Below are 141450 nucleotides of genomic sequence, written 5' to 3' on the forward strand. Positions count from 1 at the left end.
GGAAATTCTTGAAAAAAAACAACTAAAATCTATAATAAAAAATGGTAAGTGCTTCAGAAAATGTCTCTGAGATTTGAAACTCTCCCCATAGCTGCATTACCTGCTATGTATAAGTTGTTAGACAACTCTAATTTTGTTTCTTTTGCTAGTTGTCTTTTTCTGCCCCCTGCCAGTCTTTCGCCTCTGGCAAATTCTGCTATTTAACTCTCTCTTGTCCTTAAAACCAGTTTTTTTGTTATAATAAGATGTTACTGGTTTTTGATTTGTTACTGTAGTTACGTTTGCTCAAAGCATCTTAATCTAGTCACGATAATCTGTCAATTAAATAACGTCTTAGTCTGTGTTTGCTGCACATCATTTTACAGTTTTGATTCATCTAAATAAACAATGTTCTTCCTTCCAGAAGACATTTCTACAAAAAGACTTTGCTAAAAAAAAAACAGTTCTTATTCATTAAATACTACTATTATAACTTGAATTGTACTTGTATCTGCAAACCAATAAGAGCAAGAACCATCAGAAACGATACATGCATGTTAAATAAAATAATATTTTTTTCAGGGAAGAGAAAATAAATAGACATTTCTTCATTATATTATAAAGATCCTGTGAGTTATTTTCAGCAAGTGTGTTTGATCTCTTAGTGAAAAATAGGTGTGTTTTGTTTTTTAGGAGTGCTAATAATATTTCAAATACCATTCTGGTGACTCTCACAATACAACATGTTTGACATTCATTTTAAAGATACAAATTTATTTTAAGAGGTACACAGGGCCGGGTTTACCCTCCTTACTGCCCCAATACCATTTTCCTTAGTGTACAGAAACTGAACATAAAGGGACACTATAGTCACCAAAATAACTATAATAATTTAGCTTAATGAAGCAGTTTTGGTATATAGATAATGCCTCTGAAGTTTCACTGCTTAATCTTATGACATTCATGAGTCTAATCACTTTTGTTTCTATTGTAGAAAATTACAGGAGACACATATAAATATGTGATATCACCTTTGTTAGCTTGGAAATGGATTGCCTCAAAGTCTTCTCTCCAACACTATTTATCATTGTCCCTTTGTATCTGCTTTAATCCAAGGCTTAAAACAGGAAATCTCAAACTAGTTGCCTCTGATCATTGCTCACGGCCTATCAATAGCTCCCCATTCACAAAATGGCTTGAGGAAAATAAGTACATTTCTCAAACCATTTTGTGAGTGGGGAGCTTTTGATAGGCAGTCAGTGGTGCATAGTCTGAGGCTTCCTGTTTCAAGCTTCTTACTCAAGTAAAGATGGAAGGGGCAATGCTTAACAGAGCCGTCTAAACGTTTAGAGGATAAACTGTTCATTAACAATTTTACTCCTAAATGTAAGCAAACACCAGGGACCTTCTTGCACCAAAACAACTTCATTCAGATGAATATGTTATTGTGCAAACTGTGTTCCATCAAGAGATTAAAAGGGCCTTCTTCTAATGTTCTAGATGCATTTACAACCCAACTTCAAATATTAAAAGAAAAAAATAAAATCCCCATTTTTACCACAGCTTTTCTTGTAATAATTTCTACATACTAGTGCAGCTTACGAGACCCACCAAAATAGATTTAATTTGGATGGACTTGATACGTCTAGGATGCCATCAATATTTGGAAGATAAAGGCTTTGTCCTAGAAATTGACAGATGTATCGCATGACAATCTTTACTCTGAGCAAATGCAGATGTGCTGAATTAAGCCATATTGTTTATACAATACGGGAGGAATGCCCACATTGAGAAGGGCTGAGTGCTTCCAAGACAGAGCCAATCAGGAGGTGAAGATATGAACATATGAGCAGAGTGCATTATAACACCCACAAAGCAGAATCATGACAGCCTCAAGAAATGTAATGTAAACATACACTTAATAACTCCTAAACTAATACAGTATTTCTGTATGGTAAATGATATATTCATTGTACGAAGAAGTGTAAACAAGTCATAACTGGCTTTCTTTAAAAAGCAAAGAGAAATCCATACATCAAGAAATTAGACTCCTAAACTTTCCCCCAAATTAATTTCACAGAAAACAAGAAAAAAACGATATGCCTAGAAAAATCTTAACATGCATTCAGAGATTGTCATTGTGTGTAATATAATGGTCTATGAATGTAGATAAAGTTTAACATTTGACATTTCTAAAAAATAATCAAACAAATATTTTTAAACAGAATTATAGATTCTGATACAGGATGTGCACTACCATCTGTCATTTCCTTTAAATGGAAATTGCTCTTAAATTATTTTTTTTAGCAAATTTGAACAAAAATCCAAAGTCACTGAGGAAATTAATTTTAAAGAAATAAGTATTTCAGTACAACTAGAAAAGCAGCTGTGGAAAGGAAAAATCCACCGTGGAGACTATTGGTTCCACTTGTGCAGAACACTTTCATATCAATGTTCAGACCATCATAGCTCGCTGTCTGGGTACCAAGAAGACTGCAGTATGTGTCCGTGGCACATCCTCGAAGAGCTTCTTTTGAATAGAATGTTCCTGTAAATAATAAATGTTTTATGTTAACAAATACCAACTTGTTGTTCAGTAAATTATATGGTATAATAAAATGCTTCTTCTCTAAAATATCTTGTGCGTGTTGGAGTAAAACAGGATAATGTTATTATATATATATATATATATATATATATATATATATATATATCTATATTAGCACAACAAAAAGCTGTGGCAAGATAAACAAATGAAAAAATGGTCAATTAACTTCTATGTGGGTAATGAAAATAACTTTTATGTAATTTGTGGGAATTATATTTTAAAAGTAGTATTGGGATTTGAAAATAAAAGTATTTGCATGGCCATAATGTCCACATGCAGTACATATCATACACTAATCACCTGTACAATGCATGGTTTGCAGGACATTTTTACAGCCTGCAATAAATCCCTGTAGTATGCTCAGACCCTTCAATACTCATATCTGTATTATCCCTGTAGTATGCTCAGACCCTTCAATACTCATGGCATGAAGATGATTTGCCAAGATTTTTTTTACAGTGTGTGTGTGTGTGGGGGGGGGGAGGGGTGGAGCTATGGAAGTAACATCTAAATTACTTCTACAAACATACAACATTTAGCCCAGGAAGATACATACATTTCTCCATGCAATAAAAACAAGCTGCCCAGTGTTGAGAGTTTTCCATCAGCATTCTCTTACTTGTTATTAGCATCTATAGAGAAGCAACATGTTCTGCAATGCTTTACAATTTGAAAGGGAATGTTTAGAGTTGAAAAAGTCACTGCTCACACTAGCTTACAATATATGAGAATGACAGAAGCCCCTGTCCCAGTGGCTCGTGGATGGGCTTGAAGGCCAACTAATTCTCCACAGACTATGAATCCTGTCCCATGACACTCTGTGCTGGATGGAAACCTGGCCGAATCCCAGTGAAACTTTAAAGTACTGTAGCTTTGGCTGGCTTCCTCTGATCTGTGGTGTTTTTTGTGATACCCAGGGATGTATCATTTGTTGGGGATGCATTGTTGGGAAAGGGAGTTTGGGGGCTAAGATTCACTATTGCCCTGTCTGGAGAGAACATGGCAGGGGGGGAAATAGCATTAACTTTGTTGACTCTAAACTGATCATGTTAAGTGATCTCATTAACAACTATCAGCTCGGACAGAGTGGAGCTGGGGAGGGGATTGGTTATGTTACATTTAATTGTATGGAGGACCCTTTAGAGGAGGAATCCATATTTGAACTGTTTATGTATAGTGAACTGTGTGTTAATAGTGTGCATAAGTGAAAAAGACTACCCACCTATACAGGGTACATATGTCATACTCTAGGACAGATTGGATCTGTGGGAATCTACCTATTAATAAACAGAATTCTAAAAATATATATTTTAAATAACACATGGTCAGATCCAAGTATTCTTATACTTGAAATTAAAGACTCATTTAGATATAATGGTAGACCTCCACGGAGATTGAATGAGTATTTGCTTAATTTGAAAGAAAATAAAAATTATATTTCAATCTAATAAATCTATATTTTAAAGAAAATAACCCACTAGACACGTCTATAGCAAATAATTGGTGTATCTTTAAGGCTGTTATTAGAGTCCAAAAACTGATGGTATAAAAATTAAATTCTATTGTCTCTTGAAAGTATAGGCAATGCTATTAACAACTATTACTAAAAATTATACAATATAAACAATTACCCTCTAGATTTAGATATAGATATTTTTTTACAAAACCTTGAATTCCCAAAACTAACTCAAACACAACAAACACAACTAAATCTTCCTATAACTACAGAAGAAATTGATCGAAATATATCTAACTCCCTTTCCCGAAAAAACAGGCTAAGCTAAATGTGTGCTAATATTGATGGGCTAAGCAATATTTTTTATAAATCATTTAAATCTAATCTCCTAGAACATCTAACATCTACATTTAATGATATAGTACAGCAAACAAAATTTCAGACAGAATTAACGAAAGCCAACATAATTCCAATTTTAAAACCTTACAAAAATCCTTTAAAACAGACAATTATAGACCAATATCTCTCTTAAAAAAGGCTAAAGCAAGTTTAAAATAATTTAATTCACCCTTACCAGATAGGCTTTATGCCAAACAGATTTTCAGGCTCCAATATCAGACGTTTAATACATATTTTGGACTTGGCAGAAAAATCTGAGACTCCTCTCCTGACTTTGTCAATAGATGCTAAAAAGGCTTTGGACAGAGTCAGTTGGGGATTTATGAGCAAGTCTCTTCAATATCTTAGTATACAAGACTGGGTGCTCCAAAGAATTATGTCAATTAGCAAGAACAGTGGGACGCTGTATTTTGCTGACTGGTTCCCGATAAAAAACTGAATCAGATAGGGTTGTCCACTTTTTCCACTTCTTTATATCATATCAATTGAACCATTAGCAATGAAAATAAGAAATAATCAAAAAAATAAAAGGAAACAAAATAAATTCAAAATCATTCTGTATGCAGATGATGTTATTTTAACAATAATCAACCCAGAAGACTCACTACCAAATCTTATGAAAGAATTTCTCGAAAACAGCAAACTATGTAACTATAAAATAAATATAGAAAATTATAAGATTATACCTTTAAATATAAAAAAAATCAACAAAACCTACTTAAAAGTCTTTATCAATTTAGCTGGGTTAAGCAGAGTTTTTTCATATTTAGGTGTTAAAATCACCAAAAATGTAAACAGCTTAATGGAAGCAAACTTTTTAGAGATGTTAAAATCAACAAATCAATCTCTTAAAGAATGGAGGAAGGAGGAACTATCCCGGTGAGGCCGCATCAATCTTGTTAACAGTGATATTCTTCCTAGATAGTCATATATTTTTGAAATGATTCCATTTTCATTTCCCACTCCTTGGCTTATAATGTTACAAACTAGTCTAACAATGTTTTTATGGAAAGCAAAGCCACACAGGATTAGCCAAAAGATTCTATCCTTGATTCTATCCTTCAATAAGAATAAAGGAGGTTTAGGATTCCAAAATATACACCTTTACATTGGATGGTTTCTGACGTGTAACACGAGAGGGAATTCCCTGAGTAGCAGGTTCTGCAGGTTAATCCATTCTGCTGATTGTTATTAGATGGCACTTTAAGGGAAGATAAATATATAAAACTATTAATTAATAGAAGCAGATGTTGCACTTAAAGGGATGATAAATATATAAAACTATTAATTAATAGAAGCAGATGTTGCAAACGGTAATTGGAGGCACACTTATTCCTGGGTGGTCTGGTTGTTCGGTAGTTTCACTCAATATACTGAATGGAGTGATTCTACCGAACAATCAGTTGAATGCTGCATACATATAACCCAGGTTAACTGAACACATAAATGCATACATGATATTAAAGGACTAAAGGCAGTATTACTGTAATATGCTCCACAGTCTTAAAGGGACAGTAGTCCCAAAAGTCCCAATATGTCCACCGATGCTTTTAAAAGGGCCAGCAGCAGCAATATAAAGTACAATATGCCCCAAATAACCCAGGGGCCATAGTCAGCAGGTAGGAGGCTAGCAAACAGGCTTCTCCAGGGCCCAGTGGCGAGGTTGGTTTCGCCACACTCTTGTTGCACAATCAGACCGTATCCTGGATCTACCTGGCAGAAGTGTCTGCCTCGTCAGGAGTGCTCTGGTGCACTGTGGTTGTGCATGTGTATAGAGACCATCTGGTAGAGGTTTTCATGTTTGGGTTCCTCCTCTAACTACATACTAGTGTATCATTATTGTGAACTAATACAATGTATAAATTTTAAATTAGTAAGATTTAAAATTGAATTTAAAAAGCTTAATTATTGAACATCTATGTTTCTGTTAATTAATAGTTTTATATATTTATCATCCCTTAAAGGTCACTTTAGCAAGCAGTGTAAACCCTTTCTTTGATAAAATATATTTTTTTTAGTTAGGAAGAAAAGCTTTTTTTTTAATTAATCTGTGCAGATTTTTAAACAGTGAATGGGTGATTTTTTTTCAAAAACTCCATATTCGTGAATATATTTAATATTTGGGATAGCAACTTTTTGATCCAAGGAGAGATTTGACAACCATTGTGGGGTTGATAAGGGCAGGAAATGATTGATAGACATGTTATTCTCCAAAATCAATATCAGTGTCCAATATCAGGACCAAAGAATGCACTGATTACAATTAAATTCCATTGCAATATATAATAGTTTAAATCAGTTATCCCAAAACATACCTGCGTTGGTAAGAGAATACCCAATTACACAAAGATGATCAGATGGACATGTCACACTGCTTCCAATGCAAGTCTCACTACTGCTTCCCAAACACTTCATACAAGATAGAGAATCACCTACAAAGTAAAAATGATATGATGGGATAGAAAGTTAGTAAATGCAACATACATGCCAATTTGATAGATTAACACATTAACCAATAAAGTGCAGTGCTGATGTATCACACACAAAAAATTAAATTGTAATTACCCCTTTTCAATTACTCACTTTTGTAGATTAAAGGGATCCTCTAAAACCTCGACATAAAATCATACAGAAAATATGTACAAAAGTATAAAAGAAAGGCCAAAAGTAGTGTAAGTCAGTAATATCACTAATTTATGTATTGTTGTTTCAAGGTTCAACTCACAAATGGAGGTAAGATCATGAGCCTAGCAAAGATAATGATGGCAATCTCCATTCACATAGATCCTCTGGACATTAGATACATGTAACAAAAAGTAATTCTCCATTTTATATTTTGCTTTGTACATTTCTATTTAAAAAAAGGAATCATAAATACTAAATGCTAAACACTAATAAACCTTACGGGAGAAAACAATCTGTAGTCTCTAATGATTTAGCTAAATAGGTCAAGTACAGAATATATCACAATTTGATTATCAACTGTAATAAGGGTCAGTCAATAGACTATTTAGAGTTGATTTCAGTCCAATTCTCCAATCTTGGATGGAAAAAAGCAAGAAAAAAAACATGGAATAATAATGATCAACCTGTAGGGGTCACTGTTGTCAATACTCACAAATGATAACAGTCCATACATTGATGCCAATAAAAAAGGTAAATTAAGAAGATGTAGTTGTACTAGATATTTATCAGTAGGAGTCTCCCTAGTACCTAAGCCACCAATGTCCCTCAATAAAACATAAGCAAATAAATTGAAAGTGAAATGTTTAGGTGAAAAGCGGAGACGTGAAAAGGCTGTTCCCTAGCCCTACTAGACTTGGCAAATTGCTGCCTTATCCCTACACATTTGCCAGACAGTCAACAGATAGTCAACATCTCAGGTATTAATTATGTATTTATAAAATATTTTACAAGGAAATATACATTGAGATTTATTTCATTTTTAAGTATGTCCTGGGTCCACAAAATATTGCATAGTTACAATAGGGTACAATAAAATACAAAACAATATTAATACACAACATATTTGCATATTTGTATATTTAAGAAATATATACTCAACCATGACAGGTGCATTCTGTTTTGAGATATAGAGAGAGGGATCTCTTAAAGATTTAAGGCCTGGGGAAGATTTTAAAGTGTGCGGTAGGTCGTTCTATAATTTCAGTGCTCTGTAGGAAAATGAGGATCGAGCTTTCTTTTTGTATTGAGGTAGACTAAATAAAGTGCTGGTACTGGATCGGAGGTTATAAGAGGTGGCAATAGCTGGGGAGTGCATTCTGCTCAGGTATGGTGGGAGCTTCCCAGAAAAGCTCTTCAACAAAAGGCTGGAAAGATGAAGGGTGCATCTGGATTACAGTGACAGCCAGTTTAGCTCTTTAAGCATGTCACAATGGAGGGTCGTATAATTACATTCTAGCACAAAGCAGCAGAACGAGTTATACAATGCAGTATGTTTATTAAGGTGGGTTTGTGGTGCAGGTGCATACACTAAATCCCCATAATCAATGACCAGTATTAGCATTTGCTGTACAATCTTTTCCTTTACAGTGGGGCATAGGCAGGATTTCTTTCTGTACAGGGCACCTAGTTTTAGATAAAGTTTGATGCAAATTTCCATTTTTCTATGTGGAGGCCAAAAGATAGATTGGGGTCTAACAACATACTCAAGTATTTGAAAGCGTGGACTGCGATCAGTGTATATTTGATTTTGTTTTGATGCATAGATGGGAATCTTGTAATTTGTGTAATTTAGGTACTGTTCCAAATATAATTGTGACAGTTTTGTCAGTGTTTAGGAAGAGTTTGTTTTTTGTGATCAACTTTTCCACCTCTGAGAACTGGTCTTGGAACACAGCCTCAAGCTGCAGTAGATCGGGTTTACTAGCGTAGATGGCAGTGTCGTCTGCATACATGTGTACAGTTGAGGATTTCAGACTTTAGGCAGATCATTTATGAATAATCTGAATTGCAGGGGGCTGAGTATGGAACCTTGGGGAACACCGCATGTAACTGGGAGAGGGAGTCACTGTCAGAAATGGACACATATTAAGATCGATCCGATACATATGATCCAAACCAGGTTAGCGGGCGATCACCAATACCTGAGTTTTTGCAGTAGTGTGTCATGGTCTACTGTTTCAAAGGCATTGGAAAAATCAAAGAAAATAGCTCCAGTTAGGTTTACTTATTCCATGCCTGTTTGGATGCCATTACAAACTTTTAAGAGGGCATTTGTTGTTGAGTGATTTGGATGTAAGCTTTATTGGTCAGGGGCAATGGTGTATCCTGGTTTTGTGCTGCCCTAGGCAGGACAAAACTCATGCGCCTCCCATCCCGCCCGCGCCACCCCCACCCAACCCTTCCCCCCGCCCGCACCACCCCCACCCTTCCCCCGCCCCGCCTTCTAAATACACACACATTAACAGACATACACTAACAGACATACATACACACACACACACTAACATACATACACACTAACAGACACACACACACACACACTAACAGACACACACTAACAGACATACACAGACACACTAACAGACATACACAGACACACTAACAGACATTCACACACACACACTAACAGACATACAGACACACACACACTAACAGACATACACACACACACTAACAGACATACACAGACACACTAACATACATTCACACACACACACTAACAGACATACACAGACACACACTAACAGACATACACAGACACACTAACAGACATTCACACACACACTAACAGACATGCACACACACACTAACAGACATGCACACACACACACTAACAGACATGCACACACACTAACAGACATGCACACACACACTAACAGACATGCACACACACACTAACACACACACACAAACACACACACACAGACATTCACACACACACACACACATTCACACACACACAGACATTCACACACACAGACATTCACACACACACACACTAACAGACATACACACACACTAACAGACATACACACACACTCACTCACATATTTAACACATTTTTTTTTATTTACCCCCCCAGCCTCCTAACCTTTGGGAATGCTGGGGGGGGTTCCTCTTTCTCCCTGGTGGTCCAGTGGCTGTTGGGCGGGTGGCTTGCGAAGGAGCACTTCCTCTGAGCTGTCTGCTCAGCTCCCTCGCGCGCCGCAGAGTGAGGCTGGGAGGCGGAGCTGGAATATGACGTCATATTCCAGCTCCCAGCCTCACTGCGGCGCGAGGGAGCTGAGCAGACAGCTCAGAGGAAGTGCTCCTTCGCAAGCCACCCGCCCAACGCCAGCCGCCCGCCAGCGCCGCCCAGCAGACCGCCCGCCCAGACGGCATGTCTGTTAGCCGCAAGGCTAACAAGGCATTTGCCCTGGGCATTTTGGGGCGGCATTTTTTTCCGCCCCCTGGAAAATGCCGCCCAAGGCAAATGCCTTGTTAGCCTCGCGGCTAATACGCCCCTGGTCAGGGGTTATTGGTAATACTCACATAGTTGCATATGGATGCATTTTTCGAAGATTTTGGACAAGATAGGAAGCAATGATATTCGGAAATAGTTAGAAACCAAAGTATTGTCACCACATTTATATATAGGTACTACTCTCGCAGTCTTCCAAAGTTTGGGTATGTATCCAGACACCAAGGATTAGTTAATTAGGATTGTGACAGGTTTTGCAATTGCTGAAGCACTGAGTTTCGACAGTATTGATGGGATTCGAATCATACGTCAAGTACATAGTACTCACTTTTCACCAGTGGCTTCAGGATTATCAGGAGAGCACTGGTGAACCTGGCTATATTTTGACTATATGTAAGTTGAAAATTTTATCAAATTGGCTATTTCGACCTACATTTTAAAGTTTGCATTTCAGTTTACTAGAGCAGAATGTATACTGTACTTGGTGATAATAAACCCATAGCACACATATGTAGTATTCTAACAATAGACTAATATGCAGAGTACTGCCATATCCAGAGCTATCAAGCTCTATCAAAAATCACTTCCATTCAGGATAATGTTTTAATCAAGTATTGTGTTTCTTTGTTACATTTATAGTCTAGACCTTCAGTCGGAGTTTGTTTGTTCTATGCACAAAGTACGTTTATTTTACCTGGAGAGAGCAAAGAGGCAATGTAAACAAAAAACTCCCCAGCTGAAGCTTATATAAACAAAAAATGCATGTAGTATACCTTGGGGAATACTGTAGGGTTTGTTATCGAAATAGTGAGTGAATGCTGGAGAATGTAAAATGAATAACAAAATACCGGACATAACAGCAGTCAGGCATTTTCACATTTTTGCTTCTAAGATGTTTTGACAGCCATAGTAAAGAGGTAAGTAAATGGCCCTGTATTATCATGTTTTCCATTTTAACCCACTGTGGTGGAATGTGTTGAATCTGTGCTGGTACTATAGAGCTAGTTATTGCTGCTGTGAAAAACACTCCTTCCCTTGTATGTTTGCCACGGACTCCTGAAGAAGTGTACACGCTTACCTCCTGCCCACCGACTATGGTCCAGGTCTGGGACACCATTTGGGAGTTACCCTGCCCAGCCGACACTAGTAGCTTTCCCTGGGTGCCCCTGGTTTGGCTCTTTCACTTCATGCGAATAGCACCGAACGCTGGCTCTCTGGCGGCCGTTCACTTAAATCAAACCCACAAATAGTCCCAGCGGCACTTAGCCACGACTGCTATGGAACTAAATTCGGCTTGAGAATGTGGTTGGCTCCCGGTCACTTCAGCGGGACGTAGCCGTGAATGTTATGGAACTGTTTTTGGCATGCAGTTCCCGGACAACTTGGTTCACATTTTTGAACCACTTTTAAATCCACCAGGAGAGTGTTTTTTGGAGGGAAGGTGCATGAGACTAAGGGGAACAAACGCTAACCAAGAGCCAGACAGAACACCCTGTATTGCGGCCGCAGGAGCTAAGTGAAGGAATTAACAGTGGTAACCAGTCGGGTTACCCATGGTCCGTTAAATCTGGTGGCAGTGGTGGGAAGCCTTGGGGGAAATATCCAGAACACCCCTGGGACTCCTGCACATCTTCTGGAAAGGAACTAACTTTCATCAGAGCTGAACAAACATGGCACCCAGCTACACTGAAGCAGAGTTTGACAAAGAGCTGAAGGGGCTGCTGACTTTCTATGGACCCAACCCCCCTGAGAAAAGCATACAGCATATGAAGACCTAAGAGCCAGACGGCGCACCCTGTATTGCAGCTGCAGGAGAGCCCAAAAGCTGACCAGCATAAGCACCAAACTCCCTGGAACTGTTTTGGACTACCACCTCGTGTCCAGCCGGTCAAAATTTTACCTCAATGGCATTCATGTTTCACTGAACCGATCTGAGTGATATTTGGGTATGTTATACACTCATATCATTGCTATCCGGGATGTACTTTTTGTGGGGTTTCTGAGTATGGTGGGGGCCAGTGGTGTACACACAATCCATGGGGCCCGGGTGCGAAACTGATCCATGGGCCCCCCTCCTCCCTATTCCCCCCACTCCCTCCCCCAACAGACACACACACACACACACACACACATACATACATACATACATAGATGCACACACACCCACACAGACACATACATACAGACACATACAAACAGACAAGCACACATATATAAAAAACAGACAGACAGGCACACATATATATACATAGAGAAACACACATAAAGGCAGACACACACACAAGACACACATACATACAAAGACACATACATACAAACAAACAGACAGGCACACATACACACTGGCAGACACAGACAGACAGGCATACACGCACACACACAAACAGACAGGCACACATACAGACACATACATACAGACAGAGAGATACACAAACACAAGACACACATACATACAAACAGACCAACACACACACACACATACATACAGGCAGACACACACACCGACATACAGACAGACACACATACATACATACATACAGGCAATCACAAACATACAGACACAGACAGACAGACAAAAAAATACATACAGACACATACACACATACATACAAACACACAATGTTAAAGTCACCCTCCTGTTTCCTACCTTTTAGGTGCAGGAGGGTGACATTCCCTGGGGTCCAGTGGTGGCTCAGGTGGATGGGAGTCAGAGTTCCCACTCTGACTCCCTGTTTTTGCTCCCGCGCGGGCTCTGTCTGTTTGATGGGAAGAGTGACGTGAAGTCACTTCCTCCCAGCTTGTGATGTCATCACAGTGGGCCCGGTCGCGCTGTTAAAGCGCCCAGAGCTGACCGGGCCCCCTGACAATCCAAATCCATTGGGTGGCCCTGACAGCATGGGCCACCCAATGGACCTCTTGGACGGTAAAAGATGATGGCGGGTACCTGGTCGCAGGGGTCCGCGACCGCGGTATGTATGCCAGTGGTGGGGGCACATATGGAGTACTGTATATTTTTTATGGGTTTTCTGTACCTGAGAGATAAATGGATTATATATTTTTCTCACACAATTATCTCTAAGGCACAGAGGATCCTGGGATTGAAAACCCTGTATTTGTGTGTTGGAAACTAGTGATGTCCCGAACGGTTCTCTGGCGAATAGTTCCTGGCGAACATAGCATGTTCGCGTTCGCCACCGTGGGCGAACACATGTGATGTTCGGTCCGCCCCCTATTCTTTATCATTGAGTAAACTTTGACCCTGTACCTCACAGTCAGAAGACACATTCCAGCCAATCAGCAGCACACCCTCCTTAGCAGACCCTCCAACCTACTGGACAGCATCATTTTTAGATTCATTCTCAAGCTGCATGCTTAGTGAGAGGAGGGAAAGTTTAGCTGCTGTTAGTGTATACAGTGTCCACTACAGGTCTGAAGGACTCATCTGATCTCTGCTGTAAGGACAGCACCCCACAAAGCTCTTTTTAGGGCTAGAACATCAGTCTGCTTTTTTTTTCTGTGTAATTGCAGTTGCCTGCCTGCCTGCCTGCCAGCCAGCCTGTGTGTCAGGCTCACAGCATATACTGTGCCCACTTGTGCCACCACTCACTCACTGGTGTCACAATAGCTTGCATTTTAAAAATTTTTTTTTTACATTGTAATAGATTGAATAGCAGTTAGTTATCTGCCAGCTTCTGTGTCAGGCTCACAGTGGATACTGTGCCCACTTGCCCAGTGCCAACACTCACTCACTGATGTCACAATAGCTTGCATTTAAAAAAAAAAATCAACTGTAATAGATTGAATAGTAGTTAGTTGTCTGCAAGCGTCTGTGTGTCAGGCTCGCAGCGTATACTGTGCCCACTTGCCCAGTGTCACCACTCACTCACTGGTTTCACAATAGCGTGCATTTAAAAAACAAAAAACTTTTTTCACTGTTATAGATTGAATAGCAGTTAGTTGTCTCCAAGCGGGTGTGTGTCAGGCCTACAACGTGTACTCTGCCAACCTTTGCCAGTTCAAAGTGCCACTCTTATCTGGTGTCACAATAGCGTGCATTTAAAAACCAAAAATGTTTTCACTGTTATAGATTGAATAGCAGTTAGTTGTCTCCAAGCGTCTGTGTGTCAGGCCTGCTCATCTGCCCACAGTCAGGTGTCTGTCAAGGACATGTTTGAGAGTAAGAAGCCAATGTCAGAAAGTCACCCCCTTGCCCGGCGTCTGACAGCTGGCTTGTCTGTACTATTATCCCGCCAGCTGTTACCATACAAGCTGGTGGAGTCTGAGGCGTTCAAAAAATTTGTAGCTATTGGGACACCACAGTGGAAGGTACCAGGACGAAATTTATTTTCACAAAAGGTAATCCCCAACCTGTACTCGATTGTGCAAAAGGAAGTAATGGCATGTCTGGCACACAGTGTTGGGGCAAGGGTTCCTCTGACCACTGATACCTGGTCTGCAAAGCATGGTCAGAGCAGGTATATCACCTACACTGCGCATTGGGTAAACCTGCTGACGGCTGCCAAGCATGGAATGCGTGCCTCTGCAGAGGAGTTGGTGTCACCGCCACAACTTGCAGGCAGGCCTGCTGCCACCTCCTCTACTCCTCCTACTCCATCCTCTTCCATAACCTCCTCGGCTGAGTCCTCTTCTGCTGCTGCGTCTTGCTCCACATCAACCGCACCCCCCCCAGCTCCCCAGGTACTATTCCACATCCCGGATACGGCAGTGTCACGCCGTCTTGGGTTTGACTTGCTTGAAAGCAGAGAGTCACACCGGAGAAGCACTCCTGTCCACCCTGAACGCACAGGTGGAAAAGTGGCTGACTCCGCAGCAACTGGAGATTGTCAAAGTGGTTTGTGACAACGGAACAAATTTATTGGCGGCATTGAAGTTGGGCATGGCACATGTGTGTAATCTGATCGTACAACGCTTTGTGCATAAGTACATAGGCTTACAGGACGTCCTTCTTGTCTCTGTACTTAACTGCCAACAGCTCCTCTTGGCACAGAGCTGAGGTCTCCCCCCTTCGTAGCCGGGTGCGTGCAAGCTGTCCTGGGAAACCTGTGCTGTTCTTTTTAATTGTGCCACAAGCTACTGTATCAAAACAGTACAGTAGCTTGAACAAAGGGACACTTGTATAAAAATTGTCAGTATTCAAGTGGTACCCTTTGTTCATCAGGGGAAATATCAGGTCCCAGACAATCTTTCCACTGGTTCCCATATGTTCTGGGCAACCTGGAGGGTCAAGGTGGCTATACTTTCCCGAGTATACCCAGTCTCGCTATTACAGAGCTTATACATCTTTACACCATACCTAGAACGCTTGGAAGGAACATACTGCTTGAATCCCAGCCTTCCCTTATACTTCATCAGGGATTCATCCACGCATATATTCCTTCCAGGTGTATAAGCCTCTGCAAACCTGGCAGCAAAGTGGGTAATCAGGGGGCGGATTTTATACAGCCTGTCAAACTGGGGATGCTCCCTAGGGGGACACAGGCTGTTGTCGCTGAAGTGCATAAAAAGCAGAATCATTTCATACCTCTTCCTCGACATACATTGGGAGTAAATGGGGGTAGAGCAAATGGGGCTACTGCTCCAGTAGGAGCGGATGGAGGGCTTCTTTATGATGCCCATCAGCATAGTCAATGCCTAGAATCTTTTAAATTCTGGCACAGTGTGTATCTTTGCCAAAAAAGAGTCCGGATTTGTAGCTCGGAATTGATGGGCATATAAATTAGTTTGGGCGACAATGTTCCCCAATACAGGGATCCTTAGGACAGGTGTCAATCCATACCTGCCAAGTGACCCTATGTAGGGGTAACAGTCTCTATTCTGCTCTGTGTCAGTGTGTATCATGGTCTCTGAGGACAGGAGTCAATCCATATCTGCCAAGTGACCCTATGTAGGGGGGACAGTCCCTATTATGCTCTGTGTGAGGAGGAGGAACGGGAAATGAGTAGCTCGGCATCCAACCTTGTGCAAATGGGGTCTTTCATGCTGTCGTGCCTGTTGAGGGACCCTCGTATAAAAAGGCTGAAGGAAAACGACCTATGCTGGGTGTCCACGCTACTAGACCCCTGGTATAAGCAGACAGTGGCGGAAATGTTACCGAATTACAAGTCGGAAAGGAGGCAGCATTTGCAAAATAAATTAAAAAGTATGCTTTACACAGCGTATAAGGGTGATGTCACAGCACAACGGGAATCTAACAGGGGAAGAGGTGAAAGTCATCCTCCCACGACCACGCCATATCTGCCAGTGCCAAGTGACCCTATGTAGGGGGAACAGTCCCTATTCTGCTCTGTGTCAGTGTGTATCAGGGGCTTTAAGGACAGGTGTCAATCCATACCTGCCAAGTGACCCTATGTAGGGGGGACAGTCTCTATTCTGCTCTGTGTCAGTGTGTATCAGGGGCTTTGAGGACAGGTGTCAATCCATATCTGCCAAGTGACCCTATGTAGGAGGAACAGTCTCTATTCTGCTCTGTGTCAGTGTGTATCATGGGCTCTGAAGACGGGGAACAGTAATACATAATATCTGGCTGTATATATCAATATCAAAACTTTCAATGCCGGAACTGTGTACAATGCACTGAAAAGACCCTGAGGAGACAGACCAAGATCTAGCTGGTAAAAGGGGCATGTGTGAGTTGGGGGGGAGTGTAGAGAATAGCTATAAGAGAGGTCTAATAGTTAGGGGTGAGGTAGTTAGGTATAGGGTTAAGCTAGTTATAAATAATGGGTGATCCTCATCTACACGGTACCTACTACCATCACACACGCACTTCTGCTTTTATAAGGATAAATTGTACATAAAGCATTGCATTCATGTATGTGTGTATATATGTCGCAATGTCTGTTAACACTTCCACTATCAAAGATAAGCCCATTATTTATTAGATCTTTTGTTCCTTTTTTTCTGAACTTAACACAAGAGGTAGCACAGGCCGGGGGGTTTGATGACATTTTTACTGTGCCGTCTTTCTATAGCAGCTCAAATGAGCAAACTGGCAAAGCAAGTTTTACCAGTTGGAGTCAGAACATTAGCCTCACAGCTACCAAGCATTGACACTTTCTGCAGTACCTGGTTTTTTAATCCTGCTTAATATGCATAATATGCTTAATATATGCTTAAAGGACCACTCTAGGCACCCAGACCACTTCAGCTTAATGAAGTGGTCTGGGTGCCAGGTCCTTCTAGGGTTAACCCATTTTTTCATAAACATAGCAGTTTCAGAGAAACTGCTATGTTTATGAATGGGTTAAGCCTTCCCCCTATGTCCTCTAGTGGCTGTCTCACTGACAGCCGCTAGAGGCGCTTGCGTGCTTCTCACTGTGATTTTCACAGTGAGAGCACGCCAGCGTCCATAGGAAAGCATTATGAATGCTTTCCTATGTGACCGGCTGAATGCGCGCGCAGCTCTTGCCGCGCGTGCGCATTCAGCCGACGGGGAGGAGAAGAGGAGGATCGGAGGAGGAGAGCAGGAGGAGATCTCTCCGCCCAGCGCTGGAAAAAGGTAAGATTTAACCCCTTTCCCCTTTCCAGAGCCGGGCGGGAGGGTGTCCCTGAGGGTGGGGGCACCCTCAGGGCACTCTAGTGCCAGGAAAACGAGTATGTTTTCCTGGCACTAGAGTGGTCCTTTAATATGCATATCGAGCTGTCACTAAATATAAGCATTGCATTAATACTGCTGGCATAAAGGTGCTAAAAAAATTATAGACAGCTGGGGAAGGAATTAACTTACATTTTTTAAAATCCATTCATTTACTAGCAAATGTGGCTGATATATTATTTGGATGAAATGTCAAGATGTCTCATTTGCAACAAAGTGGTGTAGGACGCTTTATAATATATTCTGCTTCTGTCAGTATTCTCCTATCGTTACTCTTTGTCACGTTCACGCTGAGCTATACATGTGTTTTCCTGTTATCTAGTCTTTTACTGAGTGACACCTGGCACAGTTTATAGGAGGGTATACCCTTTTTTTTTAGATTGTCAAGAGAAAACATGCAGTTAGAATAACTGACTGCACGAACGTATTTGTAAATCAAATTCTAATTGAACCTGTGCCCTCTAGATAACAACTGAGCTAATCTATACTGGCTGCTGGAAAAAATATTAGAATTTGAACCTTGTCCAATGTTCATTAGAAGTAAGTTTCATTACTTATGTCATCAGTTATAATGTATCTTATTTTATTCTTATCCGTATTTATCTGCTATTTTAATCCCTATTTTCCTGAACCCATGACACAGAGGTATAATGATGGCCAGTACTGCCTGTAAGAAAACAGTTAATTATTTTGCAACATATTAATGTACATGCTGTATGGCATAATGTTTAATGTATACAAAAATAAGTCGTGTTCAAACTACCACTACTCTTGGGTGGCAGCAATGACAAAAAACAAAAATAAAAAAAATAGACAAGCGTTACTTGCGCACCATCCCAAATCACTATACACATTTAACCCCTTAAGGACACATGACATGTGTGACATGTCATGATTCCCTTTTATTCAAGAGGTTTGGTCCTTAACCCCTTAAGGACCAAACTTCTGGAATAAAAGGGAATCGTGACATGTCACACATGTCATGTGTCCTTAAGGGGTTAAGGGGTTAAATAACTATTTTTTTTAATATCACTCCAGTGGCTACTTGAGTGTAAATTCACCTGCCATGCCAAGGTAAACCCCTTAGTTGAGTCTAACACTAGCATTTCACCTTATTTCAGGTTAAAAAAAAATCTCTAACAAGACAGAGAGGGGTATTTTTTAAACACCTACATACTTAGTAACCCTTAATAAGGAACACATGAGATGGGTGGCAGCATTGTAAAATGGATGTGTAATACAAAAACAAATACAAATACACAAAAACAAGTCTTACGCTCAAACTCCCACTACTCCTGAGCGGAGGTCTCTATAGAGGGTTAATAAATGTGTAGCAGTTTAGACAGATTTTTTTGTCTCATTAGAGATTCATTTACCTGAAGCTGAAAGAAGCATGGTGAATTATTAGACTCACCTAAGAGGTTTTGCCTTGACATGGAGTGATACTAAAAACCTCCAGGTAATCAGATGTACACAGGGATTTGGGATAGTGAGCAAGTTACTTTTTGTTTTTTATCATCATTTTCCATGTGATGCCCTTAATCTGAAGTTTAGATACCCATCTTGAAAAACATTGCTCAAAGAAGGCATGTTTAAGTTAACTTGCATTATTTAAAAAAAAAATTAAAAAAAAAATGTAATAGTTGTTTTTTTTTCTTCTTCAATTGAAAGGAAAGTTGTGGTACAGAGTCAATAATAAATCAACAATTTTGCAGACAATTCTAACCCCATTAAAGTCAATTGTACGATTTCTGACCAAAACAAAGCTTTATGTTAGCTATATGTCTGTTGAACCATAATTCCCCTCTGTCATATTAAGGGCACCCACACTTATTATATATCACTTTGTTCAGGAGAAATAGGGCTTTAATTTCACAGCAAATATTTGTAATCATTTTGTAATTAATAACCTGTATGTGTGGTGTCTCTAATGCTATTAAATTGCTCTATCTGAGCAGGGTGCGTTTTAAATATTTAAGTTGTAGAGTTAACTTCCCTCATAAGAAGTAAAAGGCTCTAAACCATGAATCCTAAAACTGCTGCTCAAGGTAAATCTGACTTATTGTGATGTTTTATTTTTCTTCTGTGGGACACATAGTGCGAAGTTTGTTTAGTCATTCTATTATGATTATGAAATAGAATAAAATTCTCTACGGTAATTTGTAGTGTAGTTTCAAATGGTTTCCTTGATACTTTGGATAAAGTCTGAATTTTAATTAATAATGTGGAGAACACAAACCAGGAACACACCAATGGCACAGTATCAAAGGTACGGTAAGTTTATTAATACCAAATATACTTGAGTGGATAACTGTACATCTCCTCCAAACATGGCTCATTGATGTAATAAATGAGTTAATATTTTTTTGCTTTATTATTTTTTTTTATGACTCATAAAATTAATCCTTAATATTTGCTTTTTTAATGTTTTTCTAAGAGAACAACTTAGCCATCAGAATGGAAACAAGTGTTGACAATAGAAAGCCGTGATGAAGACCATCTTTTCCATTGGTGCACACAACATTGCTATTAATATTATATCCACTTGCGGATAGAGTTTGATTTCCAAGAACATCACACATGCTGGTAGTGGCACAACCACGAAGTCCTTGTGTTACTGATAAATTTCCTGTGGATGATAAATATTGCAAATTAACCCCTTAAGGACACAGCTTCAGAAACTTTTCTTACGCTTAAGAACATAAGCCATTTTTGCACTTTTTGCTGTTTGTGTTCAAACGCAATTTGCATCTCTGTCATTTATTGCACCAGCACATATTATACATTTTTTTTAAAGGGCAAACAGGGATTTAATTTGATGTCACATATACGTAGATACATTCTCATTAATTATAAAAAAATATATTTTTTTCACAGTTTTGGCAATAATAGCGTGTGCATAATATGTCCAGTTCAGAAAAAGTAATTCAAAATAAATTCATGTATGTGTTTGATTTATAGATTACATCATATGTATAGGATGTCAGCTATTTTGAAAGTTACAGGTCACAAAATACAAGGACTAAAATAAAATTTAAATTTGCAAGAATTTTAGAAGTTAATATATTTGTCTTGTAGGTTTAGTAGCCATCACAGTAAAAAAAAATGCCACGCAAAAGTATATATTTATATGAAGTAGACATCACAGGCTATTTATCTAAGGTTAGTTTGACACATTTTACGTAGCCATTTCATCGCCAATCTCTGATAAATATTGGAGTAAAATTGTGTTTTCTCTCTATTTTTGCACATACCGTATATACTCGAGTATAAGACGAGTTTTTCAGCACATTTTTTGTGCTGAAAAACACTAACTCGTCTTATACTCGAGTCAGTTGTCTGTATTATGGCAATTTACATTGCCATAATACAGACATGGACCGGGGGCTGTCAGGAAGCTGTTACTTACCTTCACAGCAGCTCCTGTCAGCTCCCTTCTCTCTTCTCCGGTGCGTGCAGCTCCCAGGTCAACTCCCTCTGCAACTCTCGCGAGAGCCGCGGGGTCAGAGCGTTGCCACGGGTTACCGTGGCAACGCTCCGCGCGGCCGCGAGAGTTGCAGAGGGAGCTGACCTGGGAGCTGCACGCACCGGAGAAGAGAGAAGGGAGCTGACAGGAGCTGCTGTGAAGGTAAGTAACAGCTTCCTGACAGCCCCCTCCTACAGCCCATCCACTGGACCACCAGGGAGTGAGAGCCCCCCTCCCTGGCCAGCTAACAAGCAGGGAGGGGGGACGAAAAAATACAAATATTAATAATAAAACAAAAAATAATTAAAATAATAACATAAAAATAATAATACAAATAATAATAAAATAAAAAAAAATAACATTTAAAAAAAATATTAAAATAATAATAATTAAATAATAATTAATAAAATGCCCACCCCCCACCAATGATCTGCACTCATACACACACACTGCACATACACACACTGCACATACACACACTGCACATACACACACTGCACTGCATTCATTATAAACACACTGCATTCATACACACTGCACTCACACACACTGCACTCATATACACACACTGCACTGCATTCATTATACACACACTGCATACACACTGCACTCATACACACACTGCACTGCATTCATTATATACACACTGCACTCATATACACACTGCACTCATATACACACACTGCACTGCATTCATTATACACACACTGCATACACACTGCACTCATACATACACACTGCACTCATATACACACTGCACTGCACTCATTATACACACACTGCACTGCATTCATTATACACACACTGCACTCATACACACACACACTGCACTCATACACACACACACACTGCATTCATACACACTGCACTCACACACACACACTGCACTCATACACACACACACTGCACTCATACACACACACACTGCACTCATACACACACACTGCACTCATACACACACACACTGCATTCATACACACTGCACTCATACACACACACTGCACTCATACACACACACACACTGCATTCATACACACTGCACTCATACACACACACACTGCACTCATACACACACACACTTCACTCATACACACACACTGCACTCATACACACACACTGCACTCATACACACACACACTGCATTCATACACACTGCACTCATACACACACACACTGCACTCATACACACACACTGCACTCATACACACACACACTGCACTCATACACACACACTGCACTCATGCACACACACTGCACTCATGCACACACACTGCACTCATGCACACACACTGCACTCATACATACACACTGCACTGCATTCATTATACACACACTGCACTCATACACACACACACTGCACTCCATTCATTATATACACACTGCACTCATACACACTGCACTCATACACACACTGCATACACACACACTGCATACACACACACTGCATACACACACACTGCATACACACACACAGCACTCACACACACACACTGCATTAATTATATACACACACTGTAAATAAATATTCAGTTAATATAATTTTTTTAGGATCTAATTTTATTTAGAAATTTACCAGTAGCTGCTGCATTTCCCACCCTAGTCTTATACTCGAGTCAATAAGTTTTCCCAGTTTTTTGGGGTAAAATTAGGGGCCTCGGCTTATATTCGGGTCGGCTTATACTCGAGTATATACGGTACACATATAACAAGGTTTTTGTAATGTGCATTTCTTAAGCTGTGTGTGCTATTCCTGCACAGAACCCCATATTGTGTTCAGCTACATCTGCTGAGTATAACGATACCCCCATTGTATGCCTTTTGTACTATTCTGTGAAGCTACGATTCCATATAAGAGACAAGGCTATTTCAGTTTCTATAGTTAGTGTAGCGGAGTGCTGGTCTTTCACAGACTATCTCTACTGGTAATCCAAATAAGGCTCAGGAACAAGTAATAAACCCAAGAGAATAATATCCATGATTAGTAAAGTAATCAAAAAGTATCCCATACATTTCCCAAAGACTGGACGACACACAGCATCAGGAGCAGAACTGAACTGAGGTTTAATTTCACATGCCTGCTTTTAAGCAATTCTCCCATGCAAGGGAGACACCCACAGTAATTAATACAGTAACCAATAAAATACATGTTACCTCCCACACATCTCCTTCCCTCAGCATGACACATAATCCACTTAATCCATGTACATTATTTCCCCAGTTCCTGGATTCACCCCAAATACATAGGGTACACTCCTGAATAGGGTATCCCCTGATAGCCCTGATCTGGGTGAGTAACATACTCCAAAATCACCCAGATCGGAGTTATGGAGGAGTAAAGTTTTGACCAACCGCACAGGTAACAGTAGAAAATAGTTCCATAAGTTTTGGCCTTGCGGTCGGTCTCTGTTCGTGTTTGTAAACAGATGAAAATACCAAATGAAATAGATGTTGCTTGCCTTCATGTGAATCCCCTTGTTCATATGAGTCTTTCTACTGAACGGTGGCTCGTTCGGTTGTTTCAGCACGAAGATATGGAAGTCTGGAGGTCTCAGCCGTGTTTGCTTAGTCGAGTGTCCGATTTGGGTTCCAGACACTCGACGACCAAACACCGCTGTTCGGGAGTTAAGATGGCCGCCACCACGTGTTCGTATCCCGAACGGTGGCCACCCATAGAACAAAGTACTGATTGCCAATTATGGGTTTGCAACATTATTGCGAACGGTAATGAGAGGCACACTTATCCCTGGGGTGGTCTGTAGTTTCACTCGTATAATAAACGGAGTGATTTTACTAAACAATCAGGCGAATGCTGCATACAATGTGAATACATAGAATAAGCAATACATGAAAGCATATTAAAATACCCGAATTTTGAGGACAGCCTTAATGCAATCCGCTATAGTTAGAATTTTCGTAGATGGATTTGATGGATTTGATGGGCCTATGTCTCATTTTAGGATATTATAGCAGTGTGACTGTTCAAATAACCCCACAAAGGGCTTTTCATTTGATAAAGCAGACACCCATTGTATCTTATATGGTGTATATTGTGCCTTAACTTCTCACCATTTTCCCCCCAATTTATGTCAATGTTTGTGGTGAAGGGGGAAAAACATTTCATTTTTACATATATGTTGCATTTTTGCTGGGTATTTCTTACACTTAATATGTACCACCAGGGCCGTCTTTAAAGGGGGGCAAAAGGGGCCGCTGCCCCGGGCCCAGTTACTCCTGGGGGGCCCAAAGTAGCTGCCCGTGGGACCCCTACTGGCATCCAATCCCTGTGGACTGCAGCACCTGAAGTAATCAGGGGCCCTCAGCTCTTTAAGAGTGCTCCGGCCTGGGCCCCTTTTTATGTTGCCTGCTGGGAGGAAGTGAGGTGATATCACTTCCTCCTTAGTAACAGAGTGCCGGTGGGGAGGTGGAGGAGGCATACACAGGAGGAGGAAAGGGACTGAGGAAGTCAGACTCCCATCAGCCTTGGCCATCCAACTCCCACTGGACCCAAGGGAAGCCAACCTTCTGTACCCAAAAGGTAAAGAGAAAAGAGAGTGGCTAAAATATGATGTAAATTGATATATATGTGTGCATCTGGGTCTGAGTCAGTGCATCTGGCTATATGTGTGTTTTTATCTGGCTGTGTGTGTGTATCTGACTGTATATGTGAGTGTGTGTATCTGGCTGTATATGTGAGTGAGTGTGTGTGAGTGAATCTGGCTGTTTATGTGAGTGTGTGTGTGTACCTGGCTGTGTGTGTGTACCTGGATGTGTGTGTGTGTGTGTGTGTATCTAACTGTGTGTGTATCTGGCTATATGTGTCTGTGTGTGTATATATGTATGAATGTATGTGTACTTGTGTGTCAAAGTGTATGTGTACCTGTGTCAAAGTGTATGTGTACCTGCATGTGTGTGTGTGTGTGTGTATATATATATATATATATATATATATATATAATACATATAATGTGTGTGTGTGTGACTATATATGTGTGTCAGTATATGTAAATGAGTGGCAATGCATTCATCCCAGCATTCCAATGCCAACACTGCACACAAATACACCCCTGCGTTCAAACAACATTGCACACAAATACACCACTGCATGTGTGTCTGTGTTCCTGTGTGTATCTCAGTGTATGTGTAAGCGTGCATCTGTGTGTATGTGGCAATGCATACATCCCAGCATTCCGACGCCAACACTGCACAGAAATACACCCCTGCATGTAAACGTGTGTGTGTGTGTGTGTATCTGAATGTGTGTACATATCTGTGACAGTGTGTATCTCTGTGAGTGGATGTGCCAGTGTGTGTATATGTGTGTGTGCACCAGTGTCTGTATCAAAGTGTGCATTTAAAGACAATACTACATAAAAACACACACCCCTGCATTCAAACGCAAACACTGCACACAATTACACCGCTTCATTCCAATGGTAACAGTACATACAAATACACCCTTTCATGCACACACATACTCTATACAAAAACATGCTTACATTCAAATTTACAAACACTGCTCACAAATAAAACTCCAAATGGCCAAATGGTAGATCCCCAGCTGGCATAGCATTGTGGAAGTTGTATGACAGATGGGTATCTATCTTTTCTCCACTCTTGCGCTATAGGTCCAATAGATATTAAAGACGGTCCTGTGTACCACTGTCATAAAAATCCCCAAATTATGCTCAGTTACATCTTCTGAGTAAAACAATATGCCCAATGTATGACCTAGACACTATTTTGTGAAGTTACAGTGCTGTAAAAGAGACATGATAAGTTCAGTTTTTTAAGTGTGAATTTTCATGGAGGGTTTTGATGCATCCGTGTCCCACTTTGGAGCACTTGAGCAGGCTACATATTACAACTACACCATAAAGGCATACCATTTCTTAAAGAAGACATCCCAGGGTATTTCAAAAGGCATATTTTGAACCTTGGCGTGGGATAATATTTTCGCTATCTTGCACCAAGTGTAGTGGTAATAAGCGCTTATTCTGCCTTTTTCACACACAAAGTGAGTTTGCACATTGTATTTTGCAAACCTTATGTGTGCCACGACTGTATAATACTACATATGTTGCTCAGCTGTGTCGTCTGAGTACAGCAATACCTCCGTATGTACTTTTGCCTGGTATATGTGGATGTTGAAGGGGCACATTTGAGACGCATCCATTCAGTTTTTTTCTAACTTTGTAGTTTTATGCTGTGTCCATGTTCCATTTTTGAGTGGTTTAGCTGGCTGGTTATTCAAACTTCCCCACAAACACATACTATTTATTAAAGAATACACTCTTCAAAAGGCATATTTTGAACCTTAGCGTGGAATAATTTTTTCTCTAGTTTGTTTCAGGTGTAGTGGTAATGAGCATTTTTAAATATATGTTTTTACTTTATTACATTTTTTTTTACTTTTTTTTTACTTATTCTTTTACCAGTTATCCTGTCATTTTTTTTTATCTTCTGCTCTGTCAATTGAACTTTATTCACACAGAGGATATTCATGGTGGCTCTAACACGTTATTAACAGAGCAGGGGATAATACATTCTAAACTAAACACACCGTGAATTAGAGGAAACTAAAAAAAAAATAAACTTATTTTTGAGAAAGCAAGTTGTGTGAGGTGTGGCTAGGGTTGCATTATCAAAGTGATTTAACTCCTAAATGGCAGAAAAATAAGCAGTGCGATTTCAGGCACAATATCTATACACCAAAACCACTTCAATAAGCTAAGGTTGTTTTGGTTCTAGCCCCTTGAGAATGATAGGACAGGGTGGAATGTCCGTATATTTTATTGTGAGCAGAGATTTAACCTGTTTACACCAGGAAGACCCAAATATCACTCGATATCTGTGGCTCACCTCTGTCACCTGGGCTTTATTTAGGACTGCCAGATGAACTGTATAGAGTGCTCAAAAAAACGAATAGCCTGAAAGGTGAGCGTTTTCAGTTAATTAGTATATCGTTCTTAGTATCTGCAACAACCACTGCCCCTTTACAGCAACTATAGATTACAAATTTACAGTTTGAGATTAGTTTTTTTTCTTGTTAAAGGGGCACATTTTAGGACTGGCAATATTCCAATGAATAAAAACTAAAGAAAATAGTTACTTGCGCACAATCCTAAGTCCCCTGTGCACATTTATATAAGTGGGGCTGATGTGTTCTTTGATCATTGCTGCCAGGAGTGGGAGAAGTCTGAGCACAGGACTTATTTTTGTGTATTAATATTCCAATCAATCAGATTAATTGAAACAAAATTCTCCGTGTTACATTTATAGATCACCTGTTTGACCTTTGTAATGGTATTTATTAATTAATGACTACATCATAAGGAAAGCCACTAGGGGCAGTTGTAAGGAGACACGTGATTCTGGCAGTGACATCACAGGCCAGCCTACTTAGGAATACTCTGAATAAAAATTAGATTAAGAGGAACTCTGTCTCTTTGCCTTTACCTGACTGAACCATTAAATGTAGCACCAGCTCTGACTTCACCTCTGTCAAAGGGCTGGGGCCTTGTAAGTAATATGAATCCATTGTAACATTTAGCAACTGTTATAGTCTTTTGTAAGTAATATGTTGTAGTTTTGTATTGTATAATTCTAGCATCTGTTTATTTATTATAGTTATATTAAATATACATTTAATATTACAACGTTTTGTGTATTTTCTATCCACATATTCAACCATAATACCACTAACTATAAAACATATTAATGTTGTTACTTATTGCTTAATTATTATATATTAAAAATGTAATATTCATATTTAAGTCACGGCAACAACAACCTTAAATTAGTAATTCATTGGAGATTTCTTGAGAGTACACAGAAAATATGTACACCGCTAATAATTAATACAACAAAGACATTCTGCACAACACCAACAACTTTAAACTATAACAACTTCCTCCCTGTACTTAGAGAGGGATACTTTACCATCATGATTTACCATGTATCAGGTCAACTCTATCAGGTCATATATCAGGTCAATTTGATTTATCTTTTTATATGTGAATACATTTATAATATATCATTGATTTTGCTTGAGCAAGTGGTGTGCAGCATATCCTTGTTATATTAATTGTAGAGTTTTAGTTATTTGTCTGTGAACATTTACTAAAATACAGTTCCGCACTAAAAACACTGACACATGGAAACACTAATTCATACTTTGGCATAGTGTCTGCTCAATAATTAGTAAAAATCAAATTGAAATTACCAGATATTGTCTGAGACATGCGAAGGCACTTATTCTCAGCTCCCGTACATGCCAAAGTAGTTCCAGTGTAGCAATCAAGGGCGTTCAAAGAGAAACAGTTTTGACATGTCAAGCCATTTGCAGTACTGTTGGAAACTGGCACTTAGATTTAGAACAAGAAAAAAAAGAATAATCTATTATATGATCATTTAATTGTAGTAATGACAATAATGCATGCAATTATACATTTCAATGTAGATACAATGGGATACAATTAATAGTTATCCCTTAATTAAGAATATACTAGGTTAATGATTTTTTTTGTTTTTTATTACCAATGCTAATTCTTCAAATTTTTCAATCTCAAAGTTAGGGAAGTTTAAGCTGAACCTACTTCAATTCTCATATGGCGACACAAACCTTAATCAAACCTTTTCTTTTCCGATTAAAAACATGCTCCTCGTCCAAAAAGGCATCCGAGGATATTACTAAATTGCTCATAAGTACAATAGCTATGCATGAGTACTTGCAAAACATACTTTGGCCTAAGATTAAAGACAGCCACTAGAGGGACTTCCGGGTTCTTATACGACTTTTGGTCATCTAAACAATGCTGGATGTCCTCACACTATGCATGTGGACTTCCAGCATCACTGGAATCCCCATAGGAAAGCATTGCGCATTAGGTCTTCCTCTCCAGCAGCCGGAGGCTGGGGTGGAGTGTCTGCAGTGCTAAGCCAGTGCCGAGGGACATCGGCGCTGGACCCAGGTAAGTGACAGAAGGTTATTACCCCTTCTGCACCACGGAGTGGGGGGAGGGGCTTGACGGAGGGGAAGCTATAGTGTCAGGTAAACGAGTTTGTTTTCCTGGCACCATAGTTTCCCTTTAAATCCATCAATGGGCCAAGTTTGCTCAGAACCTTTTCCACTCCTACTCTGACCTCACCACGTGGCCTCCTTCAAGGTCCCTGGTCCAATCACATGTGGACAGTGAGGGCTGCACGAGGAGAGGAATCAGGAGAACAGTGTAAGTGAATAGTAGGGCTTCAAGGATAGGTAACTGACAGAATAATGTAAGGGAAGGGGAGGGTAGCTACAGAGAGAGAGCTGCCACTGAGAGTAGACTGTAAAAGCAGGCGGTCTATGGCACAGTAATAAGATCTGTGTGGGGGTAATGTCTCGGCATTGGCTTTATTAAAGACTTCCTTAACACTGATATATTGTGGGGGAACTACTCTGGATAATGGATCGTCTGTTGGCACGTTAATATGACCTACAGTTTTGACGGAGAGAAGACATTGATCTTTGCAGCTAGTTTTCCAAGTACAAATTTCACCTTTAACCCAATCCAAGACCGCATTATGTCGCACCAACCAGGGAAACCCAAGAATGATAGGAAATGACGAGGTAGAAATGACTTGGAGAGCTATCTTCTCTCTATGTAGTGTCCCTATGGATAAGGATAACGGGTTATCATGGGTGTCTGGAGGGTTCTACCATCTATGGCCTCAATGGCCAAAGCTGTGGATCTCTCCTTCAGAGGGATAAGAAGGTCGCTAACAAACTTTTTAACTATGAAGTTCTCACCGACTCCTGAATCGACCTTACAAGGAATGTTATGAGCACCCCAAGATAGAATAACCGAGAGGAGGAATCTGTTGTGAGGCTTGATAGAGGACAATTTCATTACACCTAAGGCTGATCCTCTAACGGTGCTTAGGTGCAGAGGTTTTTCAGACGTACAGGGCAGTTTGGGCGTAAATGTCCCTTCTTACCACAATACATGCATAATCTTTCAGCCCTACGATACTGTTTCTCATCTTCCGATAGCTTCATCACTCCCAGTTGCATGGGTTCGGGCTCGACAGCAACTATAGGAGCAGATGTAATCATACGAGGAGCTGGAGGAACAGGGGAACGGGCATTACGTGTTTTGGTCTTTGCTCTCTCCCTAAGGCGATTATCTATATCCATCATATAGATAATATGGTCTTCCAATAAATCCGGTAGGTCTTTAGCGGCGGAGCGCTCTTCCGAAAAAGCTGTAACCCACCTAGTATTTGTCCAGTCTAGCTCGGCTGCAAGCATGCAGAATTCTGTGGCATAATCAGCAACAGATCTATTGCCCTGTTTTGTCCGCATTAACGCCTTGGCTGCCTTCTGAACCTTCTAAGAGGTTCAAATGATCTCTTGAATTCAGTAATGAATTCCATGTAGTTGTAAGCTACAGTCCTACCATTCTCCCATAAGGGTTTAGCATATGCCAGGGCTTTACCTTATAGTTGGTTCATTAAATACCCGATCTTTGCCTTATCAGAAGGGAAAGAACCAGGCGATGCTTCAAAGTGGTATTCAATTTGATTTATAAAACCCCTACACTCCTGGGAATCACCACTAAATCTTGGAGGAGGGGATAGGCTTATGGTCGGAGCCCTTTGACCACTGGACACTGCCACAGCGGCATGCTGTGGAGCCCGGGAAGTAGGAGGTTTCTCAAATTGTAGGCGAGCAGTGCGAGCCAGCAATGTCTGAAAAATCTGGGCAAACTGATCCATGCGGTGATCATGTTCCTCAAGCTTCTCTTCGCAAGACATCACTTGCCTACCTAAGTCTGCAGGGTCCATGGCCCTGTCGTAATGTCAGGATTCACTAATATGCCGAACATGCAGAACTTAAGTAACAAATAAAGAAAACCCTAAGACGTATTACTGGGCCTTAGAACGGCCAGATTTAACATATAAAAGGAAAAACACAAGACAGGCTGAGCGCAAGAATACAGATATAGCGTAAGCAGTATGTAAGCCAAAGGTCAAGGAATATAGAAGTCAGAATAGTCAGGAAATCACACACAAATTCCAAATGGTTAGGCACTAGAAGGGTTAATTATGAACGTTAAAAGGTTCTAACTTGCAGCGGCCGGCGTCTCTGATGTTAACAGACCCTGACGCTGTGTAAGGGGAGGAGTGTCTGTCAGTAAAGCCAAAAAACAAAAAAATGGGTTTGAGAAGCCCTTAAAACCTTTTTTTTTTTTTTGTGGTTGTAATAATACATGTCATAGTTATAACACAGTATTTCATACTTTTTAGGTTAGGCATACAGTTCCCTGATATACTGCAACTTGTTCTTGTATGTTATGCGTTATGTTATGTGATTTCTAGATAAATCCCCTTAGAAAGTATTCCTGGACAGCTGAGAGGGTTTCCTGCCTGAATCAGTTTGAACAATAGTAATCAAGACAGACAGAGACACCTTGGTAACAGAACTTCCTTATTAGAAGCAATGTTGATATGTCCCAATGCTTATCGGAGTAAAGAATCCGATTGGATACAAGGAAACAGTAGTGATGTCCTGAACAGTTCGCCGGGAACTGTTCGCCGGCGAACATAGCTTGTTTGTGGCGAACGCGGCGGGCGAACATATGCAATGTTCGGTCCGCCCCCTATTCGTCATGGAGGTGGGAGGGTCTTGGATGGAGGGTCTGCTGCTGATTGGCTGGAATGTGTCTGCTGACTGTGAGGTACAGGGTCAAAGTTTACTCAATGATGACGAATAGGGGGTGGACCGACCATCGCATATGTTCGCCCGCCGCGTTCGCCACGAACAAGCTATGTTCGCCAGCGAACTGTTCGGAACATCACTAGTTATCAGTAGTGATATCTACACAGGAGGGTTATGAAAACTGCAGTGAGGAGACTCCTCTGGAATAAAGGGGAGTTTGATTCATTTTAATTATTTAAGTACTAACATCAAGGAAGTAGTAATCTAAACAGTTTAAAGAAAACTCTAATTAATACAAAATAAAATAGAAAAACATAATGGAAAAAATAGGGCAGTCCCACATAAGTGTGCCAAATGTGTGGAGCAATCTACTAAAATGGTATCCTTAAATAGGCAATCCCACATAAATGTACCAAATTATGGAAGCTCTCTAAACAGCAGCTTAATTTATTTTCCTTAAATAGGCAATCCCACATTAGGGATCAAATTAGTGGAGCTATATACTAAACAGCCCCTTTATTTTGTATCCTTAAAAAGGCAATCCCATATAAGGGGAGCTATCTACTAGACAGCAACCTATATGATTCGGATGTTTGACAATTTTCATATTTTACCAAAAACATCCTGAAGAAGTTAAATTTCAATGAATTTCGTTGAAGCCAATTTTGGAATTACCGAAACAAAAGTGAAAGCAAAAATGTATTTTCCCAATGCGCATGTCTAATATATAATAGTGGGCAAGTTTCCAAGAATCACGGAGCCACTTTCTTACATTTCTAGTTTTGCCTTGTTATATTACGGACATTATTGAATTCAGCAGAGGACTCTATACCCTCCACTGGGCAGGCCTTAATGTATTTTGGTTTGAACTATAGCTTTTTGCTATCTAACTTCTGGAGATTCTGTCATCTATATGGAGGACTGATACTCACCTGTTTCCTTCGGATCCAATAATCTCCAGGGCTTGATACTCCCATGGCTCAGTGATTGGAGTGGCACACTCTTTGTGAGTTGATCGAGATGGGAGTGAGATGGGAGGGCGCATACTTCAAACATATTACCCTATATGTCTGTTTTTAAGGTAAAGAGAATATTCTGCTGAGCATATAAGCATATGCACTTATTTGCACACAATTTATATGTCTTTGTGCAGGGTGTGAAACATGGAAGATCAGAGACAATAACAATTTCTGACCCAAGGTTCATGTGTATGGCTGAAGGATCCTGCCATATACTAATGGTAGGGATGAGTTTTTTTTATATATATATATATATATATATATATATATATATATATATATATATATATATATATATATATATATATGAAAAACTCATCCCTACCATTAGTATATGGCAGGATCCTATATATATATATATATATATATATATGAAAAACTCATCCCTACCATTAGTATATGGCAGGATCCTTCAGCCATACACATGAACCTTGGGTCAGAAATTTTTATTGTCTCTGATCTTCCATGTTTCACACCCTGCACAAAGACATATATAAATTGTGTGCAAATAAGACATATATAAACTTTGTTTATATGTGTGTGTATATATATATAGTTAAAAAATATAAACAAAGTCAAAAAAGATGCACTCACAGGTCTTCAAATATGTGGAAAAAACTGGTGCTTTATTAATCCATATGTAGTATACAAAAAGTATACAGCGACAAAAAATCAATCGACGTTTCGACCCTGCCGGGTCTTTTTCAATATACAATACCAAACAATTTTGCACTCCAGCTATCCCTCAAGGTGTTGCCTGGTGCTCGGCTGCACAATGAATAGATAAATGGAAAAAGCCAGCACTCTAGGACTTGTGACAAACTTCTTAGGTTTATTCCAACAGTCAATCAACGTTTCAGTTCAATCAGAAATTTCTTCAGGACATACATAATTAATATTCACAATATTGACCTTATATAAGGGAAAACTCACTCACCCAGACCTCGATCACCTGTGTGCCAGCGTGTAGCCATCACCGCTGCGCATGCGCGATTAAGCTCCGCCCCTATTGACGTCACTTCCGGGTGCCGTGCCTCTAATCACCTGTGTGTTGACGTGCAGCCATCACCAATGCGCGATTAGGCTCCGCCCCCTGTCGTCATCACTTCCGGGCACAATGTCTCCGTTCCCAAGGTGACCCGTGTAAACAAGCCATCACCTTGTGAATAAAAAAATGAGTGGGACAGCCAAGATGACCGGTCGCACATTCTCAGAGCTCAAGCCATGCAGCGCATAAGCACGCAATTATTGACCGACCCACTGATGCTGGCAGCACAAGGTGACCACAGACCAACCCAAAAACGAACGAGCAACAGAATGATACCGGTTCGGAACCGAAACAACGAGGAAAAACCCATACCTGCCATGCGGCCTATACACAAGCGAAGCCTGAAGCCCGGGGGAAACGGGCAATCTCCCGGCATGGATCAGACACTGCCCTGCTGCCCCCCCCCGGACCGGCGGGGGATATCCCGGTCCTCGCTGGAGACGATAACTCCCACACCACAGCCTGCTCAAGTGACGACGCCTACCGCAAGACAGGGCAGCCCAGGCCCAAACAAGATGGCGGTGCAGTCACAGCCTACGATGAACCGCACGCTTAACAAACCTCCCAGGAACACAGGGGAGTTCTACGATAGGCTTTGTGCCAGCCTGTGGACAAAGCTTCATGAGATGGGCCTTCCAGAGGGCGATGAAAGCAGTGGTGGCATGGATCCGACCGGCGACCCGGCGCCACCTAGGAGGGAATTCCCCTCGCACCTCCAAAGCGGCCCCTTGATGGAACCGAAACCAAAGACCTGCACGGAGGGAAACAGCGCCAAGCACCTTAGGCGCCGGCAAGTACACCCTCACGCCTCAGTATGGGACCTACCAGCGAGCATGACCTGCTTGCCCCCGAGTGGCCCCAGCGACCCTCACGAAACAAGGCGCTACCCCTCACACGAGAACCTGCAGTGCCGGCCGTGGGGCTGACCAGGAGGCAGCAAGGCCTAACACCAGTGGGGGACGCAGACGGAGATCCCCCCATGATGCACGGGAGAGACAGCGTGGACCAAAGGGCGAGAGAACCCACCACCAAGACCCCCACAGCTAGGGTCTTTACCAGTCACAGGAGTCGGCTGAACGTTGCTACCTCACTGAGAGCTGGCCCGCTGCCACGCCACCGCATCCACACGGTCACCCTGGACTCTAGCCCACACTTCTGTGATTGCCTCGACCTCATGGAACTCAGATAAGCAAAATGTGTTAAATAGACTGTGGGCATTGTTTCAACCAAGCGACTACCTGTTGGTTCAACAACCAGTTAACCTTAACAAAGCAGTTAATACTTATGTATAGTGCATGTGGTAACGCTATCTTGAATATTAACCAGGATAACCTACCTAGCATTATCTGCATGTTATTAGCTTTACCTAGCATGTTTAGCCTGTGAATGGCCATCCACCCCACCATCTATCTTATTATATCTTGCACCTACATATGTATGTGTTAGCCAGAGATTAGCCTGCACAGCCCCATTAGCGTTACCTACTTTGATTTCATATAACAGGCTTATACGCCATGGGACTGCCGAGCAGGATATTTCACAGCCTACACCAAGCATGCATGACACATCACAATGCTCTTGAGAGCAGATATTAATAGGCTGTAGAATGCTTTATAATACAACTTAGTTTACAACCGACGGCCAAACATGCACAGTGTATATACTTTCACCACTACCGACACGCTGTTCATATAAGTTAGCTCACACTGTGGTATATTTATCTCTGTCTTTAGCAACTTGCCATAAGCATACATTGTGCATCAACCTCCACTACAACCATTAAGCGAGTAACCCAATCTAATATGCACTGTTAGTTTCCACTAACTCACTATAAGCACACACAGTGCATACACCTTGTATTACTACGACTACGCTCATGATATCGCCAACATACACAAAGTTATTCCTGTTTCTATTAATCTCAATGCATATCACCTTGATGTATTTAGTGAATATTAATTATTTATGTTCTGAAGAAAGTTCTGATTGAACTGAAACGTTGACTGACTGTTGGAATAAACCTAAGAAGTTTGTCACAAGTCCTAGAGTGCTGGCTTTTTCCATTCATCTATATATATATATATTGCCATGATTAGCCAGGAAATATATATATTTACTTAATTTAAAAAAAAAATGCATATTTCCTTTCTAAACTTGATGGAAGGATTATTACATTAAAACTTGTTATAACATAAATAATAGTTTTAAGGTGGAAGCTGTCTTTTGGTACGCTTTCCAAAGTAGAGTGTTTCGGAGCTCATGATAGCTGCACCAGAACATTATCTCAAGTGCTTTAATTGCTTGCACTATGGTTTAAATTGAAGATATATATCTGAAGACATGTATATTTGCAATTATTGTTGTTTGTTGAGTTACAGTAGATACATACATGTTGGATTAGCTGGAGTACAGTTGTCAGTGCCACAGCAAGACGTCCCCACCAAGATAGTTCCGTAAAGAAAGGTTATACTTCCAGTCTGGTTACACTGTGCTACTGGTGAACACGTTCTAGTAAATGATGCACTGTACCCTGAAGCTGGAATTAAGGAACAAAATGTCAATTAGTAAGATTCACAGTTTTGGCATAAATTTCACTCTCCAAGAAAAAAAAATGATGTAAACATTTTAATATTTATCTCACCTACGTTGTTTGCCGTGATGGAAGAGGAACAAAAGTAATTGCCAGTAGGGCAGGTAATGCTGTCCCCAGTGCAAGATGTGCCATTTAATACAAGACATTGTGTGCAGTTGAGAGAATGACCTAGAATGCAAGATTAAATCATGTTCTGTGAAATCACAAAAATAGCAGGGAATAAAACATATCTTTGAATCCTAAACTGGTATGATAGAAGATTTAAAACTTCATGAATAATACATGGTTCAAAGTTACTCTCAAGTTTCCTTGGATTGAATAACATTGTAAAGGGTAGCTTGATCAGCTGAAAACAAACTTGCCAAAGTATATACCGTATATACTCGAGTATAAGCCGAGTTTTTTAGCACATTTTTTGTGCTAAAAAACCCCAACTCGGCTTATACTCGAGTCATAGTCTGTATTATGGCAATTTGCATTGCCATAATACAGACTGGGGGGAGAGGGGGGCTGGCAGAGATCTTACTTACCCGTCCTGCAGCTCCTGTCAGCTCTCTCCTCCTCCGCGCCGTCCGTTCAGCACCTCGGTCAGCTCCCAGTGTAAGTCTCGCGAGACTTACACTGGGAGCTGACAGAGGGAGCTGCACGGACCGCGCGGAGGAGGAGAGAGCTGACAGGAGCTGCAGGAAAGGTAAGTACAGCTCTGCCAGCCCTCCTCTCCCCCCCACTGAACTGCCAATGACACTGGACCACCAGGGAAGGAGCCCCCCTCCCTGCTATGTATCAAGCAGGGAGGGGGGAACGAAAAAAAAATAGAATAAAAAAAAAAAATTATTAATAATTAAATAATAAATAATAATGCAAAAAAATAATAATAATATAAAAAAATAATAATAATAATAATTAATAATATATTAAATGCCCACCCCCACCAACACATACACAAACACACACTGCATCACACACACTCACACTGCACTCATATACACACACTGCACTCATATACACACACTGCACACATATACACACACTGCACTCATATACACACACTGCACTCATATACACACACTGCACTCATATACACACACTGCACTCATATACACACACTGCACTCACGCGCACACTGCACTCACGCGCACACTGCACTCACGCGCACACTGCACTCACGCGCACACTGCACTCACGCGCACACTGCACTCATACGCACACTGCACTCATACGCACACTGCACTCATACGCACACTGCACTCATACACACTGCACTCATACACACTGCACTCATACACACTGCACTCATACACACTGCACTCATACACACTGCACTCATACACACTGCACTCATACACACACACACTGCATTCATTATATACACACACTGGAAATAAATATTCAATGAATATATACGCACACACACACTGCACTCATACACACACACACTGCACTCATACAGGCACTGCACTGCACTCATACACTGCACTGCACTCATACGCACACTCTGCATTCATTATATACACACACTGTAAATAAATATTCAATTAATATAATTTTTTTAGGATCTAATTTTATTTAGAAATTTACCAGTAGCTGCTGCATTTCCCACCCTAGTCTTATACTCGAGTCAATACGTTTTCCCAGTTTTTTGGGGTAAAATTAGGGGCCTCGGCTTATATTCGGGTCGGCTTATACTCGAGTATATACGGTACTTAAGGGGAAATCGTTCTTTCACCAACGATGGGCTAAATTTCTTTAATCTTGTATGCAAATAGTTTCAAAATAAAAATTCTTACAAACTTTAATCTAGTGGCATAACATGTCCTCGGGTGCTAGACCAATACATGTTGTTGTGTAGGCACCCAGCAGCAAACTGATTAAAGTTCTAATCTTCTGCACATTGTGGACTTATTAATTTGTTTTTGAATCCTAAACTGGTATGATAGATAACACTATCTTTACACTGAGCTCTAGAATGCTGCCAGGATACTAGCGAACTCGACATCCGAGGACTGAGCAGCATCCACTGCTGAGTGGGTCCCATGGCATTGCTAATATGCCACCAATGGAGAGGTCATTGTGTGGTAGGCCTCCAGTCCAGATTTCAGTGTAGCCTCATTATCATCAGATAGTCGTATAAGAGGTTCGCCGGTTACATCAACCTTCATGGGTTCTTTGGCTGGGTTGAATTCTTCATGATATGAGTGTGAAAAACTCCCCTTTCCAAGTGAGTTTGCCACAAGCTCCTGGAGGAGCCTGCTTGCCAGCCTCTTGCCCACAGACTATAGGCCATGTAAAATGTGATGTAAAAGTCTCCGTTTGTGTATTTGAACTGTATGGTTCAGGAACCGAATAACCGCACGAACCAGAGACCACCCTGGAGCTTGTTAAGCCTAATTAATACTTTGTAGCAATTTCCACCGGCAGTGTTCTAAATGTTCATTTGGGTGGTCGCATTTCCTATGGATGACCACGAGGTGGCGGACATCTTGTTCGCGTGAACGCAGGCAGCAGTGTTTGGGCATGAATCTCATCGAACTGAAATCAGACATAGAAACTCCTGAACCCCACTGGACTTCCACCATTGCCTGCGTTCGGTTCTAAAACAGTTAGAGAGGCGCTGTTTGGTGGAATCATTTGTCTGGATGAGGGGAACAAGCTCCAGGGTAAGACCATTGACTATGTTTGGTAGTTTTTTTAGTTTTTAAACTACCGAACTAGACCGACCACAAGCCCTGATTCTCTGGAACTGTTTTGGGCATGAGACCATGCGTGCCGTTGGTCAAACTTAATACTTCCAGAAAATTCCTGAACCCCTCAACCGATCTGGGTGATTTTTTGATATGTTGGTCACCCAGATCAGGGGGTGTAACTTTGTGGGGTTTTATGTAATTTTAAGGTATTTTGGGGTGCTTGGGAATTGTGTGTTTTTTGTGCCTGGATATAATTGAGTTTAATACAGTGCTTGACTCAATTATCTCTCAGGTACATGGGAGGTATTATCCTGTTTCCTGTGGGAGTATCCTGGACCTGAGAGCCAATGGGATTGTGTATATGTTTTTACTGTGGTTTACTGTCAGGTGCAGGGGGAGAGGGGGGAGTGCCCCTTGCATAAACAGATTCCAGCTTGTACTCCCAGAACTATGTATCATCTGGTTACTGGGAGAGGAAAGGGACAGTCATTGTTCCAGTGTGGAGGATACAATGGGGAGTGTCCTTGTAAGGACTCCAGCTCCCAGGACTGAGTGTTACCCAGTGCCTGGGAGTGGATAGAGCGAGTTCCCCATTCGGCTCCAGGAGGGAGTGGTACCTGAACCTCGGTGACATGACATGTCCCGCAGCATAGTGGCAAGGTGGCACACGCAGTATTTTTCTACCAACTTTGGAGTCTGAGTTCCCTTGCCAGCTCCGGGAGAACTCAGCAGGATAAACTGGATCCCTTCCCTCACGGATCCCCGTCCCTGCTCCGATATGTCCCTAGGAGACATGTTTAGCTTTACCGGCAGCAGCCACGAGACAGCAGTGAGCAGCCAGGGAACGTTCCACGCTTTCCTATTGGACATGGTGAAAGGATTTGTTTTAATTATGTCGTATAGTGCATGGGAAAGTTTCTAAATCCATGCTGGGCCAACATGAATGACATCCCTACAATGTGAAAATGTAACCTAGCTTAAAAATAAAATAAAACAAAATACAAATTTTGAGGGTAAATTAAAAAAAGGCATTTGGTTTGGAAGGTAGGTGGTAAAATGCAGGTGTACTGATAATTTGGAGTACATGGTTGTGGAGTAAAGGAGTATGTCTGATTGGTGATAGAGCTGTGTGTCAAATTGAGAAAGGATAGCTGATGAATGTGTAAGTAAAAAAAGGCTCTGGAGTGTACATATTGCGTAAGGGAAGACAAATACAGGATTTGACCAAAGTGATTTATACTGAGCAATAAAGTAGAAGTCGAAAAGAGTTTTGCATGGATAAAGGAAGGTAGCACATACATAGGTCACAGAACTTATTGAGAATGTAGGCATTATAATTGGGAATGAAGAAGTTTTATGGGAGAAAATATATAGGGGCAATGTAGGACTTTATAATAAATACTCATATGACTTACCAAAATAATATATTAATTCATTAATATTACAATTGATATGTAAATATCTTGATTGTTGAAGGGGTTAAGATACACACTATGTGCATTTTTTACCCCCCCCCCCCACAGGTTTGTACATACTTCTTCTTGCTATCATTTGTGGGCAAGTACAACTTGCCTACGTTCTAGTTTAACATTTCTATATGTCATACCCTGCGTTTTAATGAAAAATTATACTGGAAAAGGACTAATATATTGACCAGGAGCAAGTAGATGTAGAGTAAAAAAATATAAATAAAAAAAAATAAAAATTAAAAAGATTGAAAAAAATATAGACCTTGGCAAATAGTAGATCTACTAAGCAGTGGAAATAGCTTATTAGATCTACCATTTGCCAGGGTCTCTATTTTTTTCTCTACATGTACTTACTCCGGGTCAATTTATTGGTCCTTTTCCAGTATAATTGTTCATTCAATCTCTATAGCTCAAGGTGGTAGCTATTTTTCCAATGAGACAGTAGGTATAGTTGTATGGTTTAGGTCCCCTGCTCTGTGACTTAGGTGGGATTATACACCATTAATTTATTTTACTTTTTATATTTTATCTATTTTTGGGTATTAAATCTTAAGACTTTATTTATTTTGCTATACCCTGCGTTTTGTCTACTTACTTTTTGAGTTTCTATGCAATCTCATTGTTGGTAAAGGAGAAACAATGGATTGTCAGTTTTCCTTTAATGAAATGGGGATGGGCTGGTGTATCTAATATCACACGTTTCCCATTAGTGTTTATTCACTAATGTTTATTCACTAGAGAGAGAACTGTAGTGGATTTAATGTAAAAAAAAATAATTAAAAGTTCCCATATAAATGGCTTCCAAATTTCACAGGATTTTATTATTCAAACCTATATACAAGTTTATAGATAAGCTTTAGGGCTTAAATATATTTAACTAAAGAATAAATACATTTTGTAGGATGCATTAAGAGTTTCAAGTCATTTACTTGTCTTTTTTCCCCATATCTAGGCAGGTGTAATTTTTTGTTGGATCGCAAGAGGTGGAAATTTTTACCGATGTTACGTTTTATCATCTCCTAGAGAGAAGAACAATCTATTAATGTAAATGTTAATTGCTCAACCTTTAACATTTATTGAGGAGATTTGTTAAGGCACAAACACGTTCCATTCTGTGATAAAGTTCTTAATAAGGTTTTAGACTTGGAGATGTGTTTTGCTATTAACTGCAATTATTATTATAGCAATATAGTATTATAACAATATAGTATTATAACAATATAGTATTGTTAATAGACTTACACTATGTTTTCAAATACAATATCCAAATGGGAGCATTTATATCTGAGTGCCTAAAGTGCCTGTCTTACTTGGTGATATATAAAGGATTTTTTTTTAAAATGTAAGAAATTAAGTCTATCTACAATTAATGATACAATTTTGATCAAAGCCATTATTGTTTTTTTTTTTTTTTTTAAATTGTCGTATTCGCAGTATTTTTGGTACAAAAAGTATATATACTACTAAATACAGTATTTACATTTATTTTCCCAATATTTTTTGGTACAAAGGTAACTATACTATTACATAGGATATTTATATTCACAAAACTCCTAAAATATATTCATTATCCATATATAGGTATTTATACATTTACACTAACACTGTATTCAAAGTAAAAGCAGAAGGACCCAGGTGTGGATCTAGTTATTTGGTTTATACGTAACTGCCATTGTAAAACACAGACATACCTGCAGCTACCAAAGTAGACAGCACACACAAAAATCCAAGTAGGGAGTCCATTATGAGTTGATACACAACACTGGTTGAAGATAAATTGTAATGATCCTTTGCAGCCTATGACCTTATATAGTACACACAGGTATGGGTGTGGAAGAAGGTCACGGCATGTAGGAAAAAATAATTCAAGAGAATTTCAAGAGATTCAAGAAAAAAAGGAAATATTTAAGCTCAAACAAGAATTACTGGTTTTGCATTTCCAAATTGGTATGAGTCAGAGCTGTAACTATGGATATAGTTACATGTGTTATACTATAGCTATCTATAGACAACACACGGGAGTCAACCTTTAAAGCCTTTACTTTTGAGTTTGATTTATTTTTGGTAAAATATTAATTTAACATATACATGCACTTTAATGTTTTTCTTTAACCAATGTTTTGGATGTTTTCCTTTTATTGTTTATTTCACATAGCTTGATGTGTACATTAGGGCTTTAATTAATGTAATATACCTAACAAGTTTTTGTTGTTTTCTCATGTGATGTCTTGGAAACCAGTTCATAAGAAGTGGTTAAATGATCGCATTATACTCATTGGAAGCCATTAAATATATTTCTAGACACTAATTTGTGGTTTTTAATGGTAAGAGTTTGGGGTTTGTAAACAGCTGCTGCTAGCTAAGGTTACTGACAGCCACATTGGTAAGTAGTAGCTGGTTATTAAATGTAACGGAGCTCCCTGTACTTCTGGCTGGGTACCTCCGCCAAGGACCACTTCCTAGCTGGAACAGGGGATAAATCACACCACTTATGCCCACAGTCGCCGTGGCTTGACTGGGGCCCTAAAACCGCTCCCTCCTGGATCCGAATGGGGAATTAGCTCTAGACACCCCCAGGCATTGGACAACACTCAGTCCTGGGAGCGCTAGTCCTTACAAGGACTTTCTCAGTTGAATCTCCTGCAAGCTGGACCAGTAGACACAGGAGTAAATCTTATTTCCCCCCAATAACAGGACAACACACAGTTTTTGAGTGTAAGCTGGAATAGATTTTAATGGTGCCACACTTGGCCTTAGATAACACTTCCCATGCAAGGGGTACGTCCACATGGACCTTGTTGGGGACAGGGACACAAACTTGCAAACCAATAATAACACATTTACAATGTAAGGCACTCCCACACATAGCATACAATCCCTCCCCATCTGCCTGGGAGATAATTGGATCAGATACTGTATTAACCCATTTATCTCCAGGCAGAAAAAACACACATTTTACAAAACCCCCAAAGTACCCCCAAAACACATGATATCTCCACAGATGTCACATCCCCTGATAACCCTGACCTGGGTGACCAACATATCCAAAAATCACCCAGATCAGTTCAGGAATTTCCAGGAAGTCACATTTTGACCAACCACAAGCATGGCCCCATGCCTAAAACAGTTCCAGAGACTCAGACTTTGTCTACTTTGGCTGGTCTACTTCGGGAATACGAAGTGCACACAAAATACCGAACACCGTTTGAATAGTGTAACGTCTATGGAAGGTAAATCTTCAGTGGTGTTCATGCCGTCGAGTGTTCGATTTGAGTTCCATGCACTCGACGATCAAACACCGCTGGACGTGTTCGACTAAACAAGATGGCCGCCGCCACATTGCTCGAAAGGCCACTTCGAATGACTTCAGGAGTTCGACAGTTCGAAGTGCCACTTCGAAAGTTTGAAGTGTGGCCATATAAGTCCAAATAGGCACACACAGAGACTTTAATATTATATCTCACCAGGTCCATAGTCTGTTGGCGGGAGACTGGCAAGCAGGCTCCTCCAGGAGCTCGTGGCAAACTCCTGTAAAAAGAGGAGTTTGTCACATTAAACTTACCGGCAACTTTGGAAACAATCCCTTAATGTCTAGTGCATGGGTAGGCAACCTTCAGTAAACCAGATATTGTGGCCTATATCTCCCATAACACTTTTGCAGCCATAATGCTAACAAAGCATCAAGGAAGATGTAGTCCACAACATCTTGAATTCGGAAAGTTGCCTACATTTGGGCTGGTGCAGTGGTTTCCAAACCAGTCCTCATGATCAACCAACAGTTCAAGTTTTGTCATTATCTCCATTAAAATAAAAAAGGGAAATACATAAATCCTGGATGTTGTTGGTGGGCCATGAGGACTGGTTTGGGAACCACCGGTCTAGTGTATGATGTTGACAAAGCAGTTCTGTAAGAAATGGTCATGATAAACATGAAACATATTGGACAGCTCATCCTTTACATCAGTACTATGTTCTTCTCTGTTACGGTGGCAAGACTGACTTTTATTTTTCAAGCTTCCTAGCAGAGCCTTGACTCACTGGGATTCAATGACCGAATTTTAATTTAATTGACCTTTTTTTTAACAAAATGTACCTATAGTAAGAAGGCATACCTATATATTATGAATATAAAGATAGTCTGATGTGTCAGTAATCTTCCTTTTACTCTCCTTTTGTATAATATGTGCTACATATTAGTTAGTACATAGAAACAATAACTTTTTGAGGATACACTTCTTGGAGTAGATAATACATAAAAGACTTCCAGATATATGTCTGTGCATCTTATTTGACACAATGGATTTGCTTAATGAGTAAAGATATTTTTTTTAATTAATTGGTAACATTCCTAATATTTACTTTATTCATCTGAACCGACTTTTAATATATATTTAATGCACATTTATTCAAAAACAATTAAAGTTTATACAAGGTCATTACAGGGCTTTTTAACAGACTGGCACAAGTTTGCTTATGAAATACACTTTTTTTCCTCATGTCTGGTGGAAGACCATAAGAGTTATACACTGATCAGCCACAACATTAAAACCACCTGAATAAAAATCATGTAAGTCTCCCTTGTGTTGTCAAAACAGCTTGAATGCATTGAGGCATGGACTCCACAAGACCTTCTGTGGTATCTGGCACCAAGACGTTAGCAGCAGTTCCTTTAGGTCCTGCAAGTTCTGAGGTGGGGCCTCCTTGGATCAGATTTGTTGTTTCAACACATCCCTCCCACAGATGATCAATTACATTGAGATCTTGGGTATTTGGAGGCCAATGCAACACCTGGAACACTTTGTTCCTCACACCATTTCTGAACAATTCTAGCAATGTGGCAGGGTGCATTACCCTGGCATCAGGGGATACCATTGCTATGAAGGGGTGTACATGGTCTGCAACAATTTCTTTGTAGGTGGTTCATGTCAAAGTAGTATCCACATGAATGCCAAGGTTCCCTGCAAAATGTTTCCCAGAGCATAACTGTCATGTTTATCAATATGTATAGATAAACAAACCTAAAAATTAAATTAATACATAGTGTAATACAGTTAAAAGTGTACCAAATAAGACATGGAAAAATGGCAAGATAGACCCATCTCCTGGGTCGGGCGCATACACGCAGTTAAAATGAATGTCCTGCCCCGTATATTATTCCTCTTTCAGGCACTGCCCATAAAACTTTTAAAATCTGACTTAGCTCACTTACAAATAGCAATAGGGGACTTCATATGGCATAACCGTCATAACCGTCTGGGTCTGCCACACCTATATTATTACTACTTAGCAGCGCAACTCGCACAAGTGGCTATGTGGCACGCACCATTGGAAGTGAGGAGATGGGTGGACCTGGAGTCCCTCCTGACAGGTGCAGACCTCCCACAATACCACATATGGGTACCCAAGGTAGATAGGCCTATTCTAAGGACTGCATGCCAAGCTATACTTAACTCCCTGAGAATCTGGGATACCACTGCACACAAATACAAATTGTCATCCTCCCCTTCTCCACTGACCCCCCTCCTTAGAAACAGGGCTTTCCCCCCAGGTATGGCAGCGAGAGATTTTACGAACCTAGAAAAAGTAGGACTGCAGAGGATATGCCATATGTTCGAACACGGCGAGTTGGTCACCTTCGACCACCTAAAACAGCTGGCACATCTCACCCCCACAGATTTCTTTCAGTACTTACAAATTAGGGATTACGTACAACACCCACAGGTGCAACAAGCCGCTAGAGAGCCACAAACCTTCTTTGAGAAAATGTGCCTTAACGAAACCGCACAGCGGGGATTAATAACTAAGATGTACACGCACTTTGCTCAGAAACGAAGGAATGGGGTACCCTAGCCTATGCAGATGCCTGGGAGAAGGATCTAGGGGAGGTCCTGGAAGGGGTAGAGTAGAGGGAAATCTGGGAAGCAAATAGTGCCGTATCCATATGCATCTCCCTTCAAGAGCAGTCACTCAAAACAATGTTCAGGTGGTACACCACACCGGCCAAACTGCACCGCATGAAACTAACACAGACCGATACCTGTTGGAGGGGTTGCGGCCTTAGAGGCACATATATCCACATGTGGTGGGAGTGCCCTCACGTACAGATTTTCTGGACAAAAATTCACAACCTAATTAACAGAATTTTCCACAGGGCGTCCAACTTAGACCCTTGGACTTATTTACTCAACAGATTCTTAGATGACTGGACGAAGAGGGAACAGAAACTGATCCACAAGATCACACTAGCCGCTAGGAGAGCAGTAGCGCAGATGTGGCTACAAGCAGACATGCCACCCATACAGAGGGTAATCTCCAACATCAAAGAGGTGCATTTAATGGACAGTTTGACTGCCCAGGTAAGGGGATCCATGACCAGATTCGACAAATTGTGGGAACCGTGGCAGAGCAGCGACCTCTCTGATGACATGACACATATCCAACCCCCTTGAGCCTAGGGATGGTTCTAGATTAGGGCCTAAGTAGAAACGGACATAAACCACAGAACTCCACACTACACTGAACTGACGTATATCCTTCCCTTACCCCCCCACACTTCTCCTCCTTCTCTCTCTCGCCTCCTCTCTCCCCTCTCCTCTATCTTCTTCTCTCTCGACTTTCTTTCTCTTTGGTTCACAATATCGGGGGGGAACCTGGGAACCGAACATTGCTAGATAGCGAATTAGAGAACCCCTGGCCGACCCAGGGTCACACCACAAGGAACGGGAAACGGAGTTCCCTCCCGACCAAAAACCGCTACGTTAAAACGTTGTATGCAACATAAGGCAGAAGGATGTATGTTAAATACCGTTAGATTTAGGTATAGAGCACGCTAACTACTGAAAGCAATTTGTTTTGTTGAGACCAGAACTTGTCCTATAAAGTCGGGACATAGGGGAATGGGATTGCATAAAAGATTAAAAACCCCACAATGATGTGCACCCCTATTGTGATCTGCAAAACTGCAACAGCTGGGACAAAACGATCAAACAATACCAATGTTTTTCTTATTAATCGAAAAACCCTTGACAAGTAGCAGGACAAGCTAACCCTGAGGGTACAAGATGTAATGCACAAATGTTTCATAGATATGATAATGTGTATAAGTGTTGCAATCTTATGGGCTTTTGCACAAGCCATGTTTGCTAATATCATATTGCTACCTCTGTCAAGACGAAAAAAATAAAGAATTAAATAAAAAAAAAATTATGAATAATGTTTTACTTACCTTAAAGGAACATTATAGTCACCTAAGTTACTTTAGTTAAATAAAGCAGTTTTAGTGTATAGATCATTCCCCTGCAATTTGACTGCTCAATTCACTGTCATTTAGGAGTTAAATCACTTTGTTTCTGTTTATGCAGCCCTAGCCACACCTCCCCTGGCTATGATTGACAGAGTTGCATGAAAAAAAAAACTGGTTTCACTTTCAAACAGATGTAATTTACCTTAAATAATTGTATCTCAATCTCTGAATTGAACTTTAATCACATACAGGAGGCTCTTGCAGGGTCTAGCAAGCTATTAACATAGCAGGGGATAAGAAAATCTTAATTAAACAGAACTTGCAATAAAGAAAGCCTAAATAGGGCTCTCTTTACAGGAAGTGTTTATGGAAGGCTGTGCAAGTCACATGCAGGGAGGTGTGACTAGGGTTCATAAACAAAGGGATTTAACTCCTAAATGGCAGAGGATTGAGCAGTGAGGCTGCAGGGGCATGTTCTATAAACCAAAACTGCTTCATTAAGCAAAAGTTGTTCAGGTGACTATAGTGTCCCTTTAATCCACTCTTAACTGGCAAACATGAGGAAAAGGAGTAGGAGGGAGGGCAGGAAAAAAATAGAAGCAGTTAAACTTTGCCACTAGGGGGATGAGCACGTGTCCAGTCTGTTTTAGTAGCCACAAACCCTAGCCAAAGTTAGCGGTCAAATTAGTTTTTTGCATTATTCACATAAAAACTGCACTTTTACTCATGATATCATCATCATTATACATTTTATTGTTATAAAAAAAAAAAATAATAATATTTGGGTTCAGTAAAGTCTCCCGAACACAATAGTACCCCCATGTACATTTTTTTTTGTGTTTTAGAAAGAAAGTTATAGAGTCAAATATAGAGCTTTCAAAATGAACTATCTGGATTTTCTGCCTAAGTAGCCAGGTCCCTAATTATGTAAGAAAAATAAAATAAAAAAATAAAAATATATATATAGTCAAAACAATGTTAAACAAAAATCTGCACACCAGTCAAGCCATAAGACTTGCTTTTCTGCACCATAACCTTTTTTGGTTTTTGCTTCCCAAGCACTACCAAGCCTCAATAGCAAACCAGTAACCAACCTCATGCTGATGATTTGCATTAACAATAAAACAGCATGAGTGGTTCACTGGCTTTGCATCTTTACTTAAGTTGTGTTTCAAAGCTGTTGTATACAGCAAACGCAGACTCGAATGAATCCATATTTAAAATGGAATGAGGCAAAATGTGATTCTTTGATAAACTAATTTTCATATTCCCTCCCAGAATCCTTTGCAGTAGTAACATCACTGCAAATTTGCAATTTCTGTGGGAAAAGCAAGTCTTATGGTTTGACTGTTGCGCAGATTTTTGTTTAACATTGTATCAACTATCCACAGAGTTCAGGCGTAAGGCGTTTTCAATCACATTTTTTTTCCCCATCATAACCTTTTTGGTTATATATATATATATCAAGCAATATGTACATAGAAGAAGCGCATAGACAGTTAAAAAACAATGAAGTATACGAAAACTACTTTCTGAACCCACTCCTAACATTCAAAGCACCTTATCCACTTTCCTACAAAAAAGGTCTAGATTCTGATATTTTAAACAAACATGCAATTTATCAGAATACATTGATATACTCCTACAACCTTCTGTAAAACTCATGCGATGTTTGGCACCAATTTTACACTAATCCTTTCCCTATTTAAACTTCTACTAGCCAGGTTGTATGTTCTTTATGCCATTTGAGAAAGCCTACATTGGTGAAACGCGTAATGGTTATTTTATATTGTGTATTTTAAGATTAATTAAATGTTTTTGGTTACTTACTGTGCTAATTCTCTTTTTATTGTATTTTTATGCACTTTTACTATTTTTACTTTCCTGGCTTTTTAATTTGGTCCTGCACTTAAAGAAATCCAAGGTGGGGATCATACCACCAATGCCTTATTAATAGAGCAGTATTTTCTGCTCTACACCTGTGAGTATTATTTTAGTTACTTTTACTTACTTTTATCCAATTGAGAGCACTATTGTTGCCTCTTTTTATTTCCCCTGGAGCTTTGGATGGCCAGTTGGCGCTGACGCATTTCCTTTACACATCCCAGCAGTGGGGGTTATATTGCTGTACGCCCTTCATACCAGAGCTGGCCATAGCTCTTTTAAATGTGAGTTTTCTACCTTCTACTACTATTTTACCCTTTGGATTATAGACGTATTGCACTACTGGCTGCCCCTGTTTCTTTGACTTTCATATATGTGAATAACCTGAGACATTAGGACGCACCCACCCCTACTGAAAAGTCTACTCACCTACATTCCATCAAGCATTGTTGCTCTAGTGAGACTCTTTTGGACTATTTTACAATATTTTATTTTTCTGCTGGCGCAGCCCTACCCCATCTCTTTATATTGTTTCATCTATTGAAGGATCTGTGGGGTCTCCTTCGTTTGGGTTGCTACCTTTCTACATATTGTTTGTTAATTAGCGCGGATTTCCTTTTGTTTTTGTATATATATATATATATATATATATATATATAAACACACACATATACAAAAACAAAAGGAAAACCATATTTTATAGATTGGCTATGGCAGTTTGCTTTTAATTCCTGGCGGCCTCTTCCGGCCTCATATATAGTTATCTTACATTGCGTTCGCTCACTTACCTTCTGGCTTAGTTTTCCCGCTGTTGGCTTCAGATGCAAATTTCTACTACACAGTAAATGTATTTCAGCATGCATGATTATACCAAATTTGACCACGGGGATTGTGTTGAGCTCGCCACCTAGTGTTCATTTCTCATATTACATGATTGATACATAATAGTCTACAGGTTTAGTTTGTTTTATTCTGTTGTATCACTTTGCTTTACTGATTTGTGTTCTAAGTTACATTGTGTCTTGTTTTACAAATTCAGATTTATTAAGTATTTGGGCTATTGTAGTTAGCTAAAGTCCAACGTGTGTAATCTTTCTTATGATACATTCTATTTATTGTTATAAGAAACATATCAGCTTAAATTTGTGTCACATTCAAAGTTCAGGTACCAGTATATTTGTGTTTGATATGTCTTTTTGATACATTTTCCATTTATCTCGATATGTTTATATATAATTTTTTCATTATCCCTATTTAATCTACATCACTGGCGGATCCCTCAGTAAAGGTGAGGAGGGACATAAATTTATTTATTTTTATAAAAAAAAAAATATATATATATATATATATATAAAAAAAAGCCTCCCTACCCACCTCACCACACATTCACACACTGCCCCCACACACACACACTGCCCCCACACATATACACTTCCCCACACACATATACACTGCCCACCCATACACACACTGACCATTCATACACACACACACAGCCCCCCGAGCACACACACTGCCACACACACACACACACACACACAGCCCCCCATACACACATTGCCCCCGATACACACACCATACACATTCATACACTGCCCCATACGCATACACTGCCCCCCCACAACATACACATTTACACACTGCCCCCCATGCTCACATTGCCCCACACACATACACTGCCCACCCATACACACACAGCCCCTCATACACACATTGCCCCACACACACACACACAGTCCCCCATACACACACACACACACACACACACCACTGCTCCTATACCCTACTACATCTCCATATCCCAGCAGACCCCAGGTAAGTTGACAAACTGTTCTTAAACAGTTTGACTACTTACTCTAGGAGGGGGTCCCGACACTCCCGGCACCATAACCACTACACAGAGCAGTACTGATTATTTTGCATGGATTATTTCTTTAAATAATCTACAAGTGCCCCTCCCGAGATCAGGCTCTAGATCCACCGCTGCTCTACATAGGGATTGAACATTTCGAAGACAGGTTTTTTTTATTACGACTCATCAATTTTTTTATACTTTGGGTTAGTTCTCAGCATATTTAATGAGTTCTATAAAATATAATTCATTCCTAGCAGTGATTATGTAATGTTGTTTTTATATTAGGTTCTGTTCCTTTATCTAGGACTAAAGATACAGGCCTCTATGTATTTGTCGCTACTGAAACTTCCTTAGCCTTTAGTCAATTCTAAACTAATTTTAGTTATTTGTTTGTTTAGGAATCTCAACTTTTTCTGGTCAAGTTAATTGTTACAGCAGTTCTCTTTTAGGCCAAGGGATTTGCTTCACTTACCGTATATACTCGAGTATAAGCCGACCCGAATATAAGCCGAGGCCCCTAATTTTACCCCAAAAAACTGGGAAAACGTATTGACTCGAGTATAAGACTAGGGTGGGTAATGCAGCAGCTACTGGTAAATTTCTAAATAAAATTAGATCCTAAAAAAATTATATTAATTGAATATTTATTTACAGTGTGTGTATATAATGAATGCAGTGTGTGTATATAATGAATGCAGTGTGTGTGTGTATGAATGCAGTGTGTGTGTATATGAATGCAGTGTGTGTGTATATGAATGCAGTGTGTGTGTATGAGTGCAGTGTGTGTATGCAGTGTGTGTGTATGAGTGCAGTGTGTATGAGTGCAGTGTGTGTATGAGTGCAGTGTGTGTATGAGTGCAGTGTGTGTATGAGTGCAGTATGTATGTATGAGTGCAGTGTGTATGTATGAATGCACTGTGTGTGTATGAGTGCAGTGTGTATATGAGTGCAGTGTGTGTGTGTGTGTGTGAATGCAGTGTGTATGTGTATGAGTGCAGTGTGTGTGTTTGAGTACAATGTGTGTATGAGTGCAGTGTGTGTGTATGAGTGCAGTGTGTATATGAGTGCAGTGTGTGTGTGTGAATGCAGTGTGTGTATGAGTGCAGTGTGTGTATGAGTGCAGTGTGTATATGAGTGCAGTGTGTGTGTGTGAATGCAGTGTGTGTGTGTATGCGTGCAGTGTGTGTGTGTGTGTGATGCAGAGTGTGATGCAGAGCCTTGGTGGGGGGGTGGGCATTTTTATTATTATTTTTTAATTATAATAATTGTAATTTTTTTGTTATATAAATTTTTTATTATTATTATTTTTTATTTATTTTTTAATATTATTATTTTTTATATTTTATTTTATTATTATTATTTTTTTCGTCCCCCCCTCCCTGCTTGATACATGGCAGGGAGGGGGTCTCTCACTCCCTGGTGGTCCAGTGGCATTGTCAGTTCAGTGGGAGGGAGAGGGGCTGTCAGAGAGCACTTACCTCTCCTGTAGCTCCTGTCAGCTCCCTTCTCCTCCGCGCCGGTCCGTGCAGCTCCTCTGTCAGCTCACACTGTAAGTCTCGCGAGAGCCGCACTATGACCCCGCGGCTCTCGCGAGACTTATACTGGGAGTTGACAGAGGTGCTGAACGGACCGGCGCGGAGGAGAAGGGAGCTGACAGGAACTGCAGGAGAGGTAAGTGCTTCCTGCCAGCCCCCAGTCTGTATTATGGTAATGTAAATTGCCATAATACAGACATTGACTCGAGTATAAGCCGAGTTGGGGTTTTTCAGCACAAAAATTTAACAGTTTTCTTACTACTGCAAGGGATTCTGGGTGGGCAAATCCATTTGGGTTTGTTGTTTCATTTTTGCATTACTCCTGCCTGACTTTTCCAATAGAGATTAATGATTGACTGAAATAATTTAGCCAGACAAAACATTTTTTTGTTGAAATTTGTATTTTATTGTTTTTTGCAACTGGTGGGATTGTGGGAGAGGGATATATATTAATTATATAATTTAAGTTTAGTAATTGAGCTTTATTTGAAAGATCTGTGCATAGATTACTGTGTATGTGGTTATCTCTAAAACCTGGACTGTTTTCTCTTGTTCTGATTATCTGTTTCAGCCATTTATTTACTCATTCCATAACATGTCTTCTTTTACTTTTATGTATTAAATTGATTTATTGATTGAATTATTTTTAACATATGTTTGTCCAATGAAATTTGTAATTGATTACTTAATCAATGGATTGCCTGTTTATTAACTTGTGTGTGTATATAAGTACAATTTTGTCACAGGGGTGTTAGCTTGAAAAAGACCTTAAATAGGTTGAAATGTTGCAATAAATCTGCTTGGAGAACAATCACAGTGAGTGCCTGAGATTTTTTCTATTTGCATATATTTCTTGTTTTTTTTGCTGACCCATGCTCAGAAGCACCCTGTGTTTAATTGTTGTGACTGAGTGCGACCCTATCCCTTTTTCTATGTCAGTGAATGTTTGTCTGTCAGGGTTTGTGTGTGTGTTATTGAGAGTGAATGCCAGTGCGTCTGTCAGCAGGGCCAGCCTTTGAGGTGTGCAAGCTGTGAGGTCACGTAGGGCGCCATGACAACAGAGGCACCCGACGGCCAACACAGCTCACAAGTTTGGGACACCAGCATATTTAATTTAAATGATTCCCTGGTGGTCCATTGGTGCTCACCAGCAGTAGGTGCAGTCAGATCATATCCTCTCCCTTGTGGTTCCAGTGCTCAGTTAGTGAGTCAGAGCACAGGCTCAGAGATTCTCAGCCTGCGCTCTAACAACATTGTTGTTTTGTGGGCTCAGGACTTACTTGAAAACGAGAGAAATTTCAATGTATCTTTCCTGGTAAAATATATATATGTGTATATATATATATATATATATATATATATATATATATATATATATATATATGTCTATATACATATATATATTTTTTAAATAAATAAATATCTACCCCAATACATTTATTAACGGTCTTTCAGGAAATGTTTTGCAACTTGTTTAAGCCTCACACTTAAAAAGCAGTTAAGTTGACGCTTTTTATATAACATTCACAATGAAAAAAATTACGATGAACACGGGGGATAAATGACTCTCTATTCGTTGAGTGGATTCGAAATTACATCGAGAGAAACAATTTCCTAATAGTTTATAGTAATTAAACATTGCTTACCTGTTGCTAAAGCAGAGAAGATAAATAGATATTCCAGAGGAGAGATCATGGTAAAGTTTTACCAATTCCAAGAATAGTAACACGGGATTAGATCATAATGATAAAACAGACTGCTTTTGTGTAACACAAAAATACTACTAGTAAAGAAGATGCTGTCAACAAAAAAAGAGCTGTCTGCAAATGCTTTGATTTCTTTTCCTTTCTTCTGGTGTTTTACATACTTTGTCACGTGTGATAGATAGATGTGTTGTGTCGTCATTCGTCAGTAAGAATGGGTGGAGGGTTGGGTTGTAGCCATTAGCAAATGGAACAAAGAGATCTTAGAGCAATTGATCTGAGATCTTCATGTGCTTTTTTTTAATTTCACTTTAATTTCAGCATTCTAATCATACATATATCAAGACTTAAAACATCATTATTTACCCCCCCCCCAAAAAAAAGTTGTATTTCTCTACAAATCAGACAAGTCAAACATGAAAAGAATTGACGTAAAATAGCCACATTGCTTAGGTCACAGATAGGCAACACAATACATCACATGGAAATTCTTGAAAAAAATAAATGTCTCTGAGATTTGAAACTCTCCCCATAGCTGCATTACCTGCTGTGTATAAGTTCCTAGATAACTCTAATTAAATGATGCCTTAGTCTGTGTTTGCTGCACATCATTTTACAGTTTTGATTTATCTAAATAAACAATGTTCATTTCTACAAAAAGACTTTGCAAAAATAACAGTTTTTATTCAATAAATACTACTATTATAACTTGTATTGTACTTGTATTTGCAAAACAATAAGAGCAAGAACCATCAGAAATGATAAATGCATGTTAATGAAAATAATTTTTTTTTCAGGGAAGAGAAAATTGACATTTCTTCATTATATTGTACAGATCATGTGGGTCATTTTGAGCAAGTGTGTTGAAAATAGCCAAAATAATATTTGATCTCTCAGTGAAAAATAGGTGTCTTTTGTTTTTAGGAGTGCTAATAATATTTTAAATATCATGATTCTGGTGAATCTCACAATACAACATGTTTGACATTCATTTTACAGATAAATATTTATTTTAAGAGGTTTTACCCTCCTTAGTGTACGGAAACTGAACATAAAGGGACACTATAGTCACCAAAATAACTTTAGCTTAATGAAGCAGTTTTGGTATATAGATCATGCCTCTGAAGTTTCATTGCTTAATTCTATGACATTCATGAGTCTAATCACTTTTGTTTCTATTTATGCAGCCCTAGCCACACCTCCCCTGGCTATGGTTGTGGGGGGAGGAGGGTATAACTATAGTGGAATTACAGGGGCCTGTAGAGTGAACACTGGGATTTTAGCATGGGATATAGGAGCTGAGGACTGCTAAAATATGTTTAATAAACAAGAAAAACCTAAAGTATCTCCCCCGTCACTGATGTTTACTTTGGGCCAAGGACGAGGAAACCTGAGCCCTGGTAGTCTCGTTGGAGATATTGCTGTCTGATACTATTTATGTAGAAAGGACCATACAATTTACTTGTACTGAAGCCCCTGGTCTTTTTGCCACCTAATAATGTCCCTGTTGTAGAAAATGTAACTAAATTACAGGAGACACATATAAATATGTGATATCACCTTTGTTAGCTTGGAAATGGATTTCAAGCTCACATTTTCAAGACCACTTAGATTGCCTCAAAGTCTTCTCTCCAACACTATTTAGTATTGTCCCTTTGTATCTGCTTTAATCCAAGACTTAAAACAGGAAATCTCAAACTAGTTGCCTCTGATCATTGCTCACAGCCTATCAATAGCTCCCCATTCACAAAATGGCTTGAGGAAAATACGTACATTTCTCAAACCATTTTGTGAGTGGGGAGCTTTTGATAGGCAGTCAGTGAAGCGCAGTCTAAAGCTTCCTTTGTCAAGCTTCTGACTCAAGTAAAGATGGAAGGGGCAATGCTTAACAGAGCCGTCTAAACGTTTCAAGTATAAACTGTTCATTAACAATTTAACTCCTAAAGGTAAGCAAACACCAGGGACCTCCATGCACCAAAACAACTTCATTCAGATGAATATGTTATTGTGCAAACTGTGTTCCATCAAGAGATTAAAAGAGCTTCCTTCCAATGTTCTAGATGCATTTATAATCCAGCTTTAAATAGTAAACGAAAAAATTTAAATCCCCATTTTTTCCACAGCTTTGCTTGTAATAATTTCTACATACTAGTGCAGCTTACGAGACCCACCAAAATAGATTTAATTTGGATAGACCTGATACGTCTAGGATGCCATAAAGGCTTTGTCTTAGAAATTGACCGATGTATGGCGTGATCATCTTTACTCTGAGCACATGCAGATGTTCTGAACGAAGCCGTGTTTATACAATACGGGAGGAATGCCCACATTGAAAAGGGCTGAAGTTCTAACAAGACAGAGCCAATCAGGAGGTGAAGATTTGAAGATATGACCAGCATGCATTATAACGAGTGTAACAACCACAAAGCAGAATCATGACAGCCTCAAGAAATATGGATACAATGTAAACATACACTTAATAACTCCTAAACTAATACAGTATTTCTGTATGGTAAATGATAAATTAATTGGATGAAGAACAGAAAACAAGTCATGACTGGCGTACTTTAAAAAAGCAAAGAGAAATCCATACATCAAGAAATTAGACTCCTAAACTTTCCACCAAATTAATTTCAAAGAAAACAAGAAAAAAAATGACATGCCTATATCTGATTTAGAAAAAACTTAACATGCATTCAGAGATTGTCATTGTGTGTAATACAACAGATTATAAATGTAGATAAAGTTTAACATTTGACATTTCTAAAAAATAATCAAACAAATATTTTTAACAGAATAATAGATTCTGATACAGGATTTGCACTACCATCTGTCATTTCCTTTAAATGGAATTTGCTCTTACATTTTTTTTTTAGCAAATTTGAACAAAAATCCAAAGTCACTGAGGAAATTAATTTTCAAAAAAATAAGTTTTTGAGTAAAACTACAAAAACAGCTGTGGAAAGGAAAAATCCACCGTGGAGACTATTGGTTCCACTTGTGCAGAACACTTTCATATCAATGTCTAGACCATCATAGCTCGCTGTTTGGGTACCAAGAAGACTGCAGTATGTGTCCGTGGCACATCCTCGGAGAGCTTCTTTTGAAAAGAATGTTCCTGTAAATAATAAATGTTTTATGTTAACAAATACCAACTTGTTGTTCAGTAAATTATATGGTATTATAAAATGCTTCTTCTCTAAAATATCTTGTGCATGTTGGAGTAAAACAGGATAATGTTATTATATATATATATTAACAACGAAACAGCTGTCCATGAGTGGTTCACTGGTTTTGCATCTTTTCCTAAATTGTGTTCCAAGCAGTTGTATACTGCAAACACAGATTAAAAGGAATAATGGCAACTGATAGTGTAGATTTAGTCGCTGTTATTATTATTATTATTATTATTATTATTATTGCAATTTATATAGTGCCAACAGATTCCGTAGCGCTTTACAATATTATGAGAGGGGATTTAACTATAAATAGGACAATTACAAATAAACTTACAGGAAACAATAGGTTGAACAGGACCCTGCTCGATCGAGCTTACATTCTATAGGAGGTGGAGTGTAAAACACATTAGGACAGGAATTTGCAATCAAATAAGGTGGACTGCCCTTTAGGAGAGGGCAAGAGACAGGTATGTGAGGTATTGGTTAGTCTTGGAGGCCATAAGCTTTCCTAAAGAGATGGGTTTTAAGGTACTTCTTAAAAGATGCAAGACTAGGGGAGAGTCTGATGGCGGTAGGCAGGCTATTCCATAGGAAGGGAGCCGCCCGCGAGAAGTCCTGCAAGCGTGAGTTGGCCGTACGAGTTCGGACAACGGACAGGAGGTGGTCACGGGCAGAGCGGAGAGACCGAGAAGGGACATACCTATGGATCTGTGAGGAGATATAAGAGGGGCTAGAGTTGTTCAGTGCTTTATAGGTGTGAGTTAGTACTTTGAATTGACTCCTATAGCATACAGGAAACCAATGTAAGGACTGGCAGAGGGGTGAGGTGTGAGAAAAACGACTAGAGAGGAAAATCAGTCTAGCAGCAGCATTCATTTCGGACTGTAGGGGTGCAGTACGGCTTTTGGGAAGACCAATCAGGAGAGGGTTACAGTAATCCATGCGGGAAATTACTAGAGCATGGACAAGCTCCTTGGTAGTATCTGGTGCAAGAAAGGGGCGGATGCGGGCTATGTTTTTAAGATGGAATCTACAGGATTTGGCAACATGCTGGATGTGAGGCTCAAAGGTGAGACCAGAGTCAAGTATGACGCCAAGACAGCGCACTTGCAAGGATGGACTGATGTTGGTACCACAAACTTGAAGGGAGAGCGAAAGAGGAGGATCAGTATTAGGAGGAGGAAAGACAAGGAGCTCAGTTTTTGAGAGATTGAGTTTCAGAAAGCGGGAGGACATCCAGTCAGAGATGGAAGAAAGGCAAGCAGTGACACGTTGCAGGACAGCAGGGGAGAGGTCCGGGGAGGAGAGATATAGCTGGGTGTCATCAGCGTACAGGTGGTAGTGGAATCCAAAAGAGGTAATAAGTTTGCCAAGAGAGGCAGTATAAAGAGAAAATAGAAGGGGACGGAGCCTTGGGGGACTCCAACCAAGACAGGGCGAGGGGAGGAGGTATCATTAGAAAAGGAGACACTGAATGAGCATTGGGAGAGATAAGAGGAAAGCCATGAGAGGACAGAGCCACAGAGACCAAGCGATTGAAGAGTTTGAAGAAGGAGAGCATGATCAACGTTACTGTTACTGAGACATGGTATAATGAGAAAAATGACTGGGACATAGCAATACCAGGGTACTCTTTATATAGAAAAGACAGGGAAGGCAAGCAAGGGGGAGGGGTGGCCCTGTATGTAAAGGATAGCATAAAATCTAGCCTAATAAAGGTTAGTGAGGCGAACATAGAGTCCGTTTGGGTTACATTAGAATTTGGTAATCACACAGTAACTCGTGTAGGTGTGATTTATAGGCCACCAGGACAAATTGAAGAGTTAGATAATCTACTAGTTGAAGAAATAGCTAAAATGACAATGAAGGGGGAAGTTATCATCATGGGTGACTTTAATCTTCCTGATGTGAATTGGAAAACAAAAATAGCTACTTGTGCCAGGAGCACACATATTCTAAACTCCCTACTGGGATTGTCTCTAAAACAAGTCGTTGAGGAGCCAACTCGTAAAGAGGCCATACTAGATTTAGTGTTAACAAATGGAGATTTGGTATCAGATATTACTGTAGGTGAAAGTTTAGGATCCAGTGATCATCAGTCAGTGTGGTTTAATATAAGAACAGTGACTGAGTAACACCACACAAAAACAAAAGTTTTAGACTTTAGAAAAACAGACTTTTCTAAAATTAGAATATGTGTAAAGGAGTCATTATCAGACTGGAGCAATTTAAATGGAGTCCAAAAGAAATGGGATTATTTAAAAGTTGCACTACTGAAGGCAACAGAAAATTGCATTAGGCTTGTCAGTAAAAGCAAAAATTCAAGAAACCACTGTGGTACTCCGCAGATGTGGCCAAAATAGTAAAAGACAAAAAGTTAGCATTTAGTAATTATAAAAAAACCCAGAGTGAGGAAGACAGAATGACCTATAAGATTAGGCAGAAAGAGGCTAAGCAAGTTATAAGAGCTTCCAAATCACACACAGAAGAGAAAATAGCACAGTCAGTAAAAAAGGGAGACAAAACTTTTTTTAGATACATAAATGAGAAAAGAAAAGTAAAACAAGGATTAGTTAGATTAAAAACAAAAGAAGGAAGGTATATAGATGAGGATAAAGGTCTAGCTGACTGCCTCAATGAATATTTTTGTTCGGTATTTACAGATGAAAATGAAGGAAAGGGACCTCAGTTAAGAAAAAGGATAAATTAGTCATTTATTACACGTGAGTTTACAGAGGAAGAGGTTATATTTCAACTGTCAAAAGTAAAGACAAATAAGTCAATGGGACCTGATGGAATACACCCAAAGCTATTAAAAGAGCTTAGTGGTGTACTAGCAAAGCCATTAACAGATTTATTTAACCAATCATTGATAACAGGAGTAGTCCCAGAAGATTGGAAGTTAGCGAATGTTGTGCCCATTCACAAGAAAGGTAATAGGGAGGAGTCGGGCAACTATAGGCCAGTAAGCCTTACTTCAGTAGTGGGGAAAGTGATGGAAACCATGTTAAAGGATAGGATTGTTGAACATCTAAAAAATGTTAATCAAGCTTGAGAAATCTTTGGAATCCTATAAGATCACCGTCTACCTTTTCTCTCTTTCCTAATTCCAATATATATGGGTCATCTTTTATCATCTTTGATATGTATGGGTCATTTTGCCACTACTCTCTATTTATATTTTTATTTTTATATATATAGGTCATTTTTCTATGTATTTGGATGCATTTTTCCATGTATTATGCACCTTATTTATCTATCTCTCCTTTGAAATTTCAGAAATGCTTTAGAATCTTTAAATTTTATGTTTTAAAGTTTAGAACACTAAATATTAAAAAATATGTTGTCTTTAAATATTCACCCTTTTTTAATGAAATAATCGTTATTTTTTGAGAGATGATTCAGTGTTCATCTTTTACTGTTTTATGCATATATTATGCCATCTAAATAAGTGTGATTGTGTAAAATCCTTCGTAACTTTGTTTAGAACCCTTTGCATCTCTGTTTAAAATCCTCCGTATCTTTGTCACATCACACTGACATATTGAAGTATCCTAGTGTCAGTTATTTTTGGTTAATAATTAGATTCCTCTGTTAGCCTTATTCATATATGTATGTAATCTATATATTGCGTTTCTAGCGATGCAAATGAACCTTATTGTCCTTTTTTAGTATTCATTATTCTTTTTATTAGTATAGATTCTCTTTTTATAATTTTTATAATATATATATATGCAGAGTGTCTGCATATTAATTCAATTTCACTCTGGCCTCATTAGCCAATTCTATTGCCCATGGTCCTATTTGCATGCTCCAATTTGCCATACTTGTATTCTTCTAAAGACTGTATAATAGGCAGGTCTGTGAACTCAGACCGCATTCACATCGAGCGCTCGATAACTTGGGCTGCTCGCTATGCGGCTGTGTACATTACACATAAAGTTGATTTGCGTTCCAGCTTGGTTGGCGCATGCGCACATCGACCGGCCGTGCGTCATTACGTATGATGACACGTACGGCACGATCTGCGCATGCGCAACCAGGGAATGGCGGCCGGACCGGCAGATTTAAAAGGAGAAGAGGACCAGTGCAAACCCAGCAAGCTCCTGAGGAAGTCGAGATCGACGAAACGCGTTGAGCACCCACAAGATCCCTGCACTTTCGGCACAGCAGTTTTTTTGTCTCCTGTAAGCACTTTATTTGTTAGTATTGGTGTCCAATTTTGAAGTTACATCAAGCATTTTGCATTTCTGCACTTTAGCACTTGGCACCTTATTACACTTGAAGGCTTCTGTGAGTTTATTGCTGCTGTCCTTAGGAGTTCTTGGCCATTTGGCTGTTAATATTTTGTACTGCATTTTATATTCCTGCATGTATTGCGCAGGTTATACTATTTTATTTTATTGTTCTTAAATAAAGTGGATTGTTTGGATTTCCACCCATTGTTATTATTTCATTTATGGGATTTTCCTACCCAGTATTTACATAGACTCTAGTGGTTGTGGCGCCCTGTAGTCTGGAGTTATATTCAGGCATTGTGAACATCTAAAAACACATGGATTTCAAGATCAGAGACAACATGGGTTTACTTCAGGGAGATCATGCCAAACTAATCTTATTGATTTTTTTGATTGGGTAACTAAAATTATAGATCAGGGTGGTGCAGTAGACATTGCTTACCTAGATTTCAGTAAGGCTTTTGACACTGTTGCACATAGAAGGCTTATCAATAAACTACAATCTTTGAGTTTGGATTCCAATATTGTTGAATGGGTAAGGCAGTGGCTGAGTGACAGGCAACAGAGGGTTGTAGTCAATGGAGTATATTTAAAGCTTGGGCTTGTCACCAGTGGGGTACCTCAGGGATCTGTACTTGGACCCATTCTCTTTAATATTTTTATTAGTGATATTGCAGAAGGTCTTGATGGTAAGGTGTGTCTTTTTGCGGATGATACTAAGATATGTAACAGGGTTGATGTTCAAGGAGGGATAAGCCAAATGGAAAATTATTTAGGTAAACTAGAAAAATGGTCAGAGTTGTGGCAACTGACATTTAATGTGGATAAGTGCAAGATAATGCATCTTGGACGTAAAAACCCAAGGGCAGAGTACAGAATATTTGATAGAGTCCTAACCTCAACATCTGAGGAAAGGGATTTAGGGGTGATTATTTCTGATGACTTAAAGGTAGGCAGACAATGTAATAGAGCAGCAGGAAATGCTAGCAGAATGCTGGGTTGTATAGGGAGAGGTATTAGCAGTAGAAAGAGGGAAGTGCTCATGCCATTGTACAGAACACTGGTGAGACCTCACTTGGAGTACTGTACACAGTACTGGAGACCGTATCTTCAGAAGGATATTGATACCTTAGAGAGAGTTCAGAGAAGGGCTACTAAACTGGTTCATGGATTGCAGGATAAAACTTACCAGAAAAGGTTAAAGGATCTTAACATGTATAGCTTGGAGGAAAGACGAGGCAGGGGGGATATGATAGAAACATTTAAATACATAAAGGGAATCAACACAGTAAAGGAGGAGACTATATTTAAACAAAGAAAAACTACCACAACAAGAGGACATAGTCTTAAATTAGATGGACAAAGGTTTAAAAATAATATCAGGAAGTATTACTTTACTGAGAGGGTAGTGGATGCATGGAATAGCCTTCCAGCAGAAGTGGTAGAGGTTAACACAGTAAAGGAGTTTAAGCATGCGTGGGATAGGCATACGGCTATCCTAACTATAAGATAAGGCCAGGGACTAATGAAAGTATTTAGAAAACTGGGCAGACTAGATGGGCCGAATGGTTCTTATCTGGTCTTACCTGGTGCCCTGTCTGGAGAGAACATGGCAGGGGGGGAAATAGCATTAACTTTGTTGACTCTAAACTGATCATGTTAACTGATCTCATTAACAACTATCAGCTCGGACAGAGTGGCCCCGGGGAGGGGATTGGTTATGTTACATTTAATTGTATAGAGGACCACCTGGAGGAGGAATCCATATTGAACTGTTTATGTATAGGAAACTGTGTGTTAATAGTGTGCTCAAGTAAAAAAAAAGACTACCGACCTATCCAGGCTACATATGTCATACTCTTGGATAGATCTGATCTGTGGGAATCTACCTTTAATAAACAGAATTCTAAAAATATATACAGTGGAACCTCGGTTAACGAATGCCTCGGTAAACGAAAAATTCCGTTTACGTATAAAAATTCATTTAAAAAAATGCCTTGGTTTACGTATTTTTTTCGCAATACGAAACAAGTGTCCCAGTTTATAGCTCCGCCCCCTGCATACTGAAGTGTGGGTAGCACGTGAGTGTGTAGTGTGGAGGTGTTGGAGAGGTTTTGGAGCCATTTGCAACAAGTTGTGGAGCCTTTTGAAGCCACTTGCAGCAAGTTGTGGAGCCTTTTGGAGCCACTTGCAGCAAGTTGTGGAGCCTTTTGGAGCCATTTTCAGCAAGTTGTGGAGCCTTTTGAAGCCACTTGCAGCAAGTTGTGGAGCCTTTTGAAGCCACTTGCAGCAAGTTGTGGAGCCTTTTGGAGCCATTTGCAGCAGGTTTTGGAGCCTTTTTGGTGCATCTCAAGAAGTGGAAAGGTAGGGAGCTGAGCTTAGTTGTTTGCATGCCTTTTACTGTGTGTTGATGTGTGAACATAAAGTTGGATGTTTGAAATGTTATTGCTTGATTAATCATGTCCCTGTACAGTATTTATGCCTTTAAAGTGCACTTTATAAAGAGTTTTGAACAGATAAAATACTTTATTTGTATTTGTATACTTTTTTCTCACCTCCGGAACGCATTAATTGGTTTTCAATGCATTCCTATGGGAAACCGTGTTTCGGTTTACGAATTTTTCGCAATACGAAACATCCCGGAGAACGCATTAAATTCGTAAACCGAGGTCCCACTGTATTTTAAATAAAACATGGTCAGATCCAAGTATTTTTATGCTTGAAATTAAAGATTAATTTAAATATAATGCTAGACCTCTATGGAGATTGAATGAGTATTAGCTTAATTTAAAAGAAAATAAAAATTATATTTCAATCTAATAAATCTATATTTTAAAGAAAATAACCCACTAGACACGTCTATAGCAAATAATTGGTGTACCTTTAAGGCTGTTATTAGAGGCCATCTAATAAAGTCAGATCAAGAACATAAGAAAAATCAAAGGAAAATCTTTGCTTATTTATACATAACATTTTCTAAACTTTCTAACGAGAATAAAAAACTTCCATCAAATCAAACTTACTCAGAAATGTTAAAAAGCACAAGAACAAATACATTTCAAATTAAGACAGAAGTCGATCTATGCAATAAAAAAAATAAAAAAAATAAAATACTATGTTAAAGGTAATAAAGCGGATATACTATTATCTGATAAACTCAAAAATAATTTGAAAAGTAAAATATCTAAATTGATGGTATAAAAATGAAATGTTATTATCTCTTGAAAGTATAGGAAATGTCTTTAACAACTATTACTAAGAATTATACACTATAAACAATTACCCTCAAGATTTAGATATAAATAATTATTTACAAAACCTTGAATTCCCAAAACTAACTCAAACACAAAAAACAAAACTAAATCTTCCTATAACTACAGAGGAAATTGATCGAAATATATCTAACTTACATTCCCCAAAAAACCCAGGCTAAGCTATATTTGGGCTAATATTAAAGGGCTAAGCAATATTTTTTATAAATCATTTAAATCTAATCTCCTAGCACATCTAACATCTACATTTAATGATATAGTACAGGAACACAATTTCCCAACAGAATTAACGAAAGCCAACATAATTCCAATTTTAAAACCTTACAAGAATCCCTTACAACTAGAAAATTATAGACCAATATCTCTCTTGTATACCGACATTAAGATATCTGTATCCATTCTCGCAGAAAGGCTAAAGCAAGTTTTAAATAATTTAATTCACCCTGACCAGATAGGTTTTATGCCAAACAGATTTTCAGGCTCCAATATCAGATGTTTAATACATATTTTGTACTTGGCAGAAAAATCTGAGACTTCTCTCCTGACTTTGTCATAAATGCTGAAAAAGCTTTGGACAGAGTCAGTTGGGGATTTATGAGCAAGTCTCTTCAATATTTTAGTATACAGGACTGGATGCTCTAGGCAATTATGTCCATGTATCATACTCCATTAGTAAGAACAGTGGGACACAGTATTTTGGCCGACTGGGTCCCGATAAAAAAACGGAATCAGATAGGGTTGTCCACTTTCTCCACTTCTTTATATCATATCAATTGAACCATTAGCAATGGAAATAAGAAATAATCAAAAAATACAAGGCTATAAAACAAAATCAATTCAAAATCAATCTATACGCAGATTATGTTCTTTTAACAATAACCAAGCCAGAGGACTCACTACCAAATTTTATGAAATAATTTCTTGAATACAGCAAAGTATGTAACTTTAAAATAAATATAGAAAAATATATGATTCTACCCTTAAATATAAAAAAAAAATCAACAAAACCTACTCAAAAGTCTTTATCAATTTAGCTGAGTTAAAGGACCACTCTAGGCACCCAGACCACTTCAGCTTAATGAAGTGGTCTGGGTGCCAGGTCCAGCTAGCTTTTACCCTTTTTTTTATAAACATAGCAGTTTCAGAGAAACTGCTATGTTTATTCTGAGGGTTAAGCCAGCCTCCAGAGCCTCTAGTGGCTGTCTCACTGACAGCCGCTAGAGGCGCTTGCGTGCTTCTCACTGTGAAAATCACAGTGAGAGCACGCAAGCGTCCATAGGAAAGCATTATGAATGCTTTCCTATGCGACCGGCTGAATGCGAGCGCGGCTCCTGCCGCGCATGCGCATTCAGCCGATGACGTCGCGAGGAAGAAGAGGAGGAGGAGTAGAGCTCCCCGCCCGGCGCTGGAGAAAGAGGTAAGTTTAACCCCTTCCTCCCCCCAGAGCCCGGCGGGAGGGGGTCCCTGAGGGTGGGGGCACCCTCAGGGCACTCTAGTGCCAGGAAAACGAGTATGTTTTCCTGGCACTAGAGTGGTCCTTTAAACACAGTTTTTCATATTTACGTGTTAAAATCACCAAAAATGTAAACAGCCTAATGGAAGCAAACTTTTTAGAGATGTTAAATCAACAAATCAATCTCTTAAAGACTGGAGGAAGGAGGAACTATACTGGTAGGGCCACATCAATCTTGTTAGCAGTTATATTCTTCCTAGACGGTCATATATGTTTGAAATAATTCCATTTCCAATTCCCACTCCTTGGCTTATAATGTTACAAACTAGTCTAACAATTTTTAATGGAAAGTAAAGTCACCCAGGATTTGCCAAAAGATTCTATCCTTGAATAAGAATAAAGGAGGTTTAGGATTCCCAAATATAAAAAGGTTATACCAGGCCAGTATAATGACTCATGTGTACCGCCTACAAATTTGCTCTCCAGAATTGGAAAGAAGGCAAAATATAGAACGAAATATGTTAGACTGTAATGATTTATCCTCAATTATAGGGAATGTAAAGGAAAAACAGTTGCTTTATTTTATAAAACAACATGGCAAAGTCTTAAATTAAATAGTAGAATCATGGATAAATGTCAAAAAAACCATAGGAATATCTGCTAAATTAATTCTAACAATTCAAATTTAAATTCTAGAAGTAATTACAGAAGACCTAAATTTGAATTCCTCGAAACAATCGAATATCATTAGCATTTTATAATTAATAAAAAAAAGTGTCTATAAAATTGTTTCCTGATTTAATGATGAATTTAATCTCTCTAATTGCTAGATCTCTAATTATCACAGAATAAAGAACATACTAAATAAATATCTTATCTATCAACATACGACTTTAACTCTAAATTTATCAAAGATATTTAATTATTCCAAAACTGAAAAAAATCTTTCAAAAACAAGACATTTAGGCTGTTTACAATTGATAGCAACTTTAGATAATTCGCAAATAAATCCCTAGTATATCTAAATTGGAAAAAGATCTGGGAGTTACTAACGACACAGAGGATTGGAAAACAATTCTGACCAATTCATCACCAATAGTTCATTGTTTAAATCTTTAAGAGATGCAATATAAAATTATAAACAGGTGGTATTGGTTCCCCACAAAATCTGCAAAAATCTCTGATATATGCTGGAGATGCAATAAAGAAAATGATACTTATCTGCATATATGGAGGGAATATGAAATGGTTAGAGATATCTGGAACAAATCTTTCCAATGGTATACAAAAACATCTAAAGTCAAAATAAATTGGTTGTAGTGATGATGGTACTCAAATGTACCTCATCAGTGTTTGCTACTTATAGATACCTAGGATACAATGAAATCACCTTGATCTTGAATAATTTATAGGGTCTGCAAACCGTGCTCTGCTAACAGGGAATGTGGCATCATAAAAACTACAGCAGACTCCTTCAGATAATCATTGAAAGTGCAACTTTATACGCTGTGCTTCAGAACATATGAATAGAGGATAAAGAATTGGGAGAGAAGGCTTGGTTATTTTTTGGTTGAAGAGGATATCATGGAGGAAGCTCGGAACATGAAAACATGTTCTAGAAGGGATTCAATTTAGAGGGGTGTCTGTTTTTTTTTTAAATGTATTAAATATTTGTTTAGGGCATCATTTTTTATGAATTATGAATCAAATGCATTAAAAATCTGGAGTGTAAAAACCCCTGAAATTACCTGATAATTTTTTTTCCAAGAGGAAACACTTGTTCTCTACACCTTTACATTGGATGGTTTCTGACGTGTAACACGAGAGGGAATTCCCTGAGTAGCAGGTTCTGCAGGTTAATCCATTCTGCTGATTGTTATTAGATGGCACTTAAAGGGATGATAAATATATAAAACAATTAATTAAAAGAAACAGATGTTCAATAATTAAGCTTTTTAGCTCGCACATGTTTTCTTTTTACATTCAATTTTAAATCTTATTCATTTAAAATTGATACATTTTATTAGTTCACAATAATGATACAAAAGTATGTAGTTAGAGGAGAAACCCAAACCACATGCTCTCTATACACATACACAACCACAGTGCACCAGAGCACTCTGCCAGGTAGATCCAGGATACGGTCTGATTGTGCAACAAGAGTAGATGTGACAAAGGGATAGTGGTAAATTCAATTTCATCTAGGGTGTCATCCAGGCAGCAGAGTGCTCCAAACTGAGTGGGCAAGCAAGGGTGAGCTTCTGATCTCACAAGCTGCACTTTGGCTTCACATTCCCATTATTATTAGACATGTGCACCAGTGAAATTTTCGTTTTGTATGAATGATTTCGTACTAAATAAAAATGTAATTCGTTCTTTCCGGATTTCGTTCATAAACCATTCGTTTTTCGGTAAATTCGGTAAATTCAGTAAATTCGGTAAAAAATATTTTGTTTTCGTTTTTTAGGATGAAAGTAGCACTGCGAACTTTTAGAAGTTCGATGGGTATTATGGATTTTTATTTGGTATTTTTGGGGGCTGAAGAAAGAAAAGAAAAGAAGAAAGAAGACATCTAATGGTAAGTATGAAATTTTGTTTTACAGGGTGTTAGTTTATTGTCCCACCCCTCACTATTATTAGGGTGAGGGGGGTAGGTAGAGTATTTTTATTGGGGGTGAGTGACTGGTGGCTTGGGTACCCTTAGTCACTTTATTATTTGTGGTCCCTACCTGCTGCTTATAGGTGGGGACCTGGGGGATACATTAGACCCCACCATTATTTAATTATTTAAGGTCCCCACACCAGCAGTCATGGGTGGGGACATTAGACCCCACATTATTTATGTATTTAGGGTCCCCGCCCGCCGCTCATGGGTGGGGACATTAGGTCCACCTCTTTAATTAATTAGGTCCCCACCCCCCGCTTCTGGGTGGGGACTTGGAAGGACATTAGGGGCCCTTTAATTAATTAGGGTCCCCACCAGCCACTCATGGTGGGGACAATAGGTCCCCCCATTATTTATTTAAGGTCCCCACCCACCAGTCATCAGTGGAGACCAGGCTGGAGATTAGGTCCCCCCATTATTTATTTAATTAGGGTCCCACCCACCGCTCATGTGTGGCGACCAGGAGGGACATTAGATACCCCCCCTTTATGGGTGGGGACACAAGTCCCGCCCATCATTTATTTAGTTAGGGTTCCCACCCACCGCTCATGGGTGTGGACTAGGAGGGACATTAGATAACCCCCCTTTATGGGTGTGAACATTAGTCCCACCCATTATTTATTTAATTAAGGTTCCCACCCGACGGTCATGGGTGGGGGCCAGGGGGGACACTAGGTCCACCCGTTATTATTAATGGCCCCCACCTGTAGGTCATGGGTGGGGGCACGAGGGGGCAATTGTAGTTATTTGGATTCCCCACCATGGGGGAATGGGGGAATCTGCACCAGGTGCCCCCTTAATGCACTAGTGACTGGGCAGCAGTAGCTGCCCAGTCACTAGTCGTTTTAAATGACAGCGAGCAGCCACTGGCTGCTTGACGATTAGGCGACATGCCCCTTCTAGCAGCATGTCGCTAGTAGGGCATGTGGGAGGATTTAACCTCCCTTTTATTAATATGGGAGTCATAGTGACCCCCATAAGTTTTAATGCGGGGGGTAGGAATTTATATTTATTACAAGGAGGGAGCTGGTAGCACTGCCGGCTCCCTCCTTGCTTTTCTTTTCCACGCATGCGCAGTGTTATTTTCTTCAAGCACAGGTTAAGTCGCTTAAACCGTGCTTATAAGAGTCTTCTTGCAGCCCTCCATGGGTTAAGTCTCTGCAGGGAGAACCAGCATTTTTTGTTTCTCCTCCATGCTGTGGGGGTTAATTCCCCTGCAGCACAGAGTCTATTGAACAAAATAAACTAAATGAAAAGGTAATGCATTCAGCATTTGCCCTTTCGTTTTGTTTATATTTCGTATCTACGACTTTCGTTTACGTTTTAGTAAACGATTATGAAAAAACATGAATTTTCTGATGAAATCGTATTCGTACAAAAACGAATGCACATGTTTAAATATTATATTATTACTTACACTCAGTCCAGGTCCTGAACAGATTTAGGGCTAACCAATAATATATAAATATGATATGCTAAGATCTCTAAGACTGTGTCTATTCTAAATTTTCTTGCTATTCAGAACTCTCCCTCTTGTAAATTAAATGTCTAATTAAATAATTGAGAGGAGAAGGGGTTAGAAATTATAATATTGAAAGAGAAGTACTCACAGAAGATCTGAAATTGCAGATTTTCAGTATACTCATGGCTAACAATGAAATCATGCTCCCTCTCTGGTAAGCAATAACCCTGCCTCCAACAGTGATGCTGCCACTGGCTGATATTCAGAGATTTCATGTGAATACAACATTTAATTACATTTTTTATTCTATTTCTCTGTCTCTGCTGTTGTCTCCTGTTTTTCTATATTACATCAGGCAATGTCTCAATTAAAAATAAATTTTAACTCTTTCTAGTTATATCTGTATTGGAAGTCAATATTATTTTTATTTACATGTACCTGGGTTATAAACTCACTGATTAGAAAAGAGGAAATAAAGCAAACGTTGAGAGGAGGATATATATCCACTGAGAATGTGCTGTTAACGTGATTAATTCAACATTTCAACATGATACTTACATGTTGGAATTCCCGGATCACAATTGTCAGTGCTACAACAGGTTGTTGCTACCCTGACAAGACCAATATTGAAAGTGACACTTCCGGTCAGATTGCACTGATTCCTTGGTCCACAGTCTCTATTAAATGATGGAGTGATTGTTCCAGCTAAATATATTCCAAGAAAAAATAAAAACATTTTCATTGTTTAACAGTTCCCAGGTGACATTTGTGTAAACTACTTTGTTGGTGCCCTTAGGAAATAGTGCCTCTTACAATAGATACAAATATGAAAATATTTATACATATAAGGTATATTTACCACAAACTAATGGGGCTTAGCATCACAAATTAGGGATTAAATCGCATCTAGGTTCTGTGCAAACCAGATTATGGACACTGGCATAGACAAAAACCTATTCCTACAAAACATATCTCCAAAAACTGAATAGTGAATTACCTGCCCAGATCTCAAATACATGCTTTTTTATTTTAACTTGCCATTACAGAGGGACACTTTAGCAAGCACTGTAAACCCTTTCTTTGATAAAATATACGTTTTTTAGTTATGCAAAAAGCCTTTTTTATATAATCTGTGCAGATTTTTAAACGGTGAATGGGTGATTTTTTTTCAAAAACACCATATTCATGAATATAATATTTCATATTTGGGATAGCAGCTTCTCGATCCAAGGAGAGATTTGACAGCCATGTTCGGGTTGATAAGGTTAGGAAATGATTGATAGACATGTTATTCTCCAAAATCAATATCAGTGTCCAATATCAGGACCACGGAATGCACTCTGTGGTCCTGGTCCTATGTGTTTCATCATTCCTCAAAGAACTCTTAGTAAATGCAATTAAACACAAAATAAAAAATAATACAAAGACCCTTCCGCTGTAGTCTCCATTCTTCCTACTGGGTCTTCTGGGGGGCAGGGAGGGTTAAAATTTTAACTTATTGGGCTGCTCTTGCTTCTGCTGTACCTTCTTCAAATATTGGAAGTAAACTACTTTTTTTTTTCCATTCTGGGGGGTGAAGAGCAGACACCTAAATAGTTAGTCCAGCACTATAGTGTTAGGAATACATTTTTACACTCCTAACATTATAGTGTTCATCTAACTTTCTACAGCAGTGTTTCTCCTATTTTATTTACTTATCCCCTATATTTATCAAACATTTGTTAAAAATGAAATGGAAAAATGTGCACTGAAGTGTTTATCTCTATTCAAGAACAGGTCACCTCCATCTTGGCTCCCTGTCAATCATAATTAAAAACAGACATTGCAGTCATAATCGAGACCTCGTCACAATAAACATCAATTGTCTCCAAGGATGTCAAGATAATAAATGACCAAAAGGAACAAAAAGTTGGATTTTCTTAACAGGCTATGCAGTTCCTTTGCATATTGAAGAGCACTTTTCATTTAGACTACATTGGATTTGCTACTTAGTAAACAGAGTGGACCCTTATGCTGCACAGAGGAGGACCTGTACTTTGAGAACCTCTATCGTGTCTCCTTGTCAGTCATTGTTAGAGTCCTGCCCTTTTCTATCATTAGTATGTGCAGGCGGAGAAACTATAACCATGTTTCTTTTTGTCCTTTTCCAATGCAAGATGTACCATGACTGTGCCAGGACTGAACCAAATTATGAAGTAAATTTCTATATCTTTAAAATATATTTAAATGAGAACTGAGAATCAAATGAAAGTATCCTTGAGAGTTACTTGCATTCTTCTTTAACTAATTTTAGATTTTTTTAACAGCCAATCAATTAGTTGAAAACAAAACTAATTTGATTTATTAAAAACAAATCAAAAGGCTTTGTTTTGGACATATTGATTAGTTGTTAAAATAATTGATTTGTTTAAAGTCAAATGTGAGAAATGAACATGCCTTAAAAATAACTAATATAAGTTATTTTCATTTTTCTTCTTATGGTGTAATTTTCAGAAACATTCCCAGTGATTCCCCCTTAATAGTAGAGTGTTAAACTAAGCTGTTTTATCCTACACTTTGCAAATTAGTTAGACCTAGTAATCACTTAAAACACAACTATGCAAATTTTACATGGACACATTTTTTTCCCAATTTAATAAAAAAACTGATTACAATTAAGATTCTATTGCGATATTTAATAGTTTAAATCAGTTATCCCAAAACATACCTGCGTTGGTAAGAGAATACCCATTTACACAAATATTATCAGATGGACATGTCACACTGCTACCAATGCAAGTCGCATTACTGCTTCCCAAACACTTAATACAAGATAGAGAATCACCTACAAAGTAAAAATGATATGATGAGATAGAAAGTTAGTAAATGCAACATACATGCCAATTTGATAGATTAACACATTAACCAATAAAGTGCAGTGCTGATGTATCACACACAAAAAAATTAAATTGTAATTACCCCTTTTCAATTACATACTTTTATAGATTAAAGGGATCCTTTAAAACCTCAGCTTAAAGCCATACAGAAAATATCTACAAAAGTATAAAAGAAAGGCCAAAAATAGTGTAATTCGGTAATATCACTAATTTATGCATTGTTGTTTCAAGGTTCAACTCACAAATGTAGGTAAGATCATGAGCCTGTCAAAGATAATGATGGCAATCTCCGTTGACATAGATCCTCTGGACGTTAGATACATGTAACAAAAAAATAAAAACCATAGTGCAGCACCTTCAAATCACAAAACACAAAACACAATATGATCACAGGACTCGTTATGACGTGCTGACGTGCTTTGCGTGCGGCGTCGTTGTGACGGAGGAGGAGGGGCAGCCACCAGGGATGGCGGGTGCCGATGCGGCCGTTCCGAGATGAGCCGTCCGTGCTCCCGCTGCAGCTTTGAGGAGTCATTACGGTTTGCCGACGGGGAATAAACTCTGCCTGATTCCCCCCTGTCTCCAGCCTTGACAGAGAACTATCCGCTCCCTTTTTTAACTAAAAGATAAAGGTAATCTACCGGAGGAAACACTCTCCCTATATGCCCTCACAAGGTTGCGGTGGCCGCTTCCCACGTGGCAAACGCTGCTCCTCTGACCAAGGATTTATATTTTTCTCTATTTCTCTATTTGTCTACTCATACATCCTGAATGGGAATGCACACTATTAGTGTATTAGTGTACAACTAAACCCCACCAAAGTCAGCCAAATTATTTCATATATCTGAGTGTGAGGGGCATATTCATATTTTTTTACACATTTTTTACATACATATTTTTGTGTGACAACGTATATACAAACGGGGTAATTGTATACCACTGTGTAATTTCAAGTGCAACGCTAAGTTTGTCTATACAATCATAATTAAAGAGCAACCATATTTACTGGTGTGCAACCTTAACCCGGATTTATTTTTCTTCAATATGGCTTCAAGAAAACCTAATGACACTAAGATCTCATCAAGAAAAGATAAAAAAGATCTTTCTCAAGACAAATCAATGAGCACTTATTTTTCGCCACAACAGAATAAAAAGCCTAAATTGACAGTGAATGATACAGACACTAGCCTTGATATTCCCGAGGCTGAAGGCAGAAAATCCGTTGAAACAGATCAAGTTACACTTACTATATTACAAACTACCCTCAGAGCGAACTTGGATGAAATAAAGATCGAATTAGCTACAACTGCAGCAGCAATTAAAACAGAAATTAAACAAGAAATAAATGCTCTTGCTGCTAATATGCACAGAATAGAGGATCAATTCAAAGCAATGGATTTTCAAGTTAAAAGTCTTATGCAAGAAACTACGAATGCCCAAATCAAGATTTCGGCATTAGAACTCAAAATAATTGACTTGGAAGATCGCAGTCGGCGTAAAAACCTACGTTTCAGGAATATACCTGAGAAAGACTCACAAGAAGATCTAAAAAAAACCTTGCTGGATTTCGTAGAAGTTTTGGGTATTGTGTTTGATCCACACGACCAATTAATAGATAGTTGCCATAGATTATCTAAACCCCAATCAATTCAGAAAAATCTTCCACGGGACATCATTGCCTGTTTTGTTTCATATGAATTTAAGGAATCTATTCTGCGGTCAGCTCGAACAAATCAAATCAATTCTGGCTGTTATCAAAATGTACAGGTGTTTCGGGATCTCTCCTATGAAACCAGACAGAAAAGGAAAACATTTAGTTCTGCAACCCAAATACTTAGATCTCACAATATAAGATACAGGTGGCTACACCCCTTGAAACTTTCGCTGACATATGAAGACAAAAGAGAGACTTTTGATACCAATATGGACTTGGTTGAATGGCTTAAGGGCAAGAAATTAATGCAGCAGCACCATTAAGTGGTTAAGAATACAACGCATACGGGGAGAAATGAAGTGTTACGCTGGGGAAGGGGGGGGAGAGGGGATAAGGGCAACAAGAAAAAAAAAAAAAAAAAAACTAGGAGAGTGATTATTATTCAGGGAGAAAGCAGAAAGAAAGAGAAAAAAAAAAAAAGAAAAAAAAAAAGAAAAAACTCCCTTAAACAATTGCTCAATGGTACTACAATACGGATAATGTCCCACTCCTCGAATACAACAGCCTATATATATTATAAGTGATATACTTACGGTAGTCTGTTTTACTACCATTGGATAATACTGTATGATACGTTAACTTACCTATACTCACTATTATTAGAACGTCTAGGCTGACGGCCCCATAGGGGATCAGATTACATAGCTATCACAATTAGCCATGGTTACTCAATAGCTATAAACAGGGGGGATGATAAGGTGATTGGGATTTTACTTGTTTAAGACGATTCACTAGATGAGAAGAAAAGAATGATTTAAATGTTTGATTTAATATAGATTCACTATTCACTTTTCATTATTTCTCTGTATCTGCAGATTAATAATTACTCTGCTAATGCAGATTCACATTAGAAACTGTAAACTCACAGATAAACTTAAGATGTCACGGTATATTGGTATAGGCAAGTTGATATACATTAGCAACTCTATAAGCCATTCGCAAATTAAACTGCTATGGCTTATAGATATTTAGACACGGTATTCTATAATATAAACAATTGTTATAGTCATTGAATTTTGTTTTACTACCACAAGACAACACTGTGTGTAAATATGAAAATGGGTAAAGGGAAAAGAATGTTAATTTGTCAAAGTTTAAATTTATCACTATTCGGAAACAAATATGGAAGGATGTTTGCGGGGATAGATTAGATAGAAATCTGCTATGCACACTCATATAAATGTGCACAAATAATCTGCATGGGCACAATGGTACTATATTTGTATGATAATTCCATTCTTTAAAATGTCAATGCTGGCGGGGATACACGAATTAAGGTAAAATAAGACTTTTTTTTTGAAGCATGTAATTTATACCCATTGCTATTTTACTCTATTAAGATGTGGGGGTAGATGGGTAAGCACCGAATAGAATATGAAGTTGAGAAATCATGGCATGACTACCTAATGGTGATATATATTGGGAGGTATAAGCGCTGGTCATAGGGGGCTTATCTGAATTAACTAGCCCCACAGTAGAATCCGATAAATGGCACGGGTAAACTTTATCTCCTATGGCCTATGCCCTTGTTGTTGGAAATCATACCAGACCCAATCATACCCTCAGTTCTTTCTCTGTATACAGATAATTGATAGGCATATCAAATTTTTCCCCTCTTTGCATTTATATAATGACCCTGTCTGGTTAACTGTATTGACACTAATACACACAGAATACGTTAGGTGGGACCAGTTTAAGGGTATCCTGCTTTCCCTGACTTAAATGGAAATAGTGGACGTAAGACTCTAAGAGGCTGTTGTTAGTCTTCTCTGGGAGGTTGCCCCTCTTGGTGTAGTGATACTACATTGTTTCTGTCAATTTCTAGTACCATCTGAAATTCACAGTGCAAGAGAGAAAAGAGGGACAAGGAGGAAACGGGAAGAACTAGGGAACTAGGTTCTTCTATATTCGTTATATGTTGTCTGTGGCTATTGGATCAATTTTGATCCAATTCTGTTTTATTATGGGTGGTATATTTTTGTATTTGATTTGTTTTTTTTGTTTTTATTTTGGAGCATATGATATTTTGGAGAAACTCTTGATGATGGTAGCTGTCCAATTCTTTGACTTTAGACGTGGGGTCCAAGTACATCAAATACTTTTGAAAACTCCACATGAAAAATATGATTAAGTTTATGTCGTTAAATGCACAAGGCTTAAATACAAATAGAAAGAGGAGAAGATTGTATGCCTCGTTAGCTGAACATAATATACAACTGGCATTTATACAAGAAACTCATTGGTTAAAGGATCGTACCCAGAAATGGGGAGGGGACAAGTTTCCCACCATTGTTCATGCTTCATTAACGAATAACAAAAAAAGAGGGGTTGCAGTTATCTTTAATAGTAATCTCAATGTTGAAATTAAGTATATTGAATTGGATACAGAAGCTAGATTTATAATTATTGTCTGTGCCATTGATAATACGGTTTATACTTTAGTCAATGTGTATCTGCCGAATGTAGATCCTATGGCTACATTTTTGTCTATAATGAGTCAAGTTGATAAAGTGCACAAAGGCCATCTAATTATAGCTGGGGACTTTAACTGTGTCAGTGACCCTAAAATGGATAAGTTGTATACATTTGGCACTCTAACTGATAAAAGAACTATTAAGCAGGCTAAAAAACTCCATACTATCTGCAAACAATACAACCTGCATGATATATGGAGAATATTGCATCCAACCGACAAAGATTACTCTCATCAATCTTGTGTACATGGATCATATTCTAGGATTGATTTTTGTCTATTGGATGCAAATTCGATTTCTTTATGCAACACAAGTGAAATTAACGACAGTATTTGGTCAGATCATAGTTTTATATTAATGGAGCTCGGAAATAAATCTCCCCCAGTCCGAAATACTTGGAGACTGAATGATGCTCTTATTAATGATCCAAAGAGCAAGGAGGAACTAACCCAATTATTAAAATATTTTTGGCAGGAGAATAGCTCCTCCGATACATCTCCAGCAAACAATTGGTGTACACATAAATCAGTTATGCGCGGATATTTAATTAAATTAGCCCACATTATGAAGATCAACACTGGAAAGACCTTAAGTGATTTGTATATTGAGTTTTATAATTTATCGAAACTTAATAAACAGAATCCCTCTGCAGAAATAAACACAAAATTAAAAGGGTTACAAAAACAAATAAATCTAAAGGTTGAACAGAAAATCATAACAAATATTCATAAATTAAAACTAAATAATTACTATACGGGGAATAGAGCTAATAAAAATCTGTCCAAACGATTACAAAATTTCAACGCAAAAAATAGAGTCGAACAACTGACAGACGGTCAAAAGGTTTATTCGACCCCTTCCTCAATAGGGGAAAGATTTAACCAATTTTATGAGGATTTGTATAATTTAAAACTGTCCCCTAAGGTTAATGATATTAAAAAGTATTTACTTGACACGCAAATACCAAAAGTTACGTATCAGGATTTATTAAACTTAAATAAAACCATTTCGGAGGACGAAGTTCAGTTCCAAATAAATAGATTACCCATAAATAAAACTCCGGGTCCGGATGGCTTTACAAATTTATATTATAAACATATGCAGTTTCTATTGATTAAACCTCTAACGGATATGTTCAATCAAATAGCCATAAACGAGTCTTTTCCAACCGAACTACTACAAGCAAATATCATTCCTATATTAAAACAAAATAAAAGTAGTACCGATCCCAGCAATTACAGACCTATAGCGTTAATTAATGTAGACATGAAGCTATACGCGGCTATAATCGCGGAGAGAATCAAGTCTATAATTACGACCCTGATCCATCCGGACCAGATTGGGTTTGTACCGGGTAGGTTAGCATCCAGTAATACTAGGAGAATAATAGATATTGTAGATTTGGCCAATAGAGATCAGTTGCCCCTCCTGGCCCTGTCTTTAGATGCTGAAAAAGCATTTGACAGGGTCGGGTGGGGTTACTTAGCTGAAGTTCTTACTGCTTTCGGGCTTACAGGCTGGATACACAATGCCATAATGGCTTTGTATTCTGCTCCTTCTGCACGCACTGTGGGCCCCAACATTACTGCAGGGTGGTTTGCTCTTAAAAATGGTACGCGACAAGGGTGCCCACTCTCCCCCTTGTTGTATATTTTGTCCATTGAGCCTTTGGCTATTAATATCAGGAACAATCCACGAATTAGAGGTGTTCAAATGGATACTCTGGATGTCAAAATATCTCTCTATGCGGATGATGCGTTACTTACGCTCTCCGCTCCAGAGTCGTCTCTGAAATACTTAATGTCTGAAATTGACAGATATTCCATTATTTCAAATTTTAAATTAAATATTAATAAATCCACAGTAATGTTCATGAATATGAGCAGTGAACAAGTCACTACCTTAGCCAACACTTACAAATTTATATGGACAGATTCAGAAATAAACTATTTGGGACTAGTTATAACTGCTAACCCAGCCGTAATAATGGAGAGGAATATTTTGATTTTCATTCGCAACATGAATCTTAAACTTAAAAAATGGAGAAATTTAGAAACTTCATGGCAGGGTAAAATCAATATTATAAACTCATACATTTTACCTAAATGGCTATATTTGTTCTCCATGATACCACTTAAAGTCCCTGTACCCTGGTTGGCAATGATTCAATCTAGTTTTAACAATTTTATCTGGAACTATAAAAAACCCAGAATTACTCAAAAGATCCTAACTAAAAAGTTGAGCAATGGCGGTCTAAATTTCCCTAGCATTGTATATAGTTACCAAGCGAATATTATCAGGCATATTTATCTTCTCCAGGATCCTAAACAGGTTTCTGAGCCCTGGTATATTATAGAATCCAAAGTGGCTCATTTGGATAAATTACAACATTCTTTGTGGACAACTACAAAGACTTCCCTTAAAAACTCTCCTCTAACTAGCTCGTTGATATTATCCCAGATGCTGGGAGAATGGCTAAACATTAAGAAAAAACTAAGCATAAATAATTCCATACCGAAAACATGTACGCTTGACATATTGGAAATACTGATAGAAGATTTCTCGTTAAAGCACTGGAATAATGTTGACAAACTGAGGATTGCAGACATTATGCAGGGAGATAAGATCGTACCTTTCCAAAGCATTATAGATACTCGTCATATTCCAGGCGGAGAAATCTTTACTTATCTTCGCTTAAAAAATTTCATCCACAAAAATGTTATTAAATCATCTAATATATTTGCAAAGAAATTGGAATTTATTTTTCGAAGCCAAGCCATTAGAAAGATTTCGTCTGTGGCAGCGTCCTTGTTGGAGCTGCTTAAAGAATCCCCTCACAGATTGATTAAAAGGTGGGAACTAGAATTAGATTTGCAGATTTCTGTAGAGGAGTGGAACTCCTCTCTAACTATGGTAAATAAATATATACACTGCCTTAACCTGTCTGAGTGCCATTTTAAAGTTTTATATAGATGGTACTATACTCCAGCCAGACTGGCCAGAATATATGATTCTACTGATCCAACGTGTTGGAGATGTGGAAGTCAGCCAGGTACTTATACACATATATGGTGGACCTGTCCTGCGGTTAAATATTTATGGTTATGGGCGTTTAATATTTTTACAGCCATGACGACAAATAGAATTGAGGAGAATGCCGCTGCGGCCCTCTTACATTTAAACCTGACTTTCAATTCCCAGAAGGATGTTTGTTTTGCCATTCATTGCCTAGTCGCTGTTAAAATCATTATTGCGCGACATTGGAAATCATCAAAGCCGTTTGACAAGCAACTATTGATCGATCAGATCATGTTCCAAATGTCAATGGAATATGAGCTGATCAACAATTCGACTTTTATGTCGAAGAAGCAACAATGGTACAAAGATTGGTTAAAAAAATACAAGGGCTTATTTGGACACTCTTCTAGCTAGATAGTTTATTATATTTGTATTTTATTGTGAAGTATTTGTTGGCCTTACTAAGGGATAAATCAAATAGAATATAAAATAGATGTGGATCTAAATAAATGACTATATGCTCTAAATTATCTGCTCCAAAATTTGGTGATGTTTTTTTTTTTTTTTTTTTTTTTTTTTTTATTTATTTTATTTTTGTTATTTATGCTGGTTCCTATGGGATCATTGTGACACTATCTTTCTGTACAATGTCAAATAATGTGTAATAATTTATTCAAATATTTTTTTGTTTGTAACACTGTACATGAATTGAATCTCTTAAGACCCAACATAATTGTCTTTTATTGTGAAAAAGGAAAATGTTTCAATAAAAATTTATTACAAAAAAAATAAATAAAACAAAATAAATGAACAAGTATAAATAAAATAAATAAACAAGTGAAAGTGCAGCATCAATTGGAAGGCCCTACGCGTTTCGTCACTCCTATGAGACTTTCTCAGGGGCAATAAAGTGGGCATTATAGGGCATCTTGGGATATTGGGAAGATATCGGGAAGTGGAACGCATATGCGTTCCACAGAAGACCTCTACAATGCTCTATATTACTTCTGGGTTAAGTTGACTTGTGCCCTGGAAGAAGATGACACCGGCACTGGGAAGTGGAATGCATGTGCATTCCAGCAAGGTTTTCTGGTGCAAACTGAATTGAGAGGATTATTTTGCATAGGTGATGGAACCCATTCTGATTGGCTGACGACGATCTGAATTTGGATGGGTTTAAGATTTATAAACACTTAATCTGCACCCTAGGAGACCATGCTACACTTTATTTTCCCTGAGGAAGTCTCACAGGAGAGATGAAACACGTAGGGCCTACCCATTGATGCTGCACTTGTATTTCTTTATTTATTTTATTTATACTTGGTTTTTTTTTTTTTTTTCCATATACATCTATCTGAGAAAGAAGATCTGGTGACCATTATCCTGTATCCAGCTCCCAGAACTTTTGATGTTATTGATGGGATTTTTAACTACGTACATCTTGTAAGTGCACCCAATAAAGCAGAGTGTTTTGTGATTTGAAGGTGCTGCACTATGGTTTTTATTTTTTGTTACATGTATCTAACGTCCGGAGGATCTATGTGAACGGAGATTGCCATCATTATCTTTGACAGGCTCATGATCTTACCTCCATTTGTGAGTTGAACCTTGAAACAACAATACATATTGTGTAGATATTTTCTGTATGGGTATATACATGCCAATTTGTAGCGTAAATGAGCCATGGACATTCTCGTACGGGCATGTGGACATTCTCATACATAGGAGTTAAAATACAGAAAATATTTCATTCAAAATACTCACCTCTGAAATGTCCCCATTACACATCTGCAGGAACTTCAGGTACCAGGACGTGGATGAGTATTCTCAGATAACCCTACCCCCCTCTAGAGTATGTAATAGAATCACTAAGAATATCTGATAGAATCCTTATGGGACAAATTGTAAATACCTTTCACGAAAATACAGAGTACAGAAACTGCAGAACTGCATGAGTTGATTGAATGAAGATTACATGTTAGTCTAGCTATGGATTACGGGTTTTCTATGCACAGTTGCCTACAATCTGGAACTTGAGTCTTGATTGCAGACCTGCTTCTGAAACCAGAAAAAAATCCAAGCAAAGTATAGTGCTTGATAATTCCAGGCGAGGTATTTCTAGCTTCCATAAAGATATGAGGCTTGAGCCCTAATCAAAATGTAATTACTTCTATCCTAGAGCACTACCCAAGACGCCTTATCTATTTTTATATCAAGTAACCACTTTGAGAATCAGCTGCTGATATAAATAGAATACATTAATATCCTGCTATCCCTCTACCAACTGCAGAGATCTGGGGCTAAAAAAAACAAACAAATCAGCCCCCCTCCCCCCAACCATCACCATTGATTCTAGGACATTTCTGATATGATATGATTCGATTCCATGTGTTGTGAGTGGCATGAACCTTTGTGGATTTGAGGTTCACTAGTGATGCAAAATTAGTCACTCTAGACCTACTCCCTCAAGTTTTAAAATAATTTCTAAGCCTAAAAATATATCTGGTAACTAAATGTCTCATTGCAGATTTTGTTGGTACCTGTCCAATGCGATTTTGTATTAATGAGACATCTAGATCACTTTTTAGAAATAGCAAAACAGGTTATGTTTTATGTTTTAGATTAGCCTGGTGTTTTTTTTTTCTTTGTTTTTTCTTTTTCACTGACTCTTCCTTTCAGGTCTATTCACTAAAATGATAATTGTAGAAAATGCAAAGTGGATTTGACACGAACTTCATATTTAAGGCTAAAGTTGCCAAAATGGCAGCATACTATGAGTACTTTTCCAGCTTTTTTATTTTGCCTATTCAATGAAAAATGGCAATCTTTCTTTGTTAGTAGCTGTACAGGCACAGGTTTGTTAGTAGCTATACAGGTTAGATTAAATTGCCATTTAAGTGGTAACCTTAGCTTTTTCTCCCAGTTCCCTTATAGGATATGCTAGTGGGTTGGGTTTGTAAGTTAATGGCTTGGGATTTCTGAATAGAGACATTAGCCTCACATAATCTCCCACCAAACCTAGGGGGTTTCAGTACTCACTATAAAAATAAAACAAAAGTATTTTGTATTGAGGATTTTATATTTTGCTTTGTAAATTTCTATTTAAAAAAAAAGTAGTAATAAATACTAAATGCTAAACACTAATAAACCTTACAAGAGAAAACAATCTGTAGTCCCTAATGATTTAGCTAAATAGGTCAAGTACAGAATATTTCACAATTTGATTATCAACTGTAATAAGTGCCAAATTAGCTAAAAAAACAAAAAAAACCCCTCTTGGATAAGTCAGTAAATAGACTATTTAGAGTTGATGTCAGTCCAATTCTCCAACTTTGGATGGAAAAAAAAGTAAGAAAAAAAATGTAATAATAATGATCAAGCTGTAGGTGTCACTGTTGTCAATACTCACAAATGATAGTCAATCCAGTGATGCCAATAAAAAAGGTAAATTAAGAAGATGTAGCAGTAATAGATATTTAACAGTAGGTGTCTCCCTAGTACCTAAGCCACCAATGTCCCTCAATAAAACATAAGCAAATACATTGAAAGTGAAATGTTTAGGTGAAAAGAGGAGACGTGAAAAGGCTGTTCCCTAGCCCTACTAGACTTAGAAAATTGCTGCCTTATTCCTGCACATTTGCCAGACAGTCAACATCTCAGGTATCTATTATGTATTTATAAAATATTTTACAAGGAAATATACATTGAGATTTATTTCATTTTCAAGTATGTCCTGGGTCCACAAAACATTTTATAGTTACAATAGGGTACAATAAAATACAAAACAATATTAACCCCTTAACGCCGTTACGGCGTTCTATGCCGTCGCGGCTTTAAAGGGCTTTAAAGCCGTTGCGGCGGCATAGAACGCCGTAACGGCTTGCAGCCCCAGGAGCAGAGGTGTACTCACCTCCGCCGCGATCCTCTTCTGGGGGGCTGTCTGAGAGCCCAGGCAGCCCCCCTCCGGCAAATGAGCGATCACATGGCCCCCTATAGCTGGCTATGGATCTGCCAGCAGGGGGACTGTTTAAAATATTAGACAGTCCCCCTGCTGGTAGGTAGTGTAAAAAAATAAATATTAAAATGTTATAAAATAAATTAAATGCCTTTTTATATATATATAATATGTATATATATTATATATATAATATATATACATATTATATATCTGTAACGTCATACGTAATGTATTTTAATATTAATATTAGTATATATATTAATATTAAAATACACTTAGAATGACGTTACATATATATAATATGTATATATATTATATATATAATAGATCTACATATATATATTATATATATATACGCATAATTACAATAATAAATAAATAAAATAATTAAATAAATAAATAAAATATTGAAACAAAATATAAAATAAATTATATATTCATATGTAATTTCATTCTAACTGTATTTTGTTATTAATATATATATATTGGAAACAGAATACACTTAGAATGACATTCTATATATATCTATCTATATATAAAATACAAATAACCGCAAATATATATAGAGAGATAAATACATATAATTACATAAAAGATTACATTAGTATACACGTAGAATTTATATACCTATAAATGCATATATATTAAAATTCTACGTGTATATTTAAGTAATTTTTTAACATAATTATGTCATTTGATTAATTAAAATTTGATTGACATGCCTGTCAACACAGGGAGAAAGTGCAGAGAATTTAATTCGCATGCACTATATTAGACCCTGTAACTCTCCAAGACACCATAAAACCTGTACATAGGGGGTACTGTTTTACTCGGGAGACTTCGCTGAACTCAAATATTAGTGTTTAAAACTGGTAAATTGTATTACAACGATGATATTTTAAGTAAAAGTGAAGTTTTTTGCATTTTTTACAAACAAACGGCACTTTTATGGACTATATTATTGTTGTAATATGTTTTACTGTTTTAAAACACTAATATTTGTGTTTAGTGAAATCTCCCGAGAATAACAGTACCCCACATGTACAGGTTTTATGGTGTTTTGGAAAGTTAGAGAGTCACATATAAGGCTTGCATTTCATTTTTTTGACATTGAAATTTGCCAGATTAGTTATGTTGCCTTTGAGACCGTATGGTAGCCCAGGAATAAGAATTACCCCCATGATGGCATACCATTTGCAAAAGTAGACAACCCAAGGTATTGCAAATGGGGTATGTCCAGTCATTTTTAGTAGCCACTTAGTCACAAACACTGGCCAAATATTAGTTTTTTGCTTTTTTCACACAAAAACAAATATGAACGCTAACTTTGGCCAGTGTTTGTGACTAAGTGGCTACTAAAAAAAACTAAACATACCCCACGTTCAATACCTTGGGTTGTCTACTTTTTCAAATGGTATGCCATTATGGGGGTAATTCTCATTCCTGGGCTACCACACCGTCTCAAAGGTAACATTACTAATCTGGCAAATTTCAATTTGAAAATGGAACGTTCTATATTTGACCCTGTAACTTTCCAAAACACCATAAAACCTGTTAATGGGGGGTACTGTTGTACTCGTGAGACATCGCTGATTACAAATATGTGCATTTTGTTGCCGTAAAACCTAACAGTATTATGACATTTACAGCTAAAATGTGAGGCGGAACTACAAATTTAAAAAAAAAATTCAAATGTCTCACAGTTTTTTTTAATTTTATTCATAATAAATTGTTTCAAATACAAATATTTTATATGAAATGAAAGCCCTGTTTCTCCTGAACAAAATGATATATAATAAGTGTGGGTGCATTTAATATGAAAGAGGGGAACTACGGGTGAACAGACATATAGCGCAAATTCCAGTTTTTGTTTACGTTTTGTTTTGATCAGAACGTGTACTATTGACTCCGTCCTGAAGGGGTTAATACACAACATATTTACATATTTATATATTTAAGAAATATATACTCAACCATGACAGGTGCATTCTGTTTTGAGATATAGAGAGAGGGATCTCTTAAAGGATTTAAGGCCTGGGGAAGATTTTAACCCCTTAAGGACTGGACTTTTTTTGCGATGTTGTACATTTGCGACCAGGCATCTTTTTACACTTTTGTGGTGTTTGTGTTTAGCTGTAATTTTCCGCTCTCTCATTTACTGTTCATATACAAATTATATATTGTTTTTTTCAGGACAAAAGGGGCTTTCTTTACATACCATTATTTATATAATCTCATGTAATTTAATTTTTAAAAAATGAAAAAATATGATGAAAAATTGAAAAAAATACATGTTTTTTGACTTTTATGTGAAAAATCTTTTATTCATCTACAAAAGTGAATGAAAAAAACTGCTAAATAGATTCAAAATTTTGTCCTGAGTTTAAAAATACCCAGTGTTTACATGCTTTTTGCTATTTTTTTGCATGTTATAGGGCTATAAGTACAAGTAGGATATTGCGGTTTCAAAACATATATTTTTAAAATGTATCAATAGTGACATTGTAACACTATTATCTGTCATAAATCGCTGAATAACACCCCACATGTACATATTTTTTTTAAAGTAGACAACCCAGGGTATTCAATATGGGGTATGTCCAGACTTTTTTAGTAGCCACTTAGCCGCAAACACTGGCCAAAGTTAGCGTTCATATTTGTTTGTGTGTGAAAAAAGTAAAAAACTAAATTGAACGCTAATTTTGGCCAGTGTTTGTGACCAAGTGGTTACTAAAAAAGACTGGTCATACCCCATTTGCAATACCTTGGGTTGTCTTCTTTCGCAAATGGTATGCCATCATGGGGGTAATTCTCATTCCTGGGCTACCATACGCTCTCAAAGGCAACGTAACCAACCTGGCCATTTTCAATGTAAAAATATTTGACCCATATATTTGACCCTGTAACTTTCAAAAACGCTATAAAACCTGTACATGGGGGGTACTGTTATACTCAGGAGACTTTGCTGAACACAAATATTAGTGTTTCAAAACTGGAAAATGTATCACAACAATTATATCATCAGTAAACGTGCTGTTTATGTGTGAAAAATGCAAAAAAAGTCACTTTCACTGACAATATCATCGCTGTGATATGTTTTACTGTTTTGAATCACTAATATTTGTGTTCAGCAAAGTCTCCCGAGTAAAACAGTACCCCCCATGTACAGGTTTTAGGGTGTCGTAGAACGTTACAGGGTAAAATACAGTGCTAGCAAATTAAATTCTCTAGACTTTTGGCCTGGGTTGGCAGGCAGGTCCCTTAAATTGCAATCAATAAAATAACTTAATTATGTAAAAATATTACATAAATACGCACGTAGAATTTAAATATATATGCATATTTATATATTTGAAGTCTACGTGTATATTTATATAATTATTTATGTCATTTTGTATATGGACATATGAATAGTTCGTATTCTTTTTATTTATTTATATATACATAGATATATATACAATTTCATTCTAAGTGTATTTTGATATAAATATATATATATTAATATCAAAATACAGTTAGAATAACATTTCGTATAGATATATAATTTTTTTTTAATTTTTATTATTATTTTTAATTTTTTTAATTTAATTTAAATTATTTATTATTCGTATTTTATAATAATATATATATACAATATATATATAGTTATTATATATATTATATATATACGTGTGTAAATTAATTATAAGTGTATTTTTATATTAATATATGTACATATTAATATAAAAATACACTTAGCATGACATTATATATATGATATATAGACATATATTATATAGGTATAATATATGTCTATATATAATATATATACACATATATAATGATATTTTTTTTTATTACCTTTCACTTTAAATTTTTTTATGATTTTACAGTTGCAGGGAGACTGCCTGTCAGCACAGACAGTCCCCCTGCAGGCAGAGACTAGGACACCTATTGTGACCATGTGGTCGCCCTGTTGGGCGATCACATGGCCCCAGGGGTCCTAATCCGCCATGGGGAGACTGTCTGGGCTGCAGGCAGTCTCCCCACAACGGGAGCACCAGCGATCGCCGTCAGGGGAACGACGGCGATCGGGTAAGTACATTTTAAATTTAGGACGGTTCAGGACCGTCGTCGGTCGGCAACGCAAAAATGCCGATGACGGTCCTGAACCGTCTTGCGTCCTTAAGGGGTTAAAGTGTGCGGGTTGGTTGTTCCATAATTTCAGTGCTCTGTAGGAACATGAGGATCGAGCTTTCTTTTTGTATTGAGGTGGACTAAATAAAGTGCTGGTACTGGATCGGAGGTTATAAGAGGCGGCAATACTCCTTTACAGTGGGTCATAGGCAGGATTTGTTTATGTACAGGGCACCTTGTTTAGGATAAAGTTTTGATGCAAGTGTTTCTATGTGGAGGCCAAAAGATAGATTGGGGTCTAACGACATACCCAAGTATCTGAAAGAGTGGACTGCGATCAGTGTGTTATTTGATTTTGTTTTGTTGATGCTCAGATGGGAATCTTGTAATTTGTGTAATTTAGGTACTGTTCCAAAGATCATTGTGACAGTTTTGTCAGTGTTTAGGAAGATTTAGTTTTTTGTGATCCACTTTTCCACCTCTGAGAACTGGCCTTTGAGCACAGCCTCAAGCTGTGGTAGATTGGGTTTACTAGCGTAGATTGCAGTGTCATCTGTATATATGTGTACAGTTGAGAATTTCAGACGTTAGGCAGATCATTTCTGAATAATCTGAATTGTAGGGGGCCGAGTATGGAAACTTGGGGAACACCACACGTGACTGGGAGAGGGAGGGAGTCGCTGTCAGAAATGGACACATACTGCGATCGATCCAAAACATATGATTGAAACCAGGTTAGCGGACAATCACCTATACCTGAGTTTTTGCGTTTTTGTAGTAGAATGTCATGGTCTACTGTGTCAAAGGCATTGGCAAACTCAAAGAAAATAGCTCCAGTTAGGTCTACTTGTTCTAAGCCAGTTTGGATGTCATTACAAACTTTTAAGAGGGCAGTTGTAGTTGAGTGATTTGTGCGGAAGCCTGATTGGTCAGGGGTCCGATAATATGATTGTTGGTAATACTCACATAGTTGCATACGGACGTATTTTTCCAAGATAGGGAGCAATGATATTGGGCGATAGATAGAAACCAAAGTAATGTCACCATGTTTGTTTATAGGTACTACTCTCGCAGTCTTCCAAAGTTTGGGTATGTATCCAGACACCAATGATTCGTTAATTAGGATTGTGACAGGTTTTGCAATTGCCGGCGCACTGAGTTTCAACAGCATTGCTGGGATTTGAATCATAGGTCAAATACACTACAATACGCACTTTTCACCCGTGGCTTCAGGATCACCAGGAGAGCACTGTTGATCCCAAGCTATATTTTGACTATATGTAAGTTGTAAATTTGACCAAATTGGCTATTTCTAACTACATTTTAAAGTTTGCATTTCAGTTTACTAGGGCAGAATGTATACTGTACTTGGTGATAATAAACCTATAGCACACAGATGTAGTATTCTAACAGCATACTAATATACAGAGTACTCCCATGTCCAGAGCTATCAAGCTCTATCACAAACTCCTTCCATTCAGGGTAATGTTTCAATCAGGTGTTGTGTTTCTCTGTTACATTTATAGTACAGACCTTCAGTTGGAGTTTGTTTGTTCTTTGCACAAAGTACGTTTATTTTACCTGGAGAGAGCAAAGAGGCAATGTAAACAAGAAACTCCCTGGCTGAAGTTTATATAAACAAAGAATGCATGTGGCATACCTTGAGTGAATGCTGGTGAATGTAAAATGTATAACAAAATACCAGACTTAACAGCAGTCAGACAGGTAGTGGGTAGCATTTTCACATTTTTGCTTCTAAGATGTTTTGACAGCCATAGTAATGAGGTAAGTAAATGTCCATGTATTATCATGTTTTTCATTCTAACCCACTGTGGTGGAATGTGTTGAATCTGTGCTGGTACTATAGAGCTAGTTATTGACCCTGTGACAAATGCTCCTTCCCACATATGTTTGCCACAAACTCCTGGAGAAGTGTAGAAGCCAGCCTCCTGCCCACCGGCTATGGTCCAGGTCTGGGACACTGTTTGGGAGTTACCCTACCCAGCACCACTAGTAGCTTTCCCTGGTGCCCCTGTTTTGGCACTTTCCTTTCATGCGAATAGCCCCGAACGCTGGCTCTCTGGCGAGTGTTTGCATGAACAAAACCCACAAATAGTCCCAGCGGTACTTAGCCATGACTGCCATAGAACTAAATTTGGCACAAAGACGTCGTGGGTTCCCGTTCACCTCAGCGGGACTTAGCCGTGAATGTTATGAAACTGTTTTCAGCATGAGGTGACAGTGCGGTTCCCGGACAACTTTGTTTGTGGTTTTGAACCATTTTGAAATCGACCAGGAGAGTGCTTTTTGGAGTGAAGATACCTGAGACTTAGGGGAACAAATGCTACCCAAGAGCCAGACAGAGCACCCTTTATTGCGGCCGCAGGAGCTCCCAAAAGTTGACCGGCAAAAGCACCAAAATCCCCTGGAACTGTATTGGGCTACTGCCTCTTGTCCGGCCGGTCAAAACTTTACCGGCTTGAAAAGAGGCATTCCCATTTCACCAAACCGATCTGAGTGATATTTGGATATGCTATACACTCAGATCGGGGTTATCTGGAGATGTACTTTTTGTGGGATTTCTGAGTATGGTGGGGGCACTTTTGGGGTACTGTAAATTTTGTATTGATTTTCTGTACCTGACAGATAATTGGATTATAGATTTTTCTCACGCAATTATCAGGCACAGAGGATCCTGGGATTGAAAACCTTGTATTTGTGTGTTGGAGACCCCATGTAGGGATCTGTGCATAAAGGCCGTGTGTGGCCTGAATAAACTTAGGATTCTGTTTCGTCTGGTTACTGGGGGAATGGATGTCTACAGGTTTTAATGGTTCCAGAGTGGCTGAGTGAAGGAATTAGCGAAGGTAATGGGTTGGGTTACCATTGATCCACTACAGCCGCTTGATAATAAATCTTGACATTCAGTAAGCTCATGCCACCATCATTAAATTTCTTGTAAATACACCTGCTGCCACCCTTGTAAATTTGTTTGCCCATAGGAATTGGTTGATTAGTTTTTTTAATTTCTTTAAAATAAGATAGGGTGATACGTATAGAAAGGGTTTGAAACAAATAGTGAAGCTTTGGGATTGTAATAATTTTCACAGTGGCCATACAGGCAATCCATGATAAATACTTTTTTTCGGTAATTGCACATTAGTGTTTTAAGTTAACCTAGCAGTTTAAGATTTGTGTAAGTTGCGAATCGTGGGGGAAAAGGCCACTCCTAGAAAACTAAGTTTGTCAGTTATATATGGATACATGTTTTACAGTTCTCGATGGGTGGTTTTTGGTATATTTAGTCCCATGGCTTGAGTTTGTTCTAGTTGCTGCACATGGTCAGCTAAATCATTGTGTGCTTCAGCGTATTCTGCCATCTTATTTTCAGCGTGCGATGTTCTGGTGTCTAGATTCTGCAGGTCTTTGCGAATGGCGTCCACACTGGATGTCGAGGATTTGAATAGCTTATTGTAGAAATAGGTTTATGGCCTTATCAGCTTTGGAGTCATTATTTTTATGTTTGCCTTGTGACATGGTTGGATTAGAGAGAATACATTTTGGTTCTGACTTCTCCATGTCATTATTGTGCAGAGACCTGGTGCAAAGCAAAGCAAGCAGCCATCTTGTTCGGTGGTTAACCATGCACCCATTTTTTTTATTTTTTTTTAAACAGTTTAGTCAAGTGATAATGATAACCTTTATGACCTCATATAAAGGAGACAAAACAAGAATGAATGATCCTATTCTTATATAAAGTGTGTACAATCAAACACCAGAATAAATAAAGAAAAACAAAGATTACACCACACAAGTGATACTGAAGGTCAGCTAAATTACAGAAAATAAAGTGGTTAGTAACAATTATTCATCAATGGCTACACGGTACAACCAATGTAATCCTAGGTTTATACGTGACATAGGACGTGAGCACAAAAGGACTGACTGAAGGCTTCACTTGTACCTCCTTTCTATTACTTGCCTGGCACTTAACTGTACTTGCATTTAACTGTACTTTGAAAGTATCTTTTTGTAAATAAGTGTGTATATGTGTTTTCACCAAAGTTATTTTTATATATGCCCTTCTCCTTAATGTGAACCTCATAGCTTTGGATAAACAATAGTTTCCATATTGATCAAAAAAGAGGCTTTATTGTAGACATGAAGGAGTCATTGCTGAATGAGAAAATAATCTGGTCTGTTATAGCTTGACCTTAGTTCTATGCTAATTCTGGTAGCACATTAAGGACATAGTCTTAAATTAGAGGGACAAAGGTTTAAAAATAATATCAGGAAGTATTACTTTACTGAGAGGGTAGTGGATGCATGGAATAGCCTTCCAGCTGAAGTGGTATAGTTTAACACAGTAAAGGAGTTTAAGCATGCGTGGGATAGGCATAAGTCTATCCTAACTATAAGACAAGGCCAGGGACTAATGAAAGTATTTAGAAAATTGGGCAGACTAGATGGGCCGAATGGTTCTTATCTGCTGTCACATTCTATGTTTATATGTTTCTATGCAACCCGCGTCAATGTTCAGATTGGCTGGAGATTGGGAGACACTTCAGTCTGCAGCTCTGCACTCGGTGGAGCTACAGACTGGAGACTGAGCTGGGTGGCTCTCGCACAGGGCAGACCAAGTGGAGGGGCCTGCACTCGGCGGCATACAGGGCAAGCCGCGGGGCCCCCTCCTGTGTCGGGCCCTCGGTCATGGACCAAGAACCCGACATGTCAGTCTGCCCTTTGGTGATTTAGGCAGCCGCGAGGCCTTAGGCGACATACGTCTAGTCTTTTTTAGAAGCCACTTAGTCACAAACACTGGCCAAAGTTAGCGTTCATATTTGTTTGTGTGTGTAAATTGCAAAAAAAGAATTTTAACTCTAATTTTGGCCAGTGTTTGTGACTGCTGGCTACTAAAAAAGACTGGACATACCCTATTTGCAATACCATGGGTTGCCTAATTTTGTAAATAGTATGCCACATGGAGGTAATTCTAATTCCTGGGCTCCCATACGCTCTTAAAGGCAACATAACCAATTTGGTAAATTTCAATGTGAAAAAAAAAGAAAGAAAAGAAAGCCTTATAATTGACCCGGTAACTTTCAAAAACACTATAAAACCTGTACATGGGGGTACTGTTATACTCGGGAGACTTTGCCGAATACAAATATTAGTGTTTCAAAACTGTAAAACGTATCACAACAATGATATTGTCAGTGAAAGTGCTGTTTGTGTGTGAAAAATTCTAAAAATTACTCTTTCACTGTCCCCAGGAGGGCTGGATCAGCCGCAGGGGGACTTCCTGGGATGCCATGGAAGTCCCCCCATCGCGATCGCCGGTGGGGGATCGCCGGCAAGCAGGTAAGTGCATAGACGGCGGGGATGCACTATGTCGCCTGCTGGCATTTAGGACGGGATGGCCTAAGTCCTGAAGGGGTTAACTCTGAATCACAAATCAAACTGAATTGTTCATTGTTTGGTTCATTTGTTTGAGGAACAAATCAGGAATGACCCATCGACTGCCAAAAAATGTGTAAAGATTGTAGTTTGTTTGAAAGCAATGTTTAAAGGGACACTATAATTACCAGAATGACAACAGCTTAATTCAGTTGTTCTGGTGAGCAAAATAAGGCATTTTCGTGCAAATACTGCATTTCATAGAAAAGGCAGTGCTTACATTGCCCCCTAGGGACACCTTCAGTGGCCACCCCTCAGATGGCCACTGGAGGTGCTTCCTGGGGCAGTAGCGCTCAATTTGCAGCACTGGCGTTCAGCATCTTCACGCTCAGCATGGAGACTCTGAATTTTACTCATAGAGATGCATTGTTTCAATGCATCTTTATGAGGAGGTGCTTATTGGCCAAACTGGTATTTGGCACCACCCGCCTCCTTGACAATTTACCTATGGGAAAACATTGGCTTGGCTAAAAATCATAAATTCTGATGTCAGTAAGGAGGCAGATCGGGCGTGGAGCCAGCAAAGCCAGACGTGTGTGATGGAAGTATGGTAAATTTGAACCTTTTCTATAAGGCTATGGGGGGGCAAGCCACCTAAATAATAGTTTTAACACTATAGGGTTAGGAATACATGATTGTGTTCCTTTAGGTTTCTCTTTCACATTTTCTTTCTGTTAGCACTGTGAAGTATCGCAAACTTCTCACTTCTCACAAAAGTGATTGGAGATCTCTTTCTCAACTCTCCCAGGTTTAACATTCTCATAATTGTTCCTCCCTTTGTCTCGCCTGTCAGCCACAAGTTTATAAATATGTCTATTAGGGTTATTTACTACAGTGGGAATTGTGAGGAACCTAAATGTTAATATTGACGAGGAACAACAGCTGTTTGAGCAAATTGAGAAAGCTGCAAATCTGGATAACACTTTTTATTATTGGAGATTTGAATTACCCAGACATAAATTGGGACAGAGGGATTAGCAGCTCAGCAAAGGGAATTACGTTTTTAAACTTGTTAAATGACACCTTCATGTCACAACTAGTACAAGCACCAACTAGAATGGACGCTTGTCTGGACCTGGTTTTAACAAACAACGTTGATCTTTTGACCAACATTCAAGTAGGTGAGCACTTTGGAAATAGTGATCACAATATAGTGTCCTTTGAAATAAACTCAAAAAAACAAAAGCACATGTGGTATACTAAAACATATAATTTTAAAAAGGCCAATTTCAATAAGTTAAGGGAAGCTTTACAATATATTGACTGGCATAAACTCTTTAGTGAAGAGAACACTGAGGAACATCTTCCAACAAATATTGGAAAGGTACATTTCTCAGTATGTACCACTGGGTAAAAAATATAAAAGAAACAAATTAAAACCAATGTGGCTTAGTAGAGAAGTAAAACAAGAGATTAAAAATAAGAAAAGGGCATTTAAAGCATTTAAATCGGACAAATCAGATGCATCCTATAAAATATATAAGGAAGCTAATAATGTGTGCAAAAAGGCGATTAGATTTTGCTAAACTTCAAAATGAAAAAAATGATAGTCAAAGAGAGCAAAACCAACCCCAACACATTCTTTAAGTACATAAATTCTAAGAACCAAAAAATGAAAGTGTAGGTACATTAAAAACTGAAATGGGGGTGTTAGTTAATGAAGACCAGGAAAAGGCAGGAATTTTAAATAACTATTTCTCCTCTGTATATATTAAGGAAGAACCCATGGCATTAGATGTGCAAATGATTGCTACTAAAAACTTGCAGAATAATTGTAATTGGTTAACTCAAGACAAGGTGCTGCAGCAACTAAAGAAAGTTAATATAAACAAAGCTCCAGGGCCTGACGGTATCCATCCACGAGTACTTAAGGAACTAAGTGTAGAAATAAGTGAACCTCTGTTTTTAATCTTTCAAGATTCTTTTCTTTCAGGTGTTCCGGAGGATCGGAGGAAGGCAGATGTGGTTCCTATATTCAAAAAGGGTTCAAAATCCTTGCTGGAAATTATAGACCTGTGAGCTTAACTTCTGTGGCTGGGAAAATATTTGAAAGGTTATTAAGGGATAATATTCAAGAATTCCTTGAGAAGAAAATGGCTATCAGCAAAAATCAGCATGGTTTTATGAGGCAAAAGTCATGTCAAACTAACTTCATTGCGTTCTACGAAGAAGTAAGTAGAAGTATAGATCAGGGTGTTGCAGTGGATGTGATCTATTTGGATTTTGCAAAGGCATTTGATACAGTTCCACACAATAGATTAGTGTTCAAACTCAAGGAAATCGGTCTAGATGAAAATGCTTGTTCTTGGGTAGAACATTGGCTTTAAAATAGAGTGCAAAGAGTTGTCATTAATGGTTAATTTTCAAGCTGGACAGAGGTGGCAAGTGGTGTCCCTCAGGGTTCTGTTCTGGGACCCCTTCTGTTTAACATGTTTATAAATGATGTTGAAAAAAGCATTGAAAGTCATGTTTCAGTGTTTGCAGATGACACAAAACTCTGTAAAATAATACAAAGTGAGCAAGATATTATTTTGCTGCAGAGGGATTTAGATAGACTGGGGGACTGGGCACTCAAATGGCAGATGAAATTTAATGTTGAAAAATGCAAAGTTAATGGAATCGAATTAGGTATAACAACACACGAAAAGGACTTGGGAAATGTTATAGACAACAAACTATGCAACAAAGTGCAATGTCAATCAGCAGTGGCTAAGGTCAGTAAGGTATTGTCATGCATGAAAAAGGGCATTCATTCTAAGAATCATTTTGCCTCTTTATAAATCACTGGTAAGACCACATATTGAATATGCTGTGCAATTTTGGGCACCTGTTCTAAAGAAGGATATTATGGCACTCGAAAAAGTGCAGAGGCGGGCTACAAAATTAATAAAAGGAATGGAAAATATCAGCTATGAAGAAAGGTTAACAAATTTAAACCTATTTAGTTTAGAAAAATGTCGCCTGAGAGGGGATATTATAACATTATACAAATATATTCGAGGCCAATACAAACCATTGTGTGGAAATCTATTCAGAAACCTGACTTTACATAGGACACGAGGTCATGCGTTTAGACTGGAAGAAAGAAGATTTTGTCTAAGGCAAAGAAACGTTTTTTTTTACTGTAAGAACAATAAGGATGAGGAATTTTCAGCATGAAGAAGTGGTTTTATCAGAGTCCATACAGATGTCCAAACAGCAACTAGATGCATACTTGCAAAAACAGAATATTCAATGATATAATCTCTCAATGTAGGGAATAACTGCTTGATCCAAGGATTAAGTGCCTCAAACTGGGGTTTTTGCCTTCTTTTGGATCAACAGCAAAAAACAAATGTGAGGAAGGCTGAACTTGATGGACACAAGTCTCTTTTCAGCTATGTAACTATGTAACTATTTAAAGTGAATGCAAAGTGAATTAGCATTTTATGGCTATAGGAGCTAAACTGGAAAACAAAAATCCTCCAGTCAGTACATGCGTCCAGTTTGCATACTTTAGCCCTCAATTTCAATTTCACCTTGATTTCATTTTGAATTCTCAACATTTTTTAACTGAGTAAATAACCCTTTTTTTTTTTTAATTCTTTATTTTTTCTGTGCAGAGCATAACATTACGCTTGTGAAAGCCACGACAGCTGTGACAAGCCAGACAGTAACAGAGTTAAACATTCTTGTGGCATACATTTGACAGCACAATTTTATAATAAAGTAATAATAACATGCTTCAACAATTTAGTAAGATATTCTAGCTTACGTTTAACATGAAATGCATCTCCCTATTGTTCATTATCAGTAGTGTAGCAGTCTATGCATCTACGGTCTCGTGTATAAAAGGAGGCTAGGTTAGACATGTCTGTAACAGCATACTTAATGGTTAAAACAACGAGATTGACCAGCTTTCAGATTTCAATACTGCTGTGGCAGTGCTATCATTACCAGAGAAATAAATGGTGATACATCACTAGTAGTGCATTTCGCTATATATATATTTCGATCTCAGTTGTAAACTATAGGGTTGCTTATAATGAAACAGGTTTAAATGAGTCGAGCATAGGAAGTCCAAGGAGGTCTAATTAGCAGGTAAAACAATATGTGCTATGCTTATGGACTACATTGCCATATTTGGCCTTAATAACTTAAGATGCAGGTGAGTTAAGCTAAGAGGTACCTGCTTCACTCTGCTGGGGCAAGTAAGGCTGGTACCTGAGGGGTCGGGTGAGGAGCACCTCAGTTAGTGGTTTAGAAAAGAAAAAGATAAAGAAAAGGAAACCGAGTCTTAGGCAGTCCAGTAGTGCTCATGACCATCTTGTGTGTAGGAGCAGCAGGTATCCCTGCGAAATAACAGGTAGGTATGGGACACATGCAGCTAGTCCGTCTTAGGCCCTCAACCCACGCCAGTCCTTGCGGCCCACCGCCCAGCAGCAAGAATCCGCTCGGCAGTATGCTGTGGCCAAACGGTCTCGATGGGGTGTTGCGAGGGACGTTGGAGCCGGACAGATTTGGTGATGTGAGGCTGTGCCGTTCCCCGAGTTGCTGTGCGGGTCTGCATATGCCAGGTAGCGCTTTGGTGGTCGGAAGGGTCAGGTTCCTCTGGGTGGGGAGTGTGTCGAGCGGGTTCGGTTGTGTCGTTCCGGTAGTAGTAGGACCGTCTGCTAGTCTCGGAGGGAGATGTCGTCCGCACTCGCCGCTTCGGTCCCCGGTTCTGTTTCTGGCCGGAGACCGCTCCAGTGACTGGGGGTATGTGTCTGCCTAGTTGGCGCCGGGTCGCTGGTCGTATCCATGTCGCCAGTGCACACATTGCTGAGTGGAGGGACCTTCCTCTGATCTGGAGTTTGGTCCAGAAGTGATTGCCGATCCGTTCAAGGAATACCCAAATGTTCTCAGGTGGTTTAGTGAGGGAGCGTTTTGGCGCTGTTTGTGCTTTGGCCGCCATCTTGATTGGACCTTTGTAGTCCTGGTTAGCCTCGAGTTTCGTCGCTTTGTGGAGCTGTGTGTGGGGGGTAATCGTCCCCCACGAGGACCGGGATATCCCCCGCCGGTCCAGAGGGGGGGGCAGCAGGGCAGTCGTTAGGTTGCGCTTGGGAGCAGGTCCTAAGCCGGGGGATCGGCCGCCTCCCCCAGGCCTCGGGCTCCGCTCCAGTTTAGGCCGCATGGTCGGAACTTGTGCTCGCAGTGCGAAACTGTACATATCGGGTGTCTTTCCGTTCCTGGTTAGGTCCTGGACCTGTTTTCGGGTCCCGTGTGGTGCTGGCCACATTAATGTAGCCGGGATTGCTAAGATTCTGCCCGTTTTTGCCGGAGCTCTCATAGAGCACGTCCTGCCATGTTGGCTGTCAGGCCCCGCCCCCCATAACCCTTTTAATGTATGTCTATTTCTCTTGTTAAGTCTTTCTTTTTGTATATGTCTTATAGTCGGTCTATTTCATTCTATCCAGACTCTCTTTCTGCTTTTTATTTTTGTATTTACCTTGCTACCAGCATTCTTGTTATTATTATCTCAGTTACTGGAATTTTGTAGAGTTTGAGACAGATATAAATATCAAAGAAGAAAGTCTAACAATGTATTGTATTTTCCTATGTTCTCATATTTAGTATAAAAAAAAGAAAAAGAAAATGCATACTATGATTGCAAATGAAAAAAATAAATCAGACTATTTGTGTTTATAATTTACATTTATAGGAACACTATAGCTTAAGCAATAAAAAACAGTATTTCGAAAGCTATAGTAATCCCCTATATCTCACACATTAGGTTCCCCTCATGAGCTCAAAAAAGGGTTAAAAACCCTTTAATTCACTTTTCTGATTCCTGCACCGAGGTTCCTCGGGACTTATTCTCTGTCCCCTCTGGCGTCACGTCCATGGTGTAACCTAATGTGCAGTGTGCGTGCATTAGGATCTCCCGATAGGAAAATATTGAATCAACTCTCTAGGGCAAGCGTGTCAAACTCAAAGGCTAACACGGACCATGTAAACAAGGTTTAAGTTTATGTGGGCCGCAAAAAACAAAAACTAAAATTTTCATAGAAACGTAGGTTTATTTAAAAATGTACAGTGTAAACAAATATTGTATATGGAACAGTGTATGTAGGAGGGCTGCCTGTGGCCCTTGTGCACAGTGCTTGTGGCAAAGCTATGCTTAATGACTTTGTATGTATGATGATTGTCTTCAGGGGTGACTGTGACAGGATAAGTAAAGGGGTAACTGTGGCAGGGTGAGTGTGACAGGGTGAGGGAATGAATGAGACAGGGTTTGGGGGTGAGTGTGGCAGAATGAGGGGGTGAGTGTGACAGGATTAGAGGTGTTAATGTAACAGGATGAGTGTGGCAGAGTCGGGGGGTGAGTGTGGCACAGTTGGAGGAGGGAGTGTTTCAGGACGAGGGGAGGTGTGCATGACAGATTTGGGGGTGGTTATTTGACAGGGTCAGTGTGGCATGCCAGGGGCAGGATCAGTGTAACAGGATTGGAGGGCATGGTGTGACAGGTTAAGTGTGATAGGGTGAAGGCGGATGAGTGTGATAGTGTGAGAAAACGTAAGAGTGACATGATTAGGAGGGTTTATGTGATAGGATGAATGCGGCATTATTGGAGGGGGTGAGTGTGACAGAAGCAGGAGAGGTTAATGTTAAGGTGGCAGGGTGAAGGAGAGCTACAGTGTGTGTGGTGAGCGGTGACTGTGTGCATTAAAATAGTGACCGTGTGTGTGGAGAGGGGGTGACTGGGGTGAGAGTGTTTGTGGAGGGGTGACAGTGTGTGTGGAGGGGGGTGACATATTGTGGAGAAGGGTCACATAGTGTGGAGGGGTGATATAATGTAGAGCAACGGGGGTTGATATAGTGTGGATGGGTGTGATATATTGTGGAGCAGGGGGAGTGATATAGTGTGAAGGGGTGATATAGTGTGAAGTGGGGATGATATAGTGTGAAGGGGGTAATATAGTGTGGAGCGCTGGGGGGTGATATAGTGTGGATGGGTGTGATATGTTGTGGAGCAGGGAGGGGGTGATATAGTGTGGAGGGGGTGATATCATGTGGAGGGGGTGATATAGTGTGAAGTGGGGATGATATAGTGTGAAGGGGGTAATATAGTGTGGAGCGCCGGGGGGTGATATAGTGTGGATGGGTGTGTTATATTGTGGAGCAGGGAGGGGGTGATATAGTGTGGAGGGGGTGATATAGTGTGAAATGGGGATGATATAGTGTGAAGTGGGTAATATAGTGTGGAGCATCAGGGGGTGATATAGTGTGGATGGGTGTGATATATTGTGGAGCAGGGATAGGGTGATATAGTGTGAGGGGGGGTTTTCCTACCAGAAACACCTTTTGTTTTTAGAAATTATTTCCTAATCCATTCCCTGGTGGTCTGGTGGGCAGCTTTCCCTGGTGGACTGTTTATCTGGTCTGCAGCTACGCCACATGCAGAGCTACAAGCCACTTGGTAAATGTCTTGCGATCTCCAGTCAGAGCACTGCCGCGGTAACCTGCAGCAATGTTCTGATTGGCTGGAGATCTTGAGATACTTCAGTCTGCAGCTTTGCACCTGACAGAGCTGCAGACTGACTATAGTGCTGGCTCTCAGGGCAAACTGAGGGAAGAGCCTCGCACCCGGCATCATAAATGGCAAGCCACCTGGCCCCCTCGCTACGTCAGGTCCTCGGTCATATACCGAGGACCCGACATGTTAGTCTGCCCTAAGGTGATTTAGGCGGCCCCGAGGCCTTAGGCAGCAGTCTAAATAACCTAATTAGAAAGCTGCCTCTGCTGGGCCGCAAATATAGTCATTGCGGGTCGCATGTGGCCCGCCGGACGCAAGATTGACATGCTTGCTCTGGGGAATTTCAAGACGCTGGATGTCCTTATGCAAAGTAAGGATGTCCTGCATCGTTTCACAGAGTTAGACACAATGAAAAGCCAGGAATACCTCTAGTGGCTGTCTGTAAGACAGCTATGAGAGGCTGTTTTAACCCTGCAATGTAAACATACATACACATAAACAGACAGATACTTGTCCAGGTCTTACGATTAAATATGGTGATATTTAGTTAGTCATGTCACTGGTTTCTGGTGGGCAAAACATCCGAAATATATACTATGTATGGATTTTCAGTTAGATTTCATTATGAAAGTTTAGTGTAAATTAAAATATTATAATGAAACATTGGATTATTTAAATATGATCAATTTAATAACTGTTTGGGTGATCTCATATTGTAATTTAAATGTATTATAACAATAGAAATTTTCAATAATTTACATCTGAATATAACTAATAAAAATAAAATTACATCAACAGACAAGATGCAATTGAGAGATTTTCAAAATAACAAAAAAAAAAAATATATAAAAACATAGGAATATTAAATAAATAAAACTCTAGAATCTATAAGGGATAAAATAAAATGTATAATTAATAAGCTCTAAAATCTAGGAACAAATACCTATTTAATAGTTGCATCTTTCCCAATTTGATTTTAAATGACTAATTATATACTAGATATTATAAATTGAAATCATAAAATTCTCATGTTCTACTAGGTTTTTATATTTTTTTACTATCTTTTATAAAGTAAATATTGGTACAAGGACAGAGTAACAAAACATTTGAATACATTCTTACAATCATATATTAATTGTATTATTATTATTATTATTATTATTCTTAAAGCACCAACATATTATGCAGCGTTGTACAATACCTGGACTAACAAACAAATAGATGCAGCGGGCATACAGGAACTCAATATGGCAAGGGCATTGCTTATATATTTAAATGTATACATTCCATACCTGTTGAAACAAGAACAGAGAGCACACCCAGGATTCCTATAAGAGAGTTCATTTTAAGAGAGATCCCCTCTTTGTTAGATTACTGGAAATACTGATGGCACACAGTGAGAGGTTACTCAGTTTTTTCATACAGCACTGACAGAGGAGGGGCTAACACCATGACAGCAGGGAAATATCAGTTTGCTCAATATCAGCAATGCAACTCAATGTATATACTTTATTGCATTTGATCGATATGTTATCTCTAAGTTTCCCTAACAGAATGCAATTATGTGCGTTAAGATTAAGAATGGTCATATTTTCCATCATAATGTAATTTATTATTTTTTTCCCAAAGGTATAGCAGTTGGGTGCAATAGGGGCCTTTCTTGATGTTTAAAGAGATACTCCATGTACCATTATCACTAGACTTTTAGCACATTTGGATTCGGCCACATTGTGATTCAGAGAAATTCTGTATAACTAACCAAGCAAATGACTACCATCTATGACGTTGCAACAGGTGGCTAAGAGGGACATTTATCCCCTCGAGATTATCCACTACCCTCTTCATGCCCCCCATCTAATACGCCACAGAAAAGTAGGGAGGCTTGGTGGACCTCTTAATTAATAAAAAAAAAAGTATGGGTGTATTTATGTCTGTGATTGTGCGTGTGTATAAATGTGATTGTGAGTGTGCATGGATGCAATTTTGTGTGTGTCTGTGATTATGTGTGTGATTATGTGTGTGATTGTGTTTTTATCTGTGGTTTTGTTTGTGTGTATGTTGTCATTGTGTGTAGGTCTGTGATTGAGTGTATGTGATTATGTGTGTGATCGTGATTATATGTGTGTCTGTGATGATGTGTGTACATGTCTGAGATTATGTGTCTGTTATTGTTTGTGTGTATTTATGTGATTGTGTGTAGATCTGTGATTGTGTGTGTAGGTCTAGTATTGGGTGTTTATGATTATGTGTGTGAGTGAACATATGTCTTAAGTGTGAACATATGTGTTAAGTGTGTGTCTATGATTATGCGTGTGAATGTCTTTGAATGTGTGTGTGATTGTGTGTATGTCTGTGATTATGTGTGTCTGTGAGTATGTCTGTGAATGTGTGTGTGTGTGGGTGTGTGATTAGGTGTCTGTAATTACGTGGATATTTGTTTGTATGTCTGTGGTATATGAGAAAATCTGTGGTTATGTGTGTATGTGATTGTGTGTCTGGCAATTATAGTGTGTCTGGCTGTAATTGTGTGTGTATGTCTGTGGTTATGTGTGTGTATATCTGTGGTTATGTATGTTTACGAGCGTGTGTACAAAATGTGTATGCGCTTAGTAGATAGCTCCTTTGGTATCATTAAATAGTAATGCCACATAACCATTCTGGCATTGCTTTAGTATCATTGAATTGTAATGCCATATAAGGGTAACGAACAAGGGAGTTATCTACTAAACAACGGAAAGATACAAATTAAGAAAATGACATTTCTTAATTTTGATCTTTCGGCTGTTCAGTAGATAACTTCTTAAATTATTACCCTTATGCAGGATTTACATACACTGCGTGCAGAATTATTAGGCAAATTAGTATTTTGACCACATCATCCTCTTTATGCATGTTGTCTTACTCCAAGCTGTATAGGCTCAAAAGCCTACTACCAATTAAGCATATTAGGTGATGTGCATCTCTGTAATGAGAAGGGGTGTGGTCTAATGACATCAACACCCTATATCAGGTGTGCATAATTATTAGGCAACTTCCTTTCCTTTGGCAAAATGGGTCAAAAGAAGGACTTGACAGGCTCAGAAAAGTCAAAAATAGTGAGATATCTTGCAGAGGGATGCAGCACTCTTAAAATTGCAAAGCTTCTGAAGCGTGATCATCGAACAATCAAGCGTTTCATTCAAAAAAGTCAACAGGGTCGCAAGAAGCGTGTGGAAACACCAAGGCGCAAAATAACTGCCCATGAACTGAGAAAAGTCAAGCGTGCAGCTGCCAAGATGCCACTTGCCACCAGTTTGGCCATATTTCAGAGCTGAACATCACTGGAGTGCCCGAAAGCACAAGGTGTGCAATACTCAGAGACATGGCCAAGGTAAGAAAGGCTGAAAGACGACCACCACTGAACAAGACACACAAGCTGAAACGTCAAGACTGGGCCAAGAAATATCTCAAGACTGATTTTTCTAAGGTTTTATGGACTGATGAAATGAGAGTGAGTCTTGATGGGCCAGATGGATGGATTGGTAATGGGCAGAGAGCTCCAGTCCGACTCAGACGCCAGCAAGGTGGAGGTGGAGTACTGGTTTGGGCTGGTATCATCAAAGATGAGCTTGTGGGGCCTTTTCGGGTTGAGGATGGAGTCAAGCTCAACTCCCAGTTTCTGGAAGACACCTTCTTCAAGCAGTGGTACAGGAAGAAGTCTGCATCCTTCAAGAAAAACATGATTTTCATGCAGGACAATGCTCCATCACACGCGTCCAAGTACTCCACAGCGTGGCTGGCAAGAAAGGGTATAAAAGAAGAAAATCTAATGACATGGCCTCCTTGTTCACCTGATCTGAACCCCATTGAGAACCTGTGGTCCATCATCAAATGTGAGATTTACAAGGAGGGAAAACAGTACACCTCTCTGAACAGTGTCTGGGAGGCTGTGGTTGCTGCTGCACGCAATGTTGATGGTGAACAGATCAAAACACTGACAGAATCCATGGATGGCAGGCTTTTGAGTGTCCTTGCAAAGAAAGGTGGCTATATTGGTCACTGATTTGTTTTTGTTATGTTTTTGAATGTCAGAAATGTATATTTGTGAATGTTGAGATGTTATATTGGTTTCACTGGTAAAAATATATAATTGAAATGGGTATATATTTGTTTTTTGTTAAGTTGCCTAATAATTATGCACAGTAATAGTCACCTGCACACACAGATATCCCCCTAAAATAGCTAAAACTAAAAACAAACTAAAAACTACTTCCAAAAATATTCAGCTTTGATATTAATGAGTTTTTTGGGTTCATTAAGAACATGGTTGTTGTTCAATAATAAAATTAATCCTCAAAAATACAACTTGCCTAATAATTCTGCACTCCCTGTATTTAAGGATACCACATTATGGTGTTTAGAAGATATTTTCTTTGCTTGGTGTTCTTTAATATTGCAATTTGACATAAACATAGAAAATAGGGGAGTTATCAGCTAAGCAGTTGAAATTTTAACATTAAGAGATAACATTAGCTAGCCCAGAACAAAAATTTGATAAATTCTGTGCAACTACTATATTGTTCCTAGGAGTCGGACCACTTGGACCCCTGTATAACTTCAGGGTCATGCAGTCACAGGGTGAACAGCAGGAGGGGAGGGCTATGCTGCATGGAAGGGCTTTAAGGGAATGAGGCACATGGAGGACATGGGACAAAGGGGATGTGACACATGGGGGGCAAGGAATAACACAATTGGATAGGATGGGACACATGGAGGGGCTCGTGGGGGAATGTGACATATGGAGGGGCTTAAGGGGGATTGAGACACATGGGGAATGGAAATGAAACACATGGAGGGTCTGAGGGTATGAGACACACAGAGAGGCTTGGGAGGGGAAAAGACACATTGAGGGCACTGTGGGGGAGGGAATGAGACACATGGGGGGCCTGGGGGGGGGAGGCATTGAAACACTTGGAGGAAAAAAGAGATATATGGGGTGGCTGTGGGGTGATACACAGGAAGGGTTTGGGGGAATGGACACATCATGGAGCTGGGGGGAAACACACAATGGGGGACAATGAAGGAATGAGAATCATAGGGGGGTCTGAAGGGGGTAATGAGACAAATGGAGGAGTGGGGGAGGGAATAAGACACATGGAGGGGGCAGTGGTTTCTTGTTATGCCTCTGACTAGCACCATGGCCATACGATCAGTATTTGGCTTCCATTTGTGGCCCAAAAAATGTTCAAGGGAAGAAAAGACGATTGGTGGCACTACTAAATTAAGACATGAGAAACAGAAGCAAAAAAGGAGAAGCAGTACAAATAAAAAATAAAATCTATATTTATATATTTTTTTAAATATATACATTTATATATATATATATATATATATATATATATATATATATATATATATATATATATATATATATATATATATATATCATTCTACTGTTCATCATCTTTTTCCCTCAATTGAACCAAATGACAATCAAATGCCTATCAGAGTACTGTAAATAAATTCAGAATATTTATAATATGTATATATTTTGCAGTACACCGATTGGCCTATTGTCAGACACTTTTAATTTGCCAAAATGTTTACACCAAATACTTTTCAGGAATAATGTGTTGCCAAGCTCTAATAATACTGATATAAATAGATGAATTAGCAGCACTCATCCCCCAACTTGCAGCATCATTATGAGGAAATACTATATTCCCTGTGTGTCACAATCACACAGGGGACACGCTGCACAATTAGTTATAGGGGAGGGCCTGTGACAAACTGCCTGCTTTTCTTACAGGAAGCTTGTGCTGGTCTTGAAATAGTTATTTGGCTGGCTGGTTACCTGCCTTCCCCCAACCCCTGCAGTTAAACCATCCCCAAGGTTATCTGGCTGGCTGGTTACCTGCCTTCCCCCACCCCCTGCAGTTAAACCATCCCCAAGGTTATCTGGCTGGCTGGTTACCTGCCTTCCTCTACCCCCTGCAGTTAAACCATCTCCAAGATAATCTGGCTGGCTGGTTACCTGCCTTCCCCCACCCCCCGCAGGTAAACCATCCCCAAGGTTATCTGGCTGGCTGGTTACCTGCCTTCCTCTACCCCCTGCAGTTAAACCATCTCCAAGGTTAACTGGCTGGCTGGATACCTGCCTTCCCCCACCCCCCGCAGGTAAACCATCTTCAAGCTACAGGCAAGGGAGCTAGTAGAATCTTTTATAATGTGTTTGTATGCTTGTGTGTGCCTGTGTGTCATTGTCTCATGTGCCTGTCTGTGTCTGTATACCTTTTTTGTGTATCTCTGTACCTGTCTGCATCTCTGTTGCCTGTGTGTGCCTTCATGTTTCGATCTGTACTTGTCTTCTCTGTAAATATGTGTGCCTGTGTGTGATATGTGTGCCTGTGTATCAGGGCCGTACTGGGGAAACAATTTGGCCCGGCATATTTTAATCACAGCAGGCACCAAAAGGGGGCGGCCAGAGAGGGTATGTTTTGTCATCACCAATGACAAGCAAGCCCCTTCTCAAAGTGAGCATGTTGGTTTAATGTTATTCCAGGGCAGCCCATGCACAGAGCCCTGCTGAAGATCTCTCGGATGAGAAAAACACCGTGAATTTGTTCTGCACAGTGCAACGAAATTTATTAACATGCTTGCGCTGTTTGCTTCTGACTTGTCTCTGGTGTCTCCATAATGGGGATACCAGAGGACAAAAGGACCATGAAAGCGTATTGTGTGTGTGTTTGGATCCTGTTTGTGGTATTGCGTGTGTATAGAGTGAGCTGATTGTGGTGTGGTGTATTGTGTAAATAGGTCAGGTTCAATTGTGTTGTGTTTGTGGTGTAATATGAGTGACACGGGGCTGTATAGAGTGAGAGAGTGTGTGTGTATAGTGGGCACAGTGTGTATAGGGTCTGTAGCATATGTGTGTATAGGTAATATAGTGTGTGAAGGGGCTGTAAAGTGTGTGTTTGTGTTTGCTTACAGTGGATCTAGTGTATGCATAAGGGATCCAAATGTACATGTCATGAATGTGTCTGTGAATAAGGGATGTAGTGTGTGTGTCTGGAATGTAATGTATGTAGGACTGCACAGTGTGTTTAAGAAGATGTATGTGTGAGGGATGCAGTGTGTGTGAAGGGTGCAGTGTGTGTGTGTGTGTGTGTGAAGGGTGCACTGCATGTGTGGGGTGCACTGTGTTTGTAAAAGGTGCAGTGTGTGTGTGTGAGTGGTGAAGTGTATGTGTGAGATGGTCATTATGTGCATGAGATTGCAGTGTGTGCGTGAGGGATGCAATGTGTGCACGAGGGATGCAGTGTATGTGGGGTACACTGAGTGTGTTGGGTGCAGTGTGTATGTGAGAGGTGCAGAGTGTGTGTGAGGGTGCTGTGTGTGTGTGTGAGGGTGCAGAGTGTGTGTGTAAGGGGTGCAGAGTGTGTGTGTAAGCGGTGCAGAGTGTGTGAGTGTTGGGGTGCAGAATGTGTATGTGGGTGCAATTGTGTGTGAGAGGGGTGCAGTGCACTCTGAGGACACTCAGGTAGTACCCTATGTCCCGACCCTAGCCGAGAATCCCACCCTGTACTGGCATACCTCCCAAGGTTTTGAAAGTGAGCAGAGGGCTGACCCCACACTACAAGAAAATATAGAGTAGGATAGGTTTGAGTGGGAGAAGGGGTTGTTATACATGGTTACAGGGGGAACAGGGAACATAGAAGCACAAGTAGCCAAAAGGCAGCTGATAGTACCCCGCAAATATAGGGCTGAGCTACTTAAGCTTAGCCATGACATTCCCCTAGCAGGACATGTCGGTTTCCGGAAAACTAATGACTAGTTAACCCAGACCTTCTTTTGGCCAGGGATCACACGGGATCTGCAGAATTACTGCAGGATCTGTGATGTCTGCCAAAAGATAGGGAAGAGGGGTGACCATCCGATGGCCAAGTTACACCCATTGCCCGTAATCGAAGAACCCTTCCACCGAGTAGCAGTGGACTTGATAGACCCCCTCAGTAAACCCAGCAACTCGGGCAAGAAATACATTCTTACCGTGGTAGACTATGTTACGCAGTATCCAGAGGCAGTAGCCCTCCCTAATGTAGATGCAGGAACCTTAGCTAAGGGCCCTAGTTACAAATGTTACTAGAGTAGGTTTTTCTTGGGAGATCTTGTCTGACAAGGAGACCCAATTTACAGCAACTGTGACCCAGCAATTGTAAAAGAGTTGCGGAGCAAAACCCCTGTTTAGTTCTCCCTACCATCCCCAGATGAATGGACTCTGTGAACGTTTTAATTGCACGCTCAAACAGATGCTCAAAACGTTCACAGTCGGCACTGGTAAAGGTTCCTTTCTTACCTCCCATTTGCCTACTGCAAAATGCCCCAGGAGTCCACAGGGTCTCCCTTTCAACTTCTATATGGGAGAAAGTATGGGGACCCCTGGACATAGGGTACAATATATCCTGGAGTTGAGGGATTGCCTGCAGGCTCTCACTGAGAATCTGCTCTGGTCTGATGAGACTAAAATTTAACTTTTTGGCCCTCAAAGAAAACGCTATGTCTGGCTCAAACCCAACACATCACATCACCCAAATAACACCATCCCCACAGAAAAACATGGTGGTGGCAGCATCATGCTGTTGGGATGTTTTTCAGCAGCTAGGACTGGGAAACTGGTCAGAGTTGAGGGAAAGATGGATGGTGCTAAATACAGGGATATTCTTGAGCAAAACCTGTACCACTCTGTGCGTGATTTGAGGCTAGGACGGAGCAGCAGGACAATGACCCCAAACACAATGCTAGAGCAACACTTGAGTGGTTTAAGGGGAAACATGTAAATCTGTTGGAATGGCCTAGTCAAAGCCCAGACCTCAATCCACTAGAAAATCTGTGGTCAGACTTACAGATTGCTGTTCACAAGCACAAACCATCCAACTTGAAGGAGCTGGAGCAGTTTTGCAAGGAGGAATGGGCAAAAATCCCAGTGTAAGATGTGGCAAGCTCATAGAGACTTATCCAAAGTGACTTGGAGCTGTGATTGCCGCAAAATGTGGCTCTACAAAGTATTGACTTTAGGGGGGTGAATAGTTATGCGCATTGACTTTTTCTGTTATTTTGTCCTATTTGTTGTTTGCTTCACAATAAAAAAAATAAAAAAAAAATAAAAACATCTTAAAAGTTGTGGGCATGTTCTGTAAATGAAATGATGCAAATCCTCAAGCAATCCATGTTAATTCCAGGTTGTGAGGCAACAAAACACGAAAAAGGCCAAGGGGGTTTTATACTTTTGCAAGGCACTGTATATATATTTTTTTTAAATCTATACATTTACTAGCAAATTTGGCTAATATATTATTTGGATGAAATGTCAAGATTTCTCATTTGCAGCAAAGAAGCGTAGGACGCTTTATAATATATTCTGCATCGGTCAGTCTTCCTTCCGCTACACTTTGTCACATTCACAATGAGCTATAAATGTGTTTTCCTCTTAACAAGTGTTTTACTGAGTGACATCTGGCACAGTTTATAGGCAGGGTATACCCGTTTTTTAGATTGTCAACAGAAAACTTGCATTAATAATAACTGACTGCACAACAATATTTGTAAATTAAATTCTTATTGGACTTGTGCCCCATAGATAACAATTGAGCTAATCTAAACTGGTTGCTGGAAAAAAATATTAGAATTTGAACCTTGTCCAATGTTTGATTAGAAGGAAGCTGCTTGACTTATGTCACCAGCTAGAACTTATCTTTTATTTTATTCTTATCTGTATTTATTTGCTATTATCTGCTATCCTTATCCCTTTATTCCTGAACCTATGACACATAGGTATACTGACGGGATGACCTGCCTGCTAGAAATAAATAGTTAAAGGGACACTATAGTCACCCAGACCACTTCAGGTCAATTAAGTGGTCTGGGTGCCAGGTCCCCCAGGTTTTATCCCTTTAGATGTAAACATAGCAGTTTCCGAGAAACTGCTATGTTTACATTGCAGGGTTAATCCAACCTCTAGTGGTTGTCTTCCTTACAGCCACTAGAGGCTCTTCCTTGACGCTGGATGTGAAATTCGCATCCAGCATGCAGAACGTCCATAGGAAAGCACTGAGAAATGCTTTCCTATGGACTGTTAGAATGCGCGTGCGTCTCTTGCTGCGCATGCGCATTCCGCTTCACTCGGGAGCTGACGTCAGGGGGAGGAGAGGTCACCAGCACCGAGGGAGCCCGGCCCTGGATAAAGGTAAGTGGTTGAAGGGGTTTTCACCCCTTCAGCGCCAAGGGTGGGGGCCCTGAGGGTGGGGGAGGGGGTTCCCAAGGAGGATATAGTGTAAGGAAAACAAGTTTGTTTTTCTGACACTATAGTGATCCTTTAATTAACCTGAAACATATTAATGTGCATACTGTATGGTATAATGCTTCATGTATACAAAAATAAGTCCTATGCTCAAACTTCTACTACTCGTGGGCGGCAGCAATGACTACAGTACGCATCAGCCCCAATACATAAAAATAAAAAAAGAGTTACTTGCGCACTATCCTAAATCCCTATGCACATTTAAATAACTGGAGCTTTTTAATAATACTTTTCTCTTGTCCTTCGGAAAAATAACCAGCGATCGTTATAATACCTTTCACAGACCATGAATATAAGTTAATATCTAGTAGAAAATCATTTAATATTTCTATTCTAAAAGATGGGAACATTTTCTCCTTTATATCTAGTTTCCATTTAATTTCGTACAATTTAAAAAAAATACGATTTAAAGTACAGTTTTCCGTATAAAAATTCAATGTTCGGAGTTCCTGATCGGATAACCAGAAGAGTGAGGACATATTTTTAAGTGGTCACTGAGTGTAAACTCACTTGCCATGTCAAGGCAAACCCCTTGGGTGAGTTTAGCACTGACAATTCACCTTGCTTCCTTCAGCTTAAGGTAAAAATAAAAATAAAAAAATCTCTAAAATAGAGCGGGATATTTTCCTAAACACCTACATACTTATTAACCCTTAATATGGAGCATATGTGGTGGGCGGCAGCATTGTAACATAACTATGTGATACAAAAAAAAATACACAAAACAAGTCCTTCGCTCAAACTCCCACTACTCCTAGGCTGAAGCAATGACCTTAGATTATATCAACCAAAAAAAAAAAAAAACAAGTCACTTGCACACTATCCCAATTCACAATTAAATAACTGGAAGTTTTTAGTACCACTCCAAAGCCCTCATTAATAACAACAAAGTAGTTAACCAGGAAAGGTGCATTCATATTACTCTGGTTTTTAAGTAATCTCTGGGGATGTTTCCTTACCCCAACATCAACTTGTTACTATCATCCAATTTAATGGTACTCATTTTTATCTATGATACACTGACAGGATTTGAACCAGCAACACAAGGGTAAAATAGTTGCTACTAACAATGCATTAGCCCACTGAGCTATCTCACCAGCTTTATGTTTTAAATATTAAAAACAAATACAAACAAGACAATTAGTTTATACACATACTATTAGAAAACAGCAGCTCTATTAATATCTAGTTCCATTATAGTTTTTCATTTAAAAAAATAAATAAAAAAAAGGGGGTGTTGTTCTTTCTCTCTTATCCAACATGTTTCCTTAGTCTGTCTGAATCTTATTCACAGGACAAATACCATTGTAACAAAAAAAAAAACGAACAAAAAAAAAACAACAAAAAACACCACATTGATCCTTGATCCTAAGGAACCGGGAGGGAGGAGAGGGGGGAGGCAGAACGCATTCTTACAGACTTCCCCTAGATTTGTGTGTTTTTATATTATACCGAGTTTATTAAGTTGATATTTTCATCAAAAAAAAAACATATCTTAGTTTTTTTATTATAGCTTATCGGGATAAACTTTTCCATCTTTATTTGGTGATTTATTTGATGTCTGATCAGGCACCCATCAGGTATAAACAAGCTTTTCCAGTTTCTGGCTATATTTATCTTAACAGCTGTCAGCACGTGGAGTAACAAAATCACATCTTTTTTTTCTTTTTTTTTTCAGATTAGGGATGTTGATATGTAGGAGCATCAAATCTGGTTTTAGGGGTATTGATTTCTTCAAGATTTTATTTATTTTTTTCTCCCACACCATGTCATAATTATTTAATGGTTGGACATTCCAGGAGATTGAGCAGGACATATCCTAATTTTCCTTTTCGGGACTAAATACCATATGTTTATAATCTTAGAATGCAGCTCATTCAAATTCAGGCAGTGTATATATTTGTTAAGCATCAAGATTGAGTTACAGCATTCTCCAAAAGGAATTTGTATCTTGTGTGACATGTCATGATTCCATTTTATTCCAGAAGTTTGGTCCTTAAGGGGTTAAATCTGTATTCCATTTTGATATTGCTGGTGGGTAAGGTTTCTTTTCCATTTTATATAGTAAAAGACTTGTTTTAGAGAGTAATTTCTTAGAGTCCTTAAGGTTAATAAGCTGGTCAAATTTTTTTAAGTTCTCATGTTCTCAAGGGAACTTTAACCTTTTTTTATATAGGATTTAACTTTTAGGTAGTCAAAAAATTATTTATTCGAAAAGTGTAATGTCTTGTAAAGGAATGTAAAGGAGTTTAAGCATGCGTGGGATAGGCATAAGGCTATCCTGACTATAAGATAAGGCTAGGGACTAATGAAAGTATTTAGAAATATTGGGCAGACTAGATGGGCCGAATGGTTCTTATCTGCCGTCACATTCTATGTTTCTATGTTGAGACATTACTTGTCTCTTGTCCTTCGGGAAAAAAAATCAGCGATCATTATAATACCTTTTACAGACCATGGATTTAAGTTAATATGTAGTAGTAAACCATTTAATAGTTCTATTCTAAGAGATGGGAAAATTTTCTCCTTTATATCTAGCTTCCGTTTAATTTCGTACAATTTAAAAAAAATATGATTTAAAGTACAGTTTTCAGTATAAAAATTTAATTTACGGAGTTCCTGATCGGATAACCAGAAGAGTGAGGACATATTTTTAAGTGGTTCTATTCTTCTAGTTTCTAATTTGTACCAACTTTCCTCTTGAGATGAATCTTGAAAGGTACGTATTGCATGTGTTAAAAGAGTGGCCTGGACCAGTCTTCCCAGACCTCCATCTACGTCTTTTCTTTGACCATATAAACTTTGCAAAAGAGGCTTCTAGTAGTAAAATCAAACTTGTTGTAATGTTACTTGGGATTAAACTCAATATGTATGTTAATTTTGGTAAAACATAAGACTTGATGGTATTTATCTTACCCTACTATGATATTTATTTATTAGCACAGGTTTTTAGCTTTATATTGGTTTCTCTAATCAATGAGAGCAATTTAATTTTGTGGGTTTCCTGAGATTGTCAGACCTATATTTGAGATGTATTCCTTAGCCCTTTTATTCCAGAAGTTTGGTTCTCAAGGGGTTAAAGATAGTATGTAAATACGGAACCAGATCTTCTTTAAAGAATTTATATAAATATATAATCTCTACAATTTCTTCCCCGGAAAATGGTTCATTTAGTTTTTCTTAAATTCCTTCCTGTCAAAGTAAGAATTTGTGTTTTGTGGAGGTTCTTTAGAGCCAATGTTATATAAATCACTATATTAACTTTCAGAAACCTTTGCTATTTTATCAGGGGACATAAGTGTTTCATTATTATATCTATATCTTAGATATAGATTTGGCTTTTTGAATGTTTTTCAACTTGTTTGTTAGTAACTTATTGTCAGGGATCTTACCTTGATGAGGAGTCTGACATGCAGAGTTAAAGCACCCTTTCCAATGTAACACAAACCAAGGAGACTCAAGGTAGAAATCGCCACGGTTGTGAGACAGTACACTGGGGCTGTAAAGACACTGTGCTTCCAGAATGTAGCACGGGCAAGGATAATCCAAAAGAGTAGTGGTGGACGTAATCAAAAGTCAGGACAGGCGGCAAACAGGCAGAGATTCAAACCAGGAGTCAGACGTACAGCGAGTTTCCACAAAGAGGAACAAAACGGTCTTTCAATGAGGCTCAAGCAAGGCAGGGTTTAAATAGGTGAATAATAGCCACTACTCTGGAAACTAGGAACGGGTGTAAAGTGGTGTAGGAGTATAGACTCAAACAACAGGATACAACGAGACACAGAAAACAACAAAAAATGTGTGACGGTAAAGGTAAGTTCACTGTCTGGAATGCAGAGGACCCAGTATCAATCCCAACCAGGTCCAAGAACACAAAGATCATGACACTTGTCTGCTTCGTTGCTATTATAATAATGATAAGCTTTTAATTTTGGAAGTTTCCAGAATTATTTTTTTCATTGATGCGTTTGTTATTATTATTATTAATTTGGTTCAAGATATCATTTGAAGGACTTTCATTATTATTACTTGACAAATTTGCCAATTTGATATATAATTCAGAGAGATTACTTTCTCTGTTTTGCTTTTTTTGAAAGGCGAATTTTATAAAATGTCCTCGAATCAGTCATTTAAAACCAAACCCATACCATAATTGGAGATACCTCCCTAAAATAATTTTCCTGGAAATATTACTTAATATTTTTTTTGATAGCTTTGCTATTTTGTGGGGATTCTAATAGCGATCTGTTCCATTCTGGTCGCGTTTTGGTAAAATTATCTTTTAATTCCATAATAATTACAATATGGTCTGACCAAGTAACTTCGTTAATCTCTATTTTTTTTTTTTTTGTCAATCTTTCTTTTATTGAAGCATTTTTGATGGGGTACAGAAGAGAAGGAGGGAAACGTATAGTTTGAATACAGTAGAGGAGTAAGACATTATCAACTTTAAACTATTACATTTCTAGTATAGCGATGCTTCGTTTTTTAAATTTTTATAGAGTTAACAGCCTCGTTTTATATTATACAATCAAGCGTAAAACATGAAATTGAGAGTTTTGACTAGACATAAGTATGGATAGTCTGGCAGGTTAAGTATAACAGTTGCTGTAGGTCCGATATTGAGTGCTAAGAAATATGATTTACTACGTGTCAATGTGACTTGCTGACATAGGATTTGCTTGGTTTAAATGATAAAAAGGAGATACACTAAGCAGAACAATGCAATCATAGGGCAGTGCTAAAACATTGTAAGTCATCTATGTCTAATGGCTAAGAGAAGATGGAAAGATCATGCTAACAGGGCTGGCTATCCTTGCACAATGCTAGACTATGAAAAACATGCAAATGCAAGGTATGCTAGTAGGTGAGTGAGCAGTCTTGGGACTGCAACGGTTACTTAGCAATTAGTAGTTAGGACGGTGTACAAATTAGAGCATTTTACATAAAGGCATGAAGGCACGATCAGGTGAGTAAAAGTCCCGTAGTGTCCCTCAGGATGGGGTCTGGCAGGTCAAACTGGTGGCTGCTTACTGTCCCCAAGTATGAGCATGTAGAATCGCGTTAGGAGGGTAACTTTGCTTCAACATCGGTTGACTCTCACAGGGGGAGTCAGGTTTAAAGTCTATCAGGGCATAGTCCACTATAGCTGCGTTGCGGAGGTGGCGTGGCAGCGGTGCGGCATTGAGAACTGCCGGGAGTCATCCTATACCTGCAGTCGGCATTGGTAAGGCACATGTTGAACAGTCCCAAGCATTGGAGCGATCGGCACAGGGCGCGGGCCCCCTCCTGCCCCAGGCCCCTTCGGGGGGTGGCATCTTCTGACCACTGGCTCGATGGCTCTGTGAGGTCGAGGCAATCCCATTGTGGGTGCAGTTGGTGCCAGATCTCTTTCGCCGCCAGCGGCGGGCAGTCCTCCTGCAGGGTGGTCGATGCTGTGGAGGTATTTCCCTCCTGGCACCCGGGCTGGGTGGGCTGCGTGTGTGAGCGGTTTTCTTGTGGGTAGGTGCTGTGCCCGGAGTGGGACGCCTCTTCCCCGTGTCTCTCACCTCAAGCTTGCGGTCTGGCCTTGGTTGCGGTCTCGCCTTTTTCTGCACGCTGCAGGGTCGGTTCGGCTTGTAAGCTGCCGGTTGGGGTATCTTGCTTGCCCTCTGGGTTTGAAGCCTCTGCTCCAGCTTGCGCCAGAATCTTGCAAATGTTGCGTTTATACGTTGGTAAATATCGCAGAGCTCCCCTGTATCAGGCAAGCGGTTTGAACTGCGAGGGTCGCTTGCCGCCGCCATTTTGGGTTCCCCATGCGTTAGGCTGTCCTGAAGTTGCCGAGTACAAGATTGCTCGATATGCTTATGAAGCCTGTCGTTGGGTGTGGACCGAGATGTCCCCCATCGGTCCAGAGGGGGGGGGGGGGGGTAGGAGATGCCACTTTCGAGGAATCTTTGTCCGGGTCAGTCAGACTGGGGAGCGGCCGTCTCCCTGCTGCCTCTGAGTGTTCTGCCCGGTCTCCGAGAGGTGACGGGTCAGAGTTTGGTACCGGACGGTACCCCCGAGTTTCCCCAACATGCTAGGTGCCGTTCAGTCGTGGTCGTGCCGATATTTGGGGGTATTATCCCCGAAAACTGTTGAGTGGAGCGGGAGCTGAGGCACAGCACGACCGCTCCGTCCGGATGCTAGACAAAGGACAAAGGAGCGAAAATCTGAAGCTTGTATATAGGTATTTCTATCTAGCTGTCTACTTTTCATTGTCTGCTTATCAAGTTTATGATCTATTACGCAGTTAAAATCTCCCATCCAGATAATTTGTCCCTGTTTTATCCTATTTATTATCTCCCTACGACCAGATATAAATCTCATTGGGGCAACAATTGGTGAAAAAGTGTTAATTAGTGTACGGAGGACATTATTGATCGTACCTTCCTTGTCGAATTTATTCTAAATATTTTATATTTATGTCTACATTGCAAGATTTCTCATTCCTTTATTTCCATTATATTTTATTAATATCTAAGGAATTTCTCTATCCGTGCCATGTAAGCTAATTTCGCTTAGGTAAGCTAACGTGTCATTTTGTGTAATAAAGCTTTATCATTCTTGATTGTCTTAATATTATACATTCTTCTATTAATACCATATTTCCTTATATGATAGTGATATACAAACACAATATTTCATGCATTGATCCTCTATATATCTAAATCACTTCTTCCTTTAGCTGGCTTCTTGTGAAATATATTGTGATCCGTTAATATGTATTTACCCCATCTCCCTTAAACCTTCAAAAATACACTATTTCCTTGTTTCGTGTTTTTATAAATTTTCCCCAACCCCTTTTGCTTCACTTCTTAAAAAATAAAACAAAAGAGGAAAAAAATATTCCCCTCTCTCCTTTCTTCTATGTTCTCTTCATCCTGGCTATATATGTAATTTGCGCTTTTTGTAAATTTATTTTCAAATTCTTGTCTATAATCTCTCCTGTAAATTAATTATTGCCGACGGTTTTGGGGATCAAATGTCTCTCTTGCAGCCAATCTTTCAGTTTTTCTGAAGAATCCGATGTAAATATCTTTGAATCTTTGTAGATCAGAATTCTTACTGGAAATCCCCATCTATATTGTATTTTATTAAGTCTCAACATCTCTGTGTAGTTTGTGAAATAACTTATTTTCAGCCTTGTATAGGTTGATAGGTCTGAGTATACTTTTACTTTTTCGTATGGTGCTTGCACTTTATGATCTCTAATTGAATTAGTTATAGCAGATTTGATTCGGGAAGATGCACAGCAGATCATAACATCTCTTGGGATAGTTGTTGACAAGTACTTTGGTTTAGGTATCTGTCATGCCAAAAGCATGAGTTGGTGTTTGATGTGTGTTTATATATGTTAAGAGTTGTTTTTTGTAAACCTTGGGATGGCATTTATTGTGGTCTTTGATCTTGCACCAGGCCTAGACCATAAAACATCTAGATAGCCATCACCAGAGCTGGACACCAGAAATTTCAAAGAGTGGGCAATAGACTGCCAGACCAACCCCCTCTGATCCCCCCAGGGACTGCCCACTGAGAAATAACTAGATTAGATATATAATGAGGGTGCTAGACTATCCAGAGAGTTCAGTTATTCATTTTTCTTTTTGTCAGTAACTTCTAGGAGATCAATACCATCTAAGACTCCCACAAGAAATCTATATGGGGTAAATATATGTAAGGGATTTCTTGTGTTTTCGGCTGTTTTATTTGATGTACTGTTTTGCAATTTGTTATCTGTATGTCATTTATTTCTGTATTTTGTACTCAGCAATGTGAATCTTTTTTGTCAGATTAAATGTTTACTTAATCAGCTTGTGTCTCTGTTTTCTAAGAGCTTCACCCTCCAAAGAAAAGCTCAGATAAACACGTTACCAAAAAGGGTTAATTATATTTGTTTGATCAGTAAAAGTAGAACTGTGATTCTATAATTCTCCTGTGTGTGGGGTAACCGAAGATGCCCGGGTTTAAAAGTCTTGGTGGTGGCAGTAAAGTGTGTACTAGGGGGTTAGTGTAGAAGGGATTGCAGGGGTTAATTGAGTGGTTGCTGGGACTAGCAACAGGTAACCAGGGGTCTGGTGTCATTAACCCTGTCACTTCCACACTCTCCCCACTGTCTCGGCTGGGCCTATAGCCCACGCTCGTGACAGTATCCTATGCCAAAGCTCCACTAAGGGACAAAACGTCTCACTTTTTATATGCAAAAAAGTTGTTTAAAAATATTTTTTTCTGGAGTTATTTATTCTGGGATGTTCCTAATTTTTAGATTGTTATGGGTGACCTGTCTTCCAGGTCCGCCTGTTTCTGCTCCATTTGGGCAATCTTCGTTTTTAATACTTCAGTTTCATTTTGCATCTGTGATGATCCTTTTATTTCTTTTGCTCCTCTCAGATCCTTTGTGTGTGTCCCTTTCACCCCCAGCCCATCTGTCTCCCTCCCAGCCCATCTGTGTGTCTCTTTTTCCCCGTTCTCAAGCCCAGCTATGTTCTTTTTTCACATCCAGACCCTCTCGCCTCCCTGTCCCTTAGTGTTCCCTTCCTGTCCCTTAGTGTTCCTCACCCCTCCTTTCCCTGTCCCTTAGTGTTTCTCTCCCCTCCCCTCTCTGTTCCTTGGTGCACCCCCCACCCCCTTCCTGGTGTGCCTCCTACCACTCTGATTTGACAGATACTTACAAACACACACTGACAAACACACACACACTGACAGACACACTCATGCACGCACATGCACGCACATGCACGCACATGCACACACACTATTTATTAATATTTTTATAATTTAACATTTTCCACCCAGCCTCCCTACCTGGAGAGCTGGCGTGGATCTGTCCCTGGGATCCAGTGTGGCTGCTGGGAGGCGTGCAGCTGTGTTAGAATCAGAGTGACAGGGGGTCCATAACGTGGCCTGGTAGGAGGAAGGGCTTCCCTTCTGCCGATCACTAGAATTTTGCGCCCTGCGAGCCGGTGCACCCTAAGGCCGCCGCCTGATGGATGTACCAGCCCTGCCTGCACACTAAATCCAATAACTACTTTATTTTCCCATTTTGTAATCTTTTAGTGCAAATTGCAGATAGTACTTTTGCCAATTTGTTAGACAATATATCAAGCAATCAATCTTTTTTTTAAACATTGTACGTAAAACATATATAATACATGCTGAGTTGATGTTTACTTGCCCCCATGCCTTTTATGTAAATATTGCTCACCAGCAGTACAACTAAATTATAAGGGTTATTCACTAATTCAAAGTGAATTTTACATTTAAGGCTGAAATAACCAAACTAGAAAAATGTATTTGAATTCTCATGTTAGTGAATAACCCTGAAAGGGTATTTAAAATTTAAGGCCAAAGTAGCTGAACCGGAAGTATAGCTAACTTAGAGAATGACTCCAGTACAACTATTTGGGCCTTAAATTTAAAATAAAATTCACTTTCAATTCTCGCTTTAGTGAATAACTCTGTACATCTCCTTCAAACAATGGCGCATTGATGTAATAAACAAGTTAATCATTTTTTTGCTTTATTGATTTTTTTTAACTCTATGACTCAGAATCTCTTTCATAAAATCTGTCCTTATTATTTGCTTTTTGAATGTTTTTCTAGGAGAACAACTTAGCCATCACAATGGAAACAAGTGTTGAAAACAGAAAGCCGTGATGAAGACCATCTTTTCCATTAGTGCACACAACATTGATGTTGACATTATATCCACTTGCGGATAGAGTTTGAGTTCCAAGAACATCACACATGCTGCTAGTGGCACAACCACGAAGTCCTTGGGTTAGGGCAAGATTTCCTGTGGATGATAAATATTGCAAATTAAATTAAATATTTACAAACAATCTTGCACTGTAAGATATAATAAGTAGAATTACAGTTTCAGTTGGGAGTGTGGTCACTCATGTACAGAAGGCAGAATTAAAGAGGTTAAATTGACCACTTCCCAAGTAAAAAAAATAGATATACCCATAATGAAACATGTACGGATATCACTGGGGATATCCAAACACAGCTTATAAAAGTTGCAGATCTCCTGCCCTTCTAACTCCGCCCAGTCTTTCCGTGGCAGTCCAATCACAGGCTTCCCAATGCAGCTCAATGAGAAGTCTTAGCAAGACACAAGCTCTGGTCAATTGCTCCCTTTTAACTCCTTAGTGACTGCATATGTACAGGGTATGTCAGACAAAAAACAGTTGTTGATGACCGCTAACATACCCTGTACGTCCGCGGCACATTTGAACGCAGGAAGCCTCTCTTAGGGTATTACAGCGATGCCTTGATGTCGATGCATCCTGCAATAACCCCCCTCACTGCCGGGCCACTGGGTGATTGCTCCCCCAGAGCGATCATTTCCAGGTTGCTCCACATGGCGCCCGACAGTGACACAGAGCATCAGAAGCCATCAGGCAGACTTCCGATGCTCTGCCTGTGTGCTGAGTGTCTCGACGGGTCAAGGCACTCACTGAAGTATAAAATAATTAAAGAAAAAAATTTAAATAACATTTTAAAAAAATAAATATTAACCTCCCCTTTCCTCCCTCTCCCCACCCTCCATTCCTATTCACTTACACGATCGCCGCCGTTCCCTCGCCAGCGATCGGTCTTCCTCTCCACTGGGGGGACTGGCTGACAGCCCAGACAGTAACCCCCTCGGCTAAATAGTACCCCATGGGCCATGTGATCGCTCTGGCCATAGTGCTACCATAGTGTTAACTTTTTTTTCACCAGTAGGGGGATCGGCGCTATAAACCTCCCAGGCGCAATTCATCCTGGAGAAACTTGCTGCCAGCCAGGAGTAGTGGGAGTCTGAGCTCAGGACTAATGTTTGTGTTTTAATATTCCAATCAATCAGTTGAATTGAAACAAAATTCTCTGTGTTACGTTTATAGATCACCTGTTTGACTTTAAATTTGTAATTAGTTGGAGATTTTTTGACAGCAAACAGAAAATTAGGGAATATGTGCACCGCTAATAATTAATACAACAAACACGTTCTGCACAACATCAACAACATTCACCTCGAACAGCTTTCTCCCGGCACTTAGAAAGGGATACATTACCACCATGATTTACAATGTATCAGGTCAATTTGGTTTATCTTTTTGTATGTGAATACATTTATAATATATCATTGATTTTCCTTGTGCAAGTGGTGTGCAGCATATCCTTGTTATATTAATTGTAGAGTTTTAGTTATTTGTGTGTGAACCAGTGGTGTATCCTGGTTTTGTGCTGCTCTAGGCATGACGTCATATTCCGGCTCCCAGCCTCAATCTGCGGTGCGCGAGGGAGCTGAGCAGACAGCTCAGAGGAAGTGCTCCCTCGCCAGCCGCCCACCCGCTCGACCGACCGCCCAGCATGTCTGTTAGCCACAAGGCTAACAAGACATTTGCCTTGGGCATTTGGGGGCGGCTTTTTTTGCCGCCCCCTGGAAAATGCCGCCCAAGGCAAATGCCTTGTTTGCCTCGCGGCTAATACGCCCCTGGTGTGAACATTTACTAAAATACAGCTTTGCACTATAAACACTGACACATGTGAACACTAGTTCATACTTTGGCATAGTGCCTGCTCAATAATTAGTGAAAATCACATTTAATTACCAGATATTGTCTCAGACAGGCGAAGGCACTTGTTCTCAGCTCCCGTACATGCCAAAGTAGTTCCAGTGTAGCAATCAGGGGAGTAAGAGAAACAGTTTTGACATGTCAACCCATTTGAAGTACTGTTGGAAGTTGGCACTTAGATTTAGAACAAGAAAAAAGAATAATATATTATATGATCATTTAATTATAGTAATGACAATAATGCATGCATTGATGAGTTGTTTTAAATGTAAAGTTACATTGAAAAGTTATCCCACAATTAAGAATATCCTAGGTTATTGATTTTTCTCTACCAAAGCAAATTCTGCAATTTTTTTTCACCTCAAAGACAAATTAAGCTGAACCTATTTCAATTTGCATATGGTGAGTCAAACAGTAATCAAAACTTTTTCTTTTCGGATTAAAAACGTGCTCCTCACCAAAAAGGGCATTTGAGAATATTACTAAATTGCTTGTATTTATGTTTCCCAATTCAGGAGACCTCACAAGTACAGGAACTATGCATGAGTACTTTGGCCTAAGATTAAAGAGTTACTCCAAACACCATGACCACTTCTGCTATTACAGTCTACTCTCTGTGTCAGCCCTCTCTCTGTAGCTTCCCTCCCCTTCCCTTACATTATGCTGTCAGCTATCCCACCTTGTAGCCCTCCAATTTACTTACACTGTTCTCCTGAATCCTCTCCTTGTGCAGCCCTCCCTCCCTACATGAGATTGGACCAGGGACCCTGAAGGAGGCCATGTGGTGAGATCAGAGTAAGTGTAGAAAAGGACCTGAGAGAACTTGGCCCAGCAATGGATTTAAGGTACGTTTGAAGCTTTATTTTTACAGGTTTCTATTTAATAACACTCAGATGGACCGAGTGACAAATGCTCAATGGGGCACTCTAAAGCCAAAAACACAAAAAATGGGTTGGAGTAGCCCTTGAAACATTTTTATGGTTATTTTTGTAGCTGTGATGATACATTTCACAGTATTTCATCTCTTTTAGAATAGGCAGACAGTTCAATGATACACTGCAATGTGTTCTTGTATGTTATGGGTTAACTGCATGTCCCTGCAGGTTTATTTGAAAAACGTGCTGATTTCAAGATAAATCCCCTTAGTAAGCACTCCTGGACTGCAGGGGAGGCGTCCTGCCTGAATCAGTTTGAATGATAGTGATTAATTCACATTGAGAAGCCTTGGTAACAGAACTTCCCTATTAGAAGCAATGTTGATGTATCCCAATGCTTCTGAGAGAGAAGCATCAAATTGGATACAAGTTATCCGTAGTGATGTCTTCACAGAAAGGGGGGTCAAAGCTGCAGAGAGAGAAACTCTTTTGCAATAAAGGGGAGTCTTATTCATTGTAATTCTGTAAGCACTGACATTGAGGAAGCATTAATCTAAACAATTTAAAGGAAACTCAAATTAATAATAAAAAAAAGAAATGGAAAAATAAGGCAGCCCCACATCAGGGTACCAAATGCTGGGAGCCATCTAGTAAACATCACCCTAGAATGGTATCCTTAAATAGGCAATCCCACATTAGGTATCAAATTAGTGGAACTATGTACTCAACAGCCCCTTTATTTTGTATCCTTAAAAAGGTAATCCCACATAAGTATTTACAAGTTAGAGGAGCTATCTACTAAACAGCGACCTATAGTGAATGATGGAGGTCCCAAATTCTGAAGTGAAAATGAGCGAATGTCATTGAAACACATTTTGGAATTACCGAAACAAAAATAAAAGCAAAAAATTATTTTCCCCATGCACATGTATAACACAAAGTAGTGGGCAAGTTTCCAAGAATCACAGAGCCACTTTCTTACATTGCTAGTTTTGACTTGTTATATTAAATTATTAATTATTAAATTCAGCAGAGGACTTTATACCCTCCACTGGGCAGGCCTTAATGTATTTTGGTTTGAACTATAACTTTTTGCTAACTAACTTCTGGAGATTCTGTCATCTATATGGAGGACTGATACTCACCTGTGTCCTTTGGATCCAATGATCTTCAGGGCTTGATCCTCCCATGGCTCAGTGATTGGAGTGGCACACTCTTTGTGAGTTGATCGATATGGGAGTGAGCTGGGAGGGCACATACTTCAAACATATTACCCTATATGTCTTTTTATTTGTTTTAACGGTATACAGAATATTCTGATGAGCGTATAAGTATATGCACTTTAGTATTACTTGCACACCATTTATATGTGTTTTTGTGCAGGGTGTGAAACATGGAACATCAGAGACAATAACAATTTCTCACCCAACGTGCATGTGTATGGCTGAAGGATCCTGCCATATACTAATGGTAGGGGATGACTTTTTCTTATTTTTATATATATGTATATATTTACTTAATTTTAAAAAAAATGCATATTTCCTTTCTAAACTTGATGGAAGGATTATTACATTAAAACTTGTTATAACATAAATAATAGTTTTAAGGTGGAAGCTGTCTTTTGGTACGCTTTCCAAAGTAGAGTGTTTCGGAGCTCATGATAGCTGCACCAGAACATTATCTGAAGTGCTTTAATTGCTTGCACTATGGTTTAAATTGAAGATATATATATCTGAAGACATGTATATTTGTAATTATTGTTGTTTGTTGAGTTACAGTAGATACATACATGTTGGAGTAGCTGGAGTACAGTTGTCAGTGCCACAGCAAGACGTCCCCACCAAGATAGTTCCGTAAAGAAAGGTTATACTTCCAGTCTGGTTACACTGTGCTGCTGGTGAACACGTTCTAGTAAATGATGCAGTGTACCCTGAAACTGGAATTAAGGAACAAAGTGTCAATTATTAAGATTGACAGTTTTGGCATAAATTTCACTCTCCTAGAAAAAAACATTATGTAAGCATTGTAATACTTATCTCACCTACGTTGTTTGCCGTGATGGAAGAGGAACAAAAGTAATTGCCAGAAGGGCAGGTAATGCTGTCCCCAGTGCAAGATGTGCCATTTAATACAAGACATTGTGTGCAGCTGAGAGAATGACCTAGAATACAAGATTAAATTATGTTCGGTGAAATCACAGAAATAGCATTTCAGGGAATAAAACATATCTTACTTGATTCATTAAAATGAATTGTTTTTTGAATCTTAATCTGGTATGATATAAGATCTAAAGCTACATGAATAATACATTTAAAACAATTAGCCAACGATAGTGGTGAATGACGGGAGCCATGCATGTACCAAAAGCCTAAGTCTGTTGCCCAGGTTGGGGCAGCCTGTAGACTTACGTCTGTTGGGATTTGAGAACATCTCACTGGCTTGTTTCCTTATTGTTCTGTAAGTAAGTAGCCAGTTTGTGTATCATCTCACAGACTTCTTCAATTTCTGCCATTTTTTTTAAAGATTAGAACAATGGGCATATCATATATCCTACCCACGATTTTTATTAATTATGTTGGATAGTGCATAGGAGCAAAGTTTCTGAATCCATGCTGGGCCAACATGAATGACATCCCTACCATGTGAAAATGTAACAGGGCTTAAAAATGTTTTAATAAAACAAAATACATATTTTGAGGGTAAATTAAAAAAGGCATTTGGTTTGGGAGGTAGGTGGTAAAATGCATGTGCAGCAGGGCCGGCCTTAGGCATTTGGGCGCCCTGTGCAAAAAGATCTTCACAGCGCCCCCCCCCCTCCCCCACTCCTTACCCCTTCCCACACACCCTGTCACACACACACAGGCAGGCAGACAGCCATACACACACATACACACACACACAAACACACTCAGGCAGTCATACACAGACAGCCACACACAAACACACACACAGACATAGAATTTGACGGCAGATAAGAACCATTCGGCCCATCTAGTCTGCCCAGACAGTCACACATAGGCAGTCACACACAAACACACACACACACAGGCAGACAGTCACACACACACACACACACACAGACAGTCACACACACACACACGCGCAGACAGTCTCACACACACACACACACACACAAACATAGGCAAACAGTCACACACACACAGGCAGACAGCCACACACAGTCAGACACACACACTCACTAACAGACAAACACAATCACAGACACACACTAACAGACACACACACACTAACAGACACAGACACACACTAACATACACAGACACACACTAACACACACAGACAAACAGTCAAACACACACAGACAAACAGTCAAACACACACTGTCAGACAGCCACACACACACAGTCACAGACAGACACACACACACACACTGGCAGACAGTCGCACACACACACACGCGCAGACAGTCACACACACACACGCGCAGACAGTCACACACACACACACACACACGCACAGACAGTCACACACACACGCGCAGACAGTCACACACACAGACAGTTACACACACGCGCAGACAGTCTCACACACACACACACACACACACAGACATAGGCAAACAGTCACACACACACAGGCAGACAGCCACACACACACACACACACAGTCAGACACACACACTCACTAACAGACAAACACACTCACAGACACACACTAACAGACACAGACACACACTAACATACACAGACACACACTAACATACACACACACACACTAACAGACACAGACACACACTAACATACACAGACACACACTAACATACACAGACACACACTAACATACACACACACACACTAACAGACACAGACACACACTAACATACACAGACACACACTAACATACACACACACACACTAACAGACACAGACACACACTAACAGACACAGACACACACTAACATACACACACACACTAACAGACACAGACACACACTAACATACACACACTAACAGACACACACTAACAGACACACACACTCACCCACATTAACACATTTTTTTAAATTTATTTAGACACCCCCCCCCAGTCTCCTTACCTTTGGGAATGCTGGGGGGGGGGTGGACCAGTGGCTGCTGGGCAGGGCGGGCGGCTGGCGAGGGAGCACTTCCTCTGAGCTGTTTGCTCAGCTCCCTCGCGCGCCGCAGAGTGAGGCTGGGAGCCGGAATATGACGTCATATTCCGGCTCCCAGCCTCACTCTGCGGCGCGCGAGGGAGCTGAGCATACAGCTCAGAGGAAGTGCTCCCTCGCCAGCGCCGCCCGACCGCCCAGCAGCCCGGCATTTCTGTTAGCCGCAAGGCTAACAAGACATTTGCCTTGGGCATTTGGGGGCGGCATTTTTTGCCGCCCCCTGGAAAATGCCGCCCAAGGCAAATGCCTTGTTAGCATTGTGGCTAACAGACATGCTGTGTGAGCTATGCGGCCGCAGGGCGCCCCCTGCACCATGGCGCCCTGTGCGGTCGCACAGCTCGCACACCCCTAAGGCCGGCCCTGATGTGCAGTAATCATTTGGAGTGTATGGTTGTGGAGTAAAGGAGTATGTCTGATTGGTTATAGAGCTGTGTGTCAAATTGTGAAAGGATAGCTGATGAATGCACAAGTAATCCATGCAAGAAGCCCCATTTAATTTGAAGACTGCAGTTTAAAGGGACATTTTTACATTCATCCCGGCAAAAAGCCCCATTTAATTTAAAGACTGCAGTTTAAAGGTACAGACTGAGAATCATTCTACCGGATTCATCTTAGTTACTACATTATTAATGTACTATAATAATGTCACTATTTGTACCGGTAGTATACTACTGTATTATTTTGTACTTGCAGCTACATGTAATTATTAACCCCTTAAGGACGGACGACGGTTCAGGACCGTCCTCGGCATTTTTCCATTGCCGACCGACGACGGTCCTGAACCGTCCTAAATTTAAGATGTACTTACCCGATCACCGTCGTTCCCCCGGCGGCGATCGGCGGTGCTCCCATTGTAGGGAGACTGCCCGCAGCCCAGACAGTCTCCCCATGGCAGATTAGGACCCCTGTGGCCATGTGATCGCCCAACAGGGCGACCACATGGTCACAATAGGTGTCCATCTGTCTGCCTGCAGGGGGACTGTCTGTGCTGACAGGCAGCCTCCCTGCTAGTGTAAAATCAGAAAAAAATTAAAGTTAAAGTTAATAAAAAAAAAATATTATTACATATGTGTATATATATATGATATATAGACATATATTATACCTATATAATATATGTCTATATATCATATATATATAATGTCATGCTAAGTGTATTTTTATATTAATATGTACATATATTAATATAAAAATACACTTATAATTAAATTACACACGTATATATATAATATATATAATAACTATATATATATTGTATATATATATTATTATAAAATACAAATAATAAGTAATTTAAATTAAATTAAATATGTAAAAATAATAATAAATTTTTAAAAAAAAATTATATATCTATACGAAATGTTATTCTAACTGTATTTTGATATTAATATATATATATTTATATCAAAATACACTTAGAATGAAATTGTATATATAAATAAATAAAAAGAATACGAACTATTCATATGTCCATATACAAAATTACATACATAATTATATAAATATACACGTAGACTTCAAATATATAAATATGCATATATATTTAAATTCTACGTGCGAATTTATGTAATATTTTTACATAATTAAGTTATTTTATCTATTGCAATTTAAGGGACCTGCCTGCCAACCCAGGCCGAAAGTCCAGAGAATGTAATTTGCTATCACTGTATTTTACCCTGTAACGTTCTACAACACCCTAAAACCTGTACATGGGGGGTACTGTTTTACTCAGGAGACTTTGCTGAACACAAATATTAGTGATTCAAAACAGTAAAACATATCAAAGCGATGATATTGTCAGTGAAAGTGACGTTTTTTGCATGTTTCACACACAAACAGCACTTTTACTGATGATATAATTGTTGTCAGTGGCGTACATACCAGGGTCGCAGGGGTCGCGGCTGCGACCGGGCCGGCCCACCAGGGGGCCCAGCCGCCCCTGCGACCCGGTATGTACGCTCTGGGCCAGCCTCTTCTCCTGGGGGGCCCAGGAGCCGGCCACCTCCGGGCCCCCCGAGGCTGGCCCTGCTTACACCCGGCGGCCGGCTGGTGCGCGAGGGAGCACTCTCCCCTGAGTGCTTCCTCTTCAGCTCCCTCGCGCACCGCACTGATACCGGAGCCGGAAGATGATGTCATCTTCCGGCGCCGGTATCAGTACGCGGCGCGCGAGGGAGCTGAAGAGGAAGCACTCAGGGGAGAGTGCTCCCTCGCGCGCCCGCAGGACCAGCCAGCCAGCCGGGTGACCGGCCCCCCCAGGAGCCCAGCAGCACCACTGGACCCCAGGGAATCCCCTGAGCACTCCAAAAGGTAAGGAGGCTGGGGGGATTAAATTAAAAAAAAAACATGTGTAAGTGTGTGTGAGTGTTAGTGTTAGTGTGTGAGTGTTAGTGTGTGTGTGTGTGAGTGTTAGTGTGTGTGTGTGAGTGTTAGTGTGTGTGTGTGTGTGAGTGTGAGTGTGTTAGTGTGTGTGTGTTAGTGTGTGAGTGTGTGTGAGTGTTAGTGTTAGTGTGTGTGTGTTAGTGTGTGTGAGTGAGTGTTAGTGTGTGTGTGTGTGTGTGAGTGAGTGTTAGTGTGTGTGTGTGTTAGTGTGTGTGTGTGAGCGTGTGTGTGTGTTAGTGTGTGAGCGTTAGTGTGTGTGTGTGTGTTAGTGTGAGTGTTGGTGTTTGTGTTAGAGTGTGTGTCTGCTAGTGAGTGTCAGTGAGTGTGTTACTGTGTGTGTCTGTTACTGAGTGTGTGTGTGTGTTAGTGAGTCTGTTTGATGTCTGTTAGTGAGTGTGTGTTTGTCAGTGAGAGTGTATGTTTTGTAAGTGAGTGTGTATGTATGTCTGCCGCTGAGTGTGTCTTAGTCAGTAAATGTGTGTGTCTGTTAGCTAGTGTGTATGCATTTGTTCGTGAGAGTGTGTGTGTGTGTGTCTTCAGCACTTACCTTTCTCCAGCGCCGGACTCCCATGGCGCTGGGGATCCCTCCGCCTCTCAGCTCCGAATGCGCATGCACGGCAAGAGCCGCGCACGCATTCAAACCGCCCATAGGAAAGCATTACTCAATGCTTTCCTATGGACGTTCAGTGTCTTAAAATGGCGGAAGCGCCTCTAGCGGCTGTCAGTGAGACAGCCACTAGAGGCTGGATTAACCCTCAGTGAAACATAACAGTTTCTCTGAAACTGCTATGCTTTCAGCTGCAGGGTTAAAACTAGAGGGACCTGACACCCAGACCACTTCATTGAGCTGATGTGATCTGGGTGTCTGTAGTGGTCCTTTAAGTGTGTGTGCATCTGCATGCAGTGGCGTACATACCGCGGTCGCAACCCCTGCGACCAGGTGCCCGCCGCCATGTGTTGCTGCCCCTTCCCGCGCAGAGTAAGCGCGAGGGGGGGGGCCCACGGATCAATTTTCGCACCGGGGCCCCATGGGTCATGTGTACGCCACTGATTGTTGTGATACATTTTCCAGTTTTGAAACACTAATATTTGTGTTCAGCAAAGTCTCCTGAGTATAACAGTACACCCCATGTACAGGTTTTATAGCGTTTTTGAAAGTTACAGGGTCAAATATATGGGTCAAATATTTTTACATTGAAAATGGCCAGGTTGGTTATGTTGCCTTTGAGAGCGTATGGTAGCCCAGGAATGAGAATTACCCCCATGATGGCATACCATTTGCAAAAGAAGACAACCCAAGGTATTGCAAATGGGGTATGTCCAGTCTTTTTTAGTAACCACTTAGTCACAAACACTGGCCAAAATTAGCGTTCAATTTAGTTTTTTACTTTTTTCACACAAAAACAAATATGAACGCTAACTTTGGCCAGTGTTTGCGACTAAGTGGCTACTAAAAAAGTCTGGACATACCCCATATTGAATACCCTGGGTTGTCTACTTTAAAAAAAATATGTTCATGTGGGGTGTTATTCAGCGATTTATGACAGATAATAGTGTTACAATGTCACTATTGATACATTTTAAAAAATGTATGTTTTGAAACCGCAATATCCTACTTGTACTTATAGCCCTATAACATGCAAAAAAATAGCAAAAAGCATGTAAACACTGGGTATTTTTAAACTCAGGACAACATTTTTAATCTATTTAGCAGTTTTTGTCATTCGCTTTTGTAGATGAGTAAAAGATTTTTCACATAAAAGTCAAAAAACATGTATTTTTTTCAATTTTTCATCATATTTTTTCATTTTTTTAAAATTAAATTACATGAGATTATATAAATAATGGTATGTAATGAAAGCCCCTTTTGTCCTGAAAAAAAAACAATATATAATTTGTATGGGAACAGTAAATGAGAGAGCGGAAAATTACAGCTAAACACAAACACCACAAAAGTGTAAAAAGATGCCTGGTCGCAAATGTACAACATCGCAAAAACAGTCCGGTCCTTAAGGGGTTAATAATCTGGATGATAGTATTTTGGTTGGCAAATATTGTAAAACAAAAATTCAATTTGACAATTTTTATTTTGTCTTCGCTCAAAACGACAAATGGCAGGTCTGCTCAACCATTCCCCCCTTCCTCCTCGCCCTCACCCCCTTTTCACTCCTAACCATGAATTCCTTTAAATAACTGTGTTTCTCTTCTTTTTAAGGCCAGTTTTACATCCACCCTGCAAGAAGCCCCATTTAATTTGAAGACTGCAGTTTAAAGGTACAGACTGAGAATCAGAAGTTATTTTACCGGATTTCCTTCATCTTAGTTACTACATTATTAATTTACTATAACAATGTTACTATTTGTACCGGTAGTATACTACTGTATTATTTTGTACTTGCAATTCATGAAGTTATTAATAATCTGCCTGATAATATTCTGGTTGGCAAATATTGTAATTTTATTAGACAAATGGCAGGTCTGCTCAACCATTCCCCCTTACTCCTCCCCCTTTCCCCCCTTGCCACTCCTAGCCATAAATTCCTTTAAATAACTGTGTGTCTCTACTTTTTAGGGTCAGGTTTTCATCCACCCCTGCAAGAAGCCCCTTTTAATTTTACTAGGCTTTTTTTTATTTTTATTTTTTATTGTTATTTTATTTATGTTTATGTTATGTTTATGTTATTCTCTTTTCAATCTAGGTACTCTCTCTTTTTTATTCATTTTGTTTTCTTCTTAATGTTTTTTTCTCTGTATTACTTTTATCATAGGTTTTTTTTTTTTTCCCACAGGTTCGTACATAGTTCTTCTTGTTATAATTCGTGTGCAGGTATTCAACGTGTTTACGTTCTAGTTTTACATTCCTATATGTCATACAGTGCGTTTTGTCTACTAAGTTCTTGAGTTTACTATTTACTGTTATTTCTATATTTTATACCCTTGCAATATGAGCAATTTTATTCATTATACCTGATTCTTCCTGCTAAAAAAAAAATATATATATATTTTAAAAATATATATTTATCCTATTTCCCCCTCATTGGGTTCATTTTAAAACAACAACAACAACACTGTTTCATTCTTTACCACTAACCCCTTAATTTAATGGAGTGGAGATTTGTAGCAAAAGTAAGTTTCCAGCAGAAAAAATAGCCACTAACAACTCTTTTTTTTTTTCTCTAACGGGGAGAACTTAGTAACTGGTTCCAACTTTCCTGCTACTTTTACCAGCTGCTGCTAAGCATCCAAACTGACTAATTATTAACATGTATGCAATCTCATTGTTGGTAAAGGAGAAACAATAGATTGTCAGTTTTCCTTTAATGAAATGGGGATGGGCTGCTGTATCCAATATCGCACGTTTCCCATTAGTGTTTATTCACTAGAGAGAGAACTGTAGTGGGTTTAATGTAAAAAAAAAAATCATTAAAAGTTCCCATATAAATGGCTTCCAAGTTTCACAGGATTTTATTATTCAAACCTATATACAATTTTATAGATAAGCTTTAGAGTTTCAAGTCATTTACTTGTCTTTTTTCCCCATATCTAGGCAGGTGTAATTTTTAGTTAGATAGCAAGAGGTGACAATTTTTACCGATGTTACGTTTTATCATCTCCTAGAGAGAAGAACAATCTATTAATGTAAATGTTAATTGCTCAACCTTTAACATTTATTGAGGAGATTTGTTAAGGCACAAACACGTTCCATTCTGTGACAAAGTTCTAAATAAGGTCCTAGACTTGGAGATGTGTTTTGCTATTAACTGCAATTATTATTATAGCAATATAGTATTATAACAATATAGTATTATAACAATATAGTATTGTTAATAGACTTACACTATGTTTTAAAATACAATATCCAAATGGGAGCATTTATATCTGAGTGCCTAAAGTGCCTGTCTTACTTGGTGATATATAATGAATTTTCTTAAGATGTAAGAAATCAGTCAATCTACAATTAATGATACAATTTTGATCTAAGCCATTATTGTTTTTTTTTTTGTTTTTTTTTTATTCTTGTATTCACAGTATTTTTGGTACAAAAAAGTATATATACTATTAAATACAGTATTTACATTTATTTTCACAATATTTTTGGTTTTAAAAGTAACTATACTATTAGGTAGAATATTTATATTTGCAAAACTCTTAAAATATATTCATTATCAACATATAGGTATTTATACATTTGCACTAACACTGTATTCATAGTAAAAGCAGAGATTCACTTTATGGCCTTTTACTTAATCAAAATTAATTTCACCAATAATTTCCCAGAAGGACCCAGGTGTGGGTCTAGTTATTTGGTTTATACGTAACTGCCATTGTAAAACACAGACTTACCTGCAGCTACCAAAGTAGACAGCACACACAAAAATCCAAGTAGGGAGTCCATTATGAGTGGCTACACAACACTGGCTGAAGATAAATTGTAATGATCCTTTGCTGCCTATGCCCTTATATAGTACACACAGGTATTGGGTGTGGAAGAAGGTCACGGCATGTCGGAAAAAATTATTCAAGATAATTTCAAGAGATTCAAGAAAAAAGGATACCGTTAAGGTCAAACAAGAATTACTGGTGTTGGTATGAGTCAGAGCTGTAACTATGGACACAGTTGCATGTGTTATACTATACCTCTCTATAGACAACACACGGGAGTCAACCATTAAAGCCTTTATTTTTGAGTTTGATTTATTTTTGGTAAAATGTTAATTTAACCTGTACATGCACTTTAATGTTTTTCTTTAACCAACGTTTTCATTTTATTGTTATTTAAAATATCTCGATGTGTACATTAGGGATTTCATTAATGCAATATACCTAGAAAGTATTTATTTATTTACTCATGTGATGCCTTGGAAACCAGTCCATATTAAGTGGTTAAATGATCCCATTATACTCATTGGAAGCCATTAAATATATTTCTATACACTAATTTGTGGTTGTTAATGGTGAGAGTTTGGGGTTTGTAAACAGCTTCTACTAGCTAAGGTTACTGACAGCCACATTAGTAAGTAGTAGCTGGTTGTTAAACTTACCGTCAACTTTAGAAACAATTCCTTAATGCCTAGTGCATGGGTGGGAAACCTTCAGTACACCAGATATTGTGGCCTACATCTCCCATAACACCATTGCAGCCCTAATGCTAGAAAAGCATCAGGGAAGATGTAGTCCACAACATCTTGAGTGTTAGCCTACACTTGGGCTATTGCAGTGGTTTCCAAACTCGTCCTCATGATCAACCAACAGTTTTGTCAGTATCACAATTAACAATAAAAAAGGAAATACATAAATCCTGGATTGTTGGTGGGCCGTGAGGACTGGTTTGGGAAACACTGGTCTAGTGTATGATGTTGAAAAAGCAATTATATAAGAAAAGGTCATGACAAACATGAAACATATTGGACAGCTCCTCCTTTACATCAGTCCTGCAAGTTCTGAGGTGGGGCCTCCATGGATTGGATGTGTTTTTTCAGAACATCCCACAGATGATCAATTATATTGAGATCTTGGGTATTTGGAGGCCAATGCTACACCTTCAAACCATTTCTGAACAATTCTAGCAATGTAGCAAGGTGCATTACCCTGGCATCAGGGGATACCATTGCCATGAAGGGGTGTACACAGGGCCGGACTGGGGATACAAAGCAGCCCTGGAAAAAATGTATGCCAGCCCCATGCATACATATATATATATATATATATATATATATATATATATATATATATATATATATACCAGCACTCTGGGTCGTCCAATACAAAAAAAAAAAAACACTATAGGGCCATTCATCAGGACAATAAAAAGATAAATACTATATATCCGCGCGCGCATGTGTATATAGTATGTATTATCTTTTTATTTTCCTGATGAATGGCCCTATAGTGTTTTCTATTTGTATTGGATGACCCAGAGTGCTATATATATATTATTATTATGTTATTATTATTATTATGTTATTTATATAGCGTCATCAAATTCCGCAGCGCTTTACAATGGGTGTACGAACAGACATGTAGTTGTAACCAGACAAGTTGGACACACAGGAACAGAGGGGTTGAGGGCCCAGCTCAATGAGCTTAAATGCTAGAGGTGGGTAAAGTGACACAAAAAGGTAAGGATTAGAGTTGAGCGAACCCGGACTGTAAAGTTCGGGTTCGTACTGAACATTACGTTTTTTGGACCCCAGAGCCGAACACGGACATATCACTGTATGTTCGGGTTGAAGTTCGGTGTTCGGCGATGTAATGGCGAATTTTGAAAGGCTGCAGGCAGCCAATCAACAAGCGTTTGACTTGTGTGCCCTTAGAAGCCATCACAGCCATGTCTACTAATGGCATGGCTGTGATTGCCCAGTGCAGCATGTAACCCAGCCTCTATATATAAGCTGGAGTCGCGTAGCGCCGCACGCACATGAGGTCTTATTAGTGTATGGAGAGGATGCTGTCGCTGTGAGGGACAGCTTAGGAAAGAATTCTGCAAACTAGTATATTAGTGGGGTGCACTTCATATCTGAGAGTGAAATAGAAGCGTCAAATACTGCTGTCACATTGCTTTTTGAAAACGTAAATTTTTTTGGGTGCTAAAAAGTACATTAGTGGGGTGCACTTCATATCTGAGAGTCAAATAGAAGCGTCAAATACTGCACTTAAAGCGCAGTTGTTAAAGTTCTAATTGTTTTGCTGCGAAACTGCTAAATAGTAAATTTTGGGCGTGCTCTTCATATCTGAGAGTCAAATAGAAGCGTCAAAAAGTGTGCTTACAGCGCAGTTGTAAAAAATCTTATTTTCTGGGTGCTAATCTGCTAAATAGTACATTTGGGGGCCTACTCTTCATATCTGAGAGTCAAATAGAAGCGTATAATAGTGCTCTTACAGCACAGTTGTAAACATTATAATTGTTTTGCTGCTAAACTGCTAAATAGTACATTTTGGGCGTGCTCTTTAGATCTGAGAGTCAAATAGAAGCGTCAAATAGTGCGCTTACTGCACAGTTGTAAACATTCTAATTGTTTTGCTGCTAAAGTGCTAATAGTACATTTTTGGCTTGCACTTCATATCTGAGAGTCAAATAGAAGCGTCAAATAGTGCGCTTGCTGCGCAGTTGTAAAAATTCTAATTGTTTGCTGCTAATCTGCTCAATAGTACATTTTGGGCGTGCTCTTCATATCTGAGAGTCAAATAGAAGCGTCAAATACAGCAGTTACAGCGCAGTTTGACAAATTCTATTTTTTTTCGGTGCTAAATAGTACATTTGCGGCCTGCACTTCATATCTGACAGTCAAATAGAACCGTCAAATACCAATATAACAATATTGTAATTCGGGGGCAATACCCTCACAAGTCAAACTGAGAGGTCAGTTTATAGGGAAAGCTGTTGCCTGGATACAATTCTAAAACAATTCCCATATGTCCTTTGCAGACTTTAAATGCTGAAAAAACACAGGTGCCAACTGCTGTGGCTTTCTGCAGTGTGCATACCGGCAAGGAGGGCAGGGTTGAGGAGTGGGTGGAAGATGATGTGGAGGATGATGAGGTCCTAGACCTCACATGGAATCAAGGTCATGCTAGTGACGTGTGCAGTTTGGAGGAAGAGGCGCTGGTCGCACAGAGGCACCAGCACAGCATAAGAGGGAGCAGGGAGCAAAAGCGGAGCGGCCGTCCCCTAGCGCTCGCATGTATTATCTTTAGAATTCCCACAGTTATCCAAGTAACAGATGGAGTGATAAAAGGAACCATAACAGATTTATTGAGCCATTCGCAGTTTTACTGTCAGGAGGGCAGTCCGGTGACCGGGACCCAGACACTGTCTGGGCGGCAGTCAGACTACCGGGACCCAGTATGCCTGATGTTGAAGCTAGGAGTCACAGTGTGGAATGGATTCGCAGGGTAACTGCACGCCCCTTGGTGTTGAGCACCAGTGTTTGTGTGGCCACATACCAGGACCCTGATGCAGCTTCAGTAAAAAGAGTACTGGATACAAGAAATCATCACCAGACTGTTCCGCAACTTGGAACAGGATGTGACATTCACTGTAGCGGCTGAGCGCGGTTTCTGCATTCTCACCCTACTGCTGCTCACCTGTCTGTGCTGCAGCGTAACTTTGGCCTTCCCACTAACCGCCTCATATGCGACATGCCCACAAGGTAGAACTCCACCTTGCACATGCTGGAGAGACTGTGTGAGCAGCAGCAGGCGATAGTGGAGTTTCAGCTGCAGCACGCACAGGTCAGTCACTCTGCACCAAACTTGCCCTCCAATTGATCAGAGTTAAAGGATTTCAAGTGGACTCATTACAATTACAGGGCCTCTAAAGAGTCCTGTATTGTTATTTGACGTTACTACCTTCCCGCGTCGGGAGTGGGTCATTTGCGCGCCTGCTGCCTTCCATGCATGTTGTAGCTGTTTCTCAGATTCCCTCTACGTAATCCAACCCTGATTCCCCGTTACCCGTGGTCACCATGGTAGGCGCAGAAACTGGAATTGAAAGTTGATATGGATGACATCCGAATGCAAAGTCACCGTCACAGGGATTGGCCCGAGGTTCTCTAGAGTCAACAAAGTGCCTGCGCAACTATAATGTTGACATCTAATCTGCCGAACGGATCTTCACTAGGGGATGGAGGGGGGCCCTGTGCCGGTCCCTTCTCTTCCCCACTCTCTGGCAGACATCTGGCAGTACTGCCTCAGATCCTGAGAGATGCCTGGCCAGAAGAAGCTGTGGGTGAGCCGAGACGCTGTCCGGCTCCTGCCCAAATGCCCTGCCAAGGGGATATCGTGAGCGAGCTTCAGCAGCTCTTACCAATACTTCTTGGGTCTGGGGCTGACGGTCTCTAACCAACCGTGTTGTTGGGAAGCCCATTAAAAAAGTACTCTAGCATGAAGAGCTGGGTGATCTCCTCCGGGAACTTGGCTTGATGGGAGTTGAGCCAGTTCTGGGTGGCCCTTGTGATGCGGCTTGCCCACTCCGTGGGGGAGTCCTTCTCCCCTTTCTGGGTCTCCCTAAACGTTCGGCGGTATTGCTCGGGGGTGACTGCATACCAGGCCAGGAGGATTTGGGTAATAAAGGCAGAGTCTCTGATCTGCTCTTCTGGTACAGCCCGGTAAATATTCGCTGCCTTCCCCACTAGTTTGCTGGCCAGGATGGTGACCCAGTCACTGGGGTCCACGTCTTGGAGTAGGCACTGGCGCTTATAGTCTTGTAAAAAGTAATCAATGCCTTTGTCACGTTTAACATTTGTTATGAAGGAACGCAACTGCAGATTTCTTAGAGCTTGAATATTTATTAGAACAATTAGAAGATATTGTGACTTTAAGTCCAGAATTACAGGCACTGTAGCTTTAAATAATAAACGGTTGCTTAAGTCCAGAATTACAGGCAATGTAGCTTTAAATAATAAACGGTTGCTTAAGTCCAGAATTACAGGCACTGTAGCTTTAAATAATAAACGGTTGCTTAAGTCCAGAATTACAGGCAATGTAGCTTTAAATAATAAACGGTTGCTGAAGTCCAAAATTACAGGCACTGTAGCTTTAAATAATAAACGGTTGCAATTAGCAGGT

General features: G+C 39.4%; 3 protein-coding genes across 4 annotated transcripts; all 3 read right to left on the reverse strand.

Moving 5' to 3' along the window:
- Window positions 1–2227: 2227 nt before the first annotated feature.
- On the reverse strand, window positions 2228–103967 carry LOC134578057 (phospholipase A2 inhibitor 25 kDa subunit-like). 2 transcript variants are annotated; one of them, XM_063437033.1, is made up of 5 exons: window positions 103851–103966; window positions 74158–74274; window positions 72009–72155; window positions 69072–69212; window positions 2228–2527 (listed from the first exon to the last, which is right to left on the reverse strand). In XM_063437033.1, the coding sequence occupies exons 1-5, from the start codon at window positions 103900–103902 to the stop codon at window positions 2328–2330; spliced, it is 657 nt and encodes a 218-aa protein (XP_063293103.1). In that variant the 5' UTR covers window positions 103903–103966; the 3' UTR covers window positions 2228–2327. The 2 variants fall into 2 exon arrangements, with proteins under 2 accessions (XP_063293103.1, XP_063293102.1); XM_063437032.1 differs by lacking the exon at window positions 2228–2527 and adding an exon at window positions 57758–58299 and having other exon boundaries at window positions 103851–103967.
- Window positions 20396–42856, reverse strand: LOC134577656 (phospholipase A2 inhibitor and Ly6/PLAUR domain-containing protein-like). The gene is made up of 5 exons (XM_063436517.1): window positions 42653–42856; window positions 36857–36976; window positions 36605–36751; window positions 28669–28812; window positions 20396–20612 (listed from the first exon to the last, which is right to left on the reverse strand). Exons 1-5 carry the CDS (start codon window positions 42702–42704, stop codon window positions 20416–20418), a joined length of 660 nt encoding a protein of 219 aa, XP_063292587.1. The 5' UTR covers window positions 42705–42856; the 3' UTR covers window positions 20396–20415.
- Window positions 103968–122467: 18500 nt separating the features above from the next.
- On the reverse strand, window positions 122468–136314 carry LOC134578149 (phospholipase A2 inhibitor and Ly6/PLAUR domain-containing protein-like). Its single transcript, XM_063437149.1, has 5 exons — window positions 136228–136314; window positions 127396–127515; window positions 127144–127290; window positions 124516–124653; window positions 122468–122711 (listed from the first exon to the last, which is right to left on the reverse strand). The coding sequence occupies exons 1-5, from the start codon at window positions 136277–136279 to the stop codon at window positions 122515–122517; spliced, it is 654 nt and encodes a 217-aa protein (XP_063293219.1). The 5' UTR covers window positions 136280–136314; the 3' UTR covers window positions 122468–122514.
- Between the last annotated feature and the right edge of the window lie 5136 nt (window positions 136315–141450).

The sequence above is a fragment of the Pelobates fuscus genome, chromosome 11 (genome assembly GCF_036172605.1).
Source record: "Pelobates fuscus isolate aPelFus1 chromosome 11, aPelFus1.pri, whole genome shotgun sequence".
Taxonomy (NCBI): Eukaryota; Metazoa; Chordata; class Amphibia; order Anura; family Pelobatidae; genus Pelobates; species Pelobates fuscus.

Coding starts and splice junctions, on each gene's coding strand:
- LOC134577656 (XM_063436517.1), bottom strand. CDS start 42,704: ATGGACTCCCTACTTGGATTTTTGTGTGTGCTGTCTACTTTGGTAGCT. Junction 28,813..36,604: donor TACTCCAGCTAATCCAACAT/GTATGTATCTAC, acceptor TCTAAATCTAAG/TGCCAGTTTCCAACAGTACT. Junction 20,613..28,668: donor GTCTCAGACAATATCTGGTA/ATTTCAATTTGA, acceptor TATCATCCACAG/GAAATTTATCAGTAACACAA.
- LOC134578057 (XM_063437033.1), bottom strand. CDS start 103,902: ATGAACTCTCTTATAGGAATCCTGGGTGTGCTCTCTGTTCTTGTTTCA. Junction 74,275..103,850: donor CTCTGTTCTTGTTTCAACAG/GTATGGAATGTA, acceptor TTTACTTTGTAG/GTGATTCTCTATCTTGTATT. Junction 2,528..69,071: donor CTTGGAAAAAAAATTATCAG/GTAATTTCAGGG, acceptor TATTATTTACAG/GAACATTCTATTCAAAAGAA.
- LOC134578149 (XM_063437149.1), bottom strand. CDS start 136,279: ATGGACTCCCTACTTGGATTTTTGTGTGTGCTGTCTACTTTGGTAGCT. Junction 127,291..127,395: donor CATCACGGCAAACAACGTAG/GTGAGATAAGTA, acceptor CCTTAATTCCAG/TTTCAGGGTACACTGCATCA. Junction 124,654..127,143: donor TACTCCAGCTACTCCAACAT/GTATGTATCTAC, acceptor TCTAAATCTAAG/TGCCAACTTCCAACAGTACT.